This window comes from Centropristis striata, chromosome 7, assembly GCF_030273125.1.
Source record: "Centropristis striata isolate RG_2023a ecotype Rhode Island chromosome 7, C.striata_1.0, whole genome shotgun sequence".
NCBI classification, from domain to species: Eukaryota; Metazoa; Chordata; class Actinopteri; order Perciformes; family Serranidae; genus Centropristis; species Centropristis striata.
In genome coordinates this window covers 28,117,031-28,261,209 of record NC_081523.1, presented here as the reverse complement: position 1 = coordinate 28,261,209, position 144,179 = coordinate 28,117,031, and the positions used below count along the sequence as shown (strand labels likewise).

The following is a 144,179-nucleotide window of genomic DNA, read 5'->3' as shown; positions in this document are numbered from 1 at the left end:
TGTCAAAACACATCTCTGACACAAGGTGAGGTTTTGGCCTTGGCAGAATTGAGTCATCCTGCAGAAAAGATATAAACACCAACTGGCTGGCCATTTATAACTTATGCGTCCTGTTGTATACAGCACTGCCAGCCAGTAAACACGCTCCGGATGTTTCCATATGATAACAGCAAATTGGAATGGTGGAAAGCATGTTGTGTTCTTATTCACAGGGGCCTCCGTTGTGAATACCCATTTGCATGAAATTAATATGTGGATGGGGGAAGAAAATGGCTGAGCACTCAAGTTAAACTCATTAGCAAGCCCAGCAGGGGCATTTGTTCCACAGCTATCAAGGAATGCGAGGCTGCTTTTCATTATGTATTCTCTCCTAATGCTTCCAGTCTGTATTTGGTTGGATACAGCGCAACTAGAGATGAAGAAACGACACTGCCTTGCAGCAACATGCTTCAAGTGCTTGCTACTCAACAAAAACTGTGCTTTGTTTTCTGAAGAGAGAAATTCATTCAGAAATTATGAGACATTAACAATTATAAAACTTTTTGGAGAACAATTATTGTATGACGCCATTGTGGTTATTTAAAATGTGCAATTAGTGCTTTATTGTTGTCAAAATTATTCCCCTTTCATTGCTCAGCTGAAACGAGAGAGACATTTCAGAAGTCAAGTGTTCTTTACATTCTACTATCACAAAAGTGATACATACTTTAATGACAAATAAGCAACTTTAGAAAAGAATTATAACCTCAAAGACACCCATCTCTGCTTTCTTTTGACTCCCAAGCCAAGAAAGTGGATGCCAATTAATACAAGCAATGTACAAAATAAAGTCTGAGAGCTGTTATTCTCCTTCCTCCTTATAATGATGATGCATGAATTTTATGGAGACCTGAGCTGCCTCAATCTGAGCACTGCAGAGGAATGTCTGTATCAAAGTGTAAATGGATCTTTGATTTAGTCTGACAAATGTCTTGGCAGGCAGCACCCACACATTCCCGGGACACTCCTGTGAGGACAATGTCACAGTGAGAAGAGGCAGAGTGATAGGCAAAGACAACTACCTCTTTGCAGGCTGTGATGCTCAGGGGATCGATCAAGGGCAACGCTGTTTTTGGTTTTGGCGGCAGGCTCATTCACAGATCAATATTTATTTGTTTATGATGCTATGAAAGCAGCATTTCAACTTAGTGGTTCCTGTGGCCAAGGACACAGTTCATCTATTTAAACAGTTATAGTCACTAATACAAATCAAATTACATGTGTGCTGTCTCTTGAATGTTTTGTTATTATAGTGCACTTGAAAACAAAGCTAAAGGTTCTGTTAAGCTACCATTTAAAAGAGTAAATTAATTAATATCATTGGTATCTCATCATTGATGATCAGAGGATTGCAGCCATCAAGAACAGTTTAACTTTGGTGAACTTCAACATGCAAATTCACACTGTTGGCCTATAGCGAGTTGACTTGACAATGCTGACCTTTGTGGCCACAGAACTCAAAACAGAGGAAGTTATTATAGCTTGTTAGCTGTGTTGCACCATCCACTTTAATATAAACCTTCTCTGCCAGAGTACAAACTGCTCCACAAAAGAGATATGAGACTGGAGTCTGTGGTCCAAATAAAGGGAATAAATGGCGCAACTTTATTGTTTTGTTGGCGAAGCAAATTGAACAGTTGAATCTTGCGAACCAACAGCTTGCAAGCTTGAGGGGAAGTGGTTTTGTTGCCTAAACCCACGTGTTCTACAGCATTAACAATGTATTTGAAACATATGAACCCCTTCATCAGAATACGTCGATACAACACAATACGGACAAATATAAAGAGGCCCGAGATCTTTATATGATTCACTGCCTATGTGACTGTTATGCTATACAATGCTAGAGTAGTTAACCAGCTACCAGTAAGTCCAGACAAGTCCTCCAAACCAGATAGATCATTTTTGCCTACCCTCAAATATGACCCACAGCACATTTTCATAATTTGTGCCCCTGTTACTGGCAGGAGATCAACATGTCCTCATACCTAAACGTTGCTGTCGCTATTCTGAACATGTTGTTAAAAGGTCACAGTTTGGTAAGGTTTAGGCAACAGAACTTTTCCTTAAGGCTAAGGAAAAAAAGTACATGGTTAGGCATAGGAAAAGATAGTAAAACACTGTTGGAAGTGGGGTAGTTATGGAGATGACGTAAAGTGTGATATGGGGTAACACACAGAAGTTAAGTTACATAATTTCTTTTTCTGAAATTTGGTTTTACACAGGACACAAACACCGCTCTCCTGGGTCAAAGTCCTGTATTTGTTTGACCCACTGGAAGGGTGTAGCTAACTACAAGTGTAAATATGTTTGGTCCACTGTACAAACACATTAATCACATAAGATCATATTGGGAGAGGACAGTCTCAGTAGTCCCTACATCACAAAGACAGTACAGTACAGCCATTTTTGTGAGATTGTCACACTCTGACTCAGAGTGAGGGTAGGTTGCCGTTTGGCAGACTGGAAAAATTCCCCCAAAAACCAATTTGTAAGGGAAAACTAACAAAGAAAAAAAAAAAAAAAGCCTAACAAAGATAATGACAAGCCACAGTCAAAAAGTGAAGGTGCAAAAATCCCATTTATTATGGTCAACCACAAGAACTATTTACATCAAAAGAAAACTACCAAAACATCAAATAAAAATTAAAGAGGAAACAAAAATACATTTTCTACAGGGTCGGGTCGGGTCGGCTCGGCTCGGCTCGGCTCGGCTCGGCACGGCACGGCACGGCTCGGCACGGCACGGCACGGCACAGCGACTACCCTAAGTGGGCAAAAAAACCTCACAATGTAAAGTCTAAGCTCCTCCCTCTGGAACAGACCATTCCAGGCCATTAAATATTAAATTCATGTTTAAATGTTTACATAAGTACATTGAACATCATCACTCAAATATTTCAGCCTTATATCAACATGGTGATACATATTCTACAGCAATACTTCAACCAATAAGCCCTGAAACAAAGAGGAATAAAAGAAACATTGGTTTGGCCCAATAATGTCCCACATTCCACACAGGCAAATAAAAGGGCAACATTCACTGTCCTCGGGTCCTTTCACCAACCAGGAAGTACTGCGGGCGGTAAGAAAATAATGCAAAACAAACAACAAATGTACATAAACTGTGTAAATGTTAATGAGCCACTATTTCTTAGTGATGGGTAGATGAAGCCTCATGAAGCCTTGAACCTTTCCAGCCAACTGGTTCGAGAAAAGGTTCATATCTTGAGGCTTCGTGTGCTCACAAACCCCCTGCTGGTCCAAATCGTCATTGACCTTTGAGCTGTTTGTGAGGCCTCTTGGTGCATGGGAATAATCACTGCCAACAGAAATAAAAACACCTTAATTTGATTTTGTGTGGATTTCATTTATCTGTTGTTTTGATTAATATGTGGGTAATGCTAATAGCAGTGTATTAGTAATTATTAATAATATATAGTAATCATTATTATTTACTTTACCAGCATCATTTCAGTCAATGATAAAATAAATCCAATAGGACATGAGGTGTTTGTTAAAAGTGTTACAGTGTTTTCAAAGCATGGGGCAGAGATGGGACATCAATTGTGCTTGTGACTTTTGACACCAAAGACTTCCGGGATTTCACGACACACGCTCCGAAGCATCGGCACGATCCGACCCATCACTACTATTTCTAGCTTTAACTCTAGTGTGTGCACCCACCAGGCTATAGTTAGAAGATATCAGGCTACTCTTAACTGCACACTTATGACTTTGTGTTATAGGCAGGGTGATCTGCCACAGAGATCTGTGGATTACCTTTGCTGTGACACTTTCTGGTGTGCCTTTACTCTGTACTGTAATTTTGGTTTTAACTTGTGGCTACCATGGTTACACTGGGATTAGGTTTGGTCGCTAATCAGACCAAGAGCTGTGTCTGCACTCTCTGCAAAGGGTCAAACATATTCTCAGTGACCACAAATCCATGACAAGGTTGTGTTTTTCACAAACTGGATTTCAGCTGAGGAGTGTCCACTTTGGTGGCCTCTTGGTGGAGTTGTTTACAGCCGAATGCAAAAGCAGTTGGCAGAAGGGTCAGCACTTAAAAGATATGGCCATAATAACAAATGCCCCCTGGGAATTGCATTGGGAGTGAGTTGTGGAAGTTCACTTTAAGTATCTCAGTATTTCTTTTATTCAGGATTGTGAGTATGGAGTGCTAGACAGCAAGACAGATGGGAACAGTCTGCAGGGATGTTATAGAAGGGCAGGGGCCCAAAATCATGAAATAAATCATTGAATAAATATATACCTGGAATAACTAAAACTTTTTGTGACACTTTTCATTTTTTAAAATTAGTATTAGAGTATTGTTTTCCCCATGAACATTAGGGGGGAGCACATATTAAGGGAGGTATCTCAAGGTCTTTCCCCAGGAAGATTTGAGCATGAAACAATACATTTCCTGCATTCTGATGCATTTTTATGCACTATTTATGCCATTTTTGCATCAATTGAAGGTGAAAATGTCTTTATTCATGGGAAGGAAAACACAGGTGGGAGATGACAATTCAAAGAGGATTCACTTTTGGGACTGTCTTGATGGAACAACGTTGCTGCTCTTCTTAAGAGTTAGGATCCAAAACTAACTGAAAACACTTTTTTTTTTCTGGATACATTCCTAGACAGAGCAGAGATGAAGAAAAATATTGAAGATTAGGATTGGACATTTAACATTCTTTAATCCTCCCCCTCCCTCTCTCCATACATAAAATAAGGGGAAAAAACATGAATAAGTGCTTGAACATACCGGATGTCTGCCTCAAAGTAACTCATCACAATGACTGACTCACACAGACTGTTGAGCTTAGGAAAAGTGCCTTTTTCCTGTGGTGTTTTATCGTAATAATAATATAGTTATAATAAAACACCCCAGGAAAAAGGCACTTTCTAAACGCCAGGTGCTCAAGCCCCCATTCAGGTGTACCAATGTACGTGTGCATGTGTGAAGGTGTGGAACCATATGGTAGTGACAAGGAAGCTGGAATTTGACATAAAACTAGCGAATTATTGTACTTTTTTCATTCTTACCATATGGTCACAGCATCTGGATAGTGACCACAAGGCAACATCAGTGATACAAGCAGCTGAAAAGTATTACTTTTCTAAAATCTGTCATTAAGTGTGTGGGAGGAGCTCAGGTAGCAGGAACTTGTGTAAAGTAAAGTGCTGCTCTTTTCAATTAAAAAGTGTCCGTTCAGGCTACGTTTTACTAAAGTAACAACAAATAAAATATTTATTTTTGTTGTTGTGATAAGTAATGGTTGATATTTTGGTTGACAATAAAATTTGATTATCATGGCTTCCTTGGTGCTAACTGAGACTTACATTGTCTGACCAGTGTAACCACAGTTATGATATTGAAAATGATTCCCTATATGGTCATATTCCATAGATTGTTGGCATTATTTACTCCATACTGTCAGTTAATCAACACTAGCCACATCAGGGACAACATAGCAGGTTTTATGAGAATGTTAAGTTAATCTGCTTAAAAGAGACTGTGGCGACATCAAGGTTGTCAGCAATAAAAAGGGCCTGGGTGAAATTCAATTGGATGAGATGAGTTGCGACAGTTGATATAGAGAGCTGTTGCACTGATGAAATGGATTCACTGTGACGGTTGAAGATAATGAGCTTTACTCAATCAGCTTGAGAGGGCATCCAACTGCTGTTTCAATTGCTACCTTGGTGACGTTCGGGGGTCTATCGGGGACATTACAGACATGCAGAGCTCTGTTGTCCAGCTGTGGTATAGAGTGAGCTGCCACAGTACTTTGAATGATTACTCCTCAGGAAACACAGCACACTGCTCACGTCTCCATGGGGACATTTTGATACCGTAATTGAGTAACTTGTATTTGTCTGTCTTTGAAACAGATTGCCCAATCAAATAATTCCAGTTTGTTATTGTGGTGATGCCTTATATGTACATGTATAATATCAACAAAGTGGATAAAACACATAGTAAATGACCCAGCATATGTGCTTTCTCAGTTCAAAATTTTCAGCTTAAAATAATGCCTGAATTCTTCATCATAAATGCTCACACTACCGTTTTGTAGGAAACCCACAAAAATGAATTTACAACGGATTTAAAAGCAGTCTCTTCAGCAATAGTCAGTTTCTTATTGCTTATTCTAATTTTGTAACACAGTAGAGCTTCAGGGTAATTCGTTTTAGTTCCACATCCACTACTATTTTTGTCCCAAGTGTGTTAGCAGTTTGCAGTGCTAAATACATTTGAATACATTTTAAACATTAGGATTAGACTGCTTTATGTGTTATAGACAGAAAAAATTGTGAAATTATCAAGTACAGTAGTTATCTGCAATTTCACAAGCCTATGCCATGTTAAGATGGAGCAGTGAATGACAACATGTAGGCCATTCATTTTGGTGCATGCTGGAAAACTCAGCCATGCACAGGATTAGCAGCGAATACAATACCTTTCAAAATGTCCCTGCATCACAGTGTTCTGACAATTTCCTTATAGAAAAGACAGTGCAGAGCCGATCTGTCACAAAAGCTCATCCAAAAAGGAAACTGGTGTCCTTGTGTGGGAGGTGCAGCATCACCACAAGCAAATACAGTACATATATATATAACCTTAGGGGGGGATAAAACATTCAGTAACCTTATTTTTTGGTCCAAGAACATGAACTGTCCAAATAAAGAAAATGTTTAACGACAATAAATGATGAGCCAACTGGCTTCAGACCCCTAGGAACACCCACTATTCCTGACATTTATAGACAACCCCCAACAATACATATATTCACAATACTTTGTATATACACTCACCGACCAATTTATTATGTACACCTGTTCAGCCACTTAACATAACATAAATATCTAATCAGCCAATCACAGGGCAGCAAGTCAATTCATTTAGGCATGTAGACATGGTGAAGACAAGCTGCTGAAGTTCAAATCGAGCATCAGAATGGGGAAAAAAGGTGATTTAAGTGACTTTGAACGTGGCATGGTTGCTGGTCTAAATATTTCACAAACTGCTGAACTAATGGGATTTTCACAAACAACCGTCTCCAGGGTTTGCATTAGAATGGTCCCAAAAGGAGTAAACATCCAGTGAGCCTTGATGCCTTGTTGTGGCATCAAGGAGGAGAATGGTCAGACTGGTTGGAGATGATAGAAAGGCAACAGTAACTCAAATAACCACGTGTTATAACCAAGGTATGCAGAAAAGCATCTCTGAACACACAACACGTCCAAATTTGAAGCAGTTGGGCTACAGCAGCAGAAGAACACCACTTTATTAGGTACACCTTGCTAGCTAATAAAATGACCAGTGAGTGTAGTTAGCATTTAAAATGTAGTTTTCCTAAATGTTTTTTATGCTTAAATGTTTTCATATGAAAGTCAAATTGCATCAGTTGGCACTGACATATAAAATAACACAGAACACAGGTGCACCTTACATGTTGACCAGGTCTGAGCAAGAAGTGGTAAAAGCACAAAACACTGCTGAGTCCTAACACCTTAAAGGTTCCATATTTACTGAAATTACATTTCATTTTTGATTATACAGTGGATCTGGATGGTATGTAAATACTGTGAAAGTATCAAAATCCACAGAGAAACTGTTTCATCAAGCGGCCATCACAAAAACAGTGGAAGAAGTAATCGTGATGTCACCCGATGGTATCTGGACTCCACTCGCAACCTTGAGCTGTCTTGGGTTATGGCTGCTGCCATATTGTCTTTTTTAGTAGGATAATTTTCCGATTGACCTACATTGCAACAGACTGCATTTCTGCATTGGCTTCTCTTTTCAGACAAGAAGGTTGCCACTTGGTAGAAAGTGCTGCCCCATTGTCCATCCATCCATTCTCGTCCGCTTATCCAGGGCCGGGTCGCGGGGGAAGCAGGCTAAGCAGGGCATTCCAGGCGCCCCCTCTCCCCAGCCACAACGTCCAGCTCCTCCTGGGGGACCCCGAGGCGTTCCCAGGCCAGGCGAGAGATATAATCCCTCCACCGTGTTCTGGGTCTTCCCCGGGGCCTCCTACCAGTTGGACGTGCCCGGAACACCTCTAACGGGAGGCGCCCGGGAGGCATCCTTACCAGATGCCCAAACCACCTCAACTGGCTCCTTTCGACGCGAAGGAGCAGCGGCTCTACTCCGAGCTCCCTCCGGATGTCTGAGCTCCTCACCCTATCTCTAAGGCTGAGCCCAGCCACCCTACGGAGGAAGCTCATTTCCGCCGCTTGTACCCGCGATCTCATTCTTTCGTCCACCGTTTTCCGGCAGAGAACCATGGCCTCAGACTTGGAGGTGCTGACTCTCATCCCAACCGCTTCACACTCGGCTGCAAACCGCCCCAGTGAGTGCTGGAGGTCTCGGCTTGATGAAGCCAAAAGAACCACATCATCTGCAAAAAGCAGAGATGCAATTCTGAGGTCACCAAACCGGATCCCTTCCTCCCCCCGGCTGCGCCTTGAGATCCTGTCCATGAAGACCACGAACAGAATCGGAGACAAGTGGCAACCCTGGCGGAGGCCAACACCCACCGGGAATGTGTTTGACGTTGTGCCGAGTATGCGGACACTGCTCTCACTTTGGTTATATAGGGACCGGATAGCTCGTAGCAACGAGCCCGGTACCCCATACTCCCGCAGTACCCCCCACAAGACTCCCCGAGGGACACGGTCATAAGCCTTCTCCAAATCCACAAAACACATGTAGACTGGATGGGCAAACTCCCATGCCCCCTGCAGAAGTCTCGCAAGGGTAAAGAGCTGGTCCGCTGTTCCACGGCCAGGACGAAAGCCGCATTGTTCCTCCTGAATCTGCGGTTCGACAATCGGCCGGAGCCTCCTTTCCAGCACCCTGGAGTAGACTTTCCCGGGGAGGCTGAGAAGTGTAATTCCACGGTAATTGGAACACACCCTCCGGTCCCCCTTTTTGAAAATGGGAACCACCACCCCGGTCTGCCAATCCACAGGCACTGTCCCAGACCTCCACGCGACACTGAAGAGGCGTGTCAACCATGACAACCCAACAATGTCCAGAGCCTTCAGCATCTCAGGGCGAATCTCATCCAACCCTGGCGCCTTGCCGCCGGGCAGCTTTTTAACTACCTCGGCGACCTCCGCCAGGGATATTGATGAGTCTTCCCCTGAGTCTTCAGACTCTGCCTCCTCTACGGAGGACGTTTTGGCTGGATTAAGGAGTTCCTCAAAGTGTTCTTTCCACCGTCTAAGGACATCCCCAGGTCGGGTCAGCAGGTCTCCTCCCCCGCTGAACACAGCTTGGGCCAAGCCCTGCTTTCCCTTCCTGAGTCGCCTGACGGTTTTCCAGAACCTCTTTGAGGCCGACCGGAAGTCCTCCTCCATGGCCTCCCCGGATTCCTCCCATACCCGAGTTTTTGCTTCAGCGACTGCCGCAGCTGCAGCCCTTCTGGCCGAACGGTACCTGTCTGCTGATTCCAGAGACCCCTCGGCCAGCCAAGACCGAAAGGCCTCCTTCTTCAGCTTGACGGCCTCCCTCACCGCTGGTGTCCACCAGCGGGTTCTTGGGTTGCCGCCACGACAGGCACCGACGGCCTTCAGGCCACAGCTCCTACTCGCCGCGTCAACAATTGAGGCTTTGAACATGGCCCATTCGGACTCCATGTCCCCAGCCTCACCCGGGATGTTGGAGAAATTCTTCCGGAGGCGTGAGTTGAAGACCCTGCAGACAGGGGCCTCTGCCAGACGTTCCCAGTTCACCCTCACTACGCGTTTGGGTTTGCCAGGTCTGTCTAGCATCCTCCCCCGCCACCTGATCCAACTCACCACCAGGTGGTGATCAGTTGACAGCTCTGCTCCTCTCTTCACCCGAGTGTCCAAAACATGCGGTCGCAGATCAGACGATACAATAATAAAATCGATCATCGATCTTTGGCCTAGAGTTCTCTGGTATCAGGTACACTTATGAACAACTCTATGTTCGAACATGGTGTTCGTTATGGACAATCCATGACTAGCACAGAAGTCCAATAACAGAACACCACTCTGGTTTAGATCGGGCAGGCCGTTCCTCCCAATCACCCCCCTCCAGGTACCATCATCGTTACCCACGTGAGCATTGAAGTCTCCCAGAAGAACAATAGAGTCCCCAGATGGTACCCCTTCCAGGACACCACCCAGAGACTCCAAGAAGGCCGGGTACTCCGAACTGCCGTTTGGTGCATAAGCACAAACAACAGTCAGAGACCTTCTCCCTGCGACTTGCAGCCGCAAGGAGGCGACCCTCTCGTTCCTCGGGGAGAACTCCAACACAGCGGCGCTCAGCCGGGGGCTTGTGAGTATCCCCACACCCGCCCGGCGCCTCTCACCCTGGGCAACTCCGGAAAAAGAGAGTCCAGCCTCTCTCCAGGAGTTTGGTTCCAGAGCCCAAGCTATGCGTGGAGGTGAGCCCAACTATTTCTAGTTGGTAACGCTCCACCTCCCGCACAAGCTCGGGCTCCTTCCCCGCCAGCGAGGTGACGTTCCACGTCCCCAGAGCTAGCCGCTGGAGCCGGGGGTCAGCACGCCCAGGTCCCCGCCTTTGCCTGCCGCCCGCCTCTCTGTGCACCCAACCCTTATCTTGAGTCTGCGGGTGGTGGGCCCACAGGTCGGCGGGTCCACGTAGTCCTTTCGGGCTGAGCCCGGCCGGGCCCCGTGGACAAAGGCCCGGCCACCAGACGCTCGCCTGCGTGCTCCCCTCCCGGGTCTGGCTCCAGGAGGGGGCCGCGGTTTACCCGTGCCGGGCGAGGTACTCTGATTTAAATGGTCCCGCTTCATAAGGGTCTTTGAATCGCTCTTAGTCTGGCCCCTCCCCTGGGACTACTTTGCCATGGGAGACCCTACCAGGAGCTATTGCTCCCGACAACACAGCTCCCAGGATCACTGAGGCACACAAACCCCTCCACCACGATTAGGTGGCGATTCTTGGAGGGCCCCATTGTGCTTACATATATTCTCAAGAATACAATGATGGCACGGTGATGCTGAGAGTGCAGTTTTGTTTAGACACAGGATAAATACATGTATATTCAGTATGAGCAAAAAAATGTGTTTTTTTATATCAAAGCGTGACAACATATGAGTATGACCCTGGAAATTAACAGAATATGTCCTCTTTAAATTTTCACTAAGATGCTCTTTATTATTGCTGACATGCCTGTTATTGCAGCTTTTTTTCAGAGCAACTACCATAGCCATTTTGTGTCTTTGTGGTCATGTTACGTCTCTCTGTGTTAATTCTGCATCACATTTTGTGGTTGATTTGTGTCACTTTATTGTTGATTTGCATCATGTGGTTGATTAGTGTTAATGTATGGTCATTTTGTGTCCTGTTCCAACAAGTACACCTCATACTGAGGTTCTAATACTTGCCAACTACTGCTCGCTTTCTCACTTTAGTGAGGGTGGCACCAGGAGTGACCAATGACATTTTAAGAGGGGCTTGTGCAATCACTGGCCACCTCTCCGGCCTGGCCTCTAATCATCCATTATGTGCTTTTTTCATGTGAGCAATCATCCTGAGAGTAGATCTAATTATTTCAAATGGTGGTTATCTCTCCATGATACATGAAACTCTTATCCAGAGTGCTACACACTGAAAGTCATCAAGCATTAATTCCAGAGAAACATTTTAAGGTAATCTAATTCTAACTACGCTATTCATGCTGAGATAAATGCTACATTTGCTGAAGGGGAAAAATATCACAGATTAGAAGACGTTCCTTTTGGGCTTGAAAACCTACATTATTTACTGCTCTGCTTTTAAAGTATTCTGTTTGCTTATGGTGGAAACAGCAAACAATTACCCTCTAACCATCCTGCAGTCTTCCACAGAGAGGTAGCAGCGCTTTGGCAGTGATCTATTCTTCATGTTACAAGGTCATTTCAGGTTCTCTACAGCTTTACAGCATGTGCAAAAAGTAATAAAAACAGGACAAAGCGTATATGTGCACAGCATTTACACCAAACTGCTAATGAACTTGAACTTGGTGTCATGTTTAGGCATGCCTCAGTGATGCATAGTGTGTTAATATGAAAGAGGAAGTTTATTTTTCTTTTGTTTCCAGGCGTGATGAACTGCAGTGTTACTAACACACTGCAGCAGAATTTAGAGGGTAACAACTCAAGGAAATTGAGTTAGTGGAGAGCTATAAATATATTGTAACTGTGTTCATAGCACTATATGATTTTAGCCAAATTGTAAATGAACTCCCATAATGTCTGTGGCAAATTGATGACCTCATTTTATCAGGTTTCTATAATCATTTATGCTCACACTCTCTATAACAGCCTGGTTTGGCCACTCAAGCTTGATACAATAAAAGCAGGCTGTGGACTTAATGGAGAGAGCCAGGAAGGTTAGCGGTGTGAACCAGGCACAAGCAGTCTTTTTGGAGAGATATTTGGTGAATAATGCCAAAGCCAATCTGACCCGATCCTCCCCACAGAGAGCCGTTTGAACTTCAAAGTGTATAAACCAGGGACTTGTTTATCTCCACTTCAATTAGACCACTTCATACAGAAAAAAAGATCAGGTAATGTGTTTCATTATCATTTTAAATAGCATTTGCAAACCAAATGATTGAATTAAAGAGAATTGAGGTCACTCACTCCTATGACCATCAAGCTGGTGCAGTCCTCAAACATAAGCTCTTCTTGAGGAGGCTCATGGACACTCAGCTCAACATGCTCTACCAATCAGTGTTGGCCAGCACTCTGTTCTTTGCAGTAGAGTGCTGGGGTGGAAACATCAAGGGCAGGGATGCAGACAGGATTAGCAAAACTGGTGAAAAAGACATGGCTCTGTTGGGGAGCTGAGCCAGGACACCCTGGAGGATGTGAACTGAACTGAACTCAATTCCAGACAACATAAGATGCACATTTGCACACCAAGCACAGCTCTAAATCCACAGATTTGCTTCTTCTCTCTCTTATTTACATATTTCAACTGTTGTTACTGGGTTGATTTTACATCCCAACATCATGCAAATCAGGTCACGTAGAGACACCAAAGCTATATTCATATCAAACCGGGTTCGTTCAATCCATCCTGACAGCTGCCTTCGTTTGGACAGGTAAGAAGGATTCCACTTAATGTCAGGTGTGCATGAATCTATCACTCAGACACAGCCTGAGACCCTCCGGTCTCTTCCAAATGTGCTGAGCTGCTCATATTCTGTCAGCAGCAACACATGGTATATCACTGCTTTGGGCAACATAGACGGCTTGTCCCTTGTGTTCTGCTGGCATATACCACTCCCCAACTGAATATGAATGGTGTGCCACTATATAATGATAATAATAATAATAATAATAATTATATATATATATATATATATATATATATATATATGTGTTTTCTGATATACCACTTTGACAAGCTGTATGTTGCTGCTTTTCGATTGGCACATAACACATGAAATGTTTTTTTTTACCACTCAGCCATCTTATCATGGCTCTAAATGACATATGGCAAACTAATAATTATATTTTGACATAATGTTTATGGGCATATAGTTAACAATAATAGCCTTACCATAGACTCTGAAGACTGTGAAGTGGACACAGCCACCATGATGTCCCTATTGTTTTGGAGCCTGAAGTTTGGCATTTTTGTCATCACCATCTTAGTTTATTTGTGCCACAAGTGAGCAAATTTAAGCTAAGTAAGAGCTATCTAGTTCGCTTATTTAGCAAGATGTACAAATGAACAGCCTCCTTAGTGTCTTTTAATACTGCTGAACATTGAACAAGAACAGTGTTAATCAATTAAGACCATAAACTCATTGGTAAAATGTTACTGAGGTAATAAATCAAGTAAAAAGTAGGGGCACTTTCACATAGACTTCTATGCAATAAGACGTCTTTCTGCAGTCATTACAAAGAATACAGATTTAATGCATTTTGCCATTGGCTTTAATTTTCAGAGGATGCCGTTTGGGTCAAACCAAGTCAAGGCTATGTTGCTGCTTTAGCTGCAGAGAACGACTGTTTATCTACATATCTTATGAGTGCCATAAACCAGTAGAAAAGATGCAACATACTGTACCATCGGCTTGACCTTGGCATCAGTATAATGGGCAACATGAAGCAACCACAGGAAATGTTGGTTAATCCTGGTTCTGTTGTGATCTCTGCATAGGTCTTCGTCATACTGACACTGAACAGTAGAGTTTAACAAAATGGCCATGTGACTCTTGAGTTCAGGTAATACAAACACTAGTAAAAAGTTTTTTTTCTTTGTGTTCCTCTTACAGGAGAGCAGATCGCCATAACTATTGGACAAAATGTTTAATTATCTGTCATTCGAGTTGACTTACATGAGACATGGAACCTTAAAGGACTAAAAATACAAGCTGTCCTTCTCTACCTACACAGCAAATTGAGAGTTGAATTCTTGGTGTTAAACTAGCATACACTAGTAGAGTTAATTGTACTCTGGATAGAGTTAATCCATTATAATTAACTCTCAGTCGATAAATAGTTGTTGTCAAAACCGAGTGTAAAAAGGAAGTGTCACTAATCAAACCTGTAAGTGTAAATGTTTAAATATTAATTCCGAAATTCTTACTCTAAACTCTGATCCTGTATTTCACACCTCAAGTGTTAACGTCGCCCCCCTACACCGTACAACACCGCTCTGCTGCGTGTCAATCGGTCTGCTGAAGATAGAGCTACATCTCAACTTTTAACGGTTACACTGTTCAGTAAGTACATGAAGTATCTGATAATGTTGTATTTTAATATTAATATTACTCTTCGGGCACCCGGTCATTTTGCAGTGGTGAGCAATGGTATCTTTACTCGTCACGCTGTTACTTACCATCCGAACACCTGCTAAATTGTTTTATGAGCTAGGGGTTAGCATGCATGCTGGTCTCACTGTAACATAAAAATTGAGTAACAGCAGTAAATGGTAAGTTTGGCTTGACGTTTTGGCTGTGTGAGACTAGTAATGCACTTTGTAACCATAGATATAAAACGTGATAAAATGATGCTATGGTTCGGAGTTGCTAGCTAGCATGCTAAAGTGGTGCTAACGCTAGCAAGCCCTTCGTCCAAAGTCATTTCTACATTTTTTTGTTGTTTGCAAAAATAACACAGCTCTTGGTGAAGTATAATATAATTTTTGTCAATAACAAACACACACTGTGAAATTGCGGTTTTGGACAGACTGCTCATGTTTACCGTGCCAAAACAGCACCATGTCTTTTTACTGGGTCACACCGAAATATCACTATTATTTTGAGAGGGGGTTATATTTCTAAGTGTCATATGGTTTATCTTGGGAGACACTTCAATGTCGGTTCCCTCAATGACATGAAAATAACTAACATTATTTATTTCTGTGCCTTATCTCTTTTAAATGTGTACACAGTAAAATCAGCATATACCCAAATTAACACTGTAAGAATTGATCTTAACACTTTTAAAGTGTCTTTACACAGTAAAATCAGCATACCCAAATTAACACTTTAAAAGTGTTAAGATCAACTCTTACAGTGTTAATTTGGGTATGCTGATTTTACTGTGTAGTGAACATCATGCCTTGTGTATCCCAAACTGATTCTGGTCTGGTGGCTGTCTGTTATCCCTTTGTTACATATGTAACCTGGTTCCTGTGTTACATGTCTTCTTCCCTAATGTCCTCTTTCCCTAATGTAAGGGATAGAGTAGTCCACCCAATGCAAATTAATTGGGTTGGAAATTATATATATATATATACAATTTAAAATAAATCACTGCAAAATTCCAGTCATACAACCTGTAGATTAAGCAAGACTCAAGCAACACCTACACCCTGTGTTGACAGCCAAAATTAATTTGAAGTTTGCTCCAATTTTATAATTACTGGAATGAAAACACACTAGACCATCAACATATAACCCACCGTACATCCTTTGGAAGACGCCTGGAAACAAGACAACTGGTGTCAGAGGAGGGGAAGGTGCAACAAAAACATTTACCCCCGAGAAAGCGGAGAATAATTACCTGCGTGTGGCTTGAAATGGAACAGTTGAACAGTGCACAGATTAGAATGCATCCTCCAGTGCCCATTAATCAAACACATTGGAATTAACTTTCAATTGACTTTCTTACCCTTCCGCATAAAATAGATGGCACGGCTGAAAAATGGAGTGAGCAACCAATCAGTAGTTCAAACATGGTTCGTCACGCTGGATGAAAAAAGTAACAACAGAGGAGCTTCAACTTTCATTTGGAATTCAAAGTAATGAGAGTCAATCTGAAACCCCAGTCGTGCTTTCATTCCATGAAGATTCTCCATAACAATGGGCAGCATATTTAATGACTCAATACGAGGGAAGATGAATTGTGGGTTTTGTATGTTCTGAAGATCCATTACCCTCCTTTGTCTCCCTTTTATTTAAGTCCTCCTTTAATAATCCTTTTTCTTATTGCTATGTATTTCAGGAAAAAAATCTCTTCTTATTAGATTTTCAAGACAAAAGCAAGCCAGACTTTCCACTTAAAATGCTTTAATGGACAATGACATTGATTTTAATGGGGCTGTAAGTGACTAAAAGCATTTTTTTATTCAAGAGTTCCTGTGATTATTCTCTTATTGATTCTGTCAGATTATTACCACACCTGAAAATGTGCTTCACTTTTGTCCTTCTTTTATTGCTCACAATGGCCATTTGATTGCTGTATGCTCAGGGAGGCATTCAAAGCAATGGTCTGGGTTATAGGCTTATTTGCGTTCTTTTCTGAGAGTTAAATAATAAAATTATTGTCACTCTCATGTCTGTACAGTAAATACATGACTACAGCCTGCAGCTGGTTAGCTTAGCTTGGTAAAAAGGGAGGAACAGCTAGCCTCGCTCTGTCAGATAACAAGTTACAAATCCAGATTTCAGGAACTCACTGTTCCTGTGCAATTAAAAGTCCAGCATGTAAACACCAAAATGTGATTTGTTGTTTTTTAAGTCTGGTCACACCACAAAATGCTGCTCTCGTTTCTAGTAGCTGTAGGTGCTGAGCTATCTGCTAACATACTAGCTAGCTGGAGCATGCTAACTGCAAAATGTTGTACTGTTCTCCATTTTGTTCTCAGGAATTTAACCAGGTTTCATTGAGGAGGAAAAAAGCTCAGGACTTAAGTTTAGGACTACACACATCCTCCTCGGGTGGTCACATTTGCAAAAGTCGAGAAGTCATTCTTTCAACTCCGGTTTGTTTATGAGCTGTCCTAATGTGGAAACAACATGGATGCTTCACAGATGTGTTGTACTTTGTGTCTCAGAGCATTTTAGACAGCATTTTAATTCCCTAAAACTAGTAAAATATAACATTATCAGGGTTAATGCGAAAAATATTACATATTACAAACTACATTTAAGATAAAAATCGATGTTCAATACATCCATCCATCAATCTATTTTCATATGCTTATCCAGGACTGGGTCGCGGGGCCAGGAGGCTAAGCAAAGTATTCCAGACGTCCCTCTCCCCAGCGACAACGTCCAGCTCCTCCTGAGGGACCAAGAGGCATTCCCAGGCCAGATATAATCCCTCCAGTGTTCTGGGTCTTCCCCGGGGCCTCAGCTGGCTCCTCTCGATGCAAAAGAGTAGTGGCTCTACTCCGAGCTCCCTCCAGATGTCTGAACTTCTCACTCTATCTCTAAGGCTGAGCCGAACCACCCTACGGAGGAAACTAGTTTCATCCGCTTGTATCTGCGATCTTGTTCTTTCGGTCAAGACCCAAAAGTCGTGACCATAGCTGAGGGTTAGAACATAGATGGACTGGTAGATCGAGAGCTTCGCCTTTTGACTCAGCTCCTTCTTCACCACAACGGTCCGGTACAACGCCCGGGTTGCTGTTGACTTTGCACCACACAGTCTGTCCATCGCACGCTCCACTCCACCCTCACTCATGAACAAGACCCCGAGACTCTTGAACTAATAAAATGTTTCATACCATCAACTTAATATTAACTGTCATCCACTATGTTTCTGAGTAATATGTCAACTCCGCAAGTCATGTGCCAAAATCATTGACACTTTCTGAGTTGTTCTTCCAACTTGAGGGGGAGTTCATATGAATTTTCCCATTAGGGAACCAATTTTTTTCAGATTATTCAGACACCACATAAATGCAGGGTAAGCTTTAGAATAGCTTGAAGGAGGATTGTTATCCTTTTTGACAGATTAAGGCTAGCTGTTCCCCCTGTATGTAATGTTTATGCTAAACTAGGCTAATCAGCAGCTGGCTGTAGCTTCGTATTTAGCATACAGACATGAGAAGGGGTATGGATCTGCTTATTTAACTCTGCAAAAAAGCAAATCATTGTTCCCAACATTTCTAACTATTACTGTTTCTTGAAAAGTAAAACTAACGTGAAGTGCAATGTGAGGCAAACATGCATATGTGCATATTTCAATATTACTTTTTGACTTAACTAAAAAAAAAAATACATTTTTGTGTTTACAATGTCTTATTTTTATTTCTCCTATGCAACATGAAATGCACAGGCTCAATCTCTACTGATCCTGGCTGGATAATGTCTTCCTGATGGATCACCATCCTACTCCACTGGCTCACTGGTTACCATCATGGATCACTATCTGGCTGCATTCTCATTACCGGTACTGCCATGGACCACTATCTTGTCATGCTCCAAAGACATCAAATGACAAATCAAAGCCACAAACACATGAAATTAGCTTCAGTGTGTGTTGTGATAATCTGCATGATGTTGATGTTGTCGCCAGAAGGACATATTCCAGCTCACTGATGGCGGTTAGGAAATAAAAAAACCCTCATGGAATTCTGATTTACAGCTGCAGTATGTGATAATAAATACAACTGGTGGACTATCATTTCATCCTACCTCTTGCTCAAACATTACACACTGACTTGCCTCTGGGGTGGAGGCCCCTCCACACAGCCCCCAACCTCTTTTTCTCTCTATCTCTTTCTGCCCTCAAATCAGCCATCAGGGAGTGTGTGTATGTGTGTCTGCGTTTTGGGATTCTGAATGGAGAGCATTGCGCAGACGAGCGATGACCCAAAGTCTCCTGCACCCGCTTCGACCTCAGCTGCCGCAATCCCCTGTGGCTTCCCCTCCCTCCATGCACACCTCAGCCACCGCACGGCCAGATCCATTCACCACCACCCCCTCCCCTCCTCTCTACACCCGCCCGCATGCCCCTTTCACTGGCAGAGCCACATAATTATTTTCTCTGGGAGACACGCTGCTAGCATGTGCCTCTATCTTTAATTACAATTGAGCCAAAGCGGGCTTTAACAGAGGGGAACTGACGTGCTGCTTTGATGTCAAACTATTCCCTCCATTTTTCTTTCCTGGCAAATGGAAGAATACTTACATGTCAAGCCCATTCTGACCACACAGCATCATATTCTCTCTGGCAGTATGTAAAGCATGGTGTTGTTACCCAAAGCAGCTTGCAAAAGCTTGGATCCGGGGCTGGTTTTGGGGTGGTGACGTTAGCTTAACAATGGTCAGCGTGTTGTTCTCCTCTGCTCCAGTCTGGCCATCTGCAGGCTTTGATCCCCACTGCCAACGACGACTTTGTTCTTTTTGGAGTGAACACTGGCTGCAGGGATTAGTATGTGTGTGAGGAGAGTCTGGGCGTCACTGCGCTTATAATGTTTGAGTGCCTTCACTATATGTACAAAATTGCATTGTGGTGAGATAATGGGTTTTAAAAGACTGATACAAACAATATCCTAACATCAAAGCTGGTATTATGCAAAAATGATACTCAGTATCTTTAAAATTCAAACTAAATATTCAGTGTTTTCCTTTGAATGTATTCCTGTTAGCATATGAAACAGCAATTAGTCAACACTTTTGAAAAACAGAATCTTAAGTGAGCCACCACACATGTTTCATTTGTGTATGCAGGAGTATTTGTGCAGACACTGGTTTGTATGCACATGCATGGCAGCTTGTTTGTGTGTGCGTGCTTGTGCTGACTGATTAGTGACTAGCTCTGTGATTGCTGCTGTGAGCCTGTGATTAGAGCGTTGGCTGAGATGTTGGCTGCTGGCTTGTTTGGCCATGAACGAACAAGAAACTGGACTGAATCAGCGGCTTTGCGTCTGCCACCTTCTACTGAGCGAGACCGACCGCTTTCTGTCCCTGATACCCTGAGCTCAACCCAGCAAACACTTTGTTGTGTAAACAAAGCATCAAATATGAAAGCTGAAACTGTCTATTGTCTTCTACGGCTATTGTGTGAGTCATGTTGTGAGAATGGGTCCTAATATCCTGCTGGTATCCGTTGAACACGTCTCACCAGTACCACTTTGGAAGTCATTCTTCCCAGCATTGCATTTCAGGATGATGTTGAACTCTTTTTATGACTGTAATTATCACACAAAATTGGTGTGTATGCACATGAATATGTTGGAAAACAAAACAATTTAAATGTTGTTGAATATAACTAGAAATAAGACTCTGGTTCAAACAGTCAGCTGCAAACACATTCACCTCAAAGGAACAGTAAGTATGAAGCCAGCAGGTGCTTAGCTTAGCTTAACTTAGCTTAATTTAGTTAAAAGAGTCAAACAGGAGGGAATATCTTATCTGAACTCGGGTTGCAAAAGGCTGAAGCCAATCCCAGCTAACATTGGGCGAGAGGCAGGCTACACCCTGGACAGGTCACCAGACTAACACAGGGCAGACCCATAGAGACAGACAACCATTCATTCCTATGGGTTATTAAGAGTCATCAATTTAACCTAAGCTGCATGTCTTTTGACTGGGAACCTACGCTGACCACATGTAAACTCATCACAGAAGAGCCGCAAGCCAGATTCGAACCCTTTTGCTGTGATGCATGAGCCCTACCCACTGCACCACTATGTGGTTTTTTTGTTGTTGTTATGTTATGTTATGAAACACATTCCCATTTAAAGTTCTGAAACAGTCACTGTTTTAAACACATAGTTAAGATTGTGAAATGTAATACTTGGTTGAGTTTAGGCAACAAAAGTACTTGGTTAACTTTAGAAAGAAGATCAGTGTTTGGGTCAGAATAATTACTTCTGTACATTACTGCTGGACGCAGTTATGTAATATATTTATTAACAAAAGTTATTTATTATTTATTTATTGAAGTAAACTTAAAATAGCAATGCTGACTTTTGCCCATAACAGACTTTGTCTGTCTTTATACTACGTGGCCTCACCACCTCCTGTGCTCCTGTCATATTTACTACAACTGCCAGAGTTACGGCCACTATTTGATAACAAATGTCAATATAGGTTGGAATAACCTGTGCCCCCTGGCTCATGGTTACATGGGTTATCTAAGATTTGTAGTGAATGACTTCATGTAGGTTAAGTGTAACCATAAGCAGTAATGCCAGATCAAACTAATTCGATATAAAGCATTGTTTTGTGACCTTTAAAAGTGTTGTAGGCATTTTTAAAAAAAATGTTTGGACAGAGTCAGTCAGCTGATTCCAGTCTTTGTACTCGGCTGAGCTAACTATTGCCTGGGATTTGCTTCATGTTTCACATACAGATGTAGGAACTTTAAACAAGATAGCAAATAAGCTTATCCCCCACAATGTCACTATAAACTTCCATTGAACTACAGTTTCTTTTTCTTTTTTTGCTTTTTTTTTTTCAATTTCAGATGTGACTGTAGTTAACCTGGCAAAACATATCGTCCCGTAACCACAAGATTGCTGGTTCTTTCTCCAGCTCCTCATGTCTGCATGTCAGAGTGTTCTTGAGCAAGACACTACTCCAAGTTGCTCCCAGATACTATAATGGCTGCTGGATGCTCCCAATAATTAGGATGGGTTGAATGCAGAGAAACCATTTCCAATTTCTTTTGTGTGATTGTATATATAATAATAAATAAAAATCTACTATATTAAATCAGACGTAAGGTATGCTTGCACATCATACCTATGAACTAGCTGGTTCAGACTTCATGCTCTCCTATCCCATTATACTGTTAACCACTGCTTGCAAACATTTTAGTAGAATAAAGCAATGCTGTTCTTACATTTGCATTTCTTTTTTGGATTACAGAAAATACTTTAAACACATTTCAGTTTTGTCTCAGCAACAGCATTATTGTATGGGAGTACCTTGAGATGCAAACAGAGTAGAGAACTGAGCAGAGGATTTGCTTGTAATTACAGCTGATTCCGCTTTAAAGGGTTTAGCGTTGACAGTATAGAAATCCCAACAACAGCCCCATCAATGCATCGTAATGCGCTAATTGAATTAACCAACACATATAGCTGCATACATTTGTTTATGTGTGTGTTTGTGTGTGTGTATGAGCTCAAATGTATGCTTCTCAGTGCATTTTAATATCATTTCTGTATCCTTTTGTAAATCCATCAATAGCTGTTTTTTCCCCCTCAGTATGAAATACCCGCATCCATTGTCTCACCCAGAAATTGAAAACATAAACTGTAGGAATGCTCACAAGCCACAGAATATCAATCAGTCTGCAAACAAGTTGGAGGTGTCAGCAGAGTAATGACTTTTGTTTGAGAAAGAGTCCATAGCTGGTGCACACAGGGATTTAAAACAATAATCTTTCCGGCATAATGACTAGGTAATATGGATAGTCCATTTATCTTTGATTAGATTTTTTGATGCAGGGATTCATTCCCTTGACTCCCTGTTTCATTATTCTTTCTAATTACCTGCACCGATTCGCCCATCAAGCATCGGTACACTGGCAAGATGTAATTGCTTCAGCCATAAATCAAGAAACATTTGGGTGCGTCTGGAGAGCTCCTTCTCCATTAATACAAACACATTGAGAAGCCAGGCTTATGTTCATATTGATAAATCCAATCATTCATTTTGACATTTCATATTTGATGTGCTCAGTCTCCAGCTTAATGTTTGGCTAGTTCTTACACTGATAATTCCTGTCACTGCTTTGTTTGACAACAGGCGTACAGAAGTAAAGCTGCTTCTGTCTTCATCTCATTAACATCAAGATTTGCCCTGTCCCCACTTGACAAAAAAGCACTTTGCATTTGTGATTGGGATGCCTCTGAGTGATGCGTTACAGCCACAGTTGTCTGCCAAGGTCAAGGAGCACATTGTTTCTTAATGAGGCCTTAGCTTTGATAAACACTCAGCTCCTGGCCTCCAGTGTTGCTTCATCTTTGAAAACCAATAACATGTGTAAAAAAATAAAATAAAATAAAATAAAATAAAAATTGGCCTGGACCTGAACACCATATATCCCAGTCTGCAGGGTTAATTTTTTAATATAGTTAAGGCATTAGGCAAATCAACATCTCCCGCAGCAGCAGTGCAGTGGGGAGAAGTGGCTGGAGGTGGAATGTGAATGAGCTAAGTTAAGGCAGACAGAACTGGGGCTTAGCTGTTAGCCTGAGGGTCAAAGTGATAATGTATGAACTTAGCTCTGGCAGGCGAGCAGACAGCATTATATTAGTGACCAATGAGTGTCTCAGAGTGGGTGCTTTATTCTGAAAGCGACACAGCGAGTGTGTGTGTCAGCTGATCAGGGACAAACATGGATTATTATTATCAGCAACATCAGTACTACTGTTCCTGCTGCATCAGATTTGTCAGTTTTTTCCTTTTTCACAATGGTCACACTGACCTTGATGTAGCTTGTAGTGAATTAGATTTGTTTGTGTTTATGCCAAAGCATTATGCACATTAGGCAGTGTGAATACAAATGGAAACAATTCTTTCTCGAAGGAAAAAATAACCTTGTGTATTTTAGATGAAAGTTGGAGGTTGGACATGCTAAAATAATTTATTTTTAAACAATGCATATTTTCCTTTGTGCTTGCAACTCTTAGTTTGCTTAAACTGAATACAAACTACCTCACGGTTAAAGACACCACAAGGTCTTTCTTTCATTAAATTCTATCAACACATCCAAGAGCATGTTTTCTATTCTATTGGAATGACAAGGGCACGGGAGCATGTGGCATGTGGAAAGTTTAAACCTGCATCAACTGTTAAATAAACAACCAAAACAAAAAAGCTGATGAAAAGTTATTTTGATCTCTCACTCTGCTGGTAAATGTATTCCTGCAGTGCGGTGGATGTGTGTGATCTGCTGACTTCTGGCTGTCCTTGCTTAATAGCATCTTGTCTGAACACATTCACTCTGCCAGGCCATGTCGGCCTCTTGTGAACTGAACAGGGAAGAGCAGCTTCACCTGACAAGAATGCCCAGTGTACTAAAATTACTGGAGTGTAGCGAACTAAATGGTCTCCAACAAAGCACTCACCACCTTGGGTTTTACAGTAGTCTTTGGGGCCAAGTCTTCTCTAGGCTCCCACCTGCCTGTATGTCCTGCATGGCCCATGTATAGCAGCCTATAGTCATTTTAAAGCTGCACAAATGAATACATTCATATCATTACACGGCTTTGTTGAATCCTTGATTCTGATTGGTCAGCATTAAATGGCCTGTTATTTCTGATAAACAACGCTGCAATGTATAACAGACTTTTGTTATGGATGCAGTTGGGATCATGTACTCTGGAGGACCACGTCCAATCATATCAGTCCATAGAAATAAAATCAGCTGTGGCAAAGATGTAAAAAAGCAAACAAAAATAGCTGGCTATCTTATATTAATTTCAAAATATTTGGAGAGAAGAGCACTTTCAATTCATGGTTAATTGTTGATATGCCCTCAGTAAAAGAAAAACGGAAAAAAAGGAAGAAGTAGTAGAAGCAAGAGAGGTTAATAAATGCTGGTCAACAGAGAAATCAACAACATTAAGAAGACCCCTAAAAGTAAACACTAAAAGGCACAAAGCTCTTAAAATGGACTGTACATTATCTGGCCAAACCAAATGGAACAAACACAGAGCTAATGACTTGTTGGTAAACATAGAGGAGCATTTTATTGCAGAAGTACATGATATTTTTCATTATATCATTATATATATATAACATTTTATAGTGTTGGTAGAGACCAAAACCGAGCTACCATAGGAGAATATTGGACCTCCATGGTCCTGAAACACAACTGCAAATGTATGTTTAAACAGGCAATTGTTAACTAACACATTCACCATCTTTGAAAATGAAAAAAAAAAATGTATTTACCCAAAAAGATTTTATTTACCTTTTATTTGGTTTCTGTTATTTGGCACAACATCACAAAAACTTGATGAACTTTGAACTGCAGCTAATGTCTTGTTCTTAGCTAATGTCTTGTTCTTTCCTACAAGCATGAAGCCATACCTGTATCAATCTTGGAGCTCCATCCACTATTGTCTAACAATGGTTTAGTTTCTGGGGGCAAAGGCCAATATATCTGGGGTTCTGGTATAGCCAGCAAATATCCAGATAATGGATAATGTTTATTATTGTTTACAGTCTGATTAGCAACTTGAGATGTGAAAATGGAGTTGAAATTGAGAGGTAACTTCTATAACCTTCTATGATTGTTTTTGCATACATTAAAAAAAAAATCATAAGAAGCCAAATCGTTGTCAGACGATAGTCAGTGGGTTCTGAGATTGCATTTCGGACATTGCATTTTTTCATTCCGCCTCCCTTTCCCCTTAAAAAGGACAATTTACCTGCACACAACCAAAGCCCGCTCAGTTGTGATTGGTTAGTAGTAGCCTACAACATTGCTATAAATAGACTACAAACAGAAACCAGAATGCTTTCAATGCCAAATTCTAGTGTCCTAGAACAAGCTGTGCTGTTCTGTTGTACAAGCTAGCAAACACACACTGTGCAAAAGGTTCGGTGCGTATTCAATTTTGCAGTTGAAATTGCAAATAAGATAGCTAGCACATTTAGAATTCAAAAACTTACTGACAATTGTGTTTGTTTACTTGCTAAATGCCCTGGTCTTGAATACAACTGCTAAGAAGCTGGTACTTGTTCCTGGCTTGTAAACTACAGTTTGTACTGTAAGTTGTATCTTTGTTTTTTCCCTTCAGTAATGAGAAAATATACATTTGAGTGTCACTTCAACAAGTGACCATTAAAAGACATGGACTTGGACTTTCATAGGCTATTTAAAACTACTTTAAGGACATCTGCTCACATTATCAGCACATTTGTGATTAAGACAGAGCATATAGGTTCATACACACATTTTGAGAGACATCCAGTGTTGTAAGCAAGATATTCACTGTGGTAGCTCCTACCTTATGTTTCCTTTGAGCACAGATCTGGTGAAAACATAGCTGTAGATACTGCAGCAGTACTAGGTGCACACAGTCCCATCCAGCCTGTGTCCTCCCACTGAATCTGTTCAAGTGGCTTATGTAGAAACAGAGTAGGATGACTAAGGTGCAGCTGGCAGTGACCCAGGTTAATATGGTTAAAACACTTGAGTGCCACTGTCTGCAGTCGCAGGGGCATGTGGGGTGCAGAATGCAGAAAACACAAGCCTTCAGAGAGTCTTGTAGAGGAGCGCGGGGGGCAGTGATACAGTAGCTGCTGTATAAGCAGCTAAGCTGAGGCCTGCATGGTGGCTGAGGTGGCTGTAACAGTGATTTCCCCACAGTCTGTCTGTTTGTGCAAACCTTCAGTTAAATCAGCACCTTTTGTAATGGGGCTCATGTGCAGCAGAAATCCTAATTAAACGCTGCATCTGAAGCCAGTTATTCCAAACGTAATTGTCATACAAAGATGGGAAACAAAAGCTTGCGGGGCTGGAGACAAAGCACATGGGCTACAAAGGGTTGATGATAGGAAATCTAGTGTCATTAACAACATGTTTGCAGAGACTTTGAGGACTATATCCAAAGCTCTCTGTGCACTTGAGCATGTTAAAATTGTGTCTTGATTGAAATGATGAGGTCATGCACTTTGTAGTGCATACTCAACGCCACTTCTCTCCAACTCTGAAACTGATTTCCGAGAGGATTAAAAATAAAAGCTCTTGAATCTCCTCTCAGAGAAGCAGAATTGATTTCATCTTGAAGGCATATACCATCAAGGCTTCTAAAGAGGTGTGAGAATCCTTAAAGATCACATTCGTAGCACAAGTCCTTTGAGAGAATGGTGTATAAAACTTTTTTTTTTTTTTTACTGTTACAGCCGCCGTCTGATTATTGGGACAGCAAAGAAAGTGAAAAGTATAAATCTGAGATCCTCTGGTTGGTGTGAAGTGGGATCAAAGTGCTTTGGGAAGCCTGTGCCATGTCTGGGCTCGCTTAATCAAGTAAAAGTACACAGTGAGACTAAATCTCTTTGTACATGATTTATTTGAGCAATAATTCATTTGGAATTGGAGATGAGGAGTTAGCAATGACAGGAGAGAGGTTACAGTATATTGAGCTGGGAGGACGAAGTAGCTGCTGTTGGTTTGAATCATTACTGCATTGCCATGGTATTTCCAATATCCTTAAGGATATTTGCTTTTAGCTGTGGGGTTTCTGCTGCACTTCACAGAGCCCAGTCACCAGCGTGGGCTGCAATGTAATTTTTGTTGTTGTTGAAAAGTTCTTCTGTTCTGAAGGTGGTTCAGTTAGAAATATAAAAGACATGCCACCTCCATTTCCCAAATGGGTTTGATTATAAATAGGTTGTTTATCTAGTCCAGGATATGTTTGTTGTTTGTTCTGATGGAATTAAAGCCCATCCGAGCATGTGATTATTGAAATGATGATTACACTCCTGAGGTTGACCATGCATGTATGCACAGCCCGGTTGCATAACATGCAAATTAAATCCTATATGCATGTAAAGTAAGGATGTGGCACGAGAGGTGAGATGAAAACTGTTAACCTTACAGATCAAACAGCAAATAACACATTTTCACAGTTCACTAACTGACACTGTACCAAGTGAAAGTATTAGCTGCTTTCATGCTGTTTATCTTATCCTGCGAGCCTAATACAGCTCGTGAATATTCATGATCAAGCCTCTAAACGTCAGGACGCAGCGGCGGCTCTTCCTCCCTGACAGAGAGCAGGAGAGAGGCAGGGAGGAGGAGGAGGAGAGACAGCATGCCAGAGCCCGGCTGCATCTCTCCCACACCGCATTTGAGGGCAAATCTGCTCTCAACTCATCCTGCTCTGCACCGCCAAACAAGAGGGAACAACAATGGACTGACGGAACACAAACACAGAGCGAAGAGAGACGGAGGGAGAGAGAGAAAGAGAGGGAGAGAAACGCCGCCTTGTTTATGAAGCATGGACATAAGCTCCTCGGGACAGATCGAGTGACCACAACGCCTTTTTTTTTTTTTAAAGGAGATGCCACAGCAAAGCAGTGATAGCAGGATGATGCTTCGATGCGAGCGGTTATTGCAGCGTATCTCCTGTAAGATGGACGAGACGTATTGGGGCTAAGGATCTGGCGACTTGCGGAGGGGAAAGATGTTTTGCAACTGCCGTGGGCTCTTCTACAGGATCAGTGCCTCCCGTGGCGTAATTTCTCGCTTGTAATATGTAGCTGAGGACGACGGCGGAGCGTGTGCAGCTGTTTCTCAGCCCCGTAGAAAAATATCGATCACCGGCGGTGGTCACCAGCAACCTTCCCCACCTTGAGTCCTCATGTGACGGGGTGTGATGCGAAGAAGTGAGCGCTGTCCGCGGTGCTGAACCGGATCTGTCACATCCACGAGTTGACCTTCTCTCCCCCGTGCAGAAAATTCATCCTCCTGCAACACACACACAGTTAAGGTGTGCAAAAAAGCAGGCCACCGCACATGGACAGCTGCTGGGCTTGACTGAGTCAGCCAGACAATAATTCTCTTTCATGGCTGTGGCACGCAAAATCAAAACTTTGCTGACCGTCAACATTTTAGTGTTTGTGGGGATTATCCTGTTCTCGGTCTACTGCAGGATCCAAGACCGATCCGAGGAGCTCATCCAGATAGGGCGTATGTCTGACCAGAGACTGCGAGCCAGGAATGGCAAAGTTTCCAACTTGGTGGACAGGCAGTCTATTCTCCAGAGGCTGGAGAGGCTGGAGGATGTGGTCTACAATCAGTTAAACGGTAGGCTTGAGCATCTTAATAGCAACATCCGCTACTTATAAGAAAGTCATCATCATAATGAAGCACATAATGACCACTGCGAATGAAACACTTTATGAATTTTGACTATACCTCATATACAGAGTGCAATATAGAGAACTGATTGACCAAACTGCCCTCCAGAATCTAAAAGGTGCATAGGCTGGAGTTCTCCTTAGACCTGAAGCATGACTCATGCATATTTCTCTGTCAGCCTGTAGCCTCATTTCTTCAGTAAAGCAGTGGAAAATCAGCTTGATTTGACACATGAAACACTGTCAGAGCGTTGGTGAGTGAAGGTCTGCTGCCTCCAAAGCACCACCACTGCTTGTTAAGAAGCTAATGAAGCAGGGTGATGCATTACAGTGCAATACTTGCTATATGTGCTTATACCATTTATGTTGATAGACTTTACTGGGCTGTTACTTTAACAGCCTATTAGACTGCGACACCCCTAACCCATAATTGACTTGTTGTAAACTTCACATAAACTTATGCGTTAAGTGTTGATGTGTTAGTTGTTCTGTATAGAATCCCGCTCAGAGGAAGTCTGTATCTCCAGCAGCAGCTCATTTCACTGGAGGCAGCGCTGCTGAAACATATCAGATTTAACAAGCTGTCTGAGTTTTGAAGGAGAGTCTAATGTAATGGCTCTATAACGGAATGACAGACTTGTATTTCATTACACGCCCATTAGTCTGTGAGGCAGATTTGGTCTCCTCAGCAGAAAAGCAACCTTTAAAATCAGGTTACATATGACTGTCTGTCTTACTCATGGTGATATTCTCCTGTGGGAAATCTACAATCACAACTGATGTTTAAGGCTTCACTCATACAGATGCTTGAAAAGACTCATCTGGATACAGTACAGGGGGGGAAAAATATCCAAGTTTATAACTCATTATAATGAGTATGGAGACAGTTACATCAGTGTTTAATTAAAAAAATGATTTACTTTATTGAAGCAAACAGAAGTTTACATCCTCAAATTCCATTTTAAAATCACATTAGAACCAAATTAACATGCATCAAATCAGTGATTCTTAATCAGGGGTCTGGGGACCCCTAGGAGTCACTGAGGGAGTTCCAGTGGGTCCCCAGAAAAATGGAAAAATAGTTAATTTTCACTTTTTAATTCACTATAAGTGTAAGCAAGATTCAAAACAGTGACTACTGTGATTTTTTCAGATATCTCCAAAGCAAAATCTTATCAAATGGGGTCCGTGACCTAGTATGTATTAATTTAAGGTCCTTGACACAAAAAAGGTTAAAAACCTCCACATTAAATTTGAATCATTCTATTACTGTTAACACATGCATTTCTATATTATAATAACTACAGGAAAAGTCGCTGTGGTTAAAAATAAACATATCAAGATTTTTTTTTTTTTTTTTACATCATATCAACATACCAATTAATCAATTTATCAGTAATCATTGTTTGGTCAATTAAAGGTCAAAATTGTGAAAAATGTCCATCGCAATTTTACAAAGCTCACATCTTCAAATGTCTTATTTTGTTAGAACAACAGTCCAAAACCAAAAAATATAATATTTCTTATAAGGAAAAGCAGCAAATCAATACATTTGTAAGCAGAACAAGCAAGGCATTTTTGCTTGAAAAATGAATGACAGAAACAACTAATCAATCACAAAAGTAGTTACATTTCTGTCGATAGACTAATGGATTAACTGTTTCATCTGTACTGACAATGCATGTAAATTATTTTACAACACCCAAGACTATGATTTTCTGCTAAAATTCTGGGTTAAAGGTCCAGAAACATTTTCTGTTTTATAAGTGGAGCAAAAAAAAAAGTAATCCATGGCTGACAGAGTGAAAAAATTGGATAGGCTCTCAGTGACTCCTGTGCAGGTCATTGCTGTAATGAAGGAAGCACATTTCTTGAATTTAATGTATTTTTTGGACTGCGCGGTGCTCACTCACAGGATGTTGAGGCTAAGTGGGATCATAAATAACATTTTCTCACCCTGCTTTGGTGGCATACTTCAATGTCAGTAATGTTGTATGAGAATACCACAGAAATGCTTCAGCACAAGCAGATCCTAACGACATTCAGTGGGGTGATGATCAGTAGCCGATTCAGTAACTGTTACATTTTAAACCTCTAACCTATTACCTTAATGGTGATGTTTTGAACCAGTGACTACAAAATAATGACAAATCAGCACTGTAGAAGGTTACTACTTAGATCGGTGTTACTGATTGATTGCTAATCTATCACTAAAGTCAATTTATAATCACTAGCTAACTGTTCTCCTGGGGGATTGTGACTTTATCATCTGTGTAAATTATAGGTTACTCATGCTGAACTAGGGCATTAAGCGATGGGTATTGTGTAGGAGGATGCAGGTCCTGCTGGTGAATTTCATGCTGGTCACCAGTAAAGGTCACATATATCTTAATTCCTCTTCAACTACAATTCGGCCCCCTGAAAGCTGTTAAAACCCTGATTTTAAGAACACATAGGAAATATGGAGAAAGTAAGAGTCTTGCTTTCTTTATCCAACATGCAGCAGCTCCTTCTAACTGGTTGCAATGTTAGAAATGATTCCAAAAAAAGTGTCCTGACAGTCCGTTTGACAGTTTGCTCAACAGCCAGTAGTTAAGGACGTTTCACAGCTTCATGGCCCCCGAAACAGTGCGACTGCGGACTGTTTCTGCATGATCTTGTTATTATGCCCAAGCCTCGGCAGCTATTTGAGGGTCACTCTGTCACTTTGAGTTATGCTTGGCATCTGGCACCCAGCCAGCAGCCATTGCCTCTCAAAAAGTACAATGCATCCTCTCAGTCACTTAGCTTTATAAAGAGACAATGCAACCACACAGAATCATTCTTGAGGGACAGAAACACACTGCAGAACTCTTTAAGGACTGAAGGGAAAATAACTTTACTTAATAAACATTTTCATTTGAAATTATACAACTGGGTCATCCAAGATAAAATTGTGTATGGATTATAACGCTTTGTCTGATGCCAATTTCGAGTGGGTGGATTTAAAAACCTGAAGTTTTATTGAGTAAAGTGTAATTGGGAATTGACTTTATTTTCCCTGAGCGTTGGCTGAAGGGCATTATCCTCCTCTACGTATCAAAATATGCCGTCTAAAGAACGTTTTGTCAGTTGTTTTGCTTGTGAACGTCATACAATCTCAGAAAACATGATATATTTGTACCTTGCGGTGCACAGTGGCTTTTCACTGGGGCAGTATCCTCGAAGGTACAGCTGTTGCACTGTTGAAAATTGTCTTGGGAACATATATGTACCTGTTTGGCCCTCAAAAAGGTACATAAGTCCAATAAATAGCCGATTGGAAATAGAGGTACAGTAGGAGTCAGTGTTTGGTACAATCTACATTGATGTACCTCCCAAGGTCTAATTATGTGACATAAATTAGCCATGTTTACTTTTTTTGAAGGCGCAGAAAGTACTTATCGTTTATATCCCCAAGCCAATCTCAAGGGTACGACACTGTTCCTTAAAGGGGACTACCCCACTGACAGCTGTTGTACCCCTAAAGGTACAAATTTCACTTCATAAATTATTCTCACAACTGACTCAACTTGCAGCACAATTGAGTCCAAGTATGGCTGGGACACACTTTTCAGGTATTTTACAAGTGGAGAGAGTAACAGTTGATTATGGCCTGAAGAGACGAACAAGCAATGAACTAAGTGCAAAGCTGGCACAGTCACCTACGTTTCCAGTTAGCAAAGAAATACAAGATAATAAAAACATCTTGGGCCCAGGTGTGAGTCTGAAATGAATACAGTAAATTCTGTCATAATTCCGTTGGGTATTAGGCTGTTACCATGGATTCCACATTGAGTTCCAGATGAATTAATTAATTCAACAAATCCAGTTGTTCAATGTGAGCCTGACAAATTCAGATTTTCAAGTGGAAAACAAACTACAGCAGGGTATCACTTTCCATGCAATCCAAGTCTGGAACAGAAAAAGGAATCAATTGTAGTTACGTAATTTTTCCTTGACAGCGACAATGTGTACCCAGGAGTGCACACAGGCTGGAAACGTTCGCTGGCTGTCACAATCCCGCCATGATTTGTCTTGAGCTCTTTAATGGCATACTTAATCATATCCTCATATCCCAGGTCACTGGCCCTTTTTCTAAAACGTGCACAGACCACAAATTGTATTCTGTGGCCATTGGGAATAACTATGGTGAGAGGAAGACTCAGCGCGCCAATAACTATTACCATGTCCGGCAGCAATATGAAGTAATTGCCCATTCCCTCTGTTGTTTATTGCCTACCAATAGTATGCCACAGGAGCTGCAGCATGGTCCAATTAGATTTGAAGGACATAAACAAGTCGCAGAATTCCGTTTTTATAGTCTTCTGATGGATGGTCACCAGACCTCCAACAGGAAAACAACGGTCAAGCTTTATCAGCAGCACATTCGGCGCAGAAATGAGCAACATAAGGGTTATCAGCAGCGCTGCTCTGCTGTGGATGCCATCGTCTTTGTGTAATCAGATGAGGGGGTTTTAAGCTTGTTAACAAGCTTATGAAGCAGCGTTTTGACCTTAAGTACTGCATTAGAACTAGCAAATACTTCCTTGCAGGTACTTACCTGCTGAAGCCCTATGAGTCTGACTGGCCTAAAAGAACACTAAACACAAATAAGATTAGCTGCTGTTATTTAAAGAGATAAAATGCCTATTTTTTAACATTAGAGTTTGACTGATAAATATTTTTAAGGTCAATATTGACACGGAAACTTAAACTGAGCTGTAGATATCAAACATAATGTGTTGTTGTTGTCAGTTAGTGCAGAAAAAGCATAATTTAATAATTAACCCACTGGTTACCCTACATTACGGTCCTACTTCTTTCAAGCTTTCTGTTTACACATTGGTGCATAATGCAGTTTAACAGTCTGACAGCACTCACAGTACTAACAACAGCAACAGTGCTGACGGAGTTAACAGTGTTAACCTGGTTGGGCATTACGCTTCTGTGATGACACCATCTCAATACCACAGGTGGGAACCATGTTAGCAACCATCAGCATGCATCCTGCCATGGTACCAAACCAATAAAACAGAGAAGCTCTGATTTTAACACACAAAGGATTGTGACATCTTTCTCTGCCCAGGAAACCATTATTCCACCATATATTTACAAAGCGAATAGTTGTTTACTGCTATACCAAAGTCACAATGGTCACAATTACTCACAACATGTTAAAAAATGGGGAAAAAGGGGGTAACATTTGTCCTTGTGCAAAAATTGCTTGATAGTCTAATTGCAGTGACGACAACGGTTCAAGATTTGTAACATTACAGTTAGGGGTTCAGTAAACTTGCAACATCCACAAAAATGTATTGAATGTTCCAAACTAAAATGATGGCCAAGAGAGCTGGTTTAGTGAGAAAGGTGCTGGGCAGGTTTATGTGAGGCATTCCTTAGCCTAGCCTGGATCATGGTGTGCCTCCTTTTTGCTGGCTGATATAATATTAGTTTTTAAAAATATATATTTTAATCCAAAATTCTGGTCATATCTTACACAGTGTACCATTTCTTAATGTTGTGTATTGCAACTTTCAAACAAAACTCTTAAAAAAGGAATCTAGCTTTAGACTGAGGCTATTATAATGCTACATACAGTTACATGTTTGGCTAGTTAGCTGGGCATGCTAATGACTGCAGCTTACGTTTTAGAAGGGAAACACACTGTTCAATCAATTCCTTATGAACTTTAACACAAAAAAACTCTGTTTACTCTTGTGTAAAAAACTCCTGTTTACTCTTCAAATCTTAACACAGCACAATGCACACCACTTCAAACTGTGGAGATATCCAAGTACTTATAGGTACGGTTGCTAAGCTATGATTGGATCCATCTTTCAGGCAAAAGGGGATGTTAAAAAATAAAGAGAAAGGGATAGAACAAAAACATCTAATGAGTAAAAAAACAACATCAACTTTTGTAACTCTCATTATGATAGCCTAAGGTCAAACCTAAATTGGATTGGACTCAGATGAAACTACCTGACCTTCCTTTTATTGCCTCTCTTTTTTCTACTCTTGTGTCAGCTGCTCTAAAAATAAGCTTCTTAAAAAACAGATATTGCTATTAGCAAGTGAATGTGCTACTATTCAGTTCACTCATCTGACCAGCGCTTGATGTGTCATTGCTCGAGCTCGGCTGTTGTCCCTCGGCTCACGGTCCTACTGAGTCTGTTGTCATCAGCCATGCATGTCACTCCCGGCCTTCTCCCAGTGCGTAGGTGCTGATGGGATGGCAGCCGCACAGGCCCAGCTGCAGCACCAGATATGCTTCTTATCTATAATGCCCAATTATGGCAAAGAAACCAACGCTGTTTATATGCTAAGCCTGCTGGGGCAAAGACTTGATGAGAAATGAGAAATGTCACACTCTCTCTCTCGTCCACGCTGACACACACTTGATGTTCTGACTGTATCTTAATGATACACATCGCGGTGTGCCTATATGTTGTTGTGCCATGTGTAATGGAGGTGGCTGCAGGGAAGCATGGTAAAGCCTGATGAAATGAAATATATTCCAATAATGATATGTAGATGAGGCTCTGGTCGACAAAACAGTTTCAGAGTCAGATAAGAATCAATTCCGCTCAGCCTTGAGGAATCACGATAATGAATTCAGCAACTAACCTGACAATCAGTAGTCAGCCACAGACAATAATGGCAATCTTAGATGGAGCAAGCATTTCTCCTTATTTACACTGTTGGCCTAAAGTCATGCAGTGATTACATTACTAACATTTAATGATGACATCCAATGAGGAAAGGACACAGAGACCAATATGCCAGACTGGATAATTGATGATGTAAAAATGGATTTTCATTGCCTCTCTGCACTTTGATTGTTTATCCATCTTTCTTTGAGAATTTTTACAAAATGGAACAAAAGTATTGTTAGAAATGTTGGAAATCTTGAAAGTACTAAGGGATATAACTGAATACACTATTCAGATATGAACAGATTATACACTACGAAAAGATACAAAGGGCATTCGAACTTCTGCAGTAATACTTCTATCTAAATTTAGCTGTAGACAGATTGACCGTAAACCATAATTTGGCTTAGCAATCACTCCAAAAGATGCTCCTCATCACTGGATCTTGCATCATAGTCATCAGATTCAGCCTTTACCATTTTACCCGGAACTGCTGGTAGTTCATGCAACTAGACCAGGAGTGTCAAATTGATCCATGCAAGAGCCGGTGTGGCTGTCGGTTTTTGCTTCAACAGATCAACTGAGATAAGACAGTTCAAATGATTGAATGGGTTGAGTTAGGTGTGCTCCTAATTGGTTGAAATGAAAACCTGCACCTACACTGGCCCTTTCATGGACCAGTTTGACACCCCGGACATAGACTGTCCTCCCACCAAAATTACCCCATGTGTCATTTGTACAGCATCTTAAAACGACGAAACATATTTATGTTTGTCGATAGCGCCACCCTCTAGTGAGCGTAGTAATTATGAAGGACGTCAAGGCAGAAGTTAGGTTATGGAGTGTGAAAGCTAAGGTGGAAAGAAAGTAAAGAATGACAAGGTCCACTTAGAGAGGGGGGAGGGGTTGTGTATGGGTCGAACAAACACAGGACTTTGACCCGGGTTTTGAGCCTGTTTGTGTACTTTGTCAGTGTTTTATTAGTTAATTTAATTAAGTTACGTAAATTAATTTCTGTGCGTAACCTGTGCATAGTGATGTCACGTCTACATCACACTTTATGTCACCTATGTTACTATCACACTTTTGGGAGTTATGTCCATTTATTTGACCTTTTTAACAATCTTTTGCTATGCCTAACCAAACTGCAACCAGTTCACAATTTCAATGACACATTTAAAACAGGGACTGTTACATTTAGGTCTGAGGATTTGTCGATCTCCTGACTGTGATATTACCAGTTCCATGGGATATATTTCAGGGTAGGAGTAAGAGACCTCTATGGTTGAATGGTTTGGGGAACATGAGGTTACATGGTGCAGATTTGCCGAATCAAAGGCGGCGTCCATAATAATCGTAATCAATTTTATCAGATGTATTCTGCGTTGCAGTATGGAGCTTGACTGATGCACAGCTGTTACACCTCTTGATGAAATATTGAGGTCAACATTGGCAGGGCATTCGATTTATGGAGGAACCTTTGTTTGGTTCAGAAGGCAACAGGGTGCTGATTGCAGTTAATTTAACAGCCACCAGTCTTATTAATAACAAGGAGGTTTTGGAAATTCCTCAAAGTACATTCAAAAGTGTACACAAATGGCCAAGAGAGCCTGTTTTTGTCAATAGCTTATATATTTTTTCATAGACAAGTTTATTTCTTGACCTCCTCCCACTGCATGTGCACCTTGATTTCTTGAAGTAAAGAAATAATTTGACCATTGACTGTTTGATTTGATTAAGTGAGGTAAATGTTTTAAATATGTATTTAAAATGTTTTTGTATAGGCTGTAAACACCTAAACTCATGCACTTATGAAGAATTAAAAAGGCAGAAATGAAAATGCACACAGAAAGGGGAAACAGTAGATAATTCCTAACACCGCTGATATAATTGTTTGAAATAAACAGATAAAGATAGCAGCTCCATATTTGTTGTTCTTGCACTGTCATGCCAGCTCTCGTTGGGCTTACATTTTGCAAAAGGACAACAATCCATTGTTTAGAGATAATTTGGGGGTCTAGTGCTACCAATTTCTAAATCAGAGTTGTTATCTTGCTGACATGCCTGCTGCTATTATGAGTGGCAGTGCTAAAATTAATACGGCTCCTCTCCGAGCTCTCAATATTTCATAGATTTGTTTTGGCCTTTGAAAGCTTTAAATCTCTCTAGATCGAGTTATTTTTCCTCTTCTTGAAGAGATCGCCGAATCCCCAACCCTCGCCTCACCATCAATATTTAGAACTCAGCTGCATCACTTTGGACATGCATAAATCCACTCTTGCTCTTGAATCATTCATTAAAAATGGGGTCATCTTTGAATTTGAGACTCTATCTTATAAAGGCCAAATCAGACACATTCTGAATGTTGCTGTATAATTTATGGCTGTTATGGGGTTTCATGTATCATGTAAGAGGGTTTGGACAAATGGGATGTGAGGAGCGAGTACAGAGACAGATGTATACTCCAACACGATGAGATTCAAATTGACGCCTTGCAGTGTGAGGATCCACATCCTGCTTTGGATGAGAATGAAGCTTGAGTGGAAGAAGCAGATGTTGGAACTGCTTTCTCGTGAGAGGATTAAAGTGCTGGTGGAGAGGTGGAGAGTGAATCTCACATCGGGTGAACAGTGAATGAAAAAAAAAACATGGAAATACCACTGGTACAATATTTGTTTTAACCTCCATTGAGTCCTTGTATCTGTAGCTATCTTAGTCACAGCACTACAGTGAGCAGCATGGGCCCTTAGTCATTGTCATCTTTTTCTGACCAGAACATAACAGCCCACTTGCTGGCTGCTTTTATACAAAGTGCCTCACAGGATCATGTGTACATACATTTTTAACTTGTGCAGGCGCCGAGGGAATAGAGCTCTTAATCCCCACAGTGTTCGTGCAATGCTCTGCCCACAGACGTACACGGTCCAATTCTTCCTTTCAAGAAATGTATTAAAAGCTTCTATTTTTGTTTGTAAGCAGCCATTTTTGGAAATAAATGCCGCTGTGCAAAAGAAGCATTTCGCTATTGATAAATTTATGAATATTCAATTGTTTTTTTCATGACTCTCTGCTTGCTTCTCAAGAAATTTCACGAGATGAAAACATCAAATGGAAAAAAGATGAATCAGAGACAGGAAAGGCAATTTAATTACCTCAAATAACCTACAAGGCGTATCAAAACAGGTCAGCAGCCACAGAAAAACAGAACCCTGCAAAAGATTCACAAAAATTTGCAGTTAAAGCCAAACAGCATCACTTTGCTGCAGTGCTGCTGACAAATATAAACTCTCCATCATGAGATTGCTTCTGCAGAATCTTTAAATTTATGGTGAAGCGCTACAGACAGACAGTGGATCAGATTTTCAGGCCTCTCATCCCATAATGGAATTTCCTTCAATCAAACAGAGGAAGTGGAAGGCAGGGGGAAGTAAAATGATGCAGCGACCAGAAAACAAATCTGGCAGGCATTGTCCTGCTTCCAGGACACATGCGGAGACAAAGAGGCCCTCCAGACTTGAGTCTACTGCTCTGGAGGGTATCTGTGTTATTGTGTGACACGGGCCGCTATGCCAGATGGCTTGTCCGTGACGTGCACCCCACCCATACTTGTCAAAATGCCACCACACTGGCTGGTGCAGGGCATGCTAAATCCCTCTCGCGGGAGAAGCCAGTTTGCAACCATTCAGCTCCAATTACAAATCTTCAGTAGCACCCGAGGATTTGAGGCCATCCAAATATGGTGATTACTCCGCAGTTCCTGGAGGGGTGAAGCTGAGAGCTGAGCTCTTCATTGGTATGCGCTGTTTACTTACTGTCTGTGTGTCCATCTGTTGATGAGGAGAACAGACGCAGCTCGATTTTTCTGTGGAGGCCACACTGGATGCTCGCCTTGCATAACAATTATCTGACATTATCCTACAGTTTCAAGGAATTTTAAATAGTCAAACAATAGTCAAGCCGGCAGAGACAGATATGAATAAGGCTAACTTTGTTTTATGTGGGACACATGTTCTGATAAGAGTTCGGAATATGTATTTTTCTTCTATTTCCTGAAGGGATGGTCTTTAAACTTTCCATGCCACATTTCATTTAGAAATTTTCTTGCAATAATTACTGCAAAAAGACCGAATGGTTTAGTTCATGTAAAATATTCAAAAACATGCAATGTGTGTGTGTGTTTTGGATCATAAAAGTCAATTTTCACATATGAAGGGGACAACAGTCATGTCAGTGTCAGGGCTTTATTTTCAACCAGCTGGGAGAACCAATGTGTTCAATGTGAGAAACTGTAGATGCGGATCAAAAATAGAAAGCACCTCAGTAAATAAATCAAATACACTCAGTCACCGGCCACTTTGTTAGGTCGATCTGTAACTCAAATATCTAATCAGCCCATCACATGGCAGCAACTCAAAGCATTTAGACATGTAGACATGGTCAAGATGAGCTGCTGAAGTTCAAAGTGTGCATCAGAATGGGGAAGAAAGGTGATTGAAGTGACTTTGAACGTGGCATGGCTGTTGGTGTCAGACGGGCTGCTCTAAGTATTTCACAAACTGCTGATCTACTGGGATTTTCACACTCAACCATCGCTAGGGTTTGCAGAGAATGGTCAGAAAAAGAGAAAATACCCAGTGATCTAAAATGCCTTGTTGATGCCAGAGGTCAGAGGAGTAGTGGCTGGTGAGTGTATTGACTAATATGTTTCTATTTCCACTCTTGATGTGTAATTTGGGCTATGCCAAACATATTGTTCCATTAAAAAATTAAGTTTTAAATTAGTTTTAAGTTGGAGAATGTTGCATTATTTAATAAGTCAAATAGTAGGGTCCAAACTAAATATTAACAGCCTGTGGAAGAATACACTGCTATGACATACAAAATATACAAAAAACATTGAGAAGGGGCTGTGTCTCCCTCAATGAGAAATTCTGTATCTGGCCTCAGGCCCCGCCCACCACGCAGGTAGTTTAGGCACGGTCTGTTTAGCCCGTTAGAAGAAACACCAGAGACATTCAGCCAGATGTTTGAACCGCCACACACAGGGAGTCTGTTGTTGCGACTAGCAGACGTATCATCATGGTAAGTGCTGCAGTTAGCGTCTTTAATGTTGTGTGTTAGCTTAAAACTGTCAGTTGCTGACACAGCGTTAGGGGTTGTGAAATATACAATAATATCTGCTACGGTGTTACAGGGCGTTTTTCGCTCTCTGGGCTGGAAGTTTAACGTTTCTTTTATTACTATTGATTGGCTTTCGAGATAGTGACGTGGCTAAACTAGCTTACCCTGCGAACGTTTGAACCTCAGATATTAGGGAAGGGCACAGACAGAGAAATATGAAACACCTCTCTACAACATAACATAATCAGAAGGAAAACTTTTTGAATTTTTTTAAACCTAAAAATAATTTATATATATAAAAACACGTTTCAGCCCCCTCCCCACCATAATAATATTCATACAGTCCCTGAAAGGTCTGAATTAGTGAACAGGCTTTTCCCCCCATCAGCCAGGACTTCACTTTTGACACTGTACCACATTTTCTCCTTTCTTGTCTGAAAATGTCACTGTCACAGTAACAAAGCAGCAGCCTGTTAAATCACAGCCATGAGTCATTTTAATGAGAGCAGAGGGGTATTTTAGGTCGGACACATTAAATCTGGTGCTGAATTTAGTTTTGTTAAACCAAAGAAGCCTAACATGATGGGGCTGGCCAAGGACTGGCTCTAATTCCCCATTAGGCACATAGATAGACAATCTGGCCACTCTTTAGGGATTCTTTGTGGGACAAAAGCACCTGCATGGCTCAAGCACTGTTTGAATAACCACTTCACGGTAATGGCCTTGCTACAGACTGCTTCTAAAATGCTTCTATGATTAGACATATAGAGCCTTTCAAGCCTCAGTTAACATCTGGGGCTTCTTTTTGGACTTAAGGTCTCTGTAAAAAAAGTTTTAGATCCACAATATATTTAGAAATATCAGTTGAAATCACATTTCAGTCCAAATGGTTACACGTGTTTCATTCTCGCTCCGCATAATAATCAGATCAGGAAAAAAATAACCCTTAGATGCATAACAGGGTCAAAACCTGTCTATTTAATTGCTACTATGACAAAAAATAATACATATATGTAAATAAAGGTATCCCTCAGAAATCTTTCCTTATTTTCAAATGTATTTTCCTTGTTTTCTTCATTCTGGATAGACCAAGTACTATGACACACTGTTCAAAATATTATAGGAAACCTTCTGGAAAGCTTACACTGTTAGAAAATAATAATATTTTTTTAAATGCACGTGACAGGGAGAACAGAGGTGTGGAGTGAGGTACAAAGATAGACCTTCACATCTGCAGTTTGATGATTATAAAGAAAGGATATTGTGAACAAAAACCCACTTGTGGAAGTTTATATAGGTTCCCATGACCTATACATCAAATAGAACATAAAATAAATTAATACAATAACGTTGTTGCTAACTAAGATATGTGTTTGCCGTGAGTTTATTTATAATCATGATTGCTTCGTTAATTCAGCGGAAGAAAATGCTCACAACAGATTACCTAGGCCACATCACACCACTGATCCCTAATGTCTGAACCGAGAAAAAATTCCTTCTCTTTAGGTGGACTTCTACAGCCTGTGCATACAACTGATAAGCCAATACCAATATAAAGCCACCTAAGTATAGCAGTGTAGCCTTACTGTAAATAAGCCATAAAAGAAAACAAATCTCAGACAATTAAACAAAAAATAAAAAGGCTATGACACCACAATAGTACAACAAGCATTATTAAGCTACATACATTAAATGCCCTGACACATTTTTACACAATTAACTTCACATTAAAGCAACACCAATGCAAACAACATGGAAATGTAAACAGTATGAACTCCATAGCAGCTACAACCAATAAACACACACATGAAAGGGATCCTACGTAGTTTTAATTCTGTGTAGTGCACACATACAACTGTGCAACTCTATTTCAATTGAGTAGATGTTTTACTCTGAACACCATTCTGCAAGTCCTCCTCAATATGCTCTCAGTTCTATTGCTTCAAATATTTTGAGCTGTATGCTCTGCAGTCAGCAATGACAACGATTATTATCATAACACCTCTCTAGAGGTACAGGTTCCTAAGTTAATGTTGAAGGATGATCCACCATGAGCTTGTTACCCAGCGTGCACAGGTTGTGCAACATTGTGGGTGTGTTTGACTTCGGTCACTCACCATGCTCTCTAAGTGATGCACTGAATCAGTGATTCATTAAGGTTGTTTTTTTAACCATGCTGAGGCACAATAATGCTGACCATGCACCATTATAATATGATCCTTCATTTTATTACATTGTTGTGCATTTTTGTACTGTTCAAAAACTTGTAGCCCCTGCCACTCAGTAAGTTAATGTAGATCAGTATACATTAATACATGTAAGTTTTACATAGACTATAAAAGAAGTGGATGTAGCTACCATGATGTCACCAACTGGTTTATGGACTACAGTTTGGAAGCCTGGAATTTGGCATTTGGCATTTTTGTCTACATTTTCATTTTTTTAAACCAGAAGTTACCATATTTGGACGAGAGAACGCTAAGTTATTAGCTATATTTAGCGCTATTTTCAATTTTCTCTCTCTGTTTACATATTGTTTACTTTGATCAATGTTTTTTTTCTGGTTTGTTGCTTCTGTTTTGATGACATGTATTGACCGAAATAAACAGATACGAAATGAAAATGAAACAAAACTATTCAAAATAAATACCTGACTCCTTAGAGTGTCAGCAAGACATTTTTGGGTGACAAAAACACACCTGAGTAGCGACCATAACTTATAAAATTAACATAATTTACATAGACTCCTATTAAATCGGACTTCAGTGGAGTCACCCCCTGCCGGGCTAATAGAAAGAATGCAGGTTTAGGCATTGGTTTTACTTTTTGGAACAGAAGGTTGTTGAACAGCTGTGCACTGTGAATTCTCTCTGGATTCTATCACAGCGTTGGCCCTCTCACTTCTTTATCTCTGAGCTTCTGCTCTGCTCAGCTCACCTCTGTGACGTCTGTGTCCATGTGGGTGTTTTGCAGCTTTTTCATTGACAGACAGTGTAATGATGCCCTATGGATGAACTGGGCCTCGGAGCTGCCATACACCGGGCTCCTCACACTGTCAATCAGCCGCCCCTGCACATAGCCTCGTTTCTCACCTGTCTCGTCGTGTTCTATTTGTGTGTGTGGGTGTGCCTCTACACACGGCCATGTCCATCTGTATGATTGTCTTTCTATTGTGTCATTTTCTTGGCAGGTTTGGCGAAGCCCATGGGGCTAGTTGAGGGACCTGGAGGCCTTGGCCAGGGGGGAGCTGCTGCCACTCTGGGAGAGGACAGCCATGATGCTGAGGGGAAATACGAAGAGTACGGCTACAATGCTCAGCTCAGCGACCGCATCTCCCTGGACAGAAGCATTCCTGACTACAGGCCTAAAAAGTATGTTCACCTTCTGTTTCTTCTTATTTCCTGTCATGTACATTCTCCTTCCAACTACGACTCTACACATGTTTTTCTCCCTGGCAGAGCTGTGTAATGTTGGAGAGACCTGTAACTGCAAGGCCTGCCACTTTAATCCCTGCTGCAGTTGATAGGGTGTATTTTTGTGAAGGCACACAATGTACGGTTTACGTTTTGCCAAGAAACTGGCATTTTCATCAAGTGCACGGTGCTTAGTTTTCTTCTTCATTTTCTTTTTGGTATTTATTTGTATTTTGGTGAATCTCCAGCAAATTAACTGTGCCAAAATAGGAGCAGCGTTGCAGTTCAAGGTGTGTCAGAAATGATAAGCTGTGCAGTTAAACCGTTGTGTTGAGGATTACTGGAATTTACAACAACCTCCTGCAGGCTCAGACCAGGTCAAAAGTGCAGGGCATCCTTGTGCTATTTTTATGGTCTGAAAAGCTTCTTTTCCACACTCCACCAACTGGGAGTAATTCCCGATAGAATAAATATGAAAAAAAAAATGCTATTTATTTCTAAATGCATGCAGCTATGGTGTGAAGAGTTGTGATCCAACAGTCAGTGTACACGTAGTCACCATCTACTAATAAGCCTTGTTGAGTTTGTTATGCCCTCTACAGATGTCAGGGACAGAATGGTGGCACACATTTTTAAAAATTGTATTTAAGGTGCTGTATATTTTCCCGATGTCATTTTTATTCAAGACATACTACAAAACACTGGACCCTGTACCTGTGTGTAAGTGCTGATGAGGTTTATGGAATGACATACTGTCAAAAAAACTGCCTCTCATTGGTTTCCATATTAAACAGAAAAATGCAAATGTCACCCTTGTAAATTTAATGGCTTCCAGCAGGGGACATTCCTGTACACCTGGTGGTTTATGACATTCATTTTGCACTGACCGCCCCGAGTTTCCCAGTGGCACATGGCACATTGCAAATTTGCACCAACCTAAAATGACACGAGTCACAGAGCAGTGCATTCAAGAAATATGAATTAATTGGTTTTTGTGCTAAAAACACAATTCAAACAACCACACTTCTGTCATGTTGGCATTCATTTCACAGTGGTGAAATTAATGTTGCTTGCAGGTAACGTCAGCATTTTCACCGGCTGATGGACTGTGGAGAAATTGTTTGTGCCCCCCGCAGTGTTCAATAGAGCAGCTTATGTGCTCCAGCGTCCCTGATGAAACATTGCGGCTCCTCTGTGCCTCCTCATTAGGGAGACTCTCGAGGGACCGATACGACCTGCAGGTAGTGGGTCCACTAGCCAGCTAATCTGCTTGCATGTTTTTTGCTGGCTGACCACTATTTTCTGTGCAAGTTAATATTATACTGTCATCTTCAAAACCACACTGACTGCTGGTTTGACAGTGTGGTTTTAGAAGTTCTCATTAAATAATTATACAAGACAAACATGTCAGTAAAAATTGATTTTTTGAAATGACATTGTCTTTTCACTAAATATACACTTCTTTAATATCTGATGTTTTAGTAGTTAAGGCACTTACTGTAAAGTCATATACATTGAAGGGATCATTGAATGTGGTTATTTTACATGTAATACAATGATTACAATTGGATCACAGTGATAAGGAACTGCTTAAATAAATCCAAACAAACAAGTGAAATACGTCAGATTGATTAGCAAGCTGTACCATATTTTTGCATTTGGTGTCAAGACTTTTACTAACTTTTTTAAGCACAGTGATGTCAGGCGTTTCTGCACTTAACCCTTGTGCATCCCTTTTAAAACCCCCTCTTGTTTCCTTTAACTTCAGTCTTAAAGTAGCATATTACAATGCACACTAACACTAGTGTCCTATGGGCTACTTTTATAAAGATACTTTATAATTTTAACTGATCAAACTTTAATGATGTTTGAATTCAACCTTCCTATAATAATTCATCAGTATTCAGGCATCGTGCCTCCTATACACTCTGACTGCATGTTTTAACAGGCCTCTCTGTCTCTCTCCTCTTAGTTTGAACTAATTCTCTTTTACTTTGGATTTGTTCAAACCTGATTTTGAGAAAAAGTGACAGCCCCAGTGTCTATCATTATAATATAATCAGAATTGGTACTTTTTAAGCAAACAATGAATGCCATTAGCACCACTGGTTTAAATCACAATGTTGGGCTCTGTGGTTGATGGCTGTCAGCACAAACCTAGAGTGCTCTATAATACAGCTGGCGGAAACCAGGAACATTGCATAGGGTGGTGAAAAAAAAAGGAAAAACTAAAATTTAGGAGCCAAGGCTTTAGATCGAAAGCCTGATCTAATAGAATTCAGGATTTTATACTGTAATGGCCGAGTGATCCATTTTTTTTAGTTTTAATGGGTTTCAATAGGGATGCTTTTTTTCCCTCTAATTTGGCTACACATTCTGGTATACACTTATTATAGGAGCAGAGGCTGAACTTCCAAAATAAAGATAAAAAAATGGCCAAGATACCATATGCATTCATGCAGCAAATGTGATTAAAAAACAACCTAGAAATTAAAAAAGAGCCAAAACGCACAAGGGTTAAAATCCTCTAAAAGTCTAAGTAGACCAGCTAGCGAGGCTGCAATGTAGCCTACAGTACTACAGATGTCTCCGTCTGTCATCATAATGTAGTCTATGGTCTCCCTCAGCACAAGCCGTCCTTACTTCCTGTTTGATACTTTTCTATGTCTGTCTTATTGCCAAACTCCACTTTATTCTCTCTTCTGTCTATTCAGTACAGTCAGTTTAGCCACAGGGCATCTTGGGGCCTCGGCCACGGGGAGTCGCACAAAAGAAATGTCTTTCGACACGCCTAATCCCAACATGAAAGGATATATGCAAGATGATGATGATAGCTGAAGAGCTATGTTATAATGTTGCAATAAAAGGAATCATGAATTACTTAATTTCTTTATGAAAAAGACCCAGTGGACACCCAGCAAGCAGCCTTAATGGTCCTTTTAAAACATTTTATATTTAGAAAGTGAACTACAGCTGCAATACAGCAAGTGCTGCAGGAGATGGAGTAGGGAGCGGGGGGGCGGGCGGTAATCAGGGCTGCCAGTGGCGTTCATATCACACAGTGTCAAAGAACAATGGCGACAGGCAGACACACTGAGAGGAAATCTGACGGCCAAGAGAGGTTTCTAAGGGCTTTAGCGGGGATAACAATTCATTTCATCCACGCTGCTTTGTTCCGAGCTCTTTTCACGCCCAGAAAAATTAGACAAGAGTGGAACGGGGAGGAGGAGGGCGAGTAAAAAAGAGCTTGCTAATTAATAAAGTCAGCTGAGAGTGCCTCTGGAATGGAAGGGTTTTAGGAAATTCCGTTTTTAATCAACTTGTTCAACAAAAAATGGGACGTAAGACAAAAGGGAAGTGGGTGTTGGGGGTTTGCTGAAGGGATTGTTTTCCGTTTTTAATGGGGCTGAATGTGTTTGAGTATGGATTTAGTTTCACAGGTTGTGACTCCATTCTGAGAGCTTGTCATCACGCGCTTCTTGATCTCTGTCTCTGTTTCCAGGCAATAATCCATCACTTGTTTTTGATCTACAGAATATTTTTTGTACCCAGAAACAAGCACATAGTCTCTGAGCACAAACAAAACATGTCGTGTCAAACAAGGTAAAGCTTCAGCCCATGACAGCTATCCAATAGGTACACTCTATGATAAAGACTTTTGTTGTGAAGCTCAATGGAAATCAATACAGTGCAATGTGCCAACAGTTTTCTTTGATTTTTGGTTATGTCACTAAAGCAGCACTTTAACTTCTTCCACTCCAACCCTTCCTACCATAGACCCATTTCAGGAGGGCAGGAGGGGAGATTGCAGGTCAACAGTAGAGGTCACATGGAAGTGGTATGCATCATCTGGAAACTGGGAGCCTGGAGATTAATTTCACATTCAGCTCAGCACTGTGTGTCAAGCCGTTCTAGTCATAAATCTGTAATGAACATTGTATTTTGGTTAGACACCTAATTAAATGTTTAAGTTTAGAGTATCTAGGAGCTGAACACATTATGGAAGCTTATGATGGCCATACCCATGCTTGATTATGTCTCATACATTCCAGATGAGTAAAAATGGACAAGAAACTGCTTAGAATATAGTTGATATATTATATATATTGTTGATATACCTACAATAAAATGGTTAATATGGTGACTACGAGTCTCAGCTTTCTAGTCATAGCCAATGTATGCAAATCTAAGACTTTTTACAGACCCAGACATATTCAATTACTTTTTTTTATAATAGGTGAAAATGACTTTCAAACACATAAAAAACACATCAAAACATATTCATAGTGTATGAGAAAAATTGTATGATTTTGCCCTAATGGGAGAAGCATAAAGTGGGCATGTCTGTAAAGGCGTGTACCCATTGAATCCATTTTCATTGAGATATCTTGATGTCAGAGTTCAAGGGACCCCTTTGAAAATGATGTTTCTTTGCCAAAATGTAGCTCTACTTTACAGTGTTATTTAACCCCCTTCTTGACAAGATAGCATGATAATAGTATCTTCACCTTGGTTTTAAAACTAAGCCCTCTACAACCTGAAGACAGAAAGTCAGCCGAGGATTCTGTGCGGAGTTGAAAAGGTTAAAGCTGTTCTCTGCCTCATACAGTATGAAGGACAGTTACATATTTCTGATTTCTAATTCAGTAATTATGTCCTGCGGGCAAAAGGTGACTGCAGCACTGCAGAAGTGAGGTTAAATGCAGGAACCAGTCACCTCCTGTCTAATGGGCTTTTAATTGAACGGGAGTCATTGAGCAGAGGACTTTGATGACTACAGGGAAGCAAAGTCCACAGCACATTCTCAAGTCTCTGCCTTTTCAGACCTGCCTGTCTGCAGCAAAACCAATTCATAATAATTACAGTCGCAATTGTCTCTCGGACAAAAACCTGTAATCCCCTTTCACCGCCTGCCAGCCTGTATTTCTCTCTTCTGCCCTTCACTCCTGCAAGTGACATTCTTAACTGAGATACCAAGGGACTTAAGTAGGCTCTATATTATGGTGACTCTGAGCCTGCCATTCGCTGTCCTTGGGAGGCTTGTCTGATAACATCTCATTGGGCTGTGAAGAGAAAAATAACAAAGGCACAAAACAAACAAAAAGGCGCTAAATGTAACTTGTGTCAATCAGAAATAGAAAAATGCAATTCCAGGCATCAAACCTGTTTTCCACCCTCCAGTTTTTTCTGGCTCCAAGGGGATTCATATTCAATTACTCCTAATCGCACCTGTATCTGTATTGTCACTTTTCCGAAGATTTGATTTATATTTCAACAAATAGTTAAACCCAAAACTACACTGAATCCCAAGTATCCTTGGTGTTGTGTTTGTCTGCCTGTGGGAGGGTGATAACCAGAGAGGGAGGCTAAAGAAACACGCTTACCTCATCTCCTAAGCGTCTGATACTGCAGAATGGGATCGTAAGGTCTCCGCGGTGCAGAAGCTCCTGCCGCAAATTGTTGCTCTTTCCAGTGCTAGAGTTTATCTCCAGGATGGGTGTGGGGTGCAGAAATGACAAGGCAAACGATTATCTTTCTGAGAGGAGTGCTCGCGGATTGGAAAGTTGCTTTGGTGTTGCCTGCACTGCGCGGGTTATGGGAGGTTAATGTGAAATTTCACAGCGAATAAGAGCGGCCGGCGGGGAAAAAGTCAGAAGGAGCGGGCCGGGGCAGCAGGCTGCTGGAGGAGGAGAAGGGGGAGGTGTGATTGGAATACATCTTAATCTGGCGCTCTGTTTCTGTCAAAGCTTGTTCCGGGTCAAATTATGAGCGCTGGCCAGAGAGCTCAGTCCCATTACAAACAGATGAGTCGATCGCTCATCCTGTTACGGCTTTACAAGGCTTCCCCGCTACTGCAGACAGGTACAAATTTAAGGCTGAGCGATGCCCTAAATTGGATCCAGTAACTAGGCCAATGGAACTACAATATCACTTTACGATCTCGACACTGAAATCAGCCACACACCACAGCTCAACTAGAAGCGATGAGGCTGCCATGCCTCCTCTGACATTTTCAAGGTATTACTCAAGTTATATTCATTAAACACAGCCTCTCCAGTAGTCGTATAACCCAACAGGAGTGAAATATACATTACTTTATTTTCTCACAGTTGCCATGTCGTGGCTGTGCAAAGGAGTGCCGCTGTGCAAAAAATCTCCCCTCAAACTCACTGCCAGATTCGTCATTGTATTTATAGACCTGGCAAGGCTGATTGAGAGAGGCAATAGAGAAAGCTGTGAGAGGGAACAAAGGAGTTGCTGAGGGAGAGCATAAATGCACGGGGAAGGACTGAAATGATACAGCGGAAGGGTTATCAATCAAAACACTTGTGCATTTACTCTTACGAATAGAGCGCAAGAGCAGGGCTTAAAGTATAGATAGACGTACGCAACGTGCTCCATCATAAACACTCTCTGCGGCTTAGTTTTCCTTTTATTACCTCTGCTGTCAAATGCATGTGGGCTGCGGTAATGGAAGTGATTGATAACAGTGCATGAAATTAAGCTTTCCCAGTCCAGAACAGCGAGTACTAGCCTACTTGGCCCGTGAGACTATAGGCAGTAGATTGTCATTCGTGTATATGAATCAATGCCAATATTAAGTTAAGGAGTCTTGTAAGAAATTAAATGAATGAAGCTGTTTGAGTGCATCTCAGGTATTATATTCCAACCAACTTAAAATTCAAAGTGGTCTTGATATTTGAAGCTGCTTGAAGCAGAGATTCAGGCAGAGTTTTAGTCAACCAATAGAAGTAAAGAAATAAAAATAAGAAAATAGATAAGTACACTCAGGAGAGTGCAGATCTCAGTCGGGTGTTTCTGGGGCTACAAGAAAACGATAAACGGGATGATAAGTCCAGACTTCTCAATCTCAAACATTGCAATTTGGAACAATTTGGTCTAACACCACACAAAATACAACCCCGGTTCAAAGAAATGTTGGGACATTGTCTAAATGAAATTAAACAGACTGCCACAATTTCATTATTCTTTTGTGCAATATATTCAGTAGAAAACTTTGCAAAGCAATATATTTAGGGTTCAAATTGAAAAGCTTTTCTAAAAATACGCTCTGAATTTGAAATTTGATGCATTCTGTTTTTATTTACGTTTATATAGCAACAGCTTTTTTGGAGACTGGGTTGTAAGAGCCTTCTCTACCTCTCTCTCAACTCGCAAACAAAGAAAAGATAAATCTCAATAAATTGTCCCTCCCAGCTAACTTACATGAATATAGCAGAGAGTCTAACAAGCAAAGGGATTTATTCACGTTGGATCGTGCCAAACTTTAGTGGATCATAATGTATCTGCAGATGCTCTAGTTCAAAAAGAGACAAAACTTTTCTGTGGGTGCCAGTTTCTGAGACACAGCAGAGGCCTGCAGTAGGTTAGGTACGGCTTGTTTTTAGCTCAGGCGAGCTCCCAGCGTGTGGTTTAACCAGTGACCATGTTTACCAGTTAAATAACAGGTGGTTGCTTTCAATTACAACAGATGTTGAAAACAAAAAGAGAACATTTAGATGTCCTTGTAAAAGTAAAAATATTACTTTTCAAATTTAAATACATCAGTGTTTATTATCTACGCCAGGAGTAGGCAACCTGAGGCTGCAGAGCCAGATGTGACTCTCTGGCCCCTCTTCAGTGGCTCCCTGTTGCTTTGACAAAAAAAATATGGAAATGAATAAATGGTATTAGTCTACAATTTAATTCGCCTTTTACATTGTTGTAGTGAAAAAAATATGTACCATATAGACAGAACAAAAGATTTTAGTCGACTTAAATATGCATCATAGCCTAAGACCACCTGGCTCTTCACCCTATCCTCTAAACTAGCTATAACAGAAAAGTCTCAGAGGAAAATAGACAGATTTGTTTTTTTTCCAGTACCAGTGCTTCTCACTTAGTAGTATGCTTAATCTTTAAATTCTGAGGAAAATGTAGTGAAAAGCAACCAATTTAAAATGCAAGGATTCATTTACAATGTAAGTTAATTTGACAAGTGTACTGTCCCCAGTTACGGTGTAATAGATAGATATGCAAAGTAAAAAAATTAAAAATAAAGCCCAGAAGGAAAATAAAAATATCTTTTATGGTGATATGCAAATCATTTACTACATAATTTCACAAGTAAATAAGATACCATCTGTTGTGTCATCCTACATAATTGCTAGTTCTTCTCTTGCCAATTCTCATTGTTGAAAGGTGAGAACCTGCTAACACATGCCCGCCACACACACACACACACCCACACACACACGATCATAAAAACCAGCGGCTGTGGAGTATGAGACGGGTTCCAATGGGTGGAGAGAGGAGGATGTAACTTTAGTGCCATGCTGGGATCCATCTGCTGTGTGGCCGTCCCCCTGCGGCCTGACCCCATGGATGCTGCTGACTCAAGCTGACATCGCAGTTCACCGGGGTATCAGGGCGCCGAGCACCAGTGGAGCTCAGATGGTTCACAGCAAGGGTGGAAAAAGCAGCAAACGTGCTGTCTTTGAACAAAACATGTTCAAGGTAGCAGAATTTTGACTTTGATAGCAACACTACCAAGTTTTATATCTAAAAATATGACAACACAGTAAGACTGGGAAAACATAAGCAGTGTCAAACCCACTTTTGCATTTAGGTAAAGGTTTTATAGCTGCACATCAGTGACTGACTGCAACACCACAATTTCATTCAGGAATTTAAAAAAAGATTCGTTGAAATTATGGATGCTCTTTTTGTAGCCTATTTTGTGATTATTTCATCTGGCTAATGCACTATGTCAACGTCTTTAACACCACTCTGCCATCATGTTTGGCAAAAGCTTAATGGGATTTACTGAATCTAAACAAAACATTTGGTTATACTATCGTTGATTTATGTCGATTTAATATTCTAATAAAGAACAATATTACAAGTGTTTCATTACAGCCAAAATCTCAATCAGTTGAAAACTTTGCAAAGCAATATATTAAGTGTCCAAATTGATAAGCTTTTCTAAAAATACACTCTGAATTTGAAATTTGATGCATTCTGTTTTTATTTACGTTTATATAGCAACAGCTTTTTTGGAGACTGGGTTGTAAGAGCCTTCTCTACCTCTCTCTCAACTCGCAAACAAAGAAAAGATAAATCTCAATAAATTGTCCCTCCCAGCTAACTTGCATGAATATAGCAGAGAGGCTAACAAGCAAAGGGATTTATTCATCTTGGATCATGCCAAACTTTAGTGGATCATAATGTATCTGCAGATGCTCTAGTTCAAAAAGAGACAAAACCTTTTAAAAATATGACAACACAGTAAGACTGGGAAAACATAAGCAGTGTCAAACCCACTTTTGCATTTAGGCAAAGGTTTTATAGATGCACATCAGTGACTGACAACAACACCACAATTTCATTCAGGAATTTAAAAAAAGATTAGTTGAAATTATGGATGCTCTTTTTGTAGCCTATTTTGTGATTCAGGATGAGATTGAATTTTTAAATAATGTGCTCACCAACAGTAGATTTTCAAGACTGAATTTCAGCCTCACTATCACATCTAATAACCTTTGATAGCATGTGAGACTGATGCATCCTGACAAATCAATACATTGTCTTATTAATATTCCTAGCGTGAATGGTATTTCATCTGGCAAATGCAATATGTCAACGTCTTTAACACCACTCTGCCATCATGTTTGGCAAAAGCTTAATGGGATTTACTGAATCTAAACAAAACATTTGCTTACACTATCGTTGATTTATGTCGATTGAATATTCTAATAAAGAACAATATTACAAGTGTTTCATTACAGCCAAAATCTCTTGTAAATAATTCAACCACAACAATTACAATAGCCACCTCATTATCCCGACATAATGAGTCAGCACTGCTGAATAAGATATGCGAAAAACATGGAGCAACAAAGGCAGAAGCGAGTGAAATGCGTTTGTCAGCTGTTGCATTCGGAGCCTAATTGGAGCGGCGTGGAAAGATTCAAAAGATTTTGGCTGGTGTGTGTGTGTGTGTGTGTGTGTGTGTGTGTGTGCCATAGGAATCAGCTAAGTGCTGTCGTCCAGTCAACACTGTTATTTCTGACTTCAAAGCTACAGTATATCTGTAAGAAAATACTGTGTTTTACTGGAAGTGACAGGGCTGCTTGACAGACTTGAGATCAGCGGAGAGATTCATTATAATGTCAGATTTCCAATTACAAAAGTTCAAAATAGGTTACCATAGAGTCCATGTACTGTGTGAGGGCAAGAGAATGAGGCTGATAGCTGGTGAGAGCTCAAAGGTTTAAAATGATACTGACTACATTTTAAAATGATATTTGTAACTCAGTTTTCCGTATTATCCATTTTTTTTTAATCATATTGGATCACATATTTACAGTACATTACAAAAACAAAGCATGTAATTCAACCCCCTGTATGGGTGCGTTTATTAATATCCAGGTTTCTAATTGTCTGTCTCAGCAGAGGCATGTGTTGGCTTCTCCACATCCAGCCAGGCTCGATCATTTCTGTACTGAATGAATTCCCACAGCAGTTGATGTTGAACCCAGTTTGGCTTTTGGCTGCCTGGTGTCTGCTGGTGTAACAGCATTTGGCTTCTCTATGTGACCATTAGTAATGGACGGCAATGCAGTTTGTCCTACATTAGCAAAGTCAGACATTATTAAGCTTGTAGATCATCATTATGTCAATGAGCATTGTTTGTGTGTAGTCACGCTAGCTGTGTGACTCAAGGGGTGGAAGTGTTGTTGAGTTACCTTAGTGGTCCTCTCACCTTTAATCTAGCATCATCATGAAGTCAGCATTTCAATTTCTGGAATACTTAAATCAGCTGTACATAGTTCTATTTTGTAAATGTTAACATGCTAACAGCAGAACAACTAAGATGCTGACAATGGTTAGCCTGCTAAACATCAGTGTGTTTGTGTGCTAGCACGTTGCAGAATCCAGTTACCTATAAGAGAACTCCAACTACTGCAGCGTAATATATCTGGGATTGGATATCTGCATATGATTGCAAAATCTGTAGGCAATGGGACAAGATTTTGGAATTTGACGTATGTAGGTAAACAGTCTGTGTGGAGAGCAAAAGAGGTGGACTCATTGGCCAGAATGCAACGTTGTAACCAATCAGCTATTGTCTGATGATAGCTTTTAATTTCTTTTAGTGTAGTTTAGTTTTAGTTTTTAAAATGTATCTGCATTCAATGCAGATATTTGTTTATAGAGAATAGTTCCTCAACTCCAACTCCCAACGCATGTTGCCAATCAGACCATAAACAAGGAAAGCCGCCACAAAGAGAAAGTCTTGGCCTGGATATCTGTTTTCAAGATATCCGCTGGCTTCACCATAACCCCAAAATATTGAACGGTGTTCCTAGTAGCTACATCATTGTCAGACTGACAGATGATGGGGTTTTTTAAAAAGATGTTCATATACAAGTAATTTGCTTAGGCAAATACATTTTTGAGAACTTGTTTTTATCTTCTATCCAGAAAATGTGATGTCATTATACATCACAGAAGTTTAAGGGCATACAGAACACATTACTTTTGAACTTGTTATTAGCATCAACAAAATGCCTTAGTGTTACAATATAAATAACAATTACACTTTAGCTGCTATTAGTTGATATTGCTGGTAAATTATCTGAAATTGTTGGGTGTAAATTTTATACAGAATGTATCTGTTAATGCAAATTAAAAATGTTATGGTTTTATATTCAGCTTGACATACATCTTTATAATGGCAGTATAGCTGGTACTCTCAAAGAACACTTGTTAACCAAGTAAATACATACATTCTCCTCCCAACCCTGGAGAAATATACTCTTTGCTCAGCATATGGTTTCAGTAGGGGAGCTTTACTGCAGCAGTAGTCGCAGTACAGTACAGAGAATCCAGGTCTGGGAGCTGCAGCTACACCATCAAATGGATGGGGGCCTTCAAATGATATCTTAGAAGAGCTATTTTTGCCTTGTTGGTTTGGTGCACTGTGGAAAAATGTATCCAGGATACTTCCCTTTGTTTCTGGATAGAAATATCAGGCTCTATGCACCATGGGGATATACTGCGAATGTGACACTGAATGTTTTAGTCAATTCTTAAGAGGAAAAAGCATCTTAATCTCCAACTAGTCGAAGGATGAGGCTGATTTCTCAACACGTAGCAGCCCTTTCTATGGGAACGTTTCAGACAGGTGTATCTAATCACATTAATTATGTCTGTATCCCATTTACTGCAGGTGTGCAGGCTCCAGAACTCTGCTGCTGCACATGCTCACCAGCACACCAAAATGGGCCGAAGCCATCGTTAATGTTATTAGTTACACCTGTGCTTTTTATTGCTATGAAAAGTCAAAATGTCTCCAGTGAGAAAGGTCCGTCCTGTTGCTGTTAGAGAGGGTTGATGGTCGCATAGAGGTCCAGGAGTCCATGAGGAGGCATTAGAGGAACATGATGGGATGCCTAGGGGCTGTAAAAGGGTTTTATTTAAGTGTTTGAGGGATCTAGGAAGGGTGTCCCAGCAAGTTTATGAATATCTTAATAGGCATTTTCTTTTCTAAGTTATTTTTAAGTTTGTGGCATGACAACTGTACAGTTAGATTTTTATTTAAATAACTCCTTCTTTCTTATAGCTGTTGATGTGTTTGTTGCTGGAATCATTACACAATAACTCATGGCAAGAGCTATGTCTTAAAGCCCACTTTACAAAAAGGTTAAAGATCCCCCCTGACTAGTGACTGTTTTTTTCTTTATGTTTTTGTGCCTTAAAATGTCTGACCATGACTATAGGCTACCAGTTAAAGGTGAATGACAAAAAGTGTGTCCAAACTTTTTGTGTTTATCTCCTTAAATCACCTGAAAACAGCAGCAGTCTGCCACAGTTAAAACACACAGACCTCCTGTGTAACAGCCATGTCCAGACGCATCAGCTGTAATGTACAAACAATGCCCAGTTGTGTACTTAACTTGCTATTTTTTGTTACATTTATTTTACATATGGCATTTCTTGCATCTAGGTGCAACATATACACATTAGGTAGGTTTACGCTGCCTGCAAACACCAACGTGAATACTAGGTAGCCATGTGGAACACGCAGTCTCTTCACAATCTGAAGAGACGGCGCCTATGCACAGTCCCATTATGTTTTACGGACATTTGTAGTTACCTAATAAGGTAAAACATTTTGTTTATATTTTGTTTTGCTGAACTTTCACTTCCCTTTGTATCGTGCCTCAGTCACTTCCCTCAAAACAGCCTAATTAAGCCTCAAAGTTTTTCCAGCTAAAACCTAAGTTTATCTCGTATGTACGAGATAACACTTTTGGCCAGCAATGCTCGAAAAAAAACCCAATTTTTTTCACCTTGCCTTTCAGGGCTTCCGTACTATACTCACCTGTTTCAGTGCAAAGTTTGTTTTTTTTACTAAAGAGGTGCTTTCTCATTTCTTAATTTTGTGTGCTTCCACATCAACTCATAATACCCTTATGACCCTCTCATAATACCCTTATGACAATATAGTGAAGCGAAAGCTAGCAACTGCTTAGCTTAGCATAGCATAAAATCTCGAGGGCAGGGGAAAAGAGCACTGAGGTAATAAAAAATCCCCCCCCCCCCGTTTTTTAAGTCTATGCTAAGCTAAGCTAATTGCTATTTCTCTGCAAGAAATCAAATATGCATGTATAATGTATCTAGTGAGTCATGTCACTTAACTAATGCATACAGAGAAAGTTACCAATGTGTTTCTTAGGGAAAAATCGTAATGATCTTCATTGTGTCTTAACAGGTGTAAGCTGTTGACGTACACAGAGGACCTTCCTCAGATTTCTGTGGTCTTCATCTTTGTGAACGAGGCACTGTCAGTGATCCTGCGTTCTGTCCACAGTGTGGTCAACCACACGCCAGCGCACGTGCTCAAGGAGATCATCCTGGTGGATGACAACAGTGACAGCGGTAAGACTTCTGACTGCTTTGTTAATAGGATGAAATAATTAAAGGATGACAACGTTAAGAATGACTTTATAGCAATATGTAACACATTTTTACCCCGGTGTCTAACTGTATATGCCCTGGAGGTTTGATCCTATCTCTTTCTGATCATTTCCTTTTTGCATTGTGTATAATTGTTCCTCATCTAAAAGTGTATCCTCTCAGACTTTAAATCCTGACACCTGTAGATTTTGCAGTTTATCATTCTCTAATGCTGTAGGTTTGCTTATTCAGTTGAGACAGTCCCTCTATTTATCATGTCTCGTCTTCCCTGGTGGAACATGAACTAAGGCATCATCCACAGATGACTTAGTGTGATGTTTTTGGACTCCTGCCAGGCTAGTCAGTCTTCTTATGCATTATATAGTTTCTTACGTGTATTGGCGTGTGTTTGGTTTTGTGAGTAACAGTTGAAGGGATAAAGAACCCCTGAGGGGGGACTGTTGAATGCTGGGTTTTAAAATAGCTTAAAAAAAGAGAAAAGAGAAGGGATGGGATTTGTCTTGTCCTTTTACTAAACTGCTGCATACTACTGTCTCCATGGCGATGTGGGCGAATGCTTCAGTTGCCTCCACACCATGACGCCCACAGCAGCTGACGGTGCTCGGCTCCGCATCCCAAAAGCTCTCCCGTTTGGAGAGGGAGGGACAATGAACTAGATTTCAGAAGACACTTGGCCCTCCTTCACTTGGCACAGAGTAACAGGCCTGCCTCCCTCAGGCTGGCACTGGAAAAGGGCGCATGAATAACATACTGAAAGAAGGCCGAGCAGGAGTCACCACTGGCACATCTCCGCTCCCCGCTGAGGCTCTAACGGCCTACCATTAAACAAGGAGCCGTTAAAAGCCAGTGAACAGACACAAATGGAAGCCGACCCCTCCTCTCATTATGTCATCATGTCAGCCTGCCCCACACATTTTGATGCTCACGAGGGTTTTCCCTTAAATAGGTTTTTGAAGGACAACCCTATTTCACTATAAAGACTGCAGTATTCTGACAGTATTTAATGTTATTAATTTTACCTCTCCTCCCTCCCATAAAATGTCATTATTGCAAGGATGTCAAAGAAAAAGCATTTAGACTCTCGTTAATGATAATGAAATGTCTCACTGGAATCTATAATGAAATTATTTTAGTACATGAGCTAACTCCATAATAACTGATTATTTATCAGCAGAAAATTCAGGAATTCTTTAAAGCTGCTATGACAAATATTTTATATTAAGAAAGGGTTCAGTGACTGTTATGTAAAAGGAGTTGGGCATAGTGATGAATGAATAGAGAATTATAATCCAACAGCACGGAGCACTTTTTATCTCATAACTTTACTGTCTCATTTCACTCTCACTGATTTAATCAGTGTCATTCCAAGCACTATAGCAGCCAGGTGGATTCAGCAAAAAGTTTTAAGAACCAACTGTACACTACCTGCACAGCAGCAGGCAGACAAACATAAGTGACTAGGTGATAACATCAATTCTTTCGTTGAAGAACAAAAAATGTCGCATTCAAATGTAATGTAAATAAATAGTTGAATTGAACATGGAGGAATGCACAGTGCATGTAGGGGGCGTGGCCTCAGTAGCCTTGCAGTAAGCAGTGTGCTATGTGCATGTGATTGAGGAATAGCAGAGATATTCAAGTGTACTTGCATGAAATCTATCTTTTTAAAGTCAAGATTATGCTAAAATATATTTTCCCCACCTGTATTTAAGTTCCCCGGTTTATTCCCTTTCATTCCCATAAATTCCCATGGAAAGTTTCCAACTTTTTCCAGAATTTTGCAACCCTACCTGGTACAACCATGATTCCAAAAAAAGTTGGTACGCTGTGTGAAACAGAAAAAAAAAAGAATGCATCAAATTTAGAATTAAAAAAAACAAACTACCAGATTGAACATTAAATATCTTGTCTTCAAGCTGTATCTAACTAATTGTGAGTCGCAAAGAATTTTGCAAAGAATTGCGTTCTGTTTTGGTTTGTTATTCACAGCATCCAATCCCATTTTTGGAATCTGGTTGTAGTTTTTTTTAGTACCAACTCTCTCCATGTTCCATGCGAGCTGAGCAAATACTACAAGATTGAGTTAAACACTGTAAACCACTGATTGGTCAGAGAGAATGACACAGCACGTCCTGCAAAAACCCAAGAATTTTATATAGCCAATCTACTGTCAGTATGACCGTAATTCTTTTAACTCACCTTTATTCAAAGTCGGACAATGCAAGACCATTATAATTTAATTTGCAAGTTTTAAATGAATTTGACAAGGACTAACCACCTTCATCAGCAAATGACGAGTCTGTCTGATATCCTGATATTTAAACCACAAAGTTGGCATCCCATCCCCACTAATTAAACCCTGGAGATTCACCTAATTTGCCACAGTAACACCTCAGGCATGGAAACTCATCAGAGCTGTTGGAATGAAGTTGTCTCCAGCCAAAGGATGATACAAATTGAAACTGAAGTACAAGCTGTGTCAAAAAAACCCAGCAGCGAGTGAAACAGAAAGCCAAACTCACGTTACAACTTCTGCCTGGGTCACTTGTTTCGTAACCTCTGCTTGTAAAGCATCACAGACTGGCATTTAACATTCGTGTGCTGTGTGCAGTTCCCTGACATCACGCTACATGACTACTAGGTGTTGATGTTTTCGGTATCCACTTGAGCATGTTTAATATAAGGTCGAATAAGGTCACTGTCTGCAAACCAACACGTCCGTCAGCAGCTCTTACTGTATGTTTACCAACAGTGATGATGATTTGTGCAGAAGTGTGAGCTGCGTCTTGGGAGCTGCTCTGCTGTGACATTAGACAATTAACATGCAGGCTGTACTGCTTGACCTTTTCAGGATGGCTCTGTCTGTCCCCTCTCATTTAAACAAGGCTCAGTGAGATGAGTGGAGGTACAGCCACGCTCATTCCTGGCATAATAAATCAAGCACAGGAAGCATGTTTGCCTTGTCGCTGTGACACATTTCCTTAGCTGGGACAGCTGCTGACATTTATTGGTGGCTGAGAGGTTTATTCACAGCGCCGGATCCAGCGCTCTGAACTGAAGTCACATTCCCAGTGATGAGCTTTGGTTTTGTGTGTGTGTGTGTGTGTGTGTGTGTGTGAGCAGGACGACTCCAATTCATTGTTGTTCGCCATGTTAGCAGCAAGGAAAAGCTTAATGAGCCCTACAGGATTCAATTCCAGCAAATACCACCACCAAATTGATAACTTAATGATTCATATAATGAAAACAGGATATAAACTGAGCACCAGTTGAATACAGCTTGCAGTGTTCATTTCAAGTGGAGCTGAATGACTTTAAACATTGCATACATTAAATCTGATTGAAGAATAGGGGATTTGCTAATTAACATACTGCGGGAAATTTGTCTGACACATTCTGACACAAGAAAAGAAAAAAATATTGTTACTATTTATAATGTAATGATCTTCATTTGGTCCAATTAGGTCAAATTTGCTGGAGTTCTTTGACTTAATGATACATTAAAAGTCTGTCTGACTCTATAGTTGCAAAAAAGTTGTCCGTTATTCATAAAGAACAGCCGACTCCTTTGGAAAGTGTTGCAATTAACTTCATGAAGTGAAAACACACTGTGAAAGTTCTTAAATAAAAAAAACCATGCAGTGCACTGTGGTAGCATCTCAATCACAAGGAAGCCATGCCCTTAAGCATACCCTACTTAATCGTCTATTTTACTTTATATGCGTCCATTCATTCATTCATTCATTCATTCATTCATTATCCTTAACTGCTTATCCGGGTCGCAGGGAGGCTGGAGCTGATCCCAACTGACATTGGGCGGGAGGCAGGGTTCACCCTGGACAGGTCTCCAGACTATCACAGGGCACATAAAAACAGACAGATGAACATTTATGCTCTCATTCACACCTACGGCCATGTCTTTGGATTGTGGGAGGAAGCCGAAGAACCCACACTGACTTGGGGAGGAAATGCAAATTCCACACAGAAGAGCCACAAACCAGATTCGATCCCGTGACTCTCTTTCTGTGAGGCGAAAGTGCTGACCACTACAAAACTAAACGGGACCATAATTTACAAAATGGTTATCATGCTGTTTTGAGGATGATTTGAAAGTAGCGATTGAAACCATAAATTCATAAGGAAAATGTTTTAGGGAGTTGGTGCGTTCTTTATTGGCCTTTAAGGAAATTTGTTGCTGCAGTCTATAGAGAGCCTCACATATATAGAACATAAAGAAATAGATGACTATATTAAATGTTGCAAATGTTACTACGTGATATCACAACATAACTGTATTTTTTTTTACATACCTATACACAAACCAACTTTGCTGTTGAAGTGTTAGAGTCTGGGGTGTGGAGGCCAATCATTTTGGAGGTGTCGTTTGCGATACGTATGAGTTTGTTCTTATTAGATGGATTTCACATGGTTAAGAAGCAGGAGGGGTTAAATGAAGGAGGTTCATTTGTCTCATTGAATTAAATACAATCTTCTTATTGCAGCAAGTAAAGTCGCCCCCTGCTGGCCATTAGAAAGAAGGCAGGTTAAAGGCACTTCTGCATTGGCCTCACTTTACATACCCGAAGGTTGCTGCTTGCCACATAAAATTTTGCACTGGAAGTCACACAGCATGTCCACCTACAATCACCTAGTACTAGAATTAAAATAATAAAAAACAATGAGCAGGGTGATGAGGAGCAGATAAAAAAGATATGTCATGTTAGAAAGTGCGTCCCTGATGGTTGTTTTCATAATTTATCTGTCAGTGATTCATAGAAAAATGAACCATAATGTTGCCAGAGCAGAATTTTAAACTAAGTGGATGTGACAATGTGAAGAGTAGGTTAAGGGTGGAGGAGTCAAAAAACATGAACCAATTTACAATTGTGCCGTTTCCAATAAATGTGTGAGAGGTGGATAACCTCCATATTGCTGACACGCTGCTGCACAGATTATTCCCGCAATGCACAGGTCTACTGCCAGAAAGGCTCCCCAGTGAAGGGCTTGTACTGTTGCACAGAGTTTGGATGTTATGTCAGGATGAGGAGTATCATTTTACTCTAGACTACAATGTTTTTGAAAATTTAATGAACATCACATTACTTGTGGTGAGCCAGTTTAGCCGTTAGGTAACTTCACTAGTCTGCTTGTAATCGATCACAGCGATCGATTTCAGACCTGTTTCTGTATCAGTGTCTGGGACAAGTCCATAAATCCACCCGTTAGAACAATATGGCCTGTGGTGTGTGTATGTGTAGCAGAGTCCAGACTTTTGAAAACGCACAACAAAACGCAACTGATGGGTGTACCGAGGCAAGATTTTACTGGATCAGAAACAGAAAATCCTGGGGCTTATTTTGAATACAGGTATGCTGCTCGTTAGTGAGCTCATAGGAGGCAGGATGTGGGAGGATATTATTCAGGCTTTGCAGCATGTAAGTGAACTCTAAGGCTTTACCACAGTTTAAATAATCAAAAGCATGTTCAATACCTTTCTACTATTCATCCTTAACACAGTGACTTCCATTATCTCCCATGTCGCCAAAGGAATTCATGGTGCTCCTCGTGCAGTCTACTATGCATTCGTTTTAAATTCATAGCATGATGGATAGTTATTTATCCTCAGCTATGTTTCACTGCTAGTCTTTTAAAATGTATTCCCTGCTCCATAACTCTCCTCCCATGGACGCAGTCCAATGTTTTATTTGCTAGGATCAGAGGGAGGCCCATAACTTTTCTCCTTCCCAGCAAAGCCCAGTAATTATTACAGTCTAATAGCTTTTATCATATTGTAGCTGCAGGGTAGGCCGATGATGAAGGAGACTCGATGCACAGGTTCAAAACCTTCAACAGTGCAAACAGAACCAAAGCTCTGCAAAGCTCTCTGGATGTTCAAAATAAAACAACCACAATGCAACTTCTAACAGTGACTGATCCAAATGGGAATGCGGTAAAGTTGAACCTCATTATTCCTAAATGATCTTACGTGACATTAGTACTAAATGATGGCAGCATGCTCATTTGTTCCCACAGCTCTGAGATGCTTTATACTAAAGTATACAAAAGAGATGAAAGAGGAAACGTCTAACTTTGATGAGTGTGACTTACTCTGGATGGACCGCTAACTGTCATTTAGGAGACTATTTGGATTGAAGTTGAACTCTTGGTTTTGTTTTTATATTTTTGCTTTTCTTTTGATTTGTAACTTCTTGTGGGTGAAAGAAGTCACCAAACACCAGAGGTTCCTTTGAATCAAAGTGAACCTACATCGTGTCTCTCAGTTTGTGAATATGAAATGCTCTAAATCCATCACTTCATGCTAGACAGTAGTGGATAGGCTTACTTGAACCTAAGTAAAAAAATAAAAATAAAAAACCCTTTGTGAAGCCCTGCCCCTTTCTTTTTAGCCATTGCTACTCCATCAAGCTATCCCAGCTAGCATTAAGCCCACTCTGTCACTAACTGCATTCCCTGAAGAAATATTACCTTTTTTTTTTTTTTTTTGAAAAAACAAAAAGCAATTTAGTGGGAAGCAGACAGAAGGGTCTCACATTATATTATTTATTATATTTTAAGGATATATCCTCAATGGCAAACAGGTGAGAAAGATAAAGATAGAAGCTAACGCCTAGAGATAAGAGTGTAAACGCCTGGAGCTACCACTGCCAACCCCGGACTTTTCCGTTCGGTGAGCAGGGGGTGCAACACTGTTAATTTACTTGTTACAATAAAAAATTAAATAAAAAAGCAGCATGTGTATACATTTAGTAGACCTTCAGTAGCTAGCATATCATAAGTGCTAATTATTGATGTGCTACTCTGCTAGTGTTAGCTCCATGTTAACCTATATCTCCTTCCAACCTCTCAGAGTGACCAGGAGCACTTTTGCATATGGCACAATGTTTAACCATGACTAGTTTGAAATCCACAAACCAGCCTGAATAAGTTGGATGAGATTCTATGGAGCAGAGCTCCAGGATAATGTAAAACTGTGGTTGGTCAGTCTGCATTTAAAGGATGGGACTTAGCTAGGGATCCATTAGCAGCACAGTGTATTTAGTATCAGAAGTAAAAGTAGGTGTTCCCCAGAAAAAAGGTTTCTTTTCACTGGTAGATTATTATATGACACATTTACTGTTGTGGCAGTTCAAAAGTTCAGTCCAGTAACTACTTACATAGGGGTTGTGCCCCCACGGTAGGGGTCACAAGATACATCTGAGGGCCATGAGATGATTAGTGGGAGAGAACAGAACAAAAAGTTCTTTATTCATAACCGTGTCTTTTGTGAAATCATGGATAATTGCACTTCTTTTGGCCTCAAACTGTTTTTTTATTAATCGACCTGAGAAGATTAGAGATTTGTTTGTGGTGAGTCACAAGCGAAAAAGGTCAGCAACCAATCTTTAACAGTGTATTTCATGAGTTTATCATACATTTTGTTTTAATGCAACATCTTAACATCAGCTTCATTTTAATATAGTGTTGTACAATTTTAAAGTATCGTAAATGGAAATGCTCAAGTAACGGTGACATTAGACACTTATAGGTGGTTTGTCTTTAAACAGTGGGAGAAAAAAATCATAAAAACATAATGAGAACATGCAAAGTCCACACAGAAATGCTGCATCCAGCTGCTTTGAATCTCTAACAAATGGCCAGTTGGTTAACACTGTATGTGACTGCAACTAGGTCAATGTTGAACATAAGAGTAGCATTAAAAAAGAAAACATCACGTCCACAGACGGAGACAGACCGAAACTGAGAAAGTTCCCATGAGAGGTTGCTTTAATTTGGTGTCAAATGCTAATGCCCGTTTGCTTTAAGGGTCACTGCTTCCACATTTACCCTCTCTCCCTGCTGCAGCCACTGCTGTATGTTAAGACTTTCAGCCAGAGAAAGACTCCTGACAATCCCTCCACTCTCTGTGTCTCCTCACTCACACAGACAGGGGATTAGACTGCCATTTTTCTCCTTTCACTGGCTGATTTATGTTGCGAGCCACAGTCAGAAGCTAGGTGTGGATGCTGTTCAGAGCCAGTGTGCCACCAGCTTCCTTATTAATCTCTCCCTCAGAAAGTGGAACGCTCAGCAGTAACCCAGAGGAGAAGCTCAAACAGCCATCTATCCTCCAGGAAACACAGACGGCAATTTGTGCAACTGGCTGTTTATCCAGCAAACTTTTTTTCCAGTGATGACAGCCAAACTTGTCTGTGAGAGCAGAGGAAGAGAGATGTTATAATCCAGCTGGAATAAAGACGTCAGTAGTGGAATGCATCATATAGTCACATTTTACAGTAACCTGCATAGCACCCTTGAAGTCTCAGTCTGAATAATCAAATTAATCCTACTTTTCTAGATTTAGTTGGATTTGATACAATTGTTGAGATAAAAACACATGTAAGCTGCGAAAGATCAGAACTATTTAATGCAAAAATTATTTTTATTTTTTTTATCAGTTTTGTATCCCTTTTTAAAGCAATAGGTCAATAAACAAATGAGTTTCCTTATTAATGTTTTTCTCACTTTGGAGTTGCCATCATGCATGTAAATTGCCAGTCAGGCAGTGAGCATTGATGCATGACTTAATGCGTTAATACTATTTTCTGTAGAAACAGTTACTAATTCAAGTTATATTCTGCTTTAGCACAATTTTGAAATTTGTGACGCAAGGTAACTGTCAATAAGGTTGTTGTAAATAATCATAATAATATATTAATCCCAGAGTATCTCTACTTTGTGATTCTACTAAGATTTGAGGATTAACTGTCAACTTGGCAACATATATCAGATAATATTTACATTGAGATGTTAGCTAGCAGCACAAGCTAGGCAGAGGTCTTTCACGTTTGGCCCGAATCTAGTTTGCTTGACATGGGGTGAAGGTGTGGACAGGTGAGCAGCTCTTACCAAATGGAGGAGACATGTTACTCATAGAAAGATTAACTCCCAAATTTTTGTGTTGATTTAGCTGGCTTGCTAACGTTAGCCACTTATTATTAGACAACATTGAGGAATTACTTGTTTTTTCTCGGAATTGGAGGGTGTTGCTGAAAGTTAGCGAGACTAACGTTAATCGAATGTGGGTTTGGAGCAAGGCTGGTCCAGGTCTGTAAGGTATATTGTTCAGTAGGTTGGCACTGTGTAAAGTATTGTGTATTGAGAGGGGAACACTATTAACTCCTAGTCTGCCTAATGTTGCTTAGCCTAGCAAACACGAGATTTGCCCGGAAACTTTTAGCGGTACACCGTTAGCAAGGTGTTGCACCTCCTCTTTATAGCATCAATTACCAATTCAGACCAACTTATTAAAAACATAAAACTTGACCATAATCAGCATTATAAGAACTTCCTAAAATGACATAAACCATCTTTAGGGAAAATGTATTTCTAGTTTTATCTATACTTTTTCCTTTTCAGTTTGTCATCCGCTAACATAAAGGGGATGGGGTATATGACCAATACTGCAGCCAGCCACCAGGGGGTGATCATGATAATTTCTTTATATACAGTCCATGGTTTGAATTGGATTTGCTTAAAGGTACCTGTGTTGGAGTTTCGCTGAGTGACTTGAGTAAAGTTAACTTAAGAGTAATGTGGGAAATTCCTTTTGCTGTTGGGTAATTAGTGAAGTAATGTGATTATTTCAATGAATAAAATTCAAGTTACTGATTGCATTTTCCAAGCATCATACTGGTTGACATCATTAAATACTCTTTTAGCTTCAAGAAACTCATTTTCACTGCAGTCCTTACATAAAGACTCAAAGCAAGTTAGACCAAAACCATCTTGGAAACACATTATCATTTGCTACAGCTGCCTGGTTAATGCCCTCACACTGTCATTTGGATGTAATTTAAAGGAAGATTTTCTCTAATCTGCTCTCTTTCAGTGGAGCTGAAATTCAACTTGGACCAGTATGTGAACAAACGCTATCCAGGCCTGGTAAAGATTGTGAGAAACAGCAAGCGGGAGGGCCTGATCCGAGCCAGAATACACGGCTGGAACGCGGCCACGGCTCCTGTCGTCGGCTTCTTTGATGCCCACGTCGAGTTCAACATTGGCTGGTAAGAAAAGGTCATGTTTAACACGAGAAGGTCTGAGCTGTTTCTCTGTCCTTTCTCACCTTTGCCTTTGTGCTTTGCTTTTCATGAAGGATGTCATGTACGATTATTATCGTTGAAATATGCAGTTTAGTTTGCCGTAAGCATTTTGATATAGTGCCAAGGCAATTCTAACTGAGGCAGCACTTTTCAGCAGAATGACCCTTATTATTAGTTAGGGTTTTTTTTGGTAATAAGCTTTCCTCTTTCCTTAAATTGTGAGTAATGGGCTTTGGTTAGAGCTGACCAAAAAGACAGCCCCATTTAGATGACACTACCTGTCCAGCAAATACACACTTATGACAAGAGGGAGAGCCAAACACTGAAAGGTGAGACTGAGTGTAATTAAAGAGGGAGCACAAATGTTGAGCATTTCGACATAATTTTACCTGCAGGCTCTGGGCTTATTTTGCGATATGAAATTACTTCTGGGGGTCTCAGTCCAATGTCTGCCTGCTGCTTAAGTTTACCAGCAAACAAGTCACTCAAATAGATGTAATTGGCACCTAATTTGAGCCTGTCATGCTGTCAGTGTTTGAAGATGAAGTGTTGCTTTTGTTCCCTGGGAAGCTGCCTGGGAGGCAGACAAGGAGGGCTGAGGAGAGAAGAGGAGGGATGGAGGAGGATAGCACAGAGATATGTTCCAGTTATAAATGATTTACAGTGTCCCGAGATGCTGGCTAACTATATACCACGGATGTAAAACCAAATATTAATATATTTGTGCTTTGAAGATATAACACAAGTTGAAGGAGCAGATATTTTCCTGTAATATATATATATATATATATATATATATATATATATATATTTACCCCACTGCTGTCTCATAATATGTACCAAACATCATACTACTTGTTCTCAGAGTCATAACTCGGACACAGAAGTCATGCACTCACTGCAGCAGTTAATGGGGGATTGGTGACAGGAAGGCACTCCTTATGACCTCAAGTAGTAATGGTACTAGTAATAGAAGTAATCCAGCTGGTTGTTATCTGTACTGTGGGGACAGGAACTGCTGGTAGCCAAAGCAGGATGATTTACCATGCTGCAGATTTACCAAAAACATTATTAAAAAAGCTACAGGCTAAGAACAGGGAGGAGTAGATAGTTTGAAATGAAGTAGGTTCCCAATAACTTTTCATCAGTGTGCACAAAGTGTGTTGTGTAGTGTGGGTAAAGCTTGTCTGAAGTTACACAGGTATTATTTTTACCTTGAGATCCAGTATTAAAGCCTGGCTCTTTGTGTGAGATGACTATAGAGGAAAACATAGGAGCACTATAGAACTATATTGTAGTCATATTATTTGCAATGTATGTGGAGAATTATAACTGACCCAAATTTGCAAAATTGTACAAGGATCTCTTACTTTGTAATCAGTGTTTCTGTTACATATTTTCAGGTTCTTATGCATAACTCATAACTTATGCACACTTGAGCAAATTCACAAATATCGGTGCTCTTGAAAATGTGAACACACATTATCACAGCTCTCCACTCACATTTGCAAGTAAAATTGCTACAAAAACGTACATTATTCTTTTTCTTATTTATTTATTTAATTTTTTGATGTACAGGCGACTTTACATTCATCTGAACCTTCTCCTTTTCCTGCACAAACATATGTAATGCAGTATGACTGAATGAGTTTAATATAGCCCACGTTTTATAAAATAATGATAAATTATGTTTTTATCACAGACACTCCAGACCACTCCAGAATAAGTGATTAAAAAACAAATTACACCATATTTCCCAGATAAGAGAGTCTTAACAGTGATCTATTTTCACTATTTATTTTTTACCCGGACCATTAACAGATAACAAACATTAGTTGTGATTTACATTATTTTATACATGATTCATTATATCATTAAATTAGGCTATTATGTATATTTTGTGAGAATCTTTATAAATGAGGAATTTAAATGGCAGTAGAAACAATATAACAATATAACACAACAATATAGAAAATTAGGCAGTCTGGATGATTTCTAGCAACATCTGGCAAAGGCTTTGCACATTTAAGTAGAAACAAATACAATACAATAAAAGATATTTGTGTGAAATAAACAGATTGTAGCATTGCATTACACAATTACCAAATGCTGCCATGCTAACATATCATGCCTCATGAAAACAGATACTGACTTGCTAGTAAAAGGCAAGCTCTCTGTTTGCTTTATTAAATGCTGTCGTACTGAAGAAGGTCCCTGAAGCTTGTTTGTTAAGATGCAATGAGGAGAAGCACTAAAGGTCAGAGTAAGCATGACCCAGCTAAGAAAATAAATATAGCGTACACATACACATACTGTCTGTAGCATGTATTAGTCAGCCACATAGTAAAAAATGGATTGACCTTGTAACCCTTGTAGTGGTTTGATGTACCTTGATCATTGCCTGCAGGCATTCTGTTTTTTAGCGTGATTGTGAACTTGAGGCCCGGAGGCTGTCCAAGACGAGCCACTCAGCCAACAAACGGCACTCAGGGAGAAAGTTGCATCATTGCCTCGATGCAATACTGATGATAATTGATACCCTGGTGGATCCCTCATCTGCTCCCCCATCTGTTCTTGTTCAAAAATAGACGTGCCTTTCATGCCCCCATGTAACCCATTCACCTGCATATAGGTTTCCTCCTCCTCACTTCTTGTTCGATGCCATCACTACCCCCACCGCTCCACGTGCCGAGGCGGCGTCACTAAATCTTCCTTTGAGTTACTTCACCTGCTGCCATCGTGTGAATTTCACACACCTCTCTCTTCTGCCTCCACACACACACATACACACCCCCTCACCCACAGCCTCCATCTTCCTCTGATAACCTGCTGCCTTTATTTTTTGGTTTTGTTTTGCTGCTTCAGATTTGCTTTTGCGCGAGGTTTTATTTACAGGAGTCAATGAAAAGTAGAGCAGAATCCCTGTGATTTTTCCACAAGTAGATGCCGGGTAAAAGGATATATAGCAATGGAGGGCATGACAGGCATCTTTAAGAACCTGATTCTCCGTGCTGCTTGGATATCTTCTTGAGTTTGTGCAAATGTATTATCTACTGTATGTCTGCAAACATTCTGTGCTGCTCCTTTATTCAGATAGATTCACTCGTGGTATCTACACTATCAGTTTGCTACAATGGAAGAAGCCCCCTATTTATCATAATATGATTATTCACCATTGCACATTCAGTGATAAGTGAGATGGATGGTTCCTGTAGATGTTGTGGTGAGTCTCCCTCAATGACCTTGTACACACTGCCTGTGAAAACGGAGCCAGAGACGAGGCTGCCAGCTCTCAGCCGCAGTGCTTTGATTCATTGGCATGACATTCCACCTGGGGTGCTGTACATTTGCAGCTGAAATGTATTGCTGGTTCGCATTACTGTTAAAGCAGACATAATTGTATCATGTTGTATAGTGCACTTGACAGCTGTTTCCCATTCCCTCACACCGTGTTGGTTTATGAGGAGTTAAGAAGCAAGCGGTTTCCACCAGCGGAGTGATGGAATCACATTTCCACGGCTTTGCTCTGCTTTAATATGAGGATATGAAATCGTTGCCTATCATTAACACAGCATTGCATCAGCTAAATGTTCGTAATCCATCTCCTCGAACGCTTTACATCCATCCATCCTTGAGACAACCGTTTGTCCATTCTGCTCCAAACAGGCCCCGTTTCCCTCTGCATGCTGTGTAAATAAACAGGATTAATAGCAGGAAATGGGAGCTTGTTGTAATTAGGACCTACTGTATGCTGCCATGCAGCTGCAGAGAGGGAAGTGCAGGGAAATTGATATTTATTTGTTTTTTTCAAGTCCATGCACAGTTGCAATCTCAGGTTATTAACGATTAATGATTAGAAGTGAAGCAGCCGCTCCCTGCTGAGTGTGTGCAGGAGATAAGATTGTCATTGCAGGGAGGTTGTAATGAAATACATGCCTCAGAAAGCAACACTTTGATGAATTTTGAATGCTCCGCTGCAATGTGACCTGGTGAGTTTATCTAAGAATGAGACAAACTGGAGAAAAGTAAGAAAGGGATTAAAAAACCAACCTCCGCCTTCTGTAATTATGAAAAATGTAATATTTGTCACATTCATATTTGATATCAGTGCCTTTGTTAATATCATGGAGCCCTATCTGCTTATAATGCCATGCAGGTGGAATGGTATTATATTAAATCCAATAGTACATAGATTCCAGAGTCCTTAAAGGCTGAGGGAATATTTTTTTAGCAAAAGTAAATCATGTCTCTCCTCTCGCTCACTGTGCCTGACGCTAGCTCAGTGTTTATATCAGTCTGGAGATGAGAAAGAAAGCTGCAGCCATACTAAGTGCTTCACAGAGCACAGGCCAGGCAGACCTCCAAAAACGCAGGAAAGACAGAGATTTATGCCACCTTTACATTTGTATCATATCAACCACATCCTGAGCAAATGCATTTAGAAGTAGTGTGGGTTCTTACATTGCATCGTAGGAACCTTTTCCAGTTCATGCTTCTGCATCCCACTATCTACTTCAAAAAGCCCTGACGCCGTAATGAATCAAGATTCTGCGCGGATACCTTTACTTTCTTTAGATTCTGCATTTTTTATGCGAGACAGGAGACTGGCCTCTATTAATATGTGCTCTACATGTACATGTCTGAGCCGCTCTGTGAAACAGCCAGGCGGGAGGACGGTGGAAGGCCTCTCATTTACAAAGATTTAATGTGCTTAAAAAGTGCTCGAGGCACTGCAGGCTTAGATTCTTCTCACACACCACACAGTGTCATATGCACATGCAATACATGAACACAGCAAACTTACATTTAAATTACACGTATCTCTTTGGGTTTACACCATAGTGCTCATTAACTCTCGACTCTTTATGTGGTTAAAATCCAAAGCTCCTTAACGATATTTAGCGTTCTGAACACATTGCATTTAGAAATAAACTCCTTCACAATCTTGTTAACCATACGTAACCATACATATAAGTGTCCAGATTAGCACTGTAAGGTGTATAGATATTAGGTGTTGGAATCTCTAGACACCATTTAATTTGATTCCAATTCAGAGGATTATTATATTATTATTATTTCAAAATGATTTACAATGCATCTTAATGGATCTGAATTTTTATTTTTATTTGTGATTTATATTTTCTCACTATGTGACTTCTTGTAACTTGTAAAACATAGCATATATCTGTAATGATCCATTGTTAAAACAAACTCCACCATCCAGTTGGTTTAGCTGTAAGGAGCGTACAGCCCAGTCTGATACAGTTGTAGCAGGTGTTAGTTTTTCTTGTTTCTGCTTCCTGACTGTGGTCGAAAAGCACAGGGGAGACACTCGTTTGAGTTAAAGTGCAGGAACTCCATTGTAATTGGCGGCAGTAATGCACCTTAAGCTGGCTACTGCTACTGATCACCTTTATGGTGCTGGCCTCTGCTTGGCAGTAAATTGCACATAGTCTGTCAGACACTAGAGGCTCCTTTAGTCAGTTTATAAACACAATACTATGTTAATCATGTTTTCCTATTGCCCCATGTCGGTGGCCTCTAATGTTACTTTATTACCAGAGAACATCAATCGATTTCGGACAGTGTCGTTCTCCTAGGTGGATAAAAACAGCGGAAAAAATGTTAAGATGTGTAGCCAGAGATACTTGAACGGCCATAAATATACCTATAGAAAAAATAGAAATCGACCCAAATCTATCCATTACTCCAGTCAGCACCCGGGGAACAAAACACGGGAAACTTCTGCTGGTATGTCACTCTTACAAGACAGGCAATCATAATGGTGAGTTTTGAGTTTTAAACCTGGGATAGCTGGCTTTTCTGCATCAAGACATTATCTTTGAAGAAAGAATTGCGATGCTTCTAAGAACCAATAAATATGGTTTTATATAACTATCACACAAAGCAACTCTAAAACAATGAACAGGAACCATACAGTAAACTATTGATACTGTATCAAGGCTTACAAATGTAAGGTTTATGCTATGCCTTATATGTGTTCAAAAACGTTTGTAAGTAATGTGTTAAATGCATCACTCTGTAGAACTTCAACATCACTCCTCCTTTAGCTGAACTGGCTGTAAGCATTAAAGTAAATTTAGAGGTAGTTAGCTTTCTAATAGCATGATTAACACAGGAAAGAATGTCCCCTTGGGGATCAATGAAGTCTTGTCTTCACTTAAAATATAATGTTAACACTCAGACGACTCATTGGTGGTGTCATAGCCACAGAGGTTTTTCTTTTATTTAACCAGGAGACTGTCTCGGAGATTAAAAATCTATTTTTTCAAGAGCGTCCTGGCCAAGACACACACAATCACACTAAACAATGTTGCAGACACAAAATCAAAGCACATAGCATTTTTAAATGAAAACAATGAACAATATACAGAATAAAAGATTCATCACAAGTCATCATGGTACAGTAAGAGACGAATCAATCATAACATCTACAGCCAAGTGTGCCTGCCTCCAGATCATTTCAAACCCAGAGACAGTTACCTAAACGCCCTTTTTCCCATTTCAGTCTTGACTTTAGGGACAGATGGAAGGAATAGGTCCTGAATAAAAAAGACAATAACCAGAAGCAGACCAAGGATAGCCGTTTATGTATAATCCTGTAACAAAAACATAAAGGATCCAGCAACAAGTCTGCTTTTGACCTTAAACAAAAAGCAAGACTGAGGCTTAAATGAGAGAGCGTCATCGATTGCAATTTTTAGATACTTTTATTAAAAATTCTCACAGTAACATTGTCAGAGTTAATTTGGAGAACATTAACATCGTGTTTTACCACCAGCCTTTTTGTTGACAGATAGTTAAATTAAATCAAACCAGAGTAAAAATAAGTTTTCATAAAGTGAGATATGTGAAGGTGCTCCAAAACACCAAGTGTAATCCTCCTCAATTTGCTGTGCTATTCCTGTGCAAGCTCTCACATAAATTATTTGGGTCATCCATGAAAGCTACAGTACACCAAAATGACATTTCTCCCCGCATGAGTAGCTCACATGTTGTGCTGCGTTCAGTCCAGTACAGACTTAAAGGAGATCTTATTTTAGGCACTGAGGCCCTGCTGCTCTTTGGGGCATAATTCTGAGCGCTGTTAGATCCCATCATCTGATAATTCCCTGCGTCAGAGCCATTAACTATTTGAGATCTGTTGATCTGGAGGATTCAAAATAAAAATGTAACCTCAAAGGGGAGAGCTGCAGGGCTTTTATGCCAGCACCGGACAAAGGTAGGACAGATAGTGAAACATTCCCTCAGGTTGAGTAAAGCAGATATAAATTGCGGTTGTACAGTGATATTTATCCTGGCTCCTTCTGTTTGCTTAATTCTGCGAAATGTGTGCGCAGCCTGATGCGACACTCCACAAAGGTACAAGCTATTATGAAAAACAAATAGTCAGCCACGAAGAGTTAATAAATCAAAGGAGCTTCTGCTTCAATATGAAGCGCAACAAGAAATGGCATGGCGGAGCGGACGGCAGCGGAGGTTGTCAACATGTATTCATAGATTGGATGAGTCATTGCTGGAAGGGGGGAAATCCTATTGTAATATGGAACAGACTATGATTTGGGCAGATGTGGATGAATAACCCTCTCAGTGTTATGCAGATGAAATGGCAGACACAGGAAGAGGAATGACACAGGCTCGTCTGTCAAAACCAGATGTGTCCTCATTTCCAGAGCGTCTCTATCTTATCAGTCCCACAGATCCCTGAGGTACAGGAGCTGCTGGCTGGCTCTGGGGTGTTTTGGGGGGATCTCAAGGACAGGAGATGAATGGGATGGCAGAGGGACCTCCTGAAGGTTAGGGGGAGCGTAGGACGAGATTCAGTAGCATAATGTCGCTATCACCGATCACAATTGTACTGTCAATCACAAGCACAAATTTAAACATTTGTATGTATATATATTCATTCATTCATTACCATTAACCGCTTATCCGCAATCGGGTCGCGGGGGGCTGGAGCCTATCCCAGCTGTCATTGGGCGAGAGGCGGGGTACACCCTGGACAGGACGCCAGACTATCGCAGGGCTGACACATAGAGACAGACAATCACACTCTCATTCACACCTATGGGCAATTTAGAGTCACCAATTAAACCTAAGTGCATGTTTTTTTTTGGACTGTGGGAGGAAGCCGGAGTACCCGGTGAGAACCCACGCTGACACGGGGAGAACATGCAAACTCCATGTATATATATATATATATATATACGTCAATGGATATTAAACTATAAAAGCGCACTCAGGAGAAAGCAGATCTCTGTCACGCATTGAGAATCTCAATCCAATCTTTATTCAGTAAACAAGCCTTTTAAAAGTTGTTTGCTTGTTGTCTTGCAGACACATCGGTCTAAGCATGATTTCAGACTTTTTCATGTATCAGCATTATGTTATTGTTATTTTGGCATCCTTTTGATCCCTAAATTGCAATTACATCACAGCAAAACCTTTTTTATTTTGAGGACATACTGATGTGTAAGCACTGGACCAGCAGCCATCCAGACCCAGTTTCAATTAACATTCACACATTAGCAAACTTATGAATTCCAATCTAACTCAGATTTAAATAACAGAAACACTATATAGCGAATCACCATATCCTAAAAGTTTTATTCAGATTTTGCTTCTAGAGGACTGCGAATCATAACCAGACTTAATTAAATGCAAAGATGTTTACTTTAGCTGCATGTAAGTGAAAGCAGTGCTCTGTTTGTTTTTTTATGTTAAAGTGCAGTATTCATGTTTTGTACTCAAAATTAACAATCATGATAAATAATTGTGATCTCAGTATTGATCAAAATATGTTGTATTTCCCATATTCATAACCATGCAGCCATTCAGTAGGAACACTGCTACAATAATAAAAAAAAAATCCTGTCCAAAGGCTTGAAATAAAGTATTTACTCCAGCACATACTATCATGCTGTTCATAATATGTTGGCCTTCAGTTTGAAAGATTGACTCATAGTGTCTTTTTCAAACAACACAAAAACGTATTAACTGTTTGTCAAGCGGCTTTGAAACATGAAATGGTTTAAAAAATAATTCACTATTTTGTAACCTGCAGAAGTAAATAGGCAAAAATAATTCAGCACATTTATCTTCACAAAGTTATTAATGTTATTATTTTCCATAAAATAATATATGTCAATGCATGTTCTAGACAGTGATGTTTAAATACATTTAGTTTTTTTTTAATTGTTTTCTTATTTTTAATTTTCATGTAGGCTAATCTGTACACTAATTCATGTGTTGTGCTCTCTAGCAACACTGTGATTGTGAGTTTGAAGGTTTGGGTGCAGTCTACAGTCATCTTTTGACAGATAAAGGTAGTCTGTGTGGAAGCTATTGAGTCTAGATACAATAGTGTGAAATGTATGTCATGACCCAGGCTCTGGGGGAAAAAGATTGCAAAAATGCTGTGTTACCATGGATGTCTTTGTGAGAGCTGGACACGGTGCCACCACTCAGTCTTGCTGCCAAGTCAAAGGACCCATTGGGACCACAAGGCCCGCAGGAGCAGTGGGCCACACAACACAGCAGCCTGGTCTCATGTACACAGAAATTTTGATTTGTATTGCTTTTTTGCCTCAATCATTTACAGTTACCCACAGTACTGTCCATCAACAACTCTACAAATTGGAGAAGAAAGCTTCCAAACATGTAATAGTTAATATATTTTGGAGTAAAGACAGAAAGAGCCATCTGCTAGCTTCTCTGAGAGGCGGCTGTGGCACTTTTTCCAAACACTCATGTTATTAAATGATAGGGTTTTTTCTTCGTACTGCTTTATATATTTTACTGACATCCCATATTGTTCAATTTGGATCCATTCCCTCTGTACTTTCTGTCCCCTACCTTCATGTGATAAGTAGTAATTTTGCTTCTGGAAGATAAATGGGTTTTACTTTTTGAAGAGAAGGAGAAGGAGATGGATAAGTGGGGGAGGGGGATGGTGGTGGGATCAGGTTGAAGACGAAGGGAAAGAAAGCCAGTGGGTGGGGAGATGGAAAGAAGCTTGGAGTGTGGAGGTATTCTGCACAGATACTCTTATCATTTTTTATAATTGGACCCTCTTTTTTTCCACATAAATTTAGAAGTATATCAAGTGAAGAATTGAGCGTATGAAGAGTTGCTTTGAAGATATGGTGGAGATCATCTCTCAGCATGAGCAGATTATAGAGTGCCAGCAGCACTTCAGCAGCTTTCTGCACCATATGGATCTCAATAAAGGTTGCCATTGGCCAAGGTTATAGCAAAAGGAGCTTACTGTGTGTGGCATCGGTGAAAGCCATTCAGTGACCATGAGACACAGCCACCCAAGAGTCTGAAGTATTTGATCTTATTCATAAAAGTCCTAGATGGCTCTAAAGTTCCTACAGTAAGTGTTGCCTCTTACGACCTCTAAACAAGACAGCTAAACTTTTACTTTAAGAGATAGAAAACTTTAAAGGTGATAGGTAGGTTGATACTTTGTTTTGGATGATGTCACATCTTATTATGCTGCTGAGGGCTTTGGTCTTTGTTGGTGTATTCATCATGAATGAATAAACCAGTTGATAGGAAAGTGCAATACCCAATATATATATATATATATATATATATATATATATATATATATATATATATATATATATATATATATATATATATATATATATATATATATATATATATCTTAGGAAAACGTTTGCACAACGGATTGGTCTTTGTTGGTGTATTCATCATGAATGAATAAACCAGTTGATAGGAAAGTGCAATACCCAATATATATATATATATATATATATATATATATATATATATATATATATATATATCTTAGGAAAACGTTTGCACAAGGGATTGTTTGATATCATATGAATGTTGTGAATCTGTTTTAAACAAGTGACCATTCACATTGAGAGACTTTGCAGTGTTGGAAAGTGAGTACATTCACTCAAGTACTGTACTTATGAGATATTTGTACTTGACTTGGTTATTTCCACATGTTACTTCGTACTTCTACTTGAATACATTTTAGGGGAAAATATCATTCCACTACGAGCTGCCAGCTTTAGTTACTTTTCAGATTTTACATTAGATTAACATGAAAAATACAATCAATTTAAAATGATTATGCATGTTTAAAAATTAAACCACATAACAGTATATTAAGTTGTTAAAATGAGCCCTACCAGGACAACAGTAAAATGCTGCTTCCATAAATGTATCAATAATAATAATCCAATAACATATTTAGAATATTAATATTTAGAATATTAAAAAATATATTTTTTAATTAAAATAAGTATATTTTGATGCTGATACTTTTGTACTTTTACTGAAGTAAGTGTTTAATGCAGGACTTTTACTTGTAGAGGAGTAATTCTGCAGTGTAGTATTACCACTTTTATTTAAGTAAGGGATCTGAATACTTCTGCCAACATTGCTACTTTGTTAGATTAAGGCGCCAAAATGACTTAGGTAAGGAAAATAAAAGGGGTTTGGGTCAAAGGAACAACTTCCGTATGTAACTACAACGCTGTACTTAAGACAGTTATGTAGGTGATGTAGAACATTATTTATTTAAAAGTTAATAAAAAATAACATTGACTTTACATGGACAGCATTTTCCCATTTACAGATTCACTTGAAATGACAAGTTGACTTTTCGTTTCAAACAGGACACAGACAGAGCATGAAGGGTTTAATGTGTAATTCTTCCCAACAGACTGCTGCACACTGTACGATCTCTGCCCTTATCAACATAGTCAAATTGGTTTTACAAGGTTAACTTTTAAAATCTCAACATATTTAAATCTTACAAAACTACTGACCCAGTTACTAGCCACATTCAGGACTGTCTGGCTTATTCTTGGTGACTTATGAGTCCTTTTGACTTCCCCTAACCTTCCACCGGCTCAGGGGCTGGTGCTAAAACGCTCCATGAACTACGACAAAAACCTTTATTAAAGTATTAAAGTACGGACTGAAAAGCCCATAACTTTTAGATGTTTCTCCCAAATTGGCCTGTTAAGAGCTACTCATAGCCTTAAGATGTTTTGTGAATATGGCCTCTGCCCTCCACTTGATGTGCTCTTAAAGAATGTGTGCCAGCCTAGCTGCCTCGGAGCAAAAGCCAAGAGATGAAGGGTCTGGCTAGTGCTCGGAGCAAGGCCTTTTTCTATAACTTACTTAAAACCCCTTCACATAGAGGGGAAAAAAAGGAAAGGAGTGGATAGTTTTCTCCGGAGCAGATGGAGCCTCTCTTTTCACCTGATGTGTTTTGCTTTATCAGGTTTTACCTCTTATCAAGTCTCTCAGTGGGATAAGTGTCACATTTTGACATTTCGTTTTCATGAGCAGGAGATATAAAATATATGATATGATATTATTTGTTGTTTCGTGGAAAATTCATTTTGCAAGACCTTCACATCATAAACAGTGGAGGGAAGCGTATCCTGGCAGCCGTTTTGAATGTTGAATAAACGCTGATTCAGTAGAATGCTTCTTCGCTGAAAGGGCCATGTAAATGTAGCACTGGAGTGAAAGTTGGGATGGCATCTGCAGTCATCCACAGCTGCTCCTGGCATCTTTTTATGGAATCAAGCTCTACAGTAAATAACTCTCTGGTCAATATGTTAAAAAAGTATTTGGTTTGATTTCCTGCATTTTTTCAAACCACATTCACAGCTTTTACTTACATCTACATTCAGACACATCATTCATCTGGTCATCCTTGACCAGATTTATTCATTCTAACATTGTTCCAATATTAATACTTCAAATTTCTACAGGGCAGAAAGTATGCACAGCTTTATTATTTCCCCTGTAGCAGACTGTTCTCCACTCTCTGTCTTTCTTCACCTTTTGTAACTGTGCAATCAAGCTTCTGCATACTGAACTCAGAAAATCTCCTCTGCCTCTTTTCTTGTCCAAAGGGCTGAACCCATTCTAACCCGGATAAAGGAGGATCACACCCGCATCATCCTGCCCGCCATAGACAACATCAAGTACAACACGTTCGAGGTGCAGCAGTATGCCAACGCCGCCCATGGCTACAACTGGGGGCTGTGGTGTATGTACATCATCCCTCCACAGGAGTGGCTGGACAAGGGCGATGAGACAGCTCCTATCAGGTGAGGGCCTCGGCGGGCGAAACAGCGTCCATTATAGATGAGGATGTTTGATGAAATATGGATAGCCTGATATGACTTATTCATGTGTGGAACCATCAAACTAAGGTGCACTGTGGGCCACCCAAACACACAAATAAAGCCTTCGCGTACAAAGCTGTCTAATTACCATGATGAATCTCTTCATTTTGATGCAGGATCACAAGGCCACAGTGATGCAGTGTCATTAGTGTAAGTGTGTGTTGAATATGAGCAGGGCATTCCATTATACCCACCGTTGATTGGAGGGCAGAGCTGGCTGTATCGTGTTTCTGTATAATCCTAGAATTGATTATATGTGTCCTCGGTAAATTCATATTGGACTTTAATTGACTGAAAAAGCTCCCAGGAGTATTATGTTCCATGGAGATGGTATTATATATGCATACATTCCAATCAACATCTGTTTGTTCAGGGCTAGCAACAGTAACCTGAACTACAGAGTCTATCCAATTAAAGCAATTGACTTCAGTTCTCTGATCAGTGATGGAGACCAAAAATACTGTTAACACTTCGGGTTATCTGCAATAGGATAATAAATATACTTTACTCCTAAGAATCAAATTTGAAAATTAGTTTTTAATTTCAGAAATTCTAATTTCATTCCTATATGAATTTTTTAAGCAGAAATACTGTTTTTAATCAATGAATAATTGAAATCTTCACTTTAAACATTTTTGTATTGGTACCGTCAATAAAACAAACTCATCACCTTATTTGAATGTTTTGTATTCAAAGTCTACCAGAAAATCCAAAGTGAGATTTCTTAGAGGTGATTTAAATGACAATTGTACTATTGATCATGACCCATGGTATAATACAGTGGGCGAGGGAGGGTTTGCGTTTTGTATACTGTGTATATGTTATATGTGGCCTGTGGCCTATATGTATTGTCTGTACCTTATTACTGTAAAGCAGCTTTATATGACAGCATTGGAGTCCAAGACAAATTTCCTTCCAAGGACAATAAAGTGTATCTTATTAAGACTTATCTTATTAAGACCAGGTTGTAGGATTTCAGAGGATCTATTGGCAGAATTTAATATAATATTCTATGCTTCTAGTAATGTATGATTACCTTGAACTAAGAATAGTTGTGTTTTCATTAGCTTTGAATGAGCGACTCATGTCTACATAGGGAGTGAGTTCCCTTCCACGAAAACCTGGGCACAGAAAATTTTATTAATCTGCCTATATGGCACTGCATGATGTCTTCCTTTAAGGGTCCTTGTTTTTTTAACATTAGGGTACAAAGAGGGATTTCCCCGCCATGCTCCTCCACTGAGTCCACAAGTGTGCACTGCCAAGCTGCTACAGTAGCCCAGGATGCACAAACCAAACACTGGCTCTAGACAGGGCCTTTCACATGTTTTTTAGGTTGAAGTGAAGGCCAGCTTAGTTCTCCAACACGCTTGGAAAGAAAGGGTTGAGTGGAGGGGTATTCAGCTGGTTATAATCTGTAGCCCCACTGCTAGATGACACTAAATCCTCCATATGGGTCCTTTAACAGTGATTAAAAAACATAATCGACCTAATTAATGAATTGAAACCGTATTTCTGTTTAAAAAGAAAACTCACCAGCAGTGGTAAGAATGGCAAGACTTGATAGTTGTAATAAATGCTATGGAAATGTTGACTGAATACTTTGCAGGAATTGTCCCTCCAAACTTCCTCTCTGGCTGAACGAGTAAAACACAGGCAGAGGGCATGGATTACTCCATACACTGTTTTTCATCTGCACATCCTGCCTAGTATACACTTAAACTGAATTATCACGACCGAACATACTGGAAATGTGGTCAGGCTGTCTGGATTCTGTGTGTATCTCCATCAAGTGCTGACCTGTATATGAATATCAATGGATGTTTACCTGCTCAAGCAAAAGGAGTCCGATTTCCTTTTTGTCCCTTCCATGTTTTTTGAAGCGTGGAGTCACATTTTAGATGTATAATGCAAAGTCAGATCCTGGGGCATGCAGCTCATATTATGATATATATTAATCAATATCTATATATAATCAATATATAATCAAAATCTCTTGCTAGGCTTAGTTCCCTTTTATGTGTATGCAAAATCTGAAAATATGATGGACAGGGAAAAAAAAGAAAAAGATAGGTACAGTATGCACATAGCAAATGTGGTCATGGCTATTATAATGTCCTTTAACTAAACATTGTGGCTGCCTCCCGCTGCAGGAACACCGCTACTAGCTGCCCCTGAGCTCTGATCTCTCTGATGAAATGAATAAATGCATGGATCTGGCAGGGAAACAATTGGCACTGTGAAAATAGATGATATATCATGACTGAATTGTCTTATCATATGGATATTTTAAAACTCTTCAAGGACACATTGATGCTTTACATGGAGGAACTGAAACCATAGTGTTTTGTTTTAATGTGGTAAAGCCAACGCTGGTGCAAGAGCCAAATGTACAAGGTCAAGCCAGAGCCAGCATGAAGTAGCTCAGATATTGTTTTTCATCTTTTCCATATTCATGGCACTGAAAATGGCTGTGGGCTTGTGCATTGCCACTGCAGCTTAAGTGCTATAAAATCTTGAGGTCAGATCTGAAGGTGAAACATACAGGCATAAGAAAAGTTTCATACCAGAATGTTTTTATGAGAAGAATGACCTCAAATATGATACTTGACTATAGCAGTGTTATTGATGGCCAAAAGGTGGCCAACAGCTGAGCTTATTCAGCTTGACTTGTCAGGAACCTGAAAGTATTCACCTTTTCTTAGAAACCACGGACAATAAAACACATTTCTACACATTATCTATTTTTTTCTTGTTCAATGACACTTCAGTGAGGAAGAAATTGCTGTCATGTGTCCTGAACACAGGTCATCTTGTCAAACCTGCAACAACTGATGTTTTTGTCCACTTGGGGGCAGTAACCACAAACTGCCGTAACTGACGTATTGCCTTTTAAGTTGACATGTAAGCAAACATACTTATTTACACATCCAGCATTTACAGGACAGTGTTATCAGTCATGTGGAGTCTTGGTTATGTGCACCTGTTTATGGTTTTGACCAACTCCTGAGGGAAATATCTGGCGCTTCATTTGCTAAATGCTTCACTATGTTCACCAGCAAGTTGCTAACCATGTCTTTTGGTCACGTACAGTAAGTTTTTAGAGCGTTTCTTCAGAGAACAGCTGAGGCTGAAAATAACGTGATAAGAGTTAATTGAAACAGTAGTTGAGGGTTGAACAGCTCAACAATTCGTTAAAAGTCACTGATCTAATCTAACGGGAGCTGCAGATAAAGTGGATAATGCCTTTCACTGGTAGATGCAACAATAAAGTTGTTTAAGCCAGGAACCAGAAGATTAAATTAACATGCAGCTTAGCACTTTGTATCAAGTTGTCCTAGTCATAAATAAGAAATAAAAATTAGGTCTAGGACTGAAGTGCCCTTGAGCAAGGCACCTAACCCCCCTGCACAGCTCCCCGGGCGCAGTAAGTGCTGCCCACTGCTTCTTGCATGGTGTGTTCACTTGTGTGTAAAAAAAGATGGGTTAAATGCAGAGGTAGAATTTCCCCATTGTGGGATTAATAAAGTAATCTTCTTCTTCTTCTTCTTCTCTTGAAGGAAGTATATAATGGCCATTCCCATGCTCAGTTATGTCTCATAAAATAGATATGTTGAAGTCAGAGGTCAAGGGACGCCACTGAAACTGACCAGGTCCATTTTCCCTCATTAAAACGTAGCCTTACTTTGGATCGTTATTTATCCCCCTTTTCAACAAGATATAATGGCATGTCTGGTACCAATCATTAACTTCTTGCGTTTTCATGCAGAATACAATATCCTTGTGTTTCCATGAAGCACAAACATAGTAGGTTAGAACTCAGGGCTGAACATGGGGGTCCTTTAAAAACAATATTGGTCTCTTATGAAAAACCTTCCCATACTGTTGGCCTCCTTTTCTAAATACTAAATCACCAATACATAGCCTACTTTTTAGTAAGATTCATGTTTTTCTTTCCAAAGATGAGCATCTTTGCCTTGTTGCAGCTCTATTCCTCTTTTCATCCAAGACGTGAGAAGCAGAACATAACAGTTACTCACTGCATGGAGCACATACATTCTGATCTTTCTCACTTGCCATCTTATATTCCTACACGAACAGCAAACAGACTTACGCCATGAATCTTATCTTATGTGCTAGCTACTGTTGTCCGAGTCCGACCAAAAATTACCATAAAAACCTTTAGCCTGCACAAATCGCTGCGACACTGCCATCTATGGATGTCATCTAATTTACTGATAGTCCAATGGTGGTCAATGTGGTGAATATAGGCAGAAATCGACTTTTGACATTTTGGTGCAACCCTAATTATAGCCAATTTAATAATTGCTTAAAGACTGTCCATGTGCTAGGCTATCACAGGAATCAGAAAAAGACGCAGTTAAGAAACGGACGAGATATGTAAGATGTGTAATGTGCCAACAGGGATAGAGCTCAATATCTTCAAGAGGTCCTTGATCTACAGTCAACTCTATGTATTAATTATGAAAAATATATATCCGATAGGATCAAGGACAAGCATAGAGAGCATAAACAAACAACAAAAATAAAACGAAAAGCAATCACATAAGTAGCGACTGTAGTATCAGCTTCTCTGCCAGTTTGTTCTAGAGCCAAAAGGCTCAGCTACTTTTTTCGATTTGTATCACTTAAAGCATTGGCTGCTGCATATTAACTAAGGTGGAAACATGAAACATACAGATGCTTACTGCCAGAATGTCTTCTGATATCCAAAACTACTAAAGCTAAAAACATTCACACATACTGTCAGATTTTGACCAAGGGCAATAAAAACTGAATTCCAAAGCAAAGTTTCATTACCTTAGTCTGCCCAGCATAGGCAAAGCAATAACAGTTTCATTTGATACAGTTGGCCTCATACAAACAAACAATGTTATAACAGTTTTACTATGGACCTAAATATTGGATGTTTTATCAAAGCTCCATGAAAATCATGTATTATTGAGCATAAAGTGCCAGACTTGAGATAGAAGAAAGATAGCAGAACAGCCTCAGACACCGCAGAGCCGCTTCGCGTTTCCCTATCGACACTTCGCTGCAAATGGACAGATCGCCTCAAGGGCCAGCTGAAGTGTGTCAGCTGTGTGGATTCCTATTGGAAATCATTCTCCCACTTGTTTCCTTGAGGTTTCTGGCCATCAACAACAGAGGCTTTGTGGCCATTCAGAGCTTAGGCTCAAAGCATTTTCTGGCTGTTTGGACACATCCAACAACAAAGCAAGTAAAAGGGCACAAGAAGGCACAAAACCACCACATTCTGAGAGTACAGAAAACTGCAACCATCTTTGAAAATTTGACAGAAAGTGGTTTTCTTTGGCAACTGCAGCGATTATTGACAGGACAGAATGGGAATGTAGTGCAAATAGCCACCAAGTGGTTTGGATGTGTGGGCAGTAACCTGGAAAAAAAATCACATGGAGTGTTAGCGAAGTGGAAAGCCATCTTTAAAAAAAAAAGGTCCACACTTAAAATCTGCGCCATTTCTTAAGATTATCATCTGCTGGGCCAGCAGTTTAAATCATTATTGCATATAAAATCAGACTTGTGTTAGCAATAGATACTTACAATACTTTCTGCAATTACTGGAGGACACTTCAACAAAATACTTCAATCTTAGCATCTGGTTTAAACAGATACTAAAAAAAACCCAGAGCTTAAAGCTTTAAATGCATTGGAGTCCACTACATAAACCTTGTAGAGGGAGATAATTAGGTGTATATGTTTTCTTTGGATCACAATAACATAAACCAACTACCAATTACTGATAAAGAAGTATATAAAAGGACTACAGACAGACACTTTAAACAGGTGTAACAATATATGTTGCACATAAATATAAAATTAGTACATAGACTTAAACAAAGGATAGAAGACAGACTATAGTAGCTATATTTCAACAAAGCAAATACAATGCAATGCAACATTGCAAGTGCAAATTAAACTCAGAACAGTTAAATAATTTACTTTTTTAGTCCACTAGATGGTTCTGAGTTAATATGTTTTATTTCATTTCAGTTTAACAGTGATTTACTTTCAAATTCCCCAGTAGCTGAAGGGGCTTAACGCATAATTTGCATTGTTTAAAATTCCTGTACCACACAATACCACACAAGTTTGCATTCAATTAAGTTGGGCTATGTGAGAGGTTTTTATGAGAGTATTGATCAGACTGTCTGCTGGACAATCACATTTTGCTGCAATAAAAATGACTGAAGTGACATGAAGAGACAGAAAACTATCTTATTCGAAAAGTTTTCCTTTGGTTGAATAATTTGCACGTAATGTATTTAACAAAGAATCACTTTATTGTAATATGCAGCATATCGCAAAATGATTTAAATCACAATATGGTATCTTAAGTAGTGTGATTATATTACATTGTGGGGCCTCTGTTGTCTTCTAGTGAAGTGGTTTCATTATATATCAGATATGACTATCTACAGTATATCTATGTATGAATTTATATATTATGGCTTTAATAGATTGATCCTATAAAAAGTTTTTTAACATTTCATTTTCCTCTCATGCCTTACTTGAAGTATCAGGGCTGTCACACAAGGTGAAACCGCAGGGTCACAGACGAGCCAGATGTCAGGTTCAAAAAGCAGCTAAAGAGCAGTGTCTTCATCTGCCAATCTCATATGAAAGTCTTTATCTTGCCAAATTCCATACATGTATCAGATGTTCATACTTCCTACTGCAAGCAAATGATCTGAAGGGCCAAAGTTAAGGGGTGTGAGGGGCGGATGAGCCCTGCAGGCCGACCATCTGCACACTAAAAATAACTAAACCTGATGACATTAAATGAAAAAACCCACTGAAAGACTCAACCATCAATCTGTGATGTCTAACACAGCCAAAGTTTTGTGACAAACTCGTATAATTATCTCTTTGCAAACACTTTCTCTCATGTTACTGTTTGAAGTGACTTCTCTGTACATGTAAGCGCCAGAACAACAGTGCAGGTGAAAGAAATGGTGACAGAAAGAGAGAACAATGGCTAGGTGTGTCATTCCCACTTACAAAATATTCCAAAAGAGCCACTGGAGACTGTGTTGTATTTCACACACGACTGATGGCAGGGTCACACGGAGCAGAGACAGGGGTTTCATTGCATCAAAGCCAATTGAACGCTTTATTCGATGGCGAAGCTGGCACCTCTGGCTCTTCTATGATTGATTTCTCTTTGTTTGATTGTTGAACACTGCTGTAAAATTGCGAGTCAGGAATGAAACTATTGCTGTTTGATTCTTGAAACCAAAAGTGAACATGTACAGTATTCAGCCTCTCTATTTTCTGCATTTTCAGAACACAGCTGGCACTTATTACTCATTTAATTGGCATCATTTAATTGGCTATAGTAGGGGGATTACTTTTTCCATGCATGAATATTGCATATTTAATCACCTTGCACGCAGGAAAAATAAGAAAGGCACCAAAATTTGTTTGAATTTCTTCTCTTTTCTTTTCCCAAAAAACATCACCAATGCATAACCCATCACCTGGTGTTGAAAAGCAACACAAACACAACAGATGTGGTCAGCCAGAGGTTTTAGCTCCATCATCACATGCATCTGACTTAAGGTGCTGAGTCTGGACTTTGTTTACATTGCCAGAAAGCTTTTTCTAAAGAGAGCACTCAAAGAGAGCTGCACAAAGTTTGCACAGTGCAGACAAGCAAGGTAGGTCACTTGTCAAGAGAGGAGAAAGGATGAGGTGAATGAGGCTGAGTGTGTGCTGCGTCTGTCTTTTTATCTGCACAGAGAGTGCAAATAACTTGAAAGCCTCCCTGTCACTGCCTTATAATTTAAACAAAGACTGTGTGAGGGTATGCCAGGCTATAAGAGTATATCAGTTGGCAAGAGTAGGTGGTTTTGAACAAAAATTACTTTTCATTGTGAAACAAAAGGTATTTAAAACAATTAGGTAATGACAGCAAAGTCACGCAGTATTAATGTGGGTAGTTATTTTCCATTAAGAAGTATGTGTCACTGTAGTTGATGGATGTCACATAAATAAGTGGGAGAGTATTATTATATTATTGCCATAAGGATATAACCTATATAACTTTTAATCAGTATTCATCATAAAGCAAAAAGCTAGCACTCTGAACAAAAATCAAGGTAACACTTACTATTAAATATCATGATTTCATGCATGGCTTAGTGCATGAAAAAGCATTAATTATTTTATGTGGTACTTCATAAACATCAGGGATGTACATGCATAAAATTATCTCATGCATTGTTAATACATGACAGTACGATTAAATAATGCAAAAACGAGGTGACAAAGATGATTGATTTATAAGCAACAGATGTTATGACACTACCATTAATCATATTATATTTATTAATGTTAAATACTTTATTTAATGGGCCACAAATATGATGAAGTCATGAAAAAGTAATGCTTAGCATTTTTACGTTAAAACATACATATAATGACAAAGTCAAAGCTACAGAATGACATAAAAACCTCAATATCAATTTGCCATTACTTGTATAACATGTACTATTAATGTCAGGCCATTTGCAAAAATGACAGGAAAGCTTTCCTTAGAAATATAATGGTCTACGCGGGTTTATATCCATCGCTGTATCAAAGATTTATTCATCTACTGATGAAGGATTTTCAAAATAACACTCCATGGTGAGGATCCAGACAGTGTTATATGGCATCTAAAAGCACCTTTTTTTTTGGCTCAGTGCACTCTTTTAATACAGAGTTAGTGAATCATAATGCAGCTTTCCCCTTCCAGTACTTTCTATTGTCGTGTCTCTCATACTGAAGAGGCACACACACACACACACACACACATGCCTCTTCTGTATGTGTGTGTAACAGTATATGTTGAACTTACCCCAGGCGTCTTTCGAGAGAGAAGAATAAAAGCCACTCATTGGTCACTTTAGAGAAAAAAATAACGCAGCTCAGTGCTCCACATGAATGTCGTGCTTTTTGTGGGGCTTTCTCCCAGAGCACTTAAGACCTGACAGATAATAGTAGTGAAATGCAGCCCTGGGGGGACAGCAGTGGGACCATTTCTTTTAGTAAAGGTGGAAAGTAACCACTTCGTTCTGTGAGAAACACTCTGTCTCTCTTTCTACCAGCTGAACTTTAGTGTAGATTTAGTGTAGTTTTTAAGTCATGCTAGCCTGGAAGGGGTTGACATTGGTGATAAGTATAATAATATCTGACAATTATAGTCAAAATACCCCTCTGGATTTATGTATTATACCCAGATTGGAAATGGGTCTTGTGTTCTATTTTCTTCTCTATCTTCTAACCTTCTACATTACTTTTAATTTCATCCAAATATTAAAGTTGCACTGATCAATCATTAAATACTAACAGTGTATCAAAAGACTATGTGTTATATAAAGGGTATAGCTCATAAAGATGAAACAACAGAGAATAACAACAACAAACCAATCGTGCAACAACAATTCTGCAGTTTCCCTCCAGTGATTAAGAGCATTTTATTCTCTTTCATTGTTTTGGTTTTATTTTACATTTTGGGTTCACTCTCAACAATTTATTCAGCCTCATTTCCAGCCACAACTAAAAGCTGTTATCAGTATAAAGCTCTAATGAACCCGCTATTCCAGGAGGCTATTTCTACTGATCCATGAAGGCGCCACGTGGCTGCAGGTATTTGTTCCAACTAAGCAGCGCACACCTGACTCAACTCATTCAACCACCTGCACTGCCTTCACTCAGTTGATTTGTTGTGAAAGCAGTTCGGTGTTTGAATGAGTTGAGTCAGGTGTGCGGATGCGTAGTTGGAATGAATAGCTGCTGCCACTTGGACACCACTACACTATCACTACCTGTCCAGCACCAAACAGCCAACATAGTGGACCATTTGGCACTTAAAGGGCAACATATGCTCAAAGTCATACTTGTATTTTGGATTTCTAGGACATGTTTTAATGTTAAAAATAAATAATGTTTTTAGTGTTTCTCATACTGTTTATTTGATTACTGATTCACCTGAAATGCAATGTTTTTAACTGTCTATTTAAGCCCCCCTCTCAAAAAAGCATAGTCTGCACTGATTTGCCAGTAATTTGAGGGCTTCCACATTTGTGCTTTTGGCACCTCTGCACTGCCATTGCAGCCAGGGAATGACTGTAATGACGCTGTCGTGGCCCTTTCTACCAATATATAGTATCGATGTGACATCACAACCTTACGGATGTCCTTATGGCTCATTTAATATTTTAATACATACTTGACTGACTTGATAATCTAGTTGCCTTCCTAACATATTGCGCCTGGGTGAGAGACATTTCCACATTGATCACAGTGGCTGCATTTTTTAAACTAAACCAGGTTAAAGAGGGCGGATGAAAAAGTCATATTGTTTTATTATTCCTGTTGGCATGTCCATATCGTCAGTGTGTTCAGAGCAACAGATTTTCGAAAAAACCTGAGATGTTTCCTGCCTTGATTGCATTGAATATTTAGCATATTTAGTCTCTGTGGGTGTCTAAAAATGTAGTGGCTGCATAATTCTATTCAAATGATGCTGTCTCTCTTTGCTCATGCAGAACTCCAGCTATGATTGGGTGCTCCTTTGTGGTTGATCGGGAATACTTTGGCGAGATTGGTTTGCTGGATCCCGGAATGGAGGTCTACGGAGGCGAGAACATTGAGCTCGGCATGAGGGTAAGGACCACAGATCATCACCTAAGCTGCTGTTAAAATGCATTCAAATTGGAGTGAGGCTTTGATAAATATTATGAGACGTAGACTTTTTCCTTTTTTAAACAGAATTAAAAGTAACTGTGTTAAGCAGCAGAAGAAATTGCTTAGAGAATTGCTGCAGGAAAAGTTGTTTTTTAATGAGGCGTTCCTTCAATGCTTGAGGGTTTCTTGTGTGTTCCTACAACAGGAAGGCCACACACAAAAAAAAGCATAATTACAAATCCAATATTTAAGGGGGTAATTTTTAGATGTAAAGTTCTGGTCGGAATGATTTGTGAAATCTATATTCAGACTTTGGAACAGCTTATGATGAAGTTTTCTTATGTTTCCCAGCCAGGGGGACAGCTTAAGATACAAAACCCAGGGGCGTCAACACAAGCCATGATTAAACTCTGCAAAGTTTCTTAGATGGGAGTGGAGGAGAAAAAAAATCCCCTTAATGCAAATCTCCAACCAACCCAAAGGCTCTAAAGCCTGTATACGGGAAAATGTAAATCTCTTTTGCTACTGCTTTGAGTTGAATTTAACGCTTCATGTGAGCGAAGGGCTTGCTGAAGAATTGGTTAGCGTTTAAATTCAGAAAATGTTTCTCTCCAGCCGAGTGGAACCATTCTGAATCTAAACGCCCTCCTTCGGCTTATTGGAATGAGATATGCTTGAAAGATCCCACTCCTTCATTTAACGTCATCCCCACATCCATTTCAAAATCTCAAGATGGCTTCAACGACACCTCTGAAGTGTCGGCCGCTTTTGAAAAAGCACTTGAATAGAGGCCGGAGAATGGATCTCGGTTTACAGACTTCATTGAAGTCAAAGACGTTTTACAGTTGTTGGTGGCCATTTCAGAGCCTCTCATTGTTCCACATGGAGTGGCTTTTTTTGCATATTTATTTTACCATCTACAATAATGACATCTAGCTTCTTGTTTCTTTATCCGATAGTTGTCTCTCCATTACCATAGAGTGATAGCTCAGTATTATGTATTTTTGTGCCAGCTGCCAACAGCCTCCCCCCCAAGGTTACACAGTGTTTTCTCATTCAGTAGAGCTGCTTATATGTACCTAACAAACCATGCAACTGAGTTAGATGAAGTTTGTGGGGGAGATCAATTCAGCTACAGCAGCTAAATAAAGTTAGAACAACTCTATTGAACTGTGTGATTCAGTGTAACAGTCAACTTCTTTTGGCTCTCACGCACACAAGCCCCTCATTGACTCTTGTCTGTTTTCACTCTGAATTTTCACCGAAGCTTTTTGATTCATGAAGTGAAGAGGATATGCCTCTCTGTCTGCGAACACAATGCCATCACCAATGCAATTACCTCTCCTCCTGTTTGGCCTGTCCGTGTGGAAATGAAACACATGCCACAGGAAAAAAGGGCTATTCAGCACATGTACAAGCTTGAATAGGTCTGCAGTCAACAACCAGCTTCAACCATTCATATTGTACAGCCGCTAATGGAATGGAGATGGGCTTCTGGCGAGTGGACGGCAATTACTCCTCTAAGGCTACCGCAGCCCAGGCAGCTCATTGTAGCAGAGGCTGAGGAGTTGCCATTTCAGATAGGCTTGATTGACAAGAACATGTTTAACAATTAGCCAGGGCAGCTCACAATAGCTAAGCCTGCCCGGGTCCATCTGACTACAGGGGGCTGATGAAAGGCAGGGTTCATGCAGAAAGGTTATGGCATATTTATAATTTAATATACGGCTTCTGTAGCTTGCTCTGGGTAAAAAAGACTTCCAGGATCTAAAGAACTGGCCTCTTTGTAAGCAGAAAGGAGGCTAGAATGTGCTAGGGCTGATTATACAGTACACAGCGCTGTGTGTGGTGTTGTTTCCTTGAGGAAGAGAATAAAAGAAAAGCAAGGGAAGGGAAAATAAATCATAGACCTCACTCAGGTTTGTTCAGATGTGAAATAATTTACAAGGGAGGACCTGTAAATGAAAAGAGATGAAAAGGACAAAACTACAGAAACAAAGTTAATGGATATGTAAAAGATGCTCCCAGCATGATGTAGTGAGGGGTAGGTACGTGATCGTCTGCCGCCACAATACATTTAATGTTTGAATTTATATAATCATTACAAAATTTACTAGAATCAGCTGGATATGTTATTCGTGTTACTGGATTGGCTGCTCATGACATATTTTTGCCACATCTACAATCAACACAGGAATCTGATATCTTCACCTTTTAAGTAATTGTAAATGTCTGAACACGAACATGCTGCTTGCCACAAGTCTCCGTTTGCAAACAGAGAAAAATGGTCAGGGACAGAAATGATGAATTCTGCCAGAAATGTCAATATGAGTTTATCTTGTAATGTGTCTCCCGCCCCTCCTGCATTGCTGAGTCTTTGCTGATATAGCGTCTCAGGAGGCCGGGACATTGCCTTTCATTTCAAAGTTCCTGTGGGCACAAGTATTATACTGTGGCAAATCTGTCCGCAAATATAATACTACATCAAATCTATCAAGGGTCATCCCCACAGCTGCTGCTCCTGCTCGTTCCACTGGAACCTGATGTGGACCGAAACCTTCTTACATATCTGTTAATTCTCACTACATATTTTCTTTTGTGATGTTGCCAGCTCATATAAAGTGTAAGATTTGAATCAGTGCATGGCTTTGATTGATTAGTTGTTAATTTTCAAATGCTCCAGTGATACCATTCTGTTTGTAAAGAAATTGCCAGATGCTATTGTTTATATTACATTTAATATTTTCTCATTTTCTGTCATAAAGTAAACTATTTTCCCAGCCTCTGAAACAGAGTTTAGATCATTAGAAAAACTCCCAGGTGAAACAGGTTTAAGTGAACAATAATATTGTTTATTATTGCATTGTTGCAAATTTTAATTAAAGACTTAGATTGTTCAAAGAAATGTAAACATCTTTACAGGGTTTGTAGTCATCAATGTAATGGGTTACCTGACTTACCCTTCAAATTAAAGACATGCACGATTGGTTTACTAATTGTTTAAAATGTTCTACCTCTGTTAAACGGTACCAGAAATACTAGTTGGTTGAATATATTATTAGCATATAGCATTGTAGCACATTTAACTTATTGCCATGTGCTGTCTCAGCTGTTTCTATGTATCGATGTTCTCATGGTCGTGTGCCCTTCCCTAGTTTGATATTAACACACAGTAGCCCCCCTGTTGTATTTGGGTCACATTTGACCTGTTTTAAGTTGAAATGTATGTTAATATTTTCCATTTAACCCTCACCCTTAAACCTTAACCTTGGAGATGGGAATAGTAAGTTGTTTTGGATGCCTCACCTTAAGCTGGCCTTACTTCTTTCCTAACATTTACCTGTTTAGAAATGGGAAATAAGCCTGGCTGTAAACCTCTTTTCTAAACCTAATTTGTTTCTTTTACATTTTATATACGGTTGGCATACATCTTAGTAGGTTCTATATAATAGCTATATATAGCTGGGGAACATAGAATCCTGGGAAAGCACCTATATAGACATGTAGAACCAGGGAACATAGGACCTTCTGTCATGTTCCCTTTATGTGCCAGATGAATCTGGGAAACATAGGAGCCTGATATTTAGGAATGGTAAATAGCTTATACAGTGCTTTTATCCAAAGCACTTTACACTACAGAGTGCGCTCATTTACCCATTCATACTCATTCATACTGGTGGCCGAGGCTATCCTACAACGTTGCCACCTGACACCATTGGAAATTAATTCACACACCGATGAACACAGCATTGGTGGGCAATTTAGGGGTTCAGTATCTTAATCAAGTATACTTCAACATGTAGGCTGCCATCAGGGATCGAACCACCGCCCATCTGACCAGTGGGTGACCACTCTACCAACTTAGCCACAGCCGCCCACTCGTCATGCAGCAGCAGCAGCAGCTCTGATCTCTGGTCTGATCTCATCAGCTGCTCCTGACTCATTTCCATACTGGCTGCGGGGTTCACTGCCAGTCTGGTTCTCTCCTGAGTTGATTGGATTGGCCATCAGCAGACTGAAACAGGCATATTAGCTAGCTAGCTGGCTAGCAGTAATTTTAGATTAAAGCCAGCAACCTAGCATGCTATATATCAACTGAGGAGGCTATCACCAGTTAGCTCAATGAATCAAACTTGCACAGTAAGATACTAATGTAACAAGTGATGCCCAACCGTGGCTCTTCTTAGATCATGGTACATGCTGCCGTTTAATCAAATAAATCAGAAAATCATACAAATCCCCAATTCAATTCAATTTCCGTTTGAAACTTATTTTCAGCAGTGAAGGATATGCCATTGTTGGACAATGGAGTATAGATTTATAAAGATCAAGAAATAAACGGACAGTATCAACGGTATTTATGTCAATAAAAAACAATTATTAACAGTTGTGGTTTGTCTAAACAGGAGGTGTTTCAGCTGCATTTTTCACTCGTCTGTTTCATCCTAACAGGATTACGTGTACTCATTTGGTTAATAAATATTTTCAGTCAAGAGACTCTTTTCTGCCAAATAAAGCCAATCTGAGTCTAGATGGGTTTATCCCACACAATATGCCGTGTGTGTTCACTTTGCCACCAGGAAGCCATCCAAACTGCTTTATGAAATCTGTCTCATTTTCATAAAAATCAGTCACTTCCAAATCCAAAAAACTCAAGTGTGATCTCATGGGGAGGCCTGCTTGTCTCAATGACATTTATTAAACTCACCAGGAACTCCTTTCAGAAGTAATGAACCAAAAAATTATTATTTTTTTCTTCTTCTTTGAAGTCCCGTCTCCATTACCACCTGGGTTGGGCCTCGAGGCATCTGGTCATAATCTCTCTGTAGTCAGGAGAATGGAGCTAATTAAAGTCTAGCAGTACCAGCAGCTAGACAGGAACGGGACATAATTACACTTCAATTGGTTCCCTCCGCATCCCAAGCCGAGTTACTACAGTGGGATGACGGGTTACAGTACAAAAGTGCACTACATTCATTGTTTAGGGATCAGATTAGATTTTTCATCAGTTTTATGTATTAAATATTAAACAGAAAATGTACCACTATACATAATTCCCAAATCATTTCCAGGAGTAAAGTGTTTGTTGAGCAGAAGTTTTCAAAACTTTCCCATGAGGGTAATGAAAGATACTGCATGAGGTGAAAAAGACAGGAGCATACTGGTGTTCTGAACTGTTCTGCTCCCATGGGCTTTGTATAGAAAGTGGATGTAGTCACTGTGAAGTCAACCGTGATTTGTGGACTGTTGCTTTAAAGCCGAAAGTTTGGCATTTTAGCTGTCGGCATCTTGATTTTTTTATGGAGCCAGATGACGATGAGAGGGTGGAGCTAAATTATCAGATCTTGCTAGCTAAATAGCTTAAAGCAAGGTGCAAAAACTCATTAGAGTAATGTTTACTGACATATTAAATCTAGTCAGAGGTAGGGTCATATTTGTTTTCAGGGTCATTAGAATTTCATACAATTTTTTAAAATCAGTGGAGTCGCCTCCTGCTGATCATTAGATAGAAAGCAGGTTTAAGGCACTTGCGCATAGCTCAACTTTTCAGACTCTGTTTGGTTGCACCACTGTTTTATATAACAGGAAGTTGGCCATTGTAGTTTGACTCATTAACACAGCTCATGGATCCACTTTAATTAAGCATAAGATGTCAGCAGCTGTCTTTCAGAAGCTGGTTGGCTCAGCTTTAAAGCTAGAGTGAGGCTATTAGTATCATATGAAACTAGAATACCTAAGGAGCCATTGGTCCATGATGATTCATCCATCTCATGATATCTAAATAAAGCTCCAAAGTTAAACTGACATACCCATTTTCACAGGTGTCCCTTGACCTCTGACCTTAAGATATCTGAATGAAAATATGTTCTATGGGTAACCATGAGTCACTTCAGAGTCATGTTTGTATGCTAATACCAAGCAATTTGGTGCAAAAGAGTTTAAGGTACTTTAATTTTAAACCTTAAATCCCAATTGCCACATTTTTCCCAAAGTACCTCCTTGTCTGAAATTATAGCTCAGTCAAATTGGAATAAACAGAACCTTATCTCAGATTCCATTGAATGAACATTGCTGAAACCACTTAGAAAAGAACCCCAGAACTTGAGATTGAGACAGTGTGACAGAAGTCCAGTGATAGCTGTCTCTACATCCATGGGTACATGGCAAACAGAATTTTATATTAGCTATAAGGCATACTTTTAATGGTGCAAATGTAATCAAAAATATATAGGCATAAAGCTGTAGCCCACAGTTAACTACCTGACTCCATGGTAACATTATACTTCCTGTTTACATTTCCCAGACCTCCTAGTTCTGTTGATTTTGTCTGAGTGGGGCCCCACGGCATTGGACTCTTAAACCCCTAGCTAAAGAAAAAGGATTGGGTGGAATGTGTGCACAGTCCCAACACCTTAACCAACACAGAAAAGATTCCACCTTGTTTTTGTTGCTGCAGATCCATGGTGTCTTTGCTTCACAGTTTATATTCAACTTCTTTGTGGTTTGCTTCACTTTATTCAAAATCAATTGAAAACACATAAACTTTAAAAATCAGTATTGTGATACAGTATATCATAAAGAAACATTATTCATGGTCAAATATTGTAGCTATATCATCCTTTATCTAAAAAATGGATTACCTGTTGACTAAGATTAATCAATTCCCAGTCAACCAGACAATAAACGCAAGATCCCATCTTACAGTATGCCGCATCTTATGCCACCCACCACTTTCATATCACAGACTATCCATTTTTCCAGATGGTAACTTTGTTCAATGTAAAAAAAGAAAAAAAAAAGAAATGTATGAATAAATAAGCAAACTGTGATGTTAACATGAGCCAGTAAGAATTATTTCAGGCGGCACAATAACAGGTGCTGCTTCAAAGCAATTTGTAGATGCAGTCAGATGTTGCTCTTAGTTTATTCGGAGAACATCTGCCCCACTGATACAAATGAAACATGGACATTTTTAACATGGTTGATTAACCTTACAAGCCACCTGGATTTGTAGATACAAATGGATTCAAAGGGAGTTGGCACACTCCAATGTGTGACATCATCATTATTATTATTATTATTATTATTATTATTATGTATTATACCTTCCTTTTGTACTGTATATGCATGTCTTTATATGACTACATTATACTGCCCTACAAAGCCTAACTGCAGTAACTACATTTTTGGTTGAAATTGAATTATAACTAAAAATGAACTCCTTCATTTAAGTAAAAAAGTGAGATAAAATTATATTAAGACTAAAATATAACATTACGTTTTAATATTAAGTCTAAAACACACAAATCTTTGAATAGAGTTGTTTTTAAAACAATATTGTAGTCACTGCACTCTGTTTGTGCATTACATTTAGAACCTTTTACAGCAATGCAAAACCAGGTACAACACCACACGAAGAATACACGGTCCATAGATTGATGCATGAAATGCAGAAACAAATTTCACAAGCGCCTGTTTCACCTAAAACCCTTTAGCTGTGCGCTAACATTGCTGCAGTTAGTACAACAAGCAGATTGGTGTGCAGTCAGTTACACTATGATGAGCAAAAAATGAAATGCTACAACAGTTTTATATATGGTATGGGATGGCGTGTTGGGAGTGCTCGACCGTAGGGTACCAGAATGGAAACACATCCAACATACTAACACATGAGCCAGCTGAGCCAATCACCGGGACAAGGACATATTACTTATTTTTTATTTCATAACATAAGATATGTTTTTTTAGCTTGCCTAGCAAGATGATTTTTTCTATCTTTGACACTTGTACTTGCGTCTGTTCAAAATAGATAAAAAAGTGTCCTTTTGGCTTTATTTTTCTGCTTTACCAAACTTGCACCAAACTGTGACTCCAAAACCGAACAGTGACTTCTTTGTACCACAACACAGCTACTGCTTCTGCTGTCTCCTACACATTTCTGGTAGAGATTGATCAGAGTGAATGCAAGTTCAAAAATGGCTCAGTTATCTATTTTTCCAAGCACATAAATCCAGCTTTACACTGAGAATCAATTGCATGACTCTTAATTCCATCAAATACACATTGGTTCTGCTTTTCAGAGATAAAGCAAGTAACTTTGACAGTTGGGTTTGTTGTTGTTGTTTGCTGTCAACTTTCCAAAATAATGCAGCAACATGACTGCAATGCAGGGCTTTACACTGATCCTTTACCAGGAGTAAATGTTAGTGTCATCTGCCGGCTACAATGAGTTATCAGAAGTTGCCATGATAAGCCCAGAGCAAGTTACTTCCTGATAAGCCAAGTTCCTTTTGGGAACAGCAGAGCTGTGTATGCTCTCTCTTCCCATTCATAACATACACATTGAGGATTCTCTCATACTTGTGTGTTGTTTGAGCTTGTGTATGCCTTGGTGGGTTGGGAGGGTGTTACATACAGTAACATTTAGATGACACAGATTATACCTTAAGCTTTTCTTACATACAGACCCTATTAGAACAGCTGACCAAACCTCTGTAGTGCCTGCCTCCAACTCCTACAGGCTGCAGCCGTCCACAGCGAAAGAAGTCACCTTGAAAAGGGCAGGAACGTCATTATGAGGCGGCATTAAGCCCCAGCCATCTGTGGACACCAGCCATTCTGGCAGCTTCAAAATCACCGGCGTGCCCATGTCCATCAAGCAGCAAATGACAGTAGGCGCTGACCATATGTGAGCTCTTTCCAACAAACTTAGTCATTCCAGAGATGAGAACAAATCTTCGGCCTCTGAGGAATCCTTGTATTACACTTTATCAAATGGAGGAGACAAATGCGGAGAATTATTGGAAAAATGCCATGATGAGGAATGCTGTTGGAGCCCGTGGACAAGGCACCATACACCAAAGGATCTGGTAGTTACATACAGTGCTGTGGAGTATCCTTTATTGACCTCTGCATATATATATAAATTGCGGGGATCTAATAAATGAGAGGGCTGTAATACACTTAAAATGAGTTTGGTCTCAATTGTATGTTTCGTTTTGATCCTCTCAGAACCAAGAAACACAATAGACTTGTTCACGTTGGGACTAAATTTTTTGTGATCTTGGTCTTGACTTGCTCTCAAGCTTCTTTTGTCTTCGACTTGCAGTAGGTAGCCTTAACTACAACCCCTCGTTTGCTCATCCCGTCCCTGATGACTGATTCATTCTCTCACACAACAGTAGAGTTACAACATGGGAGGAGCAATCTGCTCTCCATCAATACAGCCCCCGTAAAGGTAACAATAGCATTGGATATTGATTGGGCATTTGTCTTTTTCAATGCCTGCATTATTTAGTGGTTGAATCAATCCGTTAGGGCTTAATGGACTCAGGTTTACTTACTCCATGGTTCATTACTGTATGTTCCAGCCTACATCTGTCTCAGGGAGTCGAGACAAGTGAGAATAGATGCAGCTGTAAAAGTTGTGTATGCAAGACTCAAATGAGCTGTTGTTTCAGAGGAATAACTGCCAACATATGGCGAAGTGGAGCATCCCTGCATATGCTTTGTGTTGTTGTTGAATTTACCGTAGGGTTTGCATTCAATCAGCTGACATTATAAAACATGCTCATGATTTGCATTTATGCATCTGTGCCTTCCATGCATAGATAATTCAAGACTTATATTGTCTTGTTTCTACTTCAGGTTCCGCTGATCCAGGCTATATCTGTAATTTACACCTCAACAGATTGTGCGATAGGGATGTATACTTTATGTTTACTGTTTAACAATGACATGTAGCGTACTACTCAGCCTGGAATGGCTTTGGAAAGATGACATGGCTTCCTGAGCATCAGCATACATCAGAGAGTTGCCGCTTCGGTGTTCAGGGCCAAAGGGATAAGTAATTAGACAGACCCTGTCAGCTTGCCTATTATCCATGTGAATCATAAACTTCATTAAAATCCTCTTTCAAGAGTGACTGCAGATACTCCCACCTTAATTTGAGCACATTTTGACAAGGTAATTAAGATCATTTCAGATGAATTGTGCATTTCACATCCATCTGCTATTCTGTACAATTGAATTATATAGAGAAGCACCAAAAGCTCTCTCCATGGACAGTATCATTACCAGGAAAAAAGTAACACTTAACAAGCACAGATTGGCTCATCTCATTCATTATCTGAGCATTAGTTAATCTGTTCACGCAATTGTTTCTCTTAGATGTCTCAGACTCAGGCTGGAAACTTGAAATGATCTGACAAGCTGACGTATTTGAAGAGTACTAGCGCACACTGATTTGGCCGCACCAGCAGATCAGCATATCAAAGACGAAGGGCAGCAACTGGATGGAATTAGCTTTTGACAGGCACAGTTAAAAGGGTCTCTGCATCTCTATATCTCTCCATCAGCATCCTCCATTTTATGGATGTATGAGGAGGAGAGGCAGGAAACGAAGGCGTGAAATGAAGTGATGGGCCATGGGGAGTGTCTCATATCCAGCCTCTCAATGGAGGAGGGAACCTCTAGTTCCCAATGCTTTGACACATCAGTCATCATTACACAAGACTTGAGAGAAAGGGGATGGGGGAGGCTTGCCTGGCAGTGAATCTGTCCAGTGAGAGATCATAGACTGTAGCCTGTTACGGAAGTGGACGTAGTTTCCGGCTCTGAAAAATGAATGTGGAAGTGCTTTCTTTTCTTCTGGCCAACAATGGGTGACTCCACTGGTGGAGAAAGAAGTCAAGTTGTTTAGTAGTCTATGAGAAAATGACCCTATGTCTCACTTGATTTATTACCTCAGTAAACATTTTCCTAATAAGTTTACAATTTTAAGTCTGTTTTTTGCTATCCAGAATTAGCATCCCAATTAAAATCACAGTTAAAGTTAACATTGCTAGCTCTAGCTATCTAGCTACCGGCTGCTCCCTAACTCCACCATCTCGTCCAAATAGGATGATTTCTGGCTCTAAAAATCAAGATGGCCACAGCCAAAATGTCATACTTAAGGCATCAAAACAATCCAAAAATGGGTGGTTACGGTTGCTACGTTCATTCTTTTATATGAGTTCCTAACTAACTGGGGAAAATTTCCAAGAAAAATTAACAGATTTTGGAAATATGTTTAAAGAAAAAAAAATACAAAGCACTCTGGCATGGGTAACAAAAAGAACAGAATAGGAAATACCGGTTTTCTCCTAGCACTAGTAGCCTGTTAGCAAGACCAAGTGTATCTTTTTTTAACAGCTAAGCAGGGTGTAGGCTATTGAAGGCTCATTCAACCTGAAACACGAGTCAAATGTCAGGTGCATTAAGTAATGCTTCAGGATCAGGCACAATGTCACCTTACACAATGGTGCGGAGACTCAGGGCATACTTTGCTTCTTGCTCAGATTTTCTACCTTCAGTCGTCATTTTCCAGCCTCCTCCAACACACACTGTTCATAGAAAAACTTCCCATTGCACATTGTTATTCTGTATACTTGTTAACCTGTTAACTTGATGTTATATTGTTATGGATCTTTCCTAATTAGCTAGCTTGTTTGTGCTTTTGTAAAAATGTGAATTTATTATTTATGGTAATTAAAGGCCACTGTAAGCCGAGCCAGAGACCTGTCAATGTTGCATTTCCTCCTGCTGATGGAGGTCATAAATTACTTAATGCAAATGTAACTCTTCAAATGCCAGTCTGAAATGGACTGATGCTTTATCACGAGAGTTTCAATTTACAACATAAAAAAACAAATGGTGCCTAAATTACTATGCAGAGTGACATATTTCAGTTAATAAATCAGACTGTAGTCCTCCTCATTACATTGTTACCTCTGTTGATATTCTTCTCACTCACACAACAGCTTTGAAAAATGACTTGCTACAATGCGATATTCACAGCTTTCAGAGCTGGAAATTAATGTTGGTGTGAATAAACATTGCATAGATAGTGGCACCAGAGCTGATTCTAAATAAGGAAAAAGGTTAGCTCCATGACTGTTTCAATATATCCTGCCTTCTCTGTGTCTAATAACATTTTTGCCTGTCATGATGGTTCACCACATCACAGCGCCCTCACATTGTGTCCACTGTACCCCATAAAATCACTTCATATTATATTTAAAATGATATTTGTTGCAACCTAATGTCTTTCTCCCCATAACCTTAAAAAAAGGATGAGAGAACTTACCGTGTGTCTGGTCACCCTTTATAAGCATTTCATAGAATTTTTTTTTTTTTAAATGGGTGAGACTTTTTGGGATATTATCCTGCAAAAAGACATCCCTTGGGTATAGAGATTGCAGAGCGGAGAGCATTTCAATTAAAAACAGGGACGTGTAAAATTCCCCAGATGCATCCAAGCGCACACAACTCATTATCTCAAGTGGATACAGCAAGTCTGTGAATGGCTTTCTTCCAAGTTAATTGTGAAAATTTCCGTACGAACTTGAAGGTAGTCCTGCTACACAGTTGTGCAAATTAATTTACCACCTTTGCAGATTAAGAACTGGAGGACTTTTCCTGAACCTAAACCTATTATAATTAATATTTTTGCTTAAAATACAAAATATTGATCAAATGTTGAATGTGAAATGGCTCGTAGTGAAAAAACTAGAAAGAATTATTACCCAATCAGCAACTTTCAGCCACTGTTTTGGCTTTATGGCTAATTTAGCAAGGGGAAAACTGACATGGTCATTTTCTAAGGGGTCCCTTGACCTTTAACCTCAAGAAATCTGAATGAAACTGGGCTCTATGGGTATCCATTAGTCTCCCATTAAGTCTGATCTATTTTTGTGGGAGCTATAGTGAAACACGAAAAATACACACTGTATGCTGTATGTTTGTTTCTTACAACATGAAAGCCTTTTTTTAATGTTGTTGTTTTGGTATTGACAATATAGTGGATTTCAGTCTTCTTCACAAATGTGCATTAGTCTGGACTCTCTCAGTTAATTTTTGATATCCAAGGGGTGTTATCAATGGTTGCAGAACAAAATGCTTCTGGATATACCTACAACTAATCAGAGCAACGAATTTTGACCTATAAGCAAAACGTGTAACAAAGTTTGGACTTTTAAGCATGAAAAGCCTGGAGCAGTCTGGCCAGCTTAACACAACATTAAACTGTGTTTCTGAAAATATTTGAGGCGGAAAATAAGCAATCCAGTAGCAGAATCTTGATTCATATTTGATCAGCAGTTGTGATTGCCCCATTCAGGGCCAGGACCTTGGAAATTGGAGAGAGACCAGACACATCTGCCAGAGCAAATAAAACATGACCTTGTCTGATTCCACATGTTCCCAGGCTACACAACAATTACAGCCCTTCAAGTTTTATTTCCGTCTTGTCAGGGAGCGACTTAACACTTGGGATTTTAGATGAATGTAATTTAGTAGCTGATTGGACAGAAAACTAGCTTTGGTGTGTACTTGAATACCAGGACTGAGAGCAGCAGGGTTAATGCAAGTGCACAATCAATTTTGAAAGCAGGAATCACACTGCGGGAAGATCATCTACTCAGGTTTTGAAATGTCACAGGCCTGCATACTGAGCCTGTTGAATATCAACAAAACTAAAAGGATTAAATATTTAGATTTTTTAAAATTATAGTGACATTATTTATAATGTTCTTGAAAAGACAGAAATGAAGATGGCATATTTGCCTAAAGTTTTCATAATCACAAGATACCACAGTAGCTGAGAGGAATACTAAATAAATGAAGCAGTGTGAAAGTAAAGAGATGAGTTATACAAAGTTAATTCCCAGTGTTCTGCCAACAGTGCAGTAATGACACAGTAGTAATTATCTCCTGCTCCATATGGAGAGGAACAAATGGCAGGAGGAATTAATGTATTTTTATGATGTTTTGTCAAGAAACTTCAAGCAGGCAGGTAGATTGGCAGTCAATTAATGCCCGCCAGTGAACCAGAGCTGCTACAACATTTCACTCTGCGATATGACACCTATAATAAAGAGCCTTGTTCTTTTGTTAAATTGTGAATAGTTCTCAAAGTTTTTGACCAGAATAAGTAAAGTTTAGTTCAGAATATTTCTTTTCTTTTCTTTTAGTAGCAATCAACTTTGGTCACTCAAATAGGGATGACGGGAATGCAGCCAGAAGTTTTAGATAAGTGGACATTTTGACCTATCAGTGGTGCCAGATGTAAAATAAATGAACTGATGCAGATATATCAGCAAAGACACACACAATGATGTCTCATGTGCCTACAGCACCATGACTCCAAAATGTCAATAATCTGATGCGTGTGATTGTCCATAGGAAAAAATCATTGGCTAAACTATTGATTTCTATAGAGCAGTATGGCAGATGTCACATAAATGCCTGTGTGCACACAGTGAAGCTTGCACAGAGAATACATTTGTAAACACATACATAATGACACAGTCACTATCCCGAACACAATAAATCAGGACACCTAATGAACCAGTCGAGAGGTTGAGATGTTCCACTCATGCGCACTGAACAGCAGAGAAAAGTGGAGGTGAACTCCGGTTGACCCCAGGCAACTGCTACACTCTTCTGGCCAAACATGCAGCCTGTGTTTGTTGCTGCAGGGTAATTTTCCTCCCTGTCTGTCAAATATGTCAGCTGTCTGGCGGGATAAGGCATTATATTAAGTCTGCATGACCTCGGCGCTCCCTTTCATCATTTCAATCTGGGTTCTTAGCTGCTCACTGGCTCCGTCTCCCATGCCCTATTTTCCATTCTGACCACTGGCTTAGAAAGAGCCTAATTGGGAATATCATCCTTGCAGTTTCAATAAAGGTTGCACTGCTGAGATTGAAAATCAGTTGGGATCTTTCTATACATCAACAGAAGTGCTTGTCAGATTGCCACCGAAATATCCTCCCCTTCATCTTTTTCTAACGTCAGAGTTGGGAGGTTGGCAGGAAGGTCTGTGACTGACAACTTCTGTAATCAAAACCAACAGTGCCACATTCACACCCATGTCATATAGCGATCGGGTAGGTGTGTGGAAGTTAGAAAGGAGCCTCTCCTTTTTTGTCTTTACACAAGTATTTCTGTCAGTTTTTGGTTTTACAACCGAGTGCAATACAGTGAATGAAAGAGAATGATATCACTCCACTCACTTAAATGGGAATGGAAGCTCTTCTAGACTTTCCAATTGTTATGGGATCAAATCCAATCATTAGGCCAAGGTTTGTATCGATGTTACAACCTTAGTTGGAGTCTAGGGATAAGGGAAGGTAACATAACGCCGGTGTACTCAGGCAAAGAAAGACAGTTATTGTTTAGAAGCAAATTTCAAAAAGAATAACAAAAAGAGAACCTTCTTCAGGCTGATAACTTAAATGCAGAGGTGAGGCAGTGAACAAAGGGCTGCGGGTGACGCCAACTCATAAAACAAACAAACTAAAACAGTCTTCCCTTTGCACCCACTATCTTTCTGTTTAAAGCAAACACAATAAACGAAAAAACAATGGCTGACAACACTAATTTAATCTACACAAACACAAACAAAAATACATCAATGCAGCCACCCATAAACTAGTGAGTCTAACAAATGGAATAGTCTAAGTGTGATGCGAAAATGTGGAAAAGAACAAAAACTAATTCTAGTGCCCAGTCCAAACAACATTAACAACTCTAATGCCTCGATTCTAGTTAACCCACAACATTTACAAAGTGAACAAACAGCAAAGACACTGGCGTACATGGCCATACAACAAGGACAAAAGGCGCTCCGCAGCCGCACGAAGCGGCTCTTTAAGCTGGGCTGGAAGCAGGGGCGGTAGGTGATTGGTCGCCAGACCGGTAACACAGAAGAGGGCGGGCCATGGAAACACTGCGGCCTGCTGACGCGATTGACCGGAGGTGTTTCCCAGTGGGGATTCCCTCTGACGGCACAGGTGACGTAAACTGCGGTCCTGAGGCACAGACAGAGAGAAAGAAACAAACACACCGTACCCCAAGAACGTAACAATCGCTCAAAAAAAATGTAGCCACTTTATAGACGTTTCTTTCACAATATAAGCTGATATGGGGAAAAAGCCATTTAAAGGCCCCCTGGCAACACGGAACGGAACGGGAAGTTTTAGTTACTTTTTTTACATTGTTGCATATACTGTAAACATGTTTTAGTAGAAACCCAAAATACATAGGTATGCACCTAAAAAAGAGCATCTTAGATCCCCTTTTCGAGTTTAGTTCACTCCTTTACAAAGTAATTCTAATCAGGACACACTTATGCCTCATTTTTATCGTATATATTATCGTATATCGTAAATATTATCGTTATTCAGTGGCGAGTTTTAATGCCCGTTATAAGCTTCTACGTGCAGTATTCTCCCAGTTTATTGATTGTATTGTGTAATGGCGCTGATGGAAACCTGTTTACTGCTGTTAATAGCTTTTATGCTTTTTATGGCTGATGTTTTCTGTAGCCCCATGGAGCTTATCACACAAATGGTCCAGCTGCAATTAACTAACTGCATGTACAGAGACAATTAAATTAAATTAGCAATTACATTACCACTACATCAAAGTGCTCTGTGTTAAGTGCTTCCTCTTAATGACGCAGGCTGCAATTTTATGTCGGGTCAGTGCCAAATGAACGTGTGCAAAATGCAGTCCTGGGGACCTGTGTGGGATGTCTTAAGAGGCAGAAGATTAAAACAATCTTATCTGGTATTTAGATGTATTATATTTCCATAATATTAGAATATTTGAAGACCCAATCTGTCACTGCAGCATGTCTTCTCCCCTTTTTTAATCTATATTTCCTCTGTAGAGTATTGAAATTTTGATGTTTGTATTCTCAGTGTTTGGCGGATCTTATTGGAAGGTAATTTATTTTAATAATGATGTATTCCAAATGTATTAGTAAGTGAACAGCAGAAAACCATTCGGATTAGTTTGTGTGAATGATTTCACCTTTGGTTCAGTGATTTGCAACATAACAACATGATGTGAGAGTGTGTCATTAGCAGAGGTGCTCTCAGCATTGCATTAATATGTTTTCCAGTGGAAACCCAAAAGCCTCCTTATTAAGTCTTTAACATCGAAGGGAACACATCTCAGACATTGGGTCTTATTTGTTCTGCTAATGCTTTGAAGCTGTGGTTATGAAGATACAGATACAGGCTGTAGGATAGAGTTATGAGCAGCACTGTAATGTAACTCACCCTGTTGGAGCCAGCAATCTGCTGTCCTGTTTTTCCTCCAAATCATCAAATTGGTGATTCTCTTATGTTGGAAAAGATCACATCAGCACTGGTGATCCTCAAAGGCAGAGTTGACGCGCTGCAGATGTCTTGTACCAGGTAGTTTGCTGTTAAATCAAGGAAAAAGTTTACCTCTGCCACCGTCCTGCCCCCTGTTGTATAGTTAGTGGTTTGTGATTAGCTTATCACATCTCCACATAGTCTCTTAACTCAGCAAATAAAGGTTATAATGCCACCAGATGTTCTCTCTTGCACTGAAACTGTCTTTCCACTCCGTTTCACATTCCACATGTACAGGGAAACTGTCAGATGCACTGTGGAGAGATGCTGCAGTCAAGAAAATAGCACACAGAGCAGGCTCAAAGTCTACAACTGTGTATTTATAAATATTATAAATATACACTATTGGCACGTCAAGCAGCTGAGAGGCCCTGTCAGGTCCCTTGGCCTGCACTCAGAGGTGAAGGGGAGCTGAATTAAAGTGGCTGAAGTATTAAGTGGTTATATCACACTGTAAAAAATATTGTTACAAGTCCTGCCTTAAAATGTTACTAAAAAATATGTTTTAAAAAATCCATTTTGGATTGATCTGCTTGATTATTTTCTTGATTAATTGATTGATTGTTTGATGACATGTAAAAGTATGTAAAATATTTTTAATGTATTTATTTATTTACTTATATTTCTTTCTGAGAATATAAAGAACACTTTGTTATTTAGTTTCAAATATAATGGTAAAAATCTATAAAAATCTCATCTCATAAAAAGAACGTTAAATATTCAAATTTATTTAAAGGAAAGTAGCAATTCTCACATATGTGAAGATGTAGTTTTATATACAATCTGGTAGCTTAAGTTCTAAGAAAACATTTTTTAAGTTCTTGAATACAAAAATGTTTTTCTAAATTTCTAAAACTGTCAAATAATGTAGTGAAGTGGGAAGTGGCATTGAAGGAAATATTCAAGTGAAATACAAGGATCTCAAATTTGTTCACGTAATTTGAATAAATATAAGTCACATTGTATCATTGCAGAATTCAGAATAAAATTGTATGGGCGATGAAGCTCAGTCTTAAGTCATCTTTAGATTGATATTACTGCTGCATTAAAAATCACAACCCCCCATTCATTTCAAGGATGCAGAAACTTCAGAATCAAAGATATTTAATGTCTCACTGGTATGTGACGCAACACACACACACACACAGCCCAATTAAGCCCTCTGCTTTTTAATGGTATTTGTTGGTCTAAACGTCTACCAATAGAGATGATGATCAGAATGTTCCGACCACCAAATCTCAAAACAAGCTGCTGATGGGTGAAGAAACACAGTGATAGTACTGTGGTCATGCTCGTGTTCACTTGTCACATATCAAACAAAGCCAAACACCGAAGTACACTGATTTTAATCTGACTTTCAGAAGAGAGTCACAATCTTTATAGAAAGTACATTACTGAACACTCCAATGATACCGAGGGATATTGACCAACTATGGAGTTTCTTTATTCAAGAGCAGGATTTTCATTTTGAGAGCAGGATTACTTGATTTTGCGTTCAGATTGTTTTCCTGCTCTCTCTCAAACCTCTTTTATTGCACTCAAAATATCACACTCAGATTTTCTCTCCTTGAGTTTAAAACTTGATGCTTACACACATTTTCTTAGTTCTCACTTGGACTCTTTGCCTTGGAATCAAACCGTTTGCGTGCGCTATCAAAACGTGTGCTCTCAGACCGAAGCACTATCACTGGGATCTCATCAAAATTCATGCCCATGGCCAAACATGTCAGGAATAATGTATAATGAACGATAGAGAAATAAGCACCGTCAGGGTGTTGCCCCACCTGTTTTGGGTCTGGTGTGCTGACAGGAGGCGGCTATGAAATATACATACTTCTGCTATATAAATGTATTATTGCACAAATACGGGTAAAGGGTGCTAAGTGCTAAGTGCTAGCTCTGCGGTCTGAGATCACAAGTTTTGAGTTTGCATGCAAACGGTTGAAATCCAAGGAAAAGAGTTCAAGTGAGAGCGAAGAAATGTGTGTAAGCATCAAGTATTGAGGATAGAGAATCTGAGTGTGAGCAGTGATATTTTGAGTGCAAGAAAAGAGGTTTTAGTGAGAGCAGTAAAACAATCTGAACGTAAAAGAAGGTAATCCTGCTCTCAAACTCAAAATCCTTCTCTTGAATAAAGATAGTAAATAAATTCCATAAGCAACAAGTATAGATAAATACATGCAGTTGGCCTGCAGACCATCTCTCAGACTCAGATGCCCTGCACTCAGAGGTGAACATAGCTTAGTATGTATGTATGTATGTAAGAAGCTGTAGCAGCTGAACTTATTCAACCTTTTTTTCTTTTTGCCTTGGAACACTCTTTAAATAGCTCTTCTTTTTCTCTCCTAAAAGTGGATCTCCAAACACCTACAGCTACAAAAATTGGCAGATAATAGAGCATTTTGCTCTGTTGGATACCGCATTAAATAGTTTCTTGCAATTTACTTTGCCTGTGATTTGTAGCACACCATGTTGTGATATATAATTAAAAGAAATTATGCTTATTGAGATGATTACAGCCACAAAGTATTATTATCAGCTGTCTGGGGGTACCGTGGTAACGATGTGCAGTGAACTGCTGCCATATGAAAGAAGAAAAATGAGAAAATAATCCTCTCCCTCATTACTGCAAAAGAACTTTGTGTTGCTTCTGTCAAATAACACAATGTGAAGCCTAATGTGATGCAAAGAAACGAAGCCTGTTTCACAAGCCTAGTTAGCCATTAAGTTTGTGACCTTCTGGAAATGGTGGTTGAAAAATATTGATCTTCAATTTGCTTTTAGTGCTGGGCAAACTGTTAACTGCAACTACACAAACACATTTCAATTATCCATGAGCGTACCAGCACTTAAGACACTTGATACTTTCACACACATACATACACTCATTATCGATTTTAAACAGGAAACCTGGATAAAGAAACTAAAGAAAGAGAGCTTACTAAGATATAAAAGGTGATGGGTGGAATCTGCGAGGACTAAAGACTTACCATTAAATTGGTTTTTCACTTCCACCCACATAAATGCACCAGCCATGAAGGCTATTGTAGAAAAGCAGCACTTGTCATGAGCAGCAGCAAAGCAAGTAAAGCCTACTCCAAAGTACTAATGGATTTTTCAGGCCAGGGTCACTGTGGATCACCAGCAGTGAAGATGGAGGGTCAGCCAGTCAATGGAGGTGTTTGAGCTGAGGGCAGGCCCAGCCAACTACTCCACCAGTGATATGGCGGGGGCAATTAATGACTTCAAGGTTAGGGAGAATAACATTTGATGGAAGCCTTTATTAACGTACAATTAAACACAATCTTTCATACACCCTTGAGCATTACAGAGACATGTAAATTATGGTAAGTGGGACTTGGGTAAATGTTTGATAGTGTCTCATTTCCATGAACGCTGCACATATGGCCATATGGCTCAGAGCTTACTGATTCAGACATCTTGCCTACCCACAGGAGCTTACTCTGGTGATTTGATTGGACTTTTTTGCCATCTTAGCAAATGCTGAGTTTGTTTAAACTCTGCAAGGTAACAAAGCTGGATTATTTTTCTTAATGTTATTTTGTCATCAGTTTTGGTCTAGTAATAAAATAATACTTAACACACAAAATACAGAGTGATGACCAAGGAAGGAGAATAAACATATTAGGAATGACCCATGTTTGGTGGACACTGCTTACCTGGGTGACATGTCCTTTAATTGCCATAAACATGGGCATTGTATTTAATTTTGACACACACCAAAGTGCCATGGGTCAGAATGAAACCTGGGCCACTGCCAAGGACTCAGGCTACATTTTGCGCCAGCTCTACGTATTGAGCAAGCCTGTCCCCCCCAAAAGCAGCAGCTTATCACGACCCAAATGTATGTTTATTTTGAGGTGGTGCCATCTCGTGGCCTCAGTGATTATCACAAAGCCGAGGCAAAAGTGAAGTTATAAGCTGCTTTTACAATATAGTCGAATACCCGGAATGAGGCGGGTCTTCCGCGCCAAAACTCCCCTAATTTGAATATGAGCCGTCCCTAGCGGCTGTTTTACCGCACGTTTTTTGGCCCTGTCGAAGAGCAGTGCCATTTTTCTCCCCTGAAAAAAGCCTGGTTGCTGATTGGATAGAATGCTAAGTGGGATGTGACGTACTTGTGCCATTTTTAAAAGCGAAGTAGTCACAAACGACAAGAAACAAACAACAGAAGCCCCTTTCAGAGTTCGGTCCCTCAAATCTCCCGCTATATTGCTGGAAAGATCTGTGCCAGCTTTTCACTTTAGGGCGTTCATAGTGATCCCTTTCATAGAGCAGTCTGGCGTCACTGAACAAGGTGCACAGTAGCACAGCGCTAATAGGCTACACAGTTGCTCTGTAGCAGTAAGTGTATGTGCTGCAGCAGTATGTGTTCACTTAGCGAACTCTGTTTACAACAAACATCGGACACTCTGTGCACAGTTAGCGATGCCGGTTTGTTTATGATCAGCGGCGGGCACTTTGTGTACAGTTAGCATGCCCGTTTGTTTACAATAAGCGGCGGATCCTGTGCACAGTTAGTGATGGCGGCCGCAGTTGTTGCGCATAACTGTCGCTTAGCGATTGCGCAATGATGGAAAACCATACATCACCTCCAGAGTCTCGTAAATCCCTCTGGAGGCTAATTTGTAATGGAGACACGTCGAGTGAGCGGCCATTCGAGTGGGTGTTGACTGAGACTTTCCCAGCGGCCACTCTTTACACTAATGGAAACGCGGCGATAGAGTCAAAAGCCAAGGCACGAAATTAAGATATTGAGTATAAAGAGTGACAAAGTCCACTTATGATGGATGGGAGGGCTGCTGATTTGATCTAGATTATTTACTCCCGTTTGAGTAACTTTTGCAAAAAACTATAGTCCCTAGCTGTTTTTAGAACTTAATTGGCTTTTGTTGTTTTTTATTGTTTAATTATATATTCATGAGCTTTCTTTTAAGATTGCATCTTTAAATTAGTTTCTTAATAACAAACAAACAAACAAAAAAAATCTCAAATTGGATTTGAATCATCTTTAGAGTATTTGCATGAAGGGCCACGTACTGTATTTTCAGTAGTTGGTTTAATATACTCACTCGTCACAGAGGGAGGAGGATGAGAAGGCCCACACCTGAGGTTGTGATTTGTTGGTATAAGTTCAATAACGCTGTTCTAGCCTGGCAAAAGGAACAACACCACATGAACTGCTCCAAAAAAATGTTAAATAAACATGGTTATTGTGAACATATCCTTAAGCAAAAGAAGCTGTATTTACTTGCATGGCATTAAATAAACATGGTCAGCTCAACACAGTCTTAACCCCTGCTCTGGATGTAATTGAGAAAAGAGTTTTGCAGCAGTAGTCTCCTTTAACACCATGCAGGGGGTATGGTTTTGGGTTCAGAGAGAAGTTAATGGATCAGAACATCTGTTACGCATTGTGGTGATCATCATTAAGAGACTGTGGGTGGTGGTGGCTCTGCAGTTTGTACGGCTGGAAGGACATTACCATATGCTGTGGCATTCAGATGGCGTTGGGCTGGTTTTTAACTGCTGGGCCACTTTCCCACAGCATGGCTTAGATTGCAGATTTGCATACTGTTTATGAATGGAGGCTGTTATTTTGGAGAGAGTTTAAAATTCAAATCTTTTGCTGCACTCTTAAGAAATTACTGTTTTACTACCATTTAACTGCCTGAAACAATTTTCTTACCTGACTTGTGTCACAACATCCCTGAATCTAAAATCGATCAATACTTTCTGCTGTGATGGATGCTTTTCAGGATGACAAATATTTACTACCTGGCTTTATATATCACTTCTTATGCCATGTCCACAGCACTCATGCTATCAGGGTTTTCTGGTTGTCATAGACAACTCTCTGAGGAGTTTAGTATTTATGGGCCATAAGCTCACAGAGCCATTTATCACACACTCTTTCACTCGCTTTACCATAAAATAACGGACAGTAACACCTACTTGCAGTGTAAAAACACATGTGTCATGTTAAAGAAAGACCAGCTCGCTAAAAGGAGAAGCTGGTGAAATTCAATAGTGTAAAGGTTATTGTGAAGAATGATTTTTGTTGTTCCTTTCCCATGTAGTGGTCATTGTGCATGCTGAACTTTGCTCCCTTTTTCTTGTATTGGATGGACTTTGTGTTTGGCTTCACTTTATGTGAGCTGAAATATTTAGCAGCACATTTCTGTATCCATGCATATATTTTATATGTTAATCAGTAAGCAGAGGACTCCAGCAAATCCAGTTATGAACACAAAGCAACTGATGCATAAATGATGAATGCATGCTTGACCTTTATTCCTGTATTAAAATGTGCTTTTAATAGTGGCAAGATATGAATATGTGCACATTTTCTTCCTGAAATTCCTGAGCCTCAGAGTCAGAGCTGCATTGATGAGTGGTCAAAATGTCAAAATTATCCACTCGACTACTATTCAAAGCAATATTATTTATATATATATATATATTCCATGCAAATGTAATGATAATTTATTTAGAATCAATGCCAAGTAATTGAAACAATAGAAAGTGTGTATTTAGCAGTGATTGTGTGTAGCGATGGATGCAGATGGACAAAGTTTCTGTGGACACTTTGATTGAGCAGCCTTGAATTATCATCATTTTGGTAGTTTTCAACATCCTTCCAATTGGTAATCATTATTGTACTCACTGAGTAAATAGCTGGGATCTTGAAATGTGTTAAGGTTGCTAAAAAGGTTGCAAACATCCATCACTGTTAAAAGATGGAGCTCAGAAGTCAACATTGACCTTCAGCATTTGCCATATTGCTAGCCGCACACCCGATTCAACTCTATGGCCTCTTTTGATTTGACCTTTAAAATACAGTGGTTAAAATAATCTGGCCAAACTGATGGCTTGTTTGCAATTTATCTGGTGTTCTGACAGCTCTATCTTGTCACAAGCAACTTTGTTGTAACACTGTCTAACTAAAACAGATCAGTGTAATCATTGGCACATTTTCTTTCCATATATTCAGTTGAAAACTGTAAGAAGACATTATATTGAATGTTCAAGCTAATAAACTTGTTGTTTATTGTAAGTATAAACCAGGGGCACTAACTCCTTCGTGCCATCACAGACGCTGGCCTTGTGGTGGTAACAATCCAGATGGTTCTTTTCCTTTTTAGCCTGGGGGACACAACCTTCTCAATTTCCAAAAAATAACTAAGAAACAATTTAAATGTGGACTTGTTAGACCTCAGCACACTTTCTCAGATTAACTAAGCGCAGAGGAGTCAGCTGTATTTCTCATGTCTGACTTTTTCTTTGCATGATCGAGTATAACCTGCATTTGTAGATGCAACAACGAGTTGTGTTTACTGACGACGGTGTTCCCGAGTAGTGGTAATGTCCTTCATACAATCATGTCAGTTTTTACTGCAGTGTCGCCTGGGGGAATTGATGGACATGACCAACATTTTTTTTTTGCCTTTGTGATGTTGTTCCACATCAGTTTAACCTCCACTGCACCAGACAGTGGAAATAAAGCATCCTCCATTCCCATTATGTTAATGTGTATTTAAAAGTGAAAACATCCATTACTCCACATTTGATTAAAATGTGGGCTCTCTTTCCTGCTGCTGTGTAGGTGTGGCAGTGTGGAGGGAGTATGGAGGTCCTGCCATGTGCCAGAGTGGCTCACATCGAGCGCACCAAGAAGCCCTACAACAATGACATAGACTACTATGCTAAGCGCAATGCCCTGCGGGCCGCTGAGGTGTGGATGGATGAATACAAATCCCACGTCTACATGGCCTGGAACATTCCTATGAACGTAAGTTTTTCTCCATCCGAGATCGCTCCCTCCCTCAAACCCTGAGCTCCTTCCCCTCCCCTCTCACTTGCTCATTCAGACATGCAGCCCGGGTCTCTGGAGACACCAGTCAATAGAAATTCAAAATTCAGATTTCATCCCATTTGACCTTCACACTGGCAGCTGAGCAAAGGCAGAGCGAGGAAGCGGTGGAGTCTCACTCCAAACAGATGAGAGAGGTGCACCAAGTGAATGAGACGAGCCTCATGTCTAATCGGTCTATTTTCATACACATCAGTTTAGTTTAATTGCTTTCAAGGGTCTTTGAGATGGGCTGCAAAATAATAAACAGCTACTTTCATTAATAAAGAGTTTAATATTGTATACTAATTGCCTCTTCAGCCATGCAGAATGAGATGATTGTCAGTGAAGGACGTCAGCGAAGGCCTCTGAAAGCTGCTCAAAACAGCACACTGCTGTTCAAAACAGAACAATACCCGGCTGTGTAGAAGTCACATACAGGTCTGATATGCTGCAGATGCCTGCATGTCGTCTAGAAATCTGGCACAAACATCATTACATGAGAACTCATGAAGTGCAGGTAGGAAGTACCAGCTGGGGAAATGTTGTAACCGTTGTGTGAGTGCAGCATGGAGGACATGTCGAGGAGGAGGAGAGGGAGGGGGCAACTTTGACAAACTAGCCAATCAGGCCACATCCCTTCTCTAGTGTAATTACAAACACAGTGGCATGGCACGTTATTACCTCAGCTGTCCTGTGGCGCAGAGTTATTTTGTGTACAGTACAAAGACCTAACGCTACGATTATTCCATCTACCCCCCTCCTACTCCCTCCCAACCCGCCCATACACACAATCACAGATTCTTGTTATTGTCTGAGGTACCCGCTGAGAGCACAATTACTTTGGTGGGGGACAGCTTTATGATTCACTGCAGTGGCCAACCCCAAATCCAAATACCAAACAACATCTCACTAAAATTGAATGCATTTGTTAGTGTCACTTTATGGTACAAAAAAAGTGGACATTTCCAGAAAGAATTCATTATTAACAGATGTTGAAAGCAGGTTCAGCAGCTGGCTGCAGACTCCAACAGAGAGAGGAAACTGATGAGAGAGATTTGCCTGGAAACAGTGTCTGGTAATAAGACAACTGTGGATGCGTGTGTCCCTAAGCATCTCTTTCTATGGGAAGGCCATTATCCTCTCATATTCATGTAGTGTACATTTTCTATAGCTATGCAAAATGTGTTTATTTAAATATTCATGCGCATTTAGGCAGTGCGTGTGTGTGTGTGTGTGTGTGTGTGTGTGTGTGTGTTTGCATCAGCCTCAGGCTTCTGTGCCAGGCAGTGCAGCTATTAGGCATTCCCCTAATCAATCTGGGAAGCCACCTCCATAAGGCAGGCAGGGCCGTGAGGGCTCATAATTAAGCAGCTGATTAGAATTTGCTCAGCACAGATCATGTCTAATGAAAGAACAATAAAGGTCCCACATGACAGGCGCATCTATCCACCTCTTAACTAAATGCTTGTTGCATCCTCCAGCACCTCAACCCTCTCGCGTCCTCTGTTCCTCCTGCAGCTAGTATTCTCACTTGGTTCTTAAGGAAAGTGCCCGCTGGCTAAGAGCTTTTTCTCTTCTTTGTTTTGCACCATTTGTTGACAGAACCCTGGGGTTGATTTCGGGGATGTCTCGGAGCGCTTGGCCTTAAGGAAGAGGCTGCAGTGTCGGAGCTTCCGCTGGTACCTCGAACACGTCTACCCAGAGATGCGGATCTACAACAACACCATCACATACGGCGAGGTGAGACACTTGCTAACAGGATTATTGGAAACACTCTGCATGTTAATTTTGCTATATCATCATCTGTAATTCTATTACAGAGCTGTGGTTTAAAGAGGATGCATACACGGAGACAGTTAATTTGATTCCACAGATGATAAATACAGAAAATGAGTTGGCGAGAATATATTAATTTTTGAGCTGTGCATTATCAGGATCTTTTCTGAGAAACATTTTCCGACAACACAGTTAGTAGTTTGCCAAACATCATAACAGGGAAAGGTTCATACCCTGCACTTTAAAGGGGACCTATTATGGTCATATTCAGGTTCGTACGGGTATTCTGGGTTTTTCACAAGAACATCTTTACATGCTTTAATGTTCAAAAAACAAATATTTTCTTATACTGTCTGTCGGAATCGGTGGCATATCCACACTTTTTTAACTGGAATGGCCAAAGTGAGCCACTGACATATTCAGGGGTTCACAGGTAAAAATAACATGAATTTACAATTTCTGACATCACTACTTATCTCTGCTTTAATTACATAACAGTGTTTAAAATTGTAATTTAAAATTAATAGACAAATCAAAACACAACAATATCTACACATGTAATGTAAAGCTTCCCTCCTTTTACTTTAAGTCCTTAATTACAAAATATATATAAATAAGCCAAAGGTCCCGCCTCTGACCAGGCAGAGAACCAATTAATTGTTAAGGAGTATGCGGTGGCCAATAACATTTCAGGGTTGATCATTTCAGCATTTGTCACTTTAAGCCCCCCTCCCAAAAATAGCAAAGTTTACTCTGATTGGTCAGTATTTCTTGTTCTACACTATCTGTGGTCTTGGTGTCTCTGCACCATCATTGCAGCCAGGGAATGACTGTAACAGCAGTGTAGCAGAACTTCCTACATATATATGGTATAGTTGTGACATCACAACCTTACAGAAGTCCTGATGTCTCATTTAAAGACACACTTTGTGAATACGGGCTGTGTGCTTCCTTCTGTGGATTGAACATTTGATATGATAGTTTTACATTATTTATATAGAACCTAGACAAAAAACATTATTGGACCCTTAATGAAGATAATTATGAATTCACTGTAGTCACTTTAAGGTAAAGATATCCCGTTGCTATAGTAATGTGGCATCACCACACAGGATTAGATGCAATTTTCTTCAGAATGAGTTTTAATTAAACACTTATTAGTTTTCCATTCCAATGTGATTGTTTTGGGCTTGGCTGCACACTCAGCACAGTGGGGGGAAGAAAACAGGATTATGACAGGTTGAAGAATTGAACACACTCCGGAGTCAGACACTGTTTGGAGGTTTGTGGAAACACTATTTTTTTGTCATATCAGTTTCAACAATGAGCAACAGTCACTATCAATATGCTCTGCAAATTCAACGTCAGAATACATCAAAATTAACCTCTAGATACATCAAAGCAGCATGAATTTACTCCCCTTTGTTTCCCCCGCCGCCTGTTTGGGCTCTGGCACCCAGCTAATGGATTCCTCAGAGCGGCAGCCACTTAAGTGGCACTATTTCAGATCTGTCGACAAGCCTTGTGTTGCCACACAGCCGCCGCAGCAGAAGTGAGTCTCATCTGTCACTGAGCATCAGCGCTGCGCTCGGCCATGCTGACCATACCGGCCGAGTGGAACCTTCCCTGACAACAGCACATGATAGATATGTCACAACCTGGAAATGAAGCCGTACGCATTCAAATCACACAGAGGCAAAGCTCATGCTCAATGCACACCACCATCTGGAGGCCTGGAGGAGAGAGAGACACACAAGTGAGACTGGTCACTGCAGGATAATATCCTGTCACGTCCAGGTCATCACTTTGAGATGATGGACGACTCTGCTGTGTGTACAAGCCACAGTGGATCTTATAGACAGGAGGTGGTGTAACATGCATACAGGAAGGAAATGACAGGTCAGATTCAAGGGAAATAAACCAATAACGGATTATTCATTTACTCTCAAATTCAATTTTTTTGAAAATGTAACCACAGCATCCAGTAGGCAGGAAGTATTTTTTGACTGGTTCAGTATTTTATGCAAAATGCTTGTTATCTCCAACACCATACTAAAATGCACTAATGTGTGACTGATACAAGCTTTCCCACTGCATGTAAAATATTGCATTTTATTGTATCCATGTCGTGCAAATGAAACCACTCCATAACAGAAGATGATGCAGGTTTTTAATTAATTGACACCCCTGATGGAGCTGATAAGAGAAAAGAGATCATCACCATTCTCATCATAATTTTTGCAACAATTATTGTCCATTTTATAATTAATGCATGAGTGCAGCATTATTATGCAAATATGCTTTCTAGTCAAGACTTAGATGGGAAGATTGATACCCCTGTCAACATTATGTGTGTATGCATTAGGCAGATACAGCCTGGAGACGGTTAGCTTAGCTTAGCAAACGACTGTGAACAATGAGAAACAGCTAAGCTTGCTCTTACCAAAGATAACAAAGTCTACTAGCTCCTTTAAAGTGGATTTTCTGATATGTCATAATTGTCATACATCAATTGTGCCAAGTCTTGAAGGCTTCTGTGCTGGACTGTTAGTTGACTGGGCAATAGCTGTTAATTAATTAATCAACATGTTAATTGTTGACCTTAAAGGGATAGTTTGGATTTTTTTTTAAAGTAGGGTTATATGAGGTACTTATCCATAATCAGTGTATTAACTACAGTAGATGGTGGTCATCAAGCCCCCAGTTCAGAGGAGCAGGCAGAGGTGCCAATGCAAAGCTAAGCAATGTACTGCTTTAGATGGGGGCAGCAGCTAAATATATTTGAGCCAACTAAAAAGGCCTTCATAAAAAAAATATTTATCAGTTTAATTGTTGACTATATTTAGAATATTTCTACTGCTTACCTTGCCACTGGAGCCCATTGCAACAGGGAACTGGAGCCACCTATGTTAGCAAACAACCTTCAATCCTGATGCCAATGCACCTGCCATCCACCAACCAAAACCTTCTCTCTTGTTGCTTCCTAACTCCTACCCTAATCTCTTTAAAGATCCAAACTTCAAAAAGTGCTTCCTCTGTTGTCTTTCAGGTGAGGAACAGCAAAGCTAGCGGCTACTGCCTGGACCAGGGCTCTGAAGATGATGACAAAGCCATTCTGTACCCCTGCCACGGCATGTCCTCCCAGGTCAGACCAGACTCATGTGCACTGCTGTGTTCATTAAGTAGCCATGTTCATCAGACAATCAATCAATAACACAGTTAGCCTAGCTGTCAGTCAGTCCGTGTATTGTACAGATTCTACCGAAATACCATCAAGTCTATTTTTAAGTTTATTTTGGTTTCCTTGTATTGCCCTCTTGGCACATGTAAATTTGCACAGATTCTCATTTGTGACTCAACATATCCTGCATTTTTTAATACTTGACGACTCTCTTCAGGAGGATGTGGTGTAATTACTCTCCTCTTCAAACCCGATAGAAGTAAAAATGATTTGAACAACATCGCTGTTGAGAGAAATCTCTTGGACTGATCACTTCTCATTTAACAGAACCATCCACTTCAACACTGATGCTTTTGAGTGAACACTAGAAGACACACTGAGGGCAGCAGATTATAATATGATCCCCGAATCATCAGTGAAGTAGTTTCTACAAATTGCAAAATTATAAATCTACAATTGGGAACTACAGAAATGTAAATAAAGTTGTGTTTGGATTTAATCAGAAGGCATTCAACTTTAAAGTATTCTGATCAAATAGTAATACAGTAAAGTACGAAAGATACATGAAGCTGAAGCATATATATATATAAAATAATTCTAAAGGTATGACACATCAAACAGGAACCACTCAAAGCATTTTTCACTACAGAAAGCGTTCACACACTGGTGGCCAAGGCTACCCTTCCTGCAACCATCTTTCATTCATACACTGGTGACGCAGCATCGGGAACAATTTGGGGTCAGGGTTATTTTTGACCAAGGATACTTCAACATGTAGGTCTTTGTCGGGCATCGAACCACTGACCTACCACCTGAGCCACAGCCGCCTTTCCTGCAACCTTTTTTTCAACTACTATTAATTAAGAGGTCCCACCGTTGTTTAATCCATTTCATTATTTACATTCTAAAACCGAATATCTTTTCATGTTTTAAAGCTGAGTTATCCTACTGTAGCCCTGGAGATGCAAATGTGATCACACCCATACCCACACTTTCTCTGTTACTCACATTATCATATCCCTAAGCATTATACTGATATAAAAAATGATATAATAATGATTACTAATACTAGTTGTCTTAAATATTAATAGCCAAATGGCTGAACAGACAAAGTCAAGAGCTCCAATCAAATCCAATCAACAGAAAAATATGCATAATTTACTGCTTGGTTTGGTGTGTGTATGTGTGTGTGTGTGTGTGTATGAGGGGCATTTTATGCCAGCACACTATACTAAAACGCGTGTACAGCGCCTATGCGATGACATCAAACGTCTAACTTGCGCGTGTAAATTCCATTCACTTTCAATGGACAGACAGGCGTCACGTAGGCGTCACGCAGACGCTGTACACGCGTTGTTGCGCATACGCCTACGTGACGGGTGACGGGTGAACTACGCCTCAAATACGTGACATGAAGACCCGCGTGACTGTTAAGTACAATTCTACATAGGCGTACAAACACGCGTATTGCGAGTACACCAGATAACATGGGTGACGGGTGAAAAGTGCCACTAGCGAACGTAGTGGACGCCTGTGTGTGTGTGTAACGCGTGTACGCCTATAACAGTTCAGCTGTTACACAGAGTCTCAGCTTCATATGGTATTGTTTATAAGAAAGCAGAACTTATAGATGAACTCCAAGCCCCCACAGAGCTGTCAGGATATTTCTATTATTTTCCCATTTTTATTTTCTTGTTAACGAAATCTCTCTCTCTCTCTCTCTCTCTCTCTCTCTCTCTCTCTCTCTCTCTCTCTCTCGGTTTGAATGATATCGAATTGATATTTAATGATAGCAAGGGTGAAAGGGATAATTAAAATAATTTCAGCTACTTAAAAATAGTAATAGTAAAGTGCGACGCTCACAGCCAGTTCCCAGCTTCGCGCGTCGACATACAGTTCATTACGCACCAGCTGTAATTAGGTAGGTTTACCTGCCTGCAGACGCAGTAATCGCTGTCACCCCTGAATATTAAGTAGCCATGCGGACCTATCTAATGAATATTCAGTAGCCATGTGGACAGCAGTCCACAATATGATTCCATCGGACCTTATATCTACACTGTTTAACCCAATTCGGCACTTATGCACAGATCCATTATGTTTTACATATATTTGTAGTTAGCTAATAAGGTAAAACATTTTGTTTAAGCTGCATTTTGCTGACTTTCACTCCTAAAACAGGCTAATTAAGCCTCCGGTTTTGGCCGGAAAAACGTTAAGTTTATCTGGTATGTACGAGATAGTCTTTCTCTTCATCTATAAGTTATGCTTTCTTATAAACAATACCATATGAAGCTGAGACTGTGTGTCAGTGGCGAAGGCAGAAATAATAAAACACTGCCTATATAACACAAGCTCTCCCAACAGAGCTCTATAAAGGCTGTACACAATACAACAGTAAAGACAAAACATGCGTATCGGCTCTATCGTACGGCACAATAAATCATTTTATTGCACAAAGTGCCGACTACAGATTAACCCAAACAGTAGATAAGGTGTTAAGGAACAGCACAACATCAGACAGAATCCTCACATGAACGGCGATTGGTGTTTCAGTACCACGGACAGCTCATGCGTAACAGAGCATGCGCATAGCCTACGGCAACAAGTTAGTGTGGAAACCATTAAGGACACAACACCGGCCTTTAATCTTTCTGTTGTCTCACGCCAGTGTTTACTTGTACTGTTTAAGGTTGAGCCGCCAGCCATTGTGAGAAATAAAGCACGACGCGGTGCGAGCCGCAAATATAACGACCACCCGTCAACGAAGAGTTCCAGGGTGGTCACAAGGGCCGAGTTACAAATGCAATTATACATTTATTTCCTTTCTTACATACTTGTTTATATTTTTTGTAACAAAATATGTTTTTATCAAACTATGATGGCGAATTTTGAGTTTAACAGCCGCTTCGCTTCACAATTAAAGCAATCCATGTTTTACCAAGAGAGACCTATTACACAGTTTAGGCTGTTTCAGTCTACCTAAATGCAATTTAAGTACACGACTCGGCTGATGCTTAATGAACTGTATGTCCAAGCGCATAAAATTACTCAAGAAGCATCCTTATTCATTGGACAGGTCCGCATGGCTACTTAATATTCAATTTGTACATTACAGCTGATGCGTAATGAACTGTATGTCCAAGAGCGAACTGGGAACTGGCTGTGAGCGTCGCACTTTACTATTACTATTTTTAAGTAGCTGAAATTATTTTAATTATCCCTTTCACCCTTGCTATCATTAAATATCATCAAGAAAATAAAAACGGGCCTGAAAATGATAGAAATATCCTGACAGCTCTGTTGGGGCTTGGAGTTCATCTATAAATTCTGCTTTCACAACCCCGTATGAAGCTGAGACTCTGTGTAACAGCTGAACTGTTATAGGCGTACACGCGTTACACACACACACAGGCGTCCGCTACGTTCGCTGGTGGCACTTTTCACCCGTCACCCATGTTATCTGGTGTACTCGCAATACGCGTGTCTATAAGCACGCCTATTAATCAGACTTTATGCTGGCACAGGCGACGCGTTTTAGGCGTTTAAGTATAGTGTGCTGGCATAAAATACCCCTGATAGTGTGTGTGTGTGTGTGTGTGTGTGTGTGTGTGTGTGTGTGTGTGTGTGTGTGTGTGTAAAATAATCCATGTGCTGCAGTCACGTTAAATCATATATTACACTTTTTTGACAAGGCTGCCTTGGAAATGCACACTGATCATATGAAAGCACTTCGACATGCTCAGTTGCAGTATTGTTGACAAATGCTCTATATCTGCATTTAAAGTTAAAGAGACAAAGTTGGGCATGTAATTAAATATAGTGTAGGAGAGGGTCACATTAACAGGTGTAAATGTGCATTTAGTCTTATTTTTAGTGACAGAAAGGTATATTACAAAAATAATTTAAAATCTTACTTGTAAATAATGAAATACCTCAAGTGAAGCACAGCATTTCTCCGAATCAAAATCAATGAGAGCTAGAGTTGGAGCAAGGATTTTTTCCACTGCAAATGATGCTTCTCCAAGAACACTTTGTTAGAATTGCAGCCCACTTAAATCCTTGCAGCTTCATCGTTATTTTTTTCTGGCATTGAACTTCCTACAAGTCATGATATTTATGTTTTCCAATACATACTTTGATACACAAGATGCAGTTCAAAGAAGAAATTCCTCCACTTCATTTCAAAACTTACTCGAAGATTCCTCCTCATTCAACTGTTAAATCTTCATCTTCCCAAACATCTCACAGGCAGAGGTTTTTCATTTGCAGTCACACACAACGGGTCTTATCCAACGTATCCAACTCCTTATTTAGTCAGAATTACATCTTTCTTAAGTCCTTGACAACGTAAAACAAATTCGTCTGTGTTTTTAAGATTTGTTTTTGTATGACATATGAAATATATGTTCTGAATGTGTTTTTAATCATGACCCGAATCCAAAAAAGTTGGGACGTTGTGTAGAATGTAAATTAAACAAAATGTGATAATTAAAATTAAAATTGTCGAAAATAAAAGTAATCATCATGCAGAATGGACCCACTCAGATTATTAAATATAATCTAAATGTATAGATTATTATTGATGCATCTTTTAATTGATCATGTTTTTATGTTAAATCCAGACCTGAAAAGTAACTAAAGCTGGCAGCTAACATTTGCCTCAAAAATTGGTGGAGTAGAAGTCTAAAGTTACATAAAATAGTAATACTCAAGTAAGGTAGAGATACCTCAAAATTGTACTGAAGTACAGTACTTGATTAAATGTAATTAGTTACATTCCATCACTGCTGTTCGATGACAATTTATATTCAAAAGGATAAACTTTTGTGTTTCTGAGTTTAATACAATCCGTTTTTATTGACATTTTACACAGTGTGCCGACTTCCTTGGAATCAGTGTTGGATTTAGGTAGAGGTCATCAAAAAGCCTAGTAATCTGTTGTTGATTTTTTTCCCCCTGCGATTCATTTTTATTATCTGTATAATAAACACAACTCAAGCTCACACCTTAAAGGTGCTGTGTGCAATTCTGGGGGAAAACAGCTGATTTCTGAGCCTCATTCAGGTTGTGAAATACCAACGCCTTGGGTTGGTGTTCTGTTCCTGGATGACCTTAAAATGAGACTCAACAATCAACTATCTTCCATTAGAATCACATGCTGCACCTTTTAAACCAATCACAGAATTATTTGAAGACTTGATAACAAAATAATCTCCATTAGCCTCTCTGTTTTGAGAGAGAGAACTCTTTTTTCTTGTGAATTGGAAATACACAAGGTATTGTATTATTTTAAAACAGTAATGTAAAGCTTTAATGACACCATATGTTTTACAGTAAGGATCTTACCAAACATTTGTATTTGTTTTTGGGACTTTACGATAAACCACATCTACACACTGCTTCATGATTAGTTAAATGTGTTTAAATATTTCACTGGCTTAATGCTCAGAATGAAACACTATGGAAAACTGGGCCACTCCCAGGTGAGATTGCATGTAGTTCCATGAATATGCAGATGCTGCAGAAAAAGGAACATGTGTGCTGAGCATAACCTTTACTTGAGTACATACCAAGACAAATGTCACTGTGGGTGGGAGGCTGTTGTCCTGTTTTGGTGCTGTGAAACAAAAGCTGTTCCCAAAGACAAATCATGCAAATGCTATTCATGCATAATAATTCTTACATTTTCCACCTTTTCTAAGCGCTTCTCTTGCTGGTGAGTGACATGTTCATTATCTGTCATGGGAGGGAGTATTGTGAGGAGGCCAGCAGCTCACCAGCCTCTCCTCTGTTCCCCTACAGAGAGCTCAGTGGGGTCCAGTAATGCAAAGCTTCACTGACTCCTTTAATCCTGATCCCCAGGGGAAATAAACAAATGGAGATGAATTTTGTTTTCTTTTTATCATTAGATTACAGTGATGACCAACATTACAGTGAGCGAAGCCCAATTCAATTTGGTGGGACACTGTAATTTTGCATTCCTTTTTACGATTGCTCCGTTTACTTGTGAAAAAATATGTAATTGGCTGGAATAATTCTTCATTGTGCTTCTGAGGAATGAGTCTTCCTCTGCCGGCTCTCCCAGTGGAAATCCAAATCATGGATAATGCCTCACCTTTGTCCGATAGTGTAATGCAGTGAAAGCACGGTGAAGAGGTAAAAAACCTGCATCATAGCTCTCTATACACACACACACACACACACACACACACACACACACACACACACACACACAGTAAATTATGCATCTTTTTCTGTTGATTGGATTTGATTGGAGCTCTTGACTTTGTCTGTTCAGCCATTTGGCTATTAATGTTTAAGGTGACTAGTATTAGTAATCATTATTATATAATTTTTAAATGTTATTAATATCAGTCTAATGCTTAGGGGTATGATAATGTGAGTAACAGAGAGAGTGTGGGGTATGGGTGTGATCACATTTGCGTTTTCCTACTTTACAATTATGCTTTCTTGGCATCCTCCATTAATTTGAAAAAATAACATAATATTATTATATTAAAGGGCTACATGGTGGTGTAGTGGTTGCCTCACAGAAAGAGGGTCGCCGGTTCAACTTCGGCCTGCGGTTTCCTCCCACAGTCCCAAAAACACGCACTTAGGTTTAATTGGTTAATTGGTAAATTTCCTGTAGGTGTGACTGAGAGCGTGATTGTCTGTCTCTATGTGTCAGTACTGTGATAGTCTGGAGACCTGTCCAGGGTGTACTCAGCCTCTGTCAGCTGGGATAGGCTCCAACCCGCCCGTGACGTAAGCGATTAAGGATAATAAATGAATATTATACTACTGTGATGAGTATAATTTTTGTTTTGTTGTAATTTTTTCATTGTTTGTGATGGTTTAGCAACATTTATTGCATATTTCTCTCATGAGTGATGCATAGTTATTACTAGGTCAAATTTCAACCATAACACCACAAATCAAACTGTGTATGTAATAAAAAAAATCTAAATGTGATTTATTGTATCTAGAAGCTCATTGCTGAGGATGTCATGGAGTCGGGTGTGTTTTCAGGTTTGTGTGGTTATTTTTGGAGCAGCCTGGTGTCATTAAATGGTGGTAAATGATGAAATGATGGTAAACACAGTGGATGGCCATGCATAATCACACTGCGCTCTGGCACAGCACTCAGAGAATGATGGAATCAACCATATTAATTAGTAGATCAATGCACACTGCTTTACTAACGTCATTGGTTTAACCACATTAAATGAGTGTTTAATTAAAGTAGTTAGTTCACGTTTTAAGCATTTTTCCATTATTGCTGCACGTTTGCATCATGTATGCTGTTTTTGACCAAATCGAAGAAAAGTCTCTCTGAGTCATCTATTCACAGTACAATATCCAATTTTCACCAGAGAAACATTAACAGCTGTTTTTTGCTGGTTGCTGCCACAAAAATGTTCGCCTTCAGGTACCCCTTTCCCACCAACATGGAGTGGGTTCTGTTACTGTTCTGGCACCTAACTTTGTCCAAAGAACACTGAAGCTGGTTCCAAGCTTGAACCAAAAAATAGCAATTTTCCTTGACCTTCATATCATTCATATTTATTTTTTAGATAGAATAAAATATTTTCAATAAGAAAAGCTTCAAACTTCTTTTGTGCATCACCAATAGTCTCATCTATAACACATCCTCAGTTACAATGGTTACACTGTAAAAACATGAGCTGGTTCATTAGGTACAGCAGCACCAAAGTCCAAGTATCCTTAACAGAACCAGTTTAAGAACTAGAGCTAATTTGGTGGTAAATGGCGGCAAAGTGAAAAGCATACCACCTGTGTTTGCTCCCATAAGAAGTCCCAGCTATGTGCAGTGGACTGGGGTGTGCATGGTGCTGATGGACACCCTCTGTACCGCTTATTCTGTGGGGCCTCTTAAGTCTCGGCCTGTTGAGGTTTGTTTGTGATTCCCGTGCCAGACCGTAGTCCCATATGCAGCGACATGTGCTCGTCCAGTGCTGAGCCCTCGAGCCAAGCCCTTCTTAAAATGTTTGTTATAATCGGTAGCATAAACTTGCTCATAACCTCCTGGCTGAGCAAGGTACAGGAAAGGTAGAAATGTGGAGATTACAACCCAATACAATGTGCAAACACTCCATCTCATATTGACATTGTCACAGCATTGCAGCATTAGCAAGCTAATTAAGAAACTTGTGATTAGCTTGACCTCCAGAAAGTGGCTGCAGAACTTTTACAGCGGCAGGAAGGCAATGGAGCGACTAATGTTGCTGCATGAGGCACAGGTTAATTGGCTTGGCAGAATCATTTCCTTGCGCTAATTATTTGTTATGGTCCCATTTTAAATGTATTAGCGTATAAAAGGCTGCCAGACTGAGCTGTAAACAGGTATTAGTGGGGATTATAGGGGGTTTTCCTTGTGCCCAGTCATAGTTTACACCATGGATAAAGCTGCTTAGAGTGTTATAACCCCGAAAGACCCAAGACAGCAATAATCCATGAAGAATTCTCAACCAAAGGGCCTGTAAAAAATGACCTTTAGGCTGCCACCTGGAGAAGAATAGCACATGTTCACAGCATTATATAAATATGTTAAATTCTACTGTGAATTTGTAATATGTTTATGTTAATGTTTCCTTTTCCCAAAGAATTATCCTTATCAGCATCAACCAAACCAGCTCCAGTGAACTCCGACTGATGCACAAAGTGGCGCTTCATTGTTTTCCTATTTGCTCCAAGTGGCTGTTTGGGGCAGAGCATTGCATTAAAAAACCACCTGCTTTCTCTCTTCTCACAAGGAGCGACACCCACACAGGCCACTTACTGCAGCTTGTGTTTCTCCATCTATGCTCCAAAAATCCTCCACTCAGACAAAGTTATATCAGATTGGAGAGATTTTTATACGCTCAAATTAATAGACAAAAGCACTCTAATGGGATATGACACCACTACATGGATAGGTTTTCATACATATTCATTGCAAACTTCAACAGATTTGTTTACAGGTTTGTAGGGATGGTAGTCACAAGGACCTGCTTTTGCAATGAGTTCAAAAATGTGCCTGAGAACTTTGTTCTATTTCAACTTCAACAAAACAAAAAAAACACTGAGACAGAAAAATGATATGTGCATGTTTTGCGTCAATAAAACATTGGAAGACACATTTGGTCTCATGCAAGAAATTATATATGAACAAATTTTCTCTTAATTTTGTTTGTGTACACAATTTCTTATTCGGTCAGAACCCATTGACTTCTGAGATTCGTCAGTGTCAAATTTTTGTCAAACACAACAAATGTTTTGAATTTGAGGAACATATAGCTATAGATATAGATATATATAAATATAGATATATAGATAGATATAGATAAAAATCAAATTTAGATTATTTTATACTTTAGATTACATTATTATACTGTATGTTTTATGATCTTTCTGATCTTTAATAGTACATTGATTTCACTAGTGCTGAATTTTCTTGCAGCCTTTGTTTAGTTTGTTTGTTTGTTTGTTTAGGTTTTTGTGTGTGTGTGTGTGTGTGTGTGCGTGTGTGTGTGTGTGTGTGTGTGTGTGTGTGTGTGTGTGTGTTGTGGTGTCTCTCCAATTCTTGAGCAGAGTTTCACCTGCCTTTATATAGTATTTAGGGGGCATTACCTATGCTAATAAGCAATTAAGATCAAGTGCCTGTGTAAGAGCAGATTTGGATGGTTAAGAGTGTTTGTTGCACCTGGAGCTGACTTCTCATCTATTTTCTCTGAACAGAAAATGCAGCAACAAGAAAATGTTGCAGCATGTCGAAAAGTCAGGTTTTCAGAGGCATTCTGTTACATTGATTCTTCCAAGACTGTGAATAACATAACATATCTACTTCCCCTGTGCTTTCATAGATGACAGTGTGTGTATGATGCCATCATGTATGTATGCTCCCCCTTAAAGCAGGCCGGCTGTCGTATTGAAGACCTCCCTATCTCTGGCATCTCATTTTTCAGAGAGGATCACTCCCATAAATAATAAATGGTATCTCTACTGTAACCTTACGTAATAGATACGTATCATCACAGAGCCTTTCATGTGCAGGATTAAACAGTCACGGATCAAGTTTGGTTTGGGGAAATGTTATGGCATTAAGAAAGCGATACACTGTGTTTTCAGTGCAGGGTTGTACAATGAAATATTCTGCAAAACCACAGGTTTACATCTGCCATAACGAGTTTTACCAGGCCAAACATGTTTTGTCAGACCGAAATCTGACTTTTTCAGAAAGCATACAAATGTTACACCACATTAATGTAGAATTTCTTAGATAGTAGTAATTTAAATGTAACCTTTACACAGATAAGATATACTTAACTGTATCCCAAATCGGACACCGTTCGGCTAAGATTCTATCAAAATGTCACATTAAATACTAATATAAATGATCATGTTATGCTTCCAATTAATTAAATGGTGTGAAACTAAAGTCTAACTTCTTGTCTTTCGAATCATATATTGTTTTAACCGTGTACTTTAGCCTCTGGTTTACCAGAGTCGCAAAAGGACGCTAACGCCGGTTAATTAGCTAACTGTATCCCAAATCGGACACTTGGAGCTACTCGCTGTAAAACAATAAATCAATGGGGGCTGCTAAGTTTTTCAGGGGAAATTGGATGTTTCTGGGTAAGCCAAATAAATATATAACCGTTATCAACCATCGTTATCAACACACTCGTCGCCTGAGTGTCACCCAAGCGTTTTAACTGCTTTCTCTCATTAGATTTACTTTCGTATTGTAATTAGAAGTGTAAATCTCCATGTACATATATATGAAATTTCACATGTAGATAGTTAAATATATATGAATCAATTATACCTACACTGGTGGTGGCGATCTTATTCAAAATTACCGTGAAACACGAGAAAGTGTGGCATCGCAGATGTGTCCAATTTGGGTTACAGTCTCTATAGAAGTTTATCAAGTGAAAGCTAGCTGAGATAGCCACACAGCTAACATTAGCTAAAGCTAAAACTAGATCTACTTATTGATATCTCGCCACTCGTAATGGAAAAAATATGAATATTTTGGATGTAATGACGTGTTAATTAGGGCCACGGGGCAATCGCACCGAGCACTATTGTTATACTGTGGATTTTTTCTTCTTTCGTCCCACTACAAATTATATATCAAAACGTGCGGTTTGATCGGGATCGGTGTGCTATTACTTTTCTCTACGGAATACAATTTTTTTGCGACGTAAGTCACGAAAAACTGCCCAAAATTTTGCACTGAAGTGAATGGGACAGCCGGGAAAAAATGAGCGAAAAAGAACAATAATTGGAGATTTTCAAACATCTACTCCTCCGGCATAATTTAACCTAGAGACTCCATTAAAACTTTAAACAGTAGACACAAGTCTTGTGTATTGGTGTATTAATCCACGTTTCGATAGGTCATATAGTTTTTTATCAATCCCTGTTCAATGACCATGATAATTTTTGGAGAAATTCTGAGATTATAATGGGTGTGTATTGCATGGAATGTTCGTGTCACAGTGTGTGACATCATCACCATAGTGTAGAGGGAGAGATAAAACTGTCAAAAAATACATTTGAAAACTGCGCTCCAGGCCGCAAATTCCACTCTACTGAAATAATTTATACATAGAAACGAAGGAAAATTTGTCTTGTCACTCACAATCCTCTGGTAAAGCTGTCAGAGTTATAGTTTGGACGTAGGACGCACAGATGCTCCACCAACACGCACCAACAGCCTTATTGACAGCCATATTAAAAATGTAGGAAGATTTCTGTAAAAAAGCATATTTAACAGTTTTTCAGATCGCTCTTACAAAGCTATTTCTTCATTTTTCTTCACAAAAAACATATGTAGCTGTTCAGGAAGAACTCAGGACGCTCAAAGTGAAGTCAGATCAATGATAGGTATTATGGTTTTGCCAAAAATGCTTTTTGTTCGAGGCCAGAAATTCCAGTCTGTCCACCTCTGGCTGCTGTCACTGTGTTGGAACATTCGACAGCTGCAGTTAATTCCATTGATTGCTCTGCTCTGATTGCCTTTGATCTTTGCTGTGATTGCCTTTGATCCCTTGATGTGATTACAGTTACAGATACACACACGCATGCACACACACGAGCGTGTAAGCGCACACACTCCTCCAGATAGACATGCTTCTCACACACACACACACACACACACACACACACACACACACACAGGTAACTTTATGTGATTTTAGTTACACACACACACAAATGCACGCATAAGCACGCACACTCCTCCAGATACACATGTTTGGCACACACACACACACACACACACAGACACATTTTGAGGTTAAAGGGCATAGGTTGCTGTATCAATAAATACTTGAAAAGGAATGCTTGTTGTAGGTGTGCTCCTTGTATATAATATAGTATCATAACATTACTAGTATTAATTGTTTGAAATCTCTGAAGAATCTCATCATAGTGTACACACACCAGCAGTAGCCCCCGTTGCCCTTTCAGAATTTCCCCAGAGGAAATTTTTGTTGTTTTGCGCATGACAAAATGACAGCGAGCTTAATCGAGTCACAATGCAGAAATAAAGAAAACCTCAGCTCAACCAGCTAAGGCTAACTAGCTTAGCCGTTCACACTTCAGCTGCCATCTTCGCTTTGATTGCTAGTTAAATTCATGTGATATGCTGCAGTTAAACTACCTTTAGATAAATACCAATCATAAATTAAATCATAAAAAAATATTCATTTAAATATAAAAACCATAGATTAAACTAGATTGCTGCAAAATTACCTGAAAATAAAGCAAAATAGCAAATAAAGTTTATTTAAATAAAATTTGTATGGTAGATACAGTATTTTTCTCTTACGTTCAGGGAAGATTACTTAAAGATCTACAATTTTTATGTATAAGGCTTATGAAGGTTCTATGCCAGTCATTTTTTAAATAAAATAATCATCTTGAAAAGGTGAAAAATGAAAGAATAGAAGCACTGCCAACCGGCCTTAAACCCAGCTGCTTCTGTAACTGCTGTCAGTCTTCACAGCTCCACAGTATCACTCTAAACCACATGGACTTTTGTCATTGTGATTACTACAGTACGTCAGTCCAACAGTGTAACACATTTGGTTTTCACTGTGTTGCAGCTTGCCCGCTACGCTACTGAGGGGCTTCTCCAGCTGGGACCTCTGGGGTCGACCACCTTCCTGCCTGACACAAAATGCCTCGTCGATGATGGCAGAGGACGCACTCCCAGACTGAAGAAATGTGACGCCATTTCAAGGACTTCCCAGAGGCTTTGGGACTTTACACAGGTAAAATGAAAAACACACGATCTTTCAAAAGTACATGTTACATTTCTACATTAAAACGACTAGACTATGTTATATATTTTGGTGGTTGTACCTCTATTATTCCAAATGTTTACATACATTTTCAAACCCAGAGAAATCTGTAGTTTTAATCAAGTCATATGTCAGTGGTATTTTATCCCCTTTGCTTGTGTGTCAACAATGTGGTTGTCTGCCAGAAGCTGTAATAAATGAACTTGTTATCCAGTTTTAAGCCACATTTTTGTGATTTTGGACATTTTGAACTATATGTTTTAACCAGATAAAGGATTTTAGTCATCAGACATCGGGATCTTAAGTTATCAGAGAAACAAGCTGAGTAAATACTGCCGTTAGCTCAGCTCACAGTACCTCCCCCTGTGAACGGCATTCGAGAAACACAGGTTTTTTAAGGTGAAATTGGTTTATTCAGTGTTTGTACCAGTTTTAATCACAGGGTCTGTTTGTTTTGGAAAGGAGAGACCTCTGTGGTTAATTTGTCTCCAAGTTAAAACCTCCTGAACAATGAACACTAAAGGAATTCTAACTTGCAAAACGTTTTGGCTATGATTGAGAGACACCTAGCAACAGAAAAGTAGCCTACTTATTGTATGATAAACATCAATCTTTACCAGTGCAATATTTCAGACACGCTCATGTAACTAACTGATACCTTAACAACTGTCATTAGAATATAGGAGTTATTCTATGAATGAGGATATTGTACAACATATTATCATGTGTCTTTGTTGCAGAATGGCCCAATAATCAGCAGGGACACCGGTCGATGCTTGGAGGTAGAAATGTCCAAAGATGCCAACTTTGGCCTTCGCCTGGTGGTCCAGAGATGCTCCGGTCAGAAGTGGATGATACGAAACTGGATTAAGCATCCCAGGCACTGAAGCCAGAGACAAACCTCTGAGACAGTTTGGGCAGCGTTTCAAGACGCAGTTGGATCTCAAACTGTGGACGGTTCAGAGAGAGGAGCAGGGACTGGTGCTGCTGGTGTGTGGTACTTCACACCACAGACAGCACACTGAGCTTCCCTCAGGCTACACAGCTTTCCAACACCGAGTCTTAAAGAAGAATCTGATCAATTCATGTGTTCCACTGAGCTGCGCGTTCACAGAGACCTTATGGCAAGCTGCACTGTTTGAAATGGCCCACATTTCTGACATTCAGCTACATGTATAGAACCGAGTAACAAGACAACTGAGTGCGGCCCCTGAAGGTGGTTCAAGATCCTAATTCTTTTGTTTCTACTATAAAACTATCACGTCTTTGGAGATGAGAGCAAGTGGTCGAGTGTTTTTTTGTTTTGTTTTTTCTGAGTGCATCGAAGCAAATCAAAAGATATGATTGCTGTCAATTGCCACATCAAAGTCATTATTTTGGGCTGTGATTTGGAAAATTGCTTTGGACATTATTTGCTGCACTGGCAAGACATGATAGGCTTCAAAGGGGCTGCCCATCATGTGATCGGGAGGCATTTCACCTGCACTCACACAAACCACTACAGTTCTGTTTCTTTGGACCGTATTGCTCACTGAGGACAGGAGCAATCATGTGCCTTTTTTCTCATTTTTCTGCTTAATCTGACCAGGGAATGTCAGTCCCAAAAGCATGTACAAAATTATTTGAAAATTATTAATATATAAAACAATGTATAAAACAGTCTAATGATAGTAATATATTGTAAAAAGTGAAGACTTGATATCCGTCCTCTGATAACAATTAGGATAATAAAATCATTTTTATGATGAGCCACCTCTCCGTTTTTCTCTTTCCAAGCGTTTATATCACTTCTGTTGTCAACTCATTGTCAACTTTTGCTCCCAAACTGAACAAGGCTGTGTTACATAAAAACGCTGCATTTTCTTTTGTTCTATTGTAAAGCCAAATGCTAACAGCACCAGCACAATTGTCTGTCTTTTGTTGTGCATGCACTCATAACCACCTCAAACCTCCATCAGGCTTGTGGCCCTGTGTACTGTGATTGTTCCAACCCGCCCACTAGATTACCAGGTTTTTAGAAAGCACTGAAAGCTTTCCAATTATTACACTCCGAGAGAAACTTCTGTACTTGCTCAGTTTTTCTCATATCCTGCCAAAAAATGTGGCAGTTTAGAAACAATGCCTTGAAGGTGTCTTTTGACATGCTTTCAACTTAAATATCAAAACATGTTCAAGAGACAAGTTTTTTCTTTTTTATGTAACACTCCACTTTTATTGGCTTACATTATAATAAATGTACTACACCAACATTGGCAGGTTCTGTACTGGTCTCCCTCCACTGAACGGTAATACTCATTACTTTTACCAAAAGTAATATTATTGCTTTACTTTTTACTCCTTGCCAATGGTAATTCCACTCTACTCTACTTTTCTGTTAGACCCCCCCAATATTGCTGACTGGGCCCTTCCCTCTTAAAATTCAGACTTTGCACGTGCACCTCTGTGTGACTGTTAGCGAAAAGTCTTGTTCTGATCTTCAGTTCCTTGTAACTGGTACGATGTGTTTGAGAGAAAGTGAGTCAGTCGTAGAGATAAGAAAACATTTCCTCCACCTCTTAACCAGCCACAAACTTTCTTGATTCTTTGTAACTTGTAGCCTTCTTGCCAAGAAAAAAAGTCCAGTTTTGGTTGGTTAGCCTTTCTCTACGGCCAAAGGCGACTCATCTTTGGTGGGCTGTAATGTTATTTCTACAAGCTTCATGTTGTTGTGCTGTTGTGATATGTAATTCAGGAGTTTTTAGGTCATGTTTTCACAGTGGAGTCTATGTATCTGGACACAATTTACATTTGACGATGAAATATTTCCAGCTATTCATATTCATATACATTCCAAGCTAGCTTGATGACTGCCCAGCACTATTGCTCTGAAACTTTAACAAGGTGAGAAAGGCCTACTGAGCTTTGAATTTTCTTGCATCAATTGGAGACAAGTGTATTTTCAGTTTCCAAAATAAAATCAGGCCCTTTTTCAATGTTAAATGTGAAAATAGAAAACAAAATTACAAACTGGTATCCACGCTAAACTACTTAACAGGGTTACGTTACAGTAAAAAAAAAACTGATCTCACATTTTCCTCATCATTCTGAGGACTAACTAGCTCTACACTGAGATACAAGAACATTGTTGGATCATCAACGTGAGGAAGCCAACAACTTTTTGCCCAGGACTTGAAACTTTCACCTCAGTCTTTCACCACTGTCATGCATGTAGCCATCAAGTGCTCATTTACTGGATTTGAGAGAGAGCTGTAAATGGTAAAAAGTGAGCTGGAGATAGTGTTTTCATCCGATTTATGGAATTAATGTCTGCTTAATTAGCTGGGCATGGTTGATTTGACAGCAACAGATGTAATTTAAATTGAATAAATTGACAGAGGCTGGCTAGAAATGAAAAGCCTGTGTCTACCTTTGTCTGAAATCACAGCTACATTTTTTGTCACTTTTGTTATTCTAAATTCCACATGCTGTGTAAAAAGCTAACAGAAAACTTGGCAGGTATAGCAACAGCAACTAAAGGGAGGCGGGGCTTAGCTAACAGTCAGTTGGCAGCTGTAGGTTCCTTTTCCCTAAAGGACCAAATATTTTAACTATGTACAATAATGCAGATTTTTTTTTTAATTAGGTGCCTGATTTTGTTTTTTATTTGAAGTGAGAACAAGATGCAAAACTTGGCTTCTTTTTCGCTTTTACACAGGCTTCATAGAGCAGGATGTATGGTAGAAATGTGCTGTCTATCCTGAAAGCACTGAACACATTTGTTGCGTTCACAAGAGGCTGCCTCGTGTGTCCAATCTATTTCTTCACTCTCCTCAAGCTCAGATATACTGAGCATTTTAGGACGCAATGGAAAGTGAAAAGTCTTTTTTACTGGGGTTAGCCATGCTATCCAACCTACATGTTCCAAAGGCCTATTTTAATTTGGTTTCCAGCTGGTTTACCCTGAGAGATTGCTTGCACTTGCCACCATGTCATGCTTCTTTGCCTCTAATCATTTCATATAAGCGATGGATCATCTGTGTGTCCTCCAAACGAAGACCGCTTCAGCCCCTCCAAGGTAATATCTTATTCTGGTCGGAGACAAGGTTTACAAACACACCGCCAGCGCAATGTCTTACTGCCCCTATTTTCGGAAATAGCCTGAACCGGAAAATTATTATTCTAGCAATATGGGTTTTCCTGGACATCACACCTGCGGAATAATGTTACCTCACCTGATAGAATGGATGGATTCAGTGGGTTACAGCTTTATGCCACAGAGGTTCTCCTGCCAAGTCGATTTACAGCGGGCTCCAAGGAACTGTGGTGCAGGTGGCAGACAGCAGAGACTGAGAGTACAGTACTGTAGCTGTATACATGGAGGAGTTTGTGTGCATGTGTGTATGACCAAAAGAAAAAATCTGATGATTATTTGCATTTGCGGGTGAATTGATGCTAGAATGTTGTGGTTCTCTTGCACTTACAAAATCAAATAATCACCATTTGTAGACTTAAAATGTAGTACTTTGTTTTCAGAGTCTGGAGGCTACGAATGGATTACTGAACGGGCCTACCGGGCGCAGGTGTCTGAAAAAGTATCACTCAAAGAGACATGTACCAACCAGAAAGACACTCAAAATGACCACAAAGAAATACAAAACGACTACAAAGAGACACAGATAGATTACAAGGAGACTAAAACAACTACATAGAACTGTTAAATGGCTTCAAAGAGACTCACAACCCAAAATACCTTCAAAGATACTTCACAGCTTTTTCCAATTTGAAAAGAACATTAAACTTTTCTAAAACTACAACAAAAACATACACAAAAAAATACTGAACAACTGTATAATTGGTTCTATGGTTGCAGTTTGTTAAATTATGTAATGGTAAATCATCAAGCGTTGACTAGTTAGCGACTGATAATTTTTTCACTGTTGTTTGTAAATCTATATGGAAGTCTTGTTCCTTAATTATTTCAATGAGGGTCAATCTGTTTGAGTGCTTTACTCCAGGCTGATTGAGTTGAAGTGGTCTATTTAGATAAATTAACTTCACACAGCTTTTAAGCTTGCAAGATTGGACTTGGTCTCAGGACCACTTTTTAAAGGAACTGTGGGGATAGCATTCTTACCCGAGCTTCCTCAGATTTATTTGCATATTTATATAAATGTCAGCTCCACAGGCCACCACACTGCTCCCTCACTGGGTAAGAGAGCTGGAGATGTACCGCAGGACAGTCTAGTGCTGCACAAAAATGTGTATTGTTGATGGTATCGGTTCAATATAGCCAACACTAGAGCTTATCATGCATTGGTCACAGCGTGTGAACTTGTAATGAGAGATAAACAATGCAATACACAGGTATACATGGATATGCAGACTCTAAACCAGGAGTAAAAGACATTTTAAGAGTATGAAATTAATATCTTTCCGCTCCAGACACATAGCAAACTTCAGACAGAATATTTTTGTGGCTTTAATTCCTATGGGTCATAAAACAACTACAAAGAGACACAGAATTACGAAAGAGACATAAAACAACAACAAAAAGGCTAAACATTTCTAAAGTGTGTTTTGCTCCTGCGTAGGAGAGGTGGTGAGGCCTTTTGCATGGTTGTACCCATTGTCTCATAATCCGCCCATAGCTCTTATCATCTTGGTTCCACAACAGTCACAATAGTTCTTTGAATCCATGCCTCCGTTCTGTGTAAAGAGGCAAAGCATGAGTGACAGTTTCATGCTCAAAGAAAACATATTGAGTGGATTATTAAATAAGGGTTATGGATTAAAGTTAGGGATTAAGGTTTGATGCGTTACTTTAATTAATTAAGTGCTAAAATAATAAGTAATTGTGTGTGTGTGCATGTGTGTTTTAGCGCTGCACACAATACCCAGTGAGCTTGTCTCAGCAGGTGAAAGGGAAGGTTAGTCTGCATTAAAGGTTTCATTTTCCCTCAGATTGGATGACAGATTGACAGTGAGTGATGGGCTGATGGAGGGTGAAGTGTGTGTGACAGGGGGATAGATAGGGAGGGGCTGGACAAGGACACCACATCCGTCTCATGAGCAGGGGACCCTCGTTCTTTCTCATTGTGATACAGACAATACTCTTTTTACGCCTGGGCTGCAGCCAAGATGGAGAGGTGACTTCATTATTCAGACAGCTGCGGGCTGGGGGGGTGCAGGCGTAGGGTGGTGGTTGGTATAGCGGTGGTAGTGGTGGTGGGGGGCGGAGGGGTTTGCTTTCAACTGTGTCTGATAGAAGTGTTGCAAAAGGCAGCACTTCCATTGTGAGACCAAACCGATGCTAATTCCCTGGACCGCCAGGAATGGAGACTGTTTGCACATACAGTATATTCATAACTATGAGAGAGCCAGGAGAGCAATTGGTGGTTTATTTATCTGCAGAGAAACTGGCAGCAATTACTGCCGTGTTTGGAAAGCACAGAGACCTGGACAGATAGCCAGCTCAATAAGTGAAAAAGTGAAAAAGTTTTAATGAGCAAAGTTCTAGTGGCAAACACAATAACCTGTAATAATAGATGATCTAAGATTTACCTGTATCTTAAAACAAATTGTGTGCATAGGTGCATTGCAGACATTATCTTGAAAGGCACCGATACAACTATTCATCATTCTTTCAAATACCCCCTGATATTTTACAGAAAAGAATGAAAATGACCTTTTGGCTGTGTCTACTTGAATCTATCAGTGGGGATTATTTTTTTAAAAACTGACATATTTTCCTGTGGTCTGGATAACAGCCAGGCTTTATGGGGACTGTGAGTGGGTCATTCCTGCACAGATTAATGTCATACAGTTTATGAGTCCTTCTTGAAATAAAATGATCGTTCCTCTGTTCAATATTTTACCTCTTTAATAATTTAAGTACCCATCCAGGGCTCTCATTCTGGGCCGGCATAACAGGAAACATTTCTCCTTGTCAGATTCCTGTCTGTTTAACAGCGTGTCATTTACACTGACACAAAATGGGAATATAAAATAACACTCAAATAAACTTAATATATATGGTATTGACCATAAAATGCCATCCTGTGAAGCTTACCCTGGGCAGGATACCAAGTTTCAAGAGAGAATTGTTTGGTGTTAGTCAACTAAAAGTCAACTCTTCGTTCCACATCCCTATTGTGTCTTTGAGTAGGGTACTGAACCCCCTTTTGTTGCCACTGGTGAAATCTTTAATTATTCCAACTAACGTAGGAAAACTTTTGACTCTTAAAGATGTGAATGAATTCTTCATTCCATTTGTATTTTTTGGAAAATGTAACAATATGCTTCCATTCCGAGAGTTAGATGAAAAGGTGGATTGATAAATTGCAGTAATGCTTCGGGAAGTGACATGATAAGAAAACAGCGCCATATTAAAGCCACTTTTACAGGAAGATCTGTAACTAATGGCGAAAAGTTCCCAGAAATTGTGAAACAAAGAAAATGAGATAAGATAAGCTCCACAACAGAAGTTAGATTGGGGCATATAGGCAGGCTCTTGTGAAGCCGTTATTCAGTGTGGTCTTCCATGGAAGCACCCAATTTTCTGTATTGCTCCGTGAATCACAGTAAATGTATTATTGCATTGAATGCTGCTGGGTTAAGTATGTTTCTTTGATTAGTGTAAAAGATGTTTTTTTTGGTTGTTAGGAAAAACATGTTTTGGAGGACCTGAAAACTTAGCCCAGCAGAAGGTTTTCCCACGATGTTCCTTTGTCATTGAACAAAACTACACCTATGATTTCCAGTGTATTACTTCTGACAGATGTACCTGTGGAGAAGAGAAAATAGCGAGGTATGATGGAGTGAAAACAATATGAGAGCATGGCACCCAAGCAGGTTTATGTAAAAAAGTCATGCTTTAGGCCCTGCAACAACCATATCTGCTGTCAAATGGACAGAACTTTCTGAAGACTTTGAAACCCACACTGCTGTCATGGCTTGGACCAGAGCTACTAACTAGACACTTGCTATTGATAGCTAACGGCAAGATCAAACACCTCACACAGCAGTTTATCTCTTTGTCTCTATGTGTCTCTCTTTAGGTGCACGGTGCAATTTCCTAATCAACAATAATTGTTTTACTCTGTCAATACTGCATAGGGGCGATGGAGATTTCAGGCAGTTATGATGTACAAGCTGATGGGATAAGAGAGTGAAGAGAGCGGGTACGTGCCTGAACAGCTTGTGGATCTTATAATGAGATCTCCAGAGATGAGCAGCACAGTAGCTCCAAGACACAATTAGGCCCAGCCTTGCTCTGCCTCCAAGATAGATCTGTATAGGCAGCACCAAGGTGGTATGTGCGCATGTGGGGGTATGTGATGTGTGTGTGTGTGCATGTCCTGGTATTTTAGATTTAAGCGATGCAACAAATAATAGACCATTCTTTGAGAGCTAACTATAGCCTTCACACACAATGACCTGCTTCCTTTGAATGGACCACATGATAGGTGATTTCAATGCATCATGTTTTCCTTTCAAAATTGCTTGGTATTGGTTCGGTTATGCTTCACAAGCTGGTTATAAT

General features: G+C 39.8%; 1 protein-coding gene across 1 annotated transcript; it reads left to right on the top strand.

Moving 5' to 3' along the window:
- Positions 1-28,320: 28,320 nt before the first annotated feature.
- Positions 28,321-137,406, top strand: galnt9 (polypeptide N-acetylgalactosaminyltransferase 9). The gene is made up of 11 exons (XM_059337304.1): positions 28,321-29,013; positions 44,052-44,232; positions 58,055-58,221; positions 68,150-68,324; positions 81,302-81,499; positions 92,155-92,272; positions 117,131-117,316; positions 118,982-119,119; positions 122,205-122,300; positions 135,461-135,628; positions 136,399-137,406. Exons 1-11 carry the CDS (start codon positions 28,773-28,775, stop codon positions 136,543-136,545), a joined length of 1,815 nt encoding a protein of 604 aa, XP_059193287.1. The 5' UTR covers positions 28,321-28,772; the 3' UTR covers positions 136,546-137,406.
- Positions 137,407-144,179: the final 6,773 nt, after the last annotated feature.

Excerpts from the sequence above, each read along its gene's own strand:
- galnt9 (XM_059337304.1), top strand. The coding sequence starts at position 28,773 with ATGGCTGTGGCACGCAAAATCAAAACTTTGCTGACCGTCAACATTTTA. Across the intron at positions 29,014-44,051 it reads GGTCTACAATCAGTTAAACG|GTTTGGCGAAGCCCATGGGG; the intron begins GTAGGCTTGAGC and ends TTTTCTTGGCAG. Across the intron at positions 58,222-68,149 it reads GGATGACAACAGTGACAGCG|TGGAGCTGAAATTCAACTTG; the intron begins GTAAGACTTCTG and ends GCTCTCTTTCAG.